Source organism: Anopheles funestus, chromosome 3RL (assembly GCF_943734845.2).
Source record: "Anopheles funestus chromosome 3RL, idAnoFuneDA-416_04, whole genome shotgun sequence".
NCBI classification, from domain to species: Eukaryota; Metazoa; Arthropoda; class Insecta; order Diptera; family Culicidae; genus Anopheles; species Anopheles funestus.
In genome coordinates, this window is record NC_064599.1 from 74233237 (window position 1) to 74374796 (window position 141560).

Below are 141560 nucleotides of genomic sequence, written 5' to 3' on the forward strand. Positions count from 1 at the left end.
GTTGGGAGGGAAGGAACTAAAAACAGGGACGCGCCAATTCCGACGCATCCTAACGGGGTACGCCATAATACAACACAAGCCTGTCTGTTCTTCTGATCCGAAGCTTCAAGCGTTTGTGTGTGGGAATGTAAACATGATTTAGTAAATATTTAAACGCCGTATGATAAGTTGTCTGAATGCGAAGTCATAGGCACAGAAGGATGCCCATGAAAAAAAAAAAAAAAACAGCAAGACAGCATCAGCAACAAGAATGGAACAAACAGGGCCCTTAAAAAAACGAACAAACCGCTTCGAATCGAAATCGGACAAGCGTCCCAAGGTCCTCCGAGGATCTTCAGCTTGTGCAGGTTAGCGGCGGTAAGCTCATCCAAATGAAATTTCCCCATCTTGGTTTGGTGTTGGAGTCGGTGTTCCCGTGCAGATAACACCCGGGGGCACTCTGTTCGGTGCGTCAGCGTTCGCCTTTTCTGCCGTCAACTCACAATGCGAATGTGTATGTGTGTGTTTGTGTTTCAATAAATTATGAACACAAGCGGTACGGGAAACAACAGCAGTTGGGCCTGATTGTACAAAACCAACCTCCCCGATATGCCAACCTTCGTAATGGCAGCAAAACGGCGCAAGTCGAAGGTGCCATTTTCACATGGGCAAAGCTCGGGACCTTTTCGGACCCCTGCAAGAATGGTTCACCTCGATCTTGGACGACTTTAGAGCCCAACGGACGTAGGACGGATTAGGACGTGCGTTCCACCGTCTGCGTGTGGTTCAGTGGCGATGGAAATGGGATGATATATTGTGCCTCATGCACAAAACACACTCTCGCATGGATGGACCGCTTTTTGGGATGCAGCCTTCAAGCGATGGCACTGCCTTCGAGCATGGACACAAGAGATGTACAGGAAGTGGCATAACAAAACAAAACCAAAAAAAAAGCACTACCCCAACCTAAGTAAAGGATTACTACGGCCAAAGTTTGCAGCGCTTAAGAAAGGCATCAAAGTTTCGCTTGGATTCCCGGGGAAGCCGGTACCAAAATTTCGTTCCGTTATTGGAATTCTGGGCAAAATGGAATGGCGAAAATGCTTCTCCCGTTGGTATTTCGTGGCATATTCGCCAAGATGTACAGTAGCGGCCAGTTTCGACGGGCGACGGGGAGACGCACAAGGTTTCTACAGTGCAGGATGGTTTGAATGATTTATGTTCGAAATAAGAAGTTTGTTTGCTTTTTTGCATGTGTGGTAGGGTTTTTTTCTCTCTCTGAGTGGGGTTTTCCCCCTCAATTCTAGTGTGCTGTTGGCAATTGTCTTCGAATGATGCCCAGAGTGACTATCTTGCACTGGTCTATATGGTATGTGTATTGTACCACCCGGATAGAACAACCCAATCAGAGATGTCTAAGAATAATATCTTGGCCATTGTTTGGGGAAGAGCTTTTCGGAGGGGTTTTTTTTTCTCTTCGTTGTTTGCTTCACAACCTCACAATAGAATTCTTTCTAACCCGCTCCCATTTCATTGGTGTATGCTGCTTTGAAGTGCAACTGGAGGTTTTTTTCTCTCCCTCGTTCTCCAAAAAAGCTGTCGATATTTGCGTAGCATATGGTGAAGTTTAGTTGGGAGGGAAACGTGATCGGAAAATTTGCGTGTACTCGATCGGGGTTTGAAAGGAGGAGAATTTTCCATTTCCTACAATTTCCCCCACCCCGCCCAAACCCTCCAAACATATACTTCTGTGCTACCACCAGAACTGTCCCTTCAGGGGAGGTGAATGTTTCCAATCGTCCATAGAATCTTTTGTCGTCCGTTCGATCAATTGCAATCAGATAATCAATGGTGGATGGGAAAAGAAAATGGAAACCCGAGAACCCGGCGAGGTTTGGGAAAAATCCAACCAAAGAATGTGGTATACGTTTGAGCATGATTGGTCGTGACTGGGTGGTTTGGGTTCCGGTGCCAAGATTTAGCATGCTTTACGTCACTGTTCGTTTCACTGATCGTGCATCCGTACCGGATTAATGCACCCTTGGAAGGAACGTTGGTAAGGAAAAGAATGTCAAGTATCTCTCGGCAACTGAGGGGATGAGTGTGTGAAAGTTTGATTGGATTTATCAATATTGATTGTGATAAGATGTGGAGTTTTGCCTGGCATACGGGAATTTGGGTTGTATGTAGCAGCTTTATGCGTGTTGCTGTAGCATTGTGCCGAGCAAACGAAAGTTTAATCTCAATTTCCTACCCGCTTGTTAATGGAGACCGTTTGCGAGTAAACAATGCAAGCACGAACGGACAAATATGTAGGGTGGATGTGTAAAAAATATATTCGTTTTATTTGTACGAAAAATGCATTTGAAATAACAGTTTCGAAAATACCTATTTGGGAAAATTGAGTCCTTTGTCCTAGGCTTAGTATAAGTTAACACTTCTTTGTGCTGTTGGTTGGAATAGGTTGAAAGATTTTAGTTTTTTAAGATCATACTTTGGAAGTTGAGTTTGTAAACTTTTTCTTAAAAACGAAATACCACATCAATTTTTTTTGTTGGTCTCTGGGCTATAAGCCCAACTATAAGTTTCTTTCTTTTTTTAGTGTTTTGCTTTTTTTTTTACTTTAGCTTTGTTTTCTTTATTTCAGCTGCTCTCCTTGATGTTTATTCGGTAGTATTGTATCTTTTGCAGGAAAAGAGAACAAATTTTACTGAAATTTGTTTAGATTTTCGTGGTTGTTAATATACATTATCAAGTTACTTTCTTTTTGTAATTTTATGTTAAGTTTTTATATTTTGAGTTTAGTTTATAAAATTTAGTTTTTTTTTATTTGTTATTCTTTATGTGATTTCTCAGTATTGTATCCTTTTATTATTTCTAGTTGCGTTGGACAAGTAGGCAAGTTTTGTTGAAATTTGTTTAATTAATTAATTAATTAATTAATTAATTTTTCTTTTTTGTTGTTTTGTTGGAACTAACAAAATAATGTTGGTTCAAATATTATTTTAATTTTTTAAATTTTTATTAGTTCATACATATTATCAGTTTATATGTTAGTTTGTATTTTATAATAGGCAATATAATCCGCCTTACAATGAATTACAAAAATAAATTAATAGAATAAAAACACTTTTAAATTCATTAAATATTTTAATAATTCTGTAAATAAAATAGTAAAATGATCAAGTTTATATTTTGTTATTGTCGATTTTTTTTTCTACGAAAAGTGTTAGTTTTTTATGTTTCACTGAAGCTTATTACTGATACATCTCCTTAATAAAATTTTTCTAATTGTACTTTGCAATTACCAATAAAAATTAAGTTATATTAAATTAAAGTTGGACATAAGATTGTTTTTTTTATTTGTCATAATATGTGCGATTTTGTGAAACTAACTGCAAGCCAAAAAGGTGTCTAAAACTTTACACATTTATCAACTTTTTCCCTCCAGAATCTGGTCTTTGAACGATAACAATTTGAAAGAGAAAATATAATTTCTACCACCCTCTTGTTGTAACATCACATGATCAAACGAGCATTAAACACGTTGAATAGTAAACCACAATCGATCACTGAACATTGTTGCCTTATGATAAGACGTGTACACCCACACACACACAGATCCACCCAAAGAAAAGTATAATATTTTACCCCTATTTTCCATCACATAGTATCGTTAGAACCATTAACCATTAAGGATATTTTTCTCCCTCTTTTTTTTGGCATTTTTTTATGTTTTTTTTTCACTCCCAAACAAACCATCGAATGTGTGCGCTATTTTGGGGTGATTGAAATGATATTTATTCATCATTTCTGTCATTAGTAGTCAATGAGATGAGCACAAGACCTGATGCTGTTCGGTTCGCTTGGCTGCTGCCGAACAAAAGCGCGAAAAAGGAATCGATTTTTTTGTTGTTGCTGCTGCCATCCTCCCTTCTTACTCACTGCGCTGCGACGATGTTTTCCTTTCTGTGACCGTTTGCATTTGACAGATCATTTGTACACGCGTACACGAATTCTCGAGCGTCATGCCATGCAGTCGTGATAAAGATAAGCGGGACGATGCGATGGGAAAACTCATTGTGAGCTGCATGACGGAGGATGTTTCTTTAATGTTAGAGCTCTCTACACACACACACACATTGTGGGGTATGTCTGTTGGTGTGATTATCTTCCCAAACGCAGCGTTTTTTTTCTGTTTGTTACCCGTCGTTTCTGGATCTACTAATGTTTGCCAAGTGAATATTAAAAGTCGAAACGCTGAAAGGATAATATTCACCGCATGACATGACACGTTGATGGCGTATCATCGGGCAAAAGGGTGGAAAAGTGGTGCAACAATGAATATGAGTGTTGGCTCAAGAAATAAGCTAAAGGAAATGAAAATAAAAAAAAAGTTAATAATATTAATGAAATAAAAAGTTATTGAAACAAATACATAAAATGTGTAGAATTACGAAAAGAAAGAAGAGAAAATAAAAACAAAATCATGAAGAAGAGAAACAAAGACATGAGAAGAACTTTGAAGCAAAATTAATGAATAAGACATTAAGATTAATAACCCTGATGAACGAATATGACAAAAATATTTCATCAAAGCAATTTTCCTGCTACTTTCCTCACTTCTCTACGACTCCCACTGATTGTGTCGGGTCTCCAGTTTGTCTTTTTTTTCTTTTCCGCTTTTTTTTTTGTTTGCTACCAAATGAATGGTAACATTCCCCAAAAAGCGACCTACTACTTCACGAAGCATAATAGAATAAACATAAAAGAAGTGACGCGAAGTGTTAATGATGAGCCAGCAGCATCTTCGCTACCGTGTGGTAGTATCCTGCCCGTGTGCTGCTAAAGCAGAAGCGGGACATAATGCTCCAGTTTGTTTGCTTGATCTCTTTCTCCGGCCGTACGCTTTGATGATGAAACATCCAATCGATGGTAACCGAGTGTGACAAGACTACTATTTGCTACTAGAGCATCCATCGCTTCACCAACGATGGGCTTGTGAAGATGGAACGCAGTGTCCACGGAAGCGCACCGAACGGAAGTCATCCTCGGACGTCCTGCCTTGGCTACAGTGAAGGTAGCCTCCTAGTTGTGGCTCGGTCGGAACGCGCCGAATCATTGCATACGCAAAGTGTGATACGTTACGTATCGCACCACTGATACGAGGGCAGCCGGTGTCGAGTGTCGTGGAGTTCCAATGGACCAAGACTCATAGACCCATTCTACGGGTCCTTTCTAGCTCACGGTATTGCTCATGTGCTTTTTCCACTTGGCAAGGCATCGCATCAAATCGTGCGCATGAAAACGCGCAACTGGCAGCTCGTGTCATCGTACCGCTGCTGTATTATCTACCACCGTTCCGTCGTGTCCTGACTGATGGTGCTGCAGCCTAGCCTAGCAGGATGCCGCAATGATGATGACTTTGATTTCTTATTCTCAAGCGAAAGCGACCGATTGGTCCTGCTCTTGGCGTCGATTCCAATGGGTTCCGGATTTCTCCCCACACACCCACACAGACACCCTTTCCTTGCCCCGTTTTCTACTCTGTCGTCTAATCGTGCACAATAACGCAAAGGCAGTTGACCTGCGACGTCCCAGTACATTGATTTGACTTCCTCCGTACACTGGAGGAACACGCCGGCACCCAAAACGGTGAGACACAACGTTCGATGGAACGTTCACTTTACGGGCAAATACGGTGCAAATGGCTGTGTCCGTGTGTGGTTTGCGAGATAAAGCCCAGTTCGGTATGGAGCAGTCACCGCGCCAAACATTGCTTCACCGGCCGGTGGCATCCTTTGAGCGAACTGGGTAGCGAACGGTTCGAAAGATCGAAGAGAAAAGTTAATGTCTGATAATGATGCGTCTATTTTGCCATTCGATTAAACACAACCGTCCCCTTGTGTCCCCTCCCTTTTTTCCTCTTCATTTCGATCCTGTGCCGTGAGTGAATGAATCGAGACAGCATAATCATTTTTGGTTGCGACTCGTGCTCCGGGGCGACCCGAAGACGAGATGGGCTTAAAGGGTCGCAGATTGCTGGCACGCTGCTTCCGATTGAATTCGCACCGAAGACAATACGTGATGATTGCTGTCTTGGTTTGGTATGGTACGATTTTTTTCCCACCTCTCTTCGCCAGCAACCAGGCTTATAGTGCGATATCACGTGATGGGCATTGTACTACTTGTCACAAAATTGTACAACTCATATGACTACTGGTGTTAATCTTGCTTTAGACAAACAATGGTTCATTTTGGTACAGTATAGAATAATAGTTTTGCTTTTGATATGTTTTATAATAAGCATAGTATGTACCAATGGCAATTGTATTTTTGGAAGTGAGTAATCAATATTATAAATAAAGTTTATCCATTATTCATCAATATAATTTGTTGCAACAACTAAAAACTAAGGAATGACTGATCTGGTATAATGCTAAAAATATGTCGAACTGGCCGTAATTTGGGGCAGTTCTATAGTCTTATGTTTCGACGTTTGTTTTAGTATACTGAAGGTAGGTAGTACATATTTTTTTCGAATGGGCCCTTCTAAGCAAAAGTCAAGATTTTATTAAATATGAACAAAAATTATGTCTATTTTTCTGTAATCTGGAATAGAAAAGGATTTAGTTGTTAATTAATTAACCTAAATTATATATTGCTTAGAAGGGCAAAAGAAGGTAAACTTTATATTTTACGATGAGAAATTATTTGTTGTGCCTGTCGTGTAGGCCAAAGGCGGATCAAACTTCTCGGAGATCCTAAGCGGGAGTCAAAAACTAGAGATGGTCGCTGTGGCGACTACCACAAAATTTACGCGGCTTGATTAAATACTCTTTGGATTTATTTATAACAATCAAAGATTTGTATCCTCTTCCGACCTGCCGCGTTCGCTTCGTCTTTTGGAAAAAAGCTTTTTTCCTACTTCCTATTCGTCCTGACCTATCCGTTTCACGTGGCCTACGCACTGTGTTTATATCGCCCGCTTCTCTTCTTAAGCTAGTCCTTTGAACCGTATGATCGAGTTCTTTATCTAGTTTGAGTTTAGGTTGAATTTTACCTAAAACATCGCGCGGCTAGCTTTGTTCGCAACAGTCGCTCTGTCAACAATCTTAAATCAGGGAGGTTGCAAGCTGCAGCTGTGTCCTTAAATGTGGTGAAACAGTTCCATTCATTGGTTGTGGAGCGCCAGGAAATTCTACTGTGGTGAAGTGAGGCCCGTTTTTCCTTCGTCGAACTAGTTTGGGAATCTTGGAAGCGTGAATGATACGGTGGAATCTTCAAAATGCGTGTTGTTGGTGCCACCACTTACTAGTAGTTTCATTATTATTACTATAGTAAAAATATCGTAAAGATAATTCCGTCGTTATCATATATGTTTTGAGGTAAGACGTGAGACTTATCATTATCATCTTCATCAAATTCATTCATATTCTCAAACACTTTTGTATTGGAGATTCCTGACCAACGGGGACCTAGGCTGCTGACTGCTATACTAAAATTAATACTAAATACTTAAATTAATGAATTATAGCACATTATAGGAAGGTTGGTACAGGTAGTGTTCGAGTCTATATTATAGCGGAATGTAGATATTTACATTTACTGTAGCTGATTGTACTCAAAACCAATCATTCACGTCGAAGTCTTTTGCAGGGCATTCTTCAAATTATTTATTTGGTTCCCTTGCTTAGGGACGCGGTTTTAACATAACCACTGGGACATGCTATTCTTTTAAGTATTGCAAATAGATACACTTTTGAATTTGAAGTGCTAAATTTCGTTAAGTGAATTGATGCTTACAACATTTTAGTAAATGTCATAAATCTAGTTTATGTCACTTTTTATATGCACAAATTTATCATTACAAGCAATTTTAATTACAACTAAACGAATAAATGTACAGTTGAAGTCCAATAGGTATTTTATTTTCATTCTTCAAGGTATTCCTCAATATGCTACCTTTTTCATCGTGTACCTTGGGACACTTTTTACTTCATAATTTGTAACCCCACCGTTACAAGTTGTCACTTTCTGTTGCGGTAACTAAACCATTCGACAATAAGTCTTACGCGAAACGAAATAAAAAGAAAGTGAAATTATACACCGCTTGCGAATGCTACCGTCAGGAAGGATCGGTGAAGAAAAATGGCAACAATACGGAGTGTGCTTTACGAATGGAACGTTTCGTTTCCCGCTTCCAGACCATAACGCGCTACAGCAGCGATGTACTGACCGTGTTGTTCTACAACACACGTTACACACATTCGTCACGGTTGCACTGAACGTAACTGAGCCGGATCCTTTGGCGTTCGCCAAAAGCTTTCCATCTTATCGTCCACGTACCGTGTTGGCCAAGAATGATTGTGGGCGAACAGAGGGAAGCCTGATTCTCATTCCCACCAAAAAAAACCGTACCGATGGTAAGCGATCGCTTGGTGTTTGATATCTTTTTGTGGTGATAATACGACACTCGGTTGACCAATCTGTCCATTTCTAGTCGAACGCCCAACCAAAACAGCAAAGGAACACGAAGTACGAGCACAATCGAAATGGTGTGGAAAATTGTTCTCATGATGACCATTAGGAACCGATCATTCCGTAATAAATACACATTTTATTATGGTTTATGCTGGTGGCAAACAAATTTGTTAGCGTTAGCTGGCCCCAACGTGTGCGTGCGCTTTGCCCTTTTCGCCCTATCGCTCACCTGGTTGGTGGGGTTTTGTTCGTTCGTTCGTTCGAAGCATTCTTTTATGTTTATAGCATGTGTTTTGCTGTTGTGAACTGTGTAACGTCTCTGGCTTATATGTACGCTTTATAGTTTCATTTTTCCGGTACAACAGAAGGTTGAGCATTTTTTGTACATATTGTTTACTTTTTCCCCCCTGACCGGGTTTTTTTCTCTTTTTCCTGCTCCATTTTGCCGTTACCTTGATGGATGGTGAAGCACTTTTACAGTCCTTGAATGGACAGAGCTTAGAATGCAGGACGTTCCTTTTGATTTCTTCTTGCATCACTTGAGGGTGTCGTTAGTAGTTTGTAGAGGACATCACTCCTTTCTTTTACGAGTGCGGCAACTTTTTGTTGAGCACAAATTTCTACAAACAAACTTCAATTGGCTTCTTCGGGGAGGTGTTGGTCAACGACTTTTGGTCCTTGTGCAGGTTGAGGAGGAACATTTGATCGATAATAGAAGAATGTGTTCCAGGAATGGTGACGTTGTTTGACTTATTTCTAAAGTGATAATGTGTAGTGTTAAGTTTTGTTTATCAAACCATATGTGACATATTCATAGAATCGATTAGAGCTTTATTTAGACGTTATTAATTCCAAAGTAAACAAAACGATATTTCCCTCTTTCGCAGGAAATTCCCTCGGATCTATCAAGCAATCGAGTAAGGGTGTTTCTATCGATGTCTCTTGCCACCTCCTTGAGGGCATTGTTCCATAACCCGTCCTTCTTACCACATCCGTTACGAGTACGTTATCCTTAGGATATTTTTCGTAGCTATTTCCGTATGAAATCCGTCCCGAAATCCATGCTGCAGCTGGGTCACTTACGGCAGTACGTACGGATATTTCGATAAATAATGAAGTAATGGGTTTATTTATGTTTGCGATTGCTTAAATCTAGATTAACTGGATATAATATTTACCTCGGATACGGTTTTGGAGGAGTAAAGAAGGAAAGAAAAAAAGAGATGGAAAAGTGTACTGTAGATAGTAGACCACTGATTAGCTTTTTTGGGGCCAACGGTAGCGGTCAGTTGGGTGTGGAGGAGTGAAGGAGAGTGGGTACTTCATCGGCCGGAAGGAACCACTTGGCAGGCTGGTTGGCAGGCAATCCACTCGAGAGTTATTGCTATATAACCACCCGCACACTCACCGCACACCAAAACGGGGAACGTATACGGTTGAAGGCAGGACTCTTTGGCTTTATTATTACTTCCATTGCATTTTCCTTTTTTTTGCTCTCTCTCTCTCTCTCTCTCTCTCTTTTCCCTACAAGCGACTGTGCCTGACGTAACGCGGAAGTGGTGTTATTATAATGCTACCTCATAGCGAATGTAGGGGAACAGGAACATTTATACACAGAAGCTGCCAGAGTTTGAGCGTAATGGTATCAAGTGGGCAAAACGGATCTCACCGCATAAAAGAATCTTGGCACACGGGATCAGGGATGCGGGCCTGGTGCTGTACAACCGTACTGGCAGGGAAATCAAATCAAATGGAACCAGCTAAGGAAAAAGGCCCCCTGGTTCAAGGACTCTTCACGAGGGCCGAGACACAACGGCTCCCCCTTCTTCTTTTTGTTGTTGTTTTGATTGACTTCCGCAATCGGGAAACGCGATTCCATTTCGCACTGACCGTGATAAGTGTTGAATTGTGTTGATTTCGGAATATTTCACTCCTTCGCACAATCAAACCGCTTTAATCTTGTGCCTCTCGATCGGGCGACGCATTCCTTTATTTTGGATTGTTTTTTTCAGTGCGGCGTGTAAGCTAACACCTGGAGTGTGGCATTGCGGCCACACATTTTAAAGGTGTATAAGATGCTTCAGCTGTTGTGCGGGGTTTTTTTTTGTTGCGTAAAGTGGCTATTATGGTACAGGAACACTACGGCGAACCGGGAACTTTCATCTTTCGTATCAAAGGTAGCAAAAACAAAAAAAAAAACATCTGCACGATCTGCTTTCATCACAACTGTGAAACCCTTTTTTTCCCTGCGATGCAAATGACTCACGGGTGCATCATTTGCGAATTTTTTGGCTTTACTTGCTTGGTGAACAATTATTTTAACCTTGAGCGGTGTGCTGTTTTGTAAAACGCATGTTCTCGAAACGTGTCGCGCGCAAAACTTTCTTCCAGCAGGTGAGAAATGCAAGGCAAAAACGGGATTTCTTTGTTGTTTGTTGTTCTGCTGAACGTGATAACAGATGCTGTTTCGGACATGGTATTTAAATATGAATATATAATAGGGCGAATGAGTTGCATTTTTTTTGCATACAAAGTAAAAAGCTAAAGGATAAATAAATTTCATGAAAATGATTTAATGTGTTTGCAAAGTAAGGTGTTGTTGATATAAATCCTGTAACAATATGTGATTGGTGGATGAAAAAAAATGACGTAAAAAAGATTTTTAATACTAAAATCTCCCAATGCATTTATAATTTAATGTACCTATTTGAAACCAAAAATTAATATTTGAACTATGACCTAATTGACGATACTTACTGAAATTTAAATTTTTTATTATTGAAAATTCAACAAAAGAGTTAAAATAAATAGAGATACACTTTAAATACTAGAAATAGTTTCTAATTGATAGCTTCTTTCTCTTTCGTGAAACTAAAAGCTCAAGAGATCTTGGCCTGACTTTCCTTGGCATTTTTCCTGCTGAGATTTGATATGCGGTCCTGTGGTGTTGAGTCCGACCTTGCTACTACATACACCACCACCAGCCACCTAAATTGATAGCTCAATATTTTGCAATATTTATCGAATATAAATAGTGACCGAGAGAAACTAATGGAGTGGAACACTGAGATTCCCCAAAAGTCCGCCCCGCAAAAGTTCCGCTAAAGCTAAGCTAAAAATAAAAAAAAGGTTGATAATGCCTTCAAATCAGATTTAATACAATTTATTTTAATGTTTGGTAATGGTTTCTTTCAAAATGTCCCCTGAAACGGCAACAAATATGAGTTCCTTCCTTACTCGACTCAATAATCTCATAGCATAAACAAAGCTACATTTGGACCTGTAGTTTCCGGAGTAGCTAAGAGAAACTTCGAAATTTTAAATTTATCATGACAAATTTTGGTTTGGCAGATAAGGAAGATAAACATACAACAGCGGAAAAGGAACTACTTTAAATGCAATAAAATTTAAAATAGATACATTTCCTTCCGAAAAATAATGATTCAAAAAACGAATGCAAAAAGAATTGGATCAATAAACGATTGTAATGACAAATGATTGCTTCATACACTGAAAGATAGGAAATTCAATAAAGTGTCAAATAAACACAATAGAAAAAATAGTATAGTAAAACATTACCACGACTAGCTAAGCAAGAAAGTATATTATTTCCCCGAGGTTAATGCGATAATTGGGATAATAGAATATCATCAGCAATTGTGTTGCTAATAGAAGATCTAAAACGAAGACAAAAACGTGGAAAAAATGGCAACCTATAACCTTTAGTTATAAAATAAATCTAAGTTTACAGAAAAAGGACTAAAAATTTGTCTCAACAATCAGTGTTTTGTTATTTCATAGAGTAAAGAAATTAACAGGAATTTTTTAAAAATACCCGAGATTTTTAAATAATAATTTTGATTCATACAATTAAATCATTTTATCGTGCTATAATAATTATTATAATTAAATTTCAACCCTTTTTTTCTTCACAAGTCAATAAGGAGTGTCTTACATTTGAATGAAAATTTTAAAATCATAAGCAAACTGCTTCAACATCCAGAATTCAATGGTTGTTTACATGCGCCAACAACAAACTTCAATTTCATGCCATAAAATGTTCAGAAAAACAGTACAAGCATCATTTTTGCCATTTGGTTGAAATTGATTTTTCCTTAAAGCACTTGTATTTTATGACATGGTCTTCAAAAACTTGTACCGGATGGTCAACTGGTACCCCTTCGGTGCATCTGCCTGTGTTGCATCTTTGGTCCGGTTTGGCTCGTGCGTACGAAGTTGTTTCCAGGTTCGAGCGGGAAACGATGGGCGAAAGGTGAATGTTTAATTGCGAATCGTAAAACTTTTGCTCCATCGACCCTGTCACCTGCAAGATGTTTGAAGTCCTCGAACTTGAGCAGAGGGTTGTGTGGATATGCGCTTTCACGGGCGGCACCGCTTTGCCGTTTTCCCCTGTTTGTTTCCTCCTCGAGTTCGGGGCTGTTTTCACCTGCACGGTTTGGCGTTTTGTGCAATGTGTGCCCGATGGAGTATGATAACAACAAAAGCGAATACGACGATACCCGACGACCGACACGATTGCCTGTTCTGTTTACTATTCTGCTCGATCGATGATGGAGGCCTGCAAATGGAGTGCGATTATGTTCGACCGCAACACGCGGCACGCGTTCCAGCGTTACACCTGCTCCGAAGTAAGTGACACAAGGATGCTCTCGGATGTGCAAGAGAGAAAAGCACATGATAATACTGATGTTCTTGTAGCTTTTTTTTGGGGTTTTTTGGGTATTCGCTTCCTTTTGGGAATGATTGGCGGAAGTTTGGCAGTGGTGTTTGGCACGGTTTTTGAATATTCGCTTGCTATTTTTTGACAGGTGAATTCCGGACAGCCGGTTCGAGACAGTATAGGAGACTAATGGGCAAGGGAAACGAATCCGGGACGGAAGTTATAGATGCACTTATCATCTGCGCGGTTTTGTTTCCCACGGTTTGAGATAAGTACGGGGTTTGCGCAAATGTGCGTCTGAATTACGCACACACACACACGCACACAGAGATATGGGCAATTTTTCGGTGCCAATCCATCAAAAATTCACATGTGCAACCGAGCAGACGATGGGACCATCTTTGCCAGGACTTTGTAATTGCTAGTGAGACTCGTTTCAAACGATTACATCAGTGATCATGGGTTTTCCTTTTCACTTTTCACCATTATTCTGCTATCGAATTTTGTGTGTAACGTGCAAAAGAAAAAATTCACATTGCGAAACGTAACGTATAGGGACATCAACGATCACATGGGGACATGTTTTGGCCGCTTGTCTTGTGCGACCGATGGGAAAATTTGATGGTCAATTGTTTTTCTTGCCTATATATTTTTTTTCTTTTTTTGGGGTTTCTTCCCAAAAAAAAAAAAATATTCTCCCACCAGAGCGGCTCTGCTGGAGTCTTGTTTTAGTCGATAAATATAGAGCGGTCGGTGAGTAATGCAATAATAACACGAAATGTTGCAATGAAAACGGGGAAAGCAATTTCTTTACTAAATAAGGTCAACGAGATGATGAAGTGTATTATAATCGGTCGATGATTGTGTTGTGAAATGAGATGCACATACCATTACTGATAACGGAGATGTTAATTTGGAAGACTAATTCTGACACTATATAGTAGGGAAGCTATATTTGCATTGAAGGAATTTTTGGAGTAAATAAACACGCAACGTTTTTGTTCGTTGTGAGCTTAATTGAACTGTAAACAGGAAGGAAATTTTAAAATATCGAAAAATGAATTAATTTGTTTCCTAACATGTTTTTATTATGAAAACCAATTGTATGAACAATTTAAGACTAGTTTCATCTGTATTGGGTACAAAGTTATCAGTGCCAGTCTCTTATAAAAAAATGAAAGTTTGAGGCGCAATCCCAATGGATTAGTAAGGGAAGATGCAGAAAGCTGGATTCTTCTATCATACCACCAATGTGTCTTATAGAGAGAAGAAGAAGAAACTAGCAGCAATCACGATACTTTGCACAGTGTTATAGTCAACCAGAAGGAACATATTAATTCAAAATATCTGTAGAGTTGAACAAAGCTAAGAATTTAAAAAAACCAGGTCCAGTACTCATATACGATTCTGCGGGAAGGACACGTTCTAAAACTGAAGAGATATCTTTTCATGTTCTACATCCTACAAACCTTAGGTACTTTTTGTCATCACTATAGAGACCAGGCTTTATTGGACTACTCATGATAAAGAAATGAAGCTGTATGACGTAGCCCTTGATCGATAATCTGTGGCAGACTCCGACATAAAAATTGTATTGTAATTATGACATTGTATAAAACCCTTAAAGAAATTTCTTACAGCTTCCCATATATTTTCAAGAATATCTTTAAAATTGTCAAAAATCCCTGCAAAACCGTCAAAAATCTTCGGGGTACCCTGCATCTATCTTCAAACAACTGTTATGAACGATAAATAGACGACGAACCCCCAGAGGTCTTAAGCAGAAGATCAATTGTTCGATCGTTTATGGAATCTGTTAAGTAAGTACATTTATAAAATGGTTGTAATTAATGTCATAAAAGCTTCCTAACCTTATCCATGTATATTTCTTAATTTGAAAAGTCCATTTCAAAAAAATGGGTTGAATGATTTTGTACAATATTTTTAAACCATTATTTTATAGCTAATTTACGATTTTTTTTAATACTTAGCTAGTGTAAGATAACAAATCTAACCAAACTATTGCCAAAACCCATTTGCTAATCGTGTTCAAAACTTTTAAAATATTTTTTGTTTACTTCAGGGTAATTAATCAATGTAAACAAATTAATGTTTAATTGACATAATTATTCTGTTACAGAAAAAACGGCCACTAAGGATGTTATCATAAATGGAGATAAATTATGTAAATATTCCCTGATTACAAGTATTTTTTTCTCAGTTGTTCAAGAATATATCCATCGTTTTTTTCTGGAATATTTTTTCAATGAAACAAAAAAACAGTTTAGTAACTGCTTGTAAGCATTTAATCTACGATCCATAATATTATATCATTATAAAGCATAAAATTGATAAGCTTTTTTATATCCTCCTTTCTGCTGCATGGATTGAGCATTTAAACCGTAGGAGAAGAAGTTGTTTTTTTCCACCATAATATGAGGCAGAAATTGTTCAACCAGCGTAATAATTTAACTTTACACCCTCAAGCATACGACACGCAAGATTATATACATGCAGACCAGCGAATGCATTCGCTTGCAGCCAGGAAGAGTAAAATCGGTTTTTCGACACACTTGACCTCCAATGTCAACCGTACGCGTTCTTCCGGATGAGAAACCCCGGACCCTGACGTACCTGTTCAGCAGCCCCTCTCGAAAGTAGAAGCAGAGAGGGAAAGCCAAAACAAAAAAAAAAAACAGAACCAAACCCCGTCCGGACCTTAACTTTCGACACCAACACTCATCCCTTTTGTGTCCCTTTGGCATTGAAGGGATGGAGGGAAAAAAAAACGTTTTCGTCCGCGTGGCCAATATATTGTATTAATTATGATTCCTCTTTTGCGTGCCTTTTTTTTTGTTTTTTGAGTACACACTGATGGAAGCCGATTGTTGCGCTTCAGCCGTTTGAGTTGTACGCATCCCGGTGCATTGCATTTCAAAAGAAAAAAAAAACGTCATCTTCTACCTTTTGTAGGGTTTGTGCAAGATGCGTTGTGATGGAAAAAAAGTATCATAATAACACAAATGCACGCCAGGGCAAAGTCAGGGTTCGTCGGTGTTGGTATTGGTGCAACGTTCCATCACCGGTTGACCGGTTTTCTAATTGCTACCGAAAGCAGAAAGAACCCCTTCCGACAGCCGAATGTCTGTTTGGCAGGTTGCATTCATAATAATTGCAGGTGGCCGGCTGGTGTTGAACGGTTCATCCGTTTTTGGTGGAAGGGAGTTTACGACGGTGCTCGGCCACTGTGAAAAGGTTCATGCAACAACACAACCCGCTAGCACCAGATCATTCGCTTGTGTTATACAAAACTGCAAACTGTTATACAAAGGTATGTGCTATGGTAGACATGGCCAGTTGTGAGATGTGAGCATGCTGTGACAGGCTTTATGCGCAAGTCACGCAAGAGTACCGAAAGAGTGCGTACGACGGGTTTCTCCTGAGTTACTCGGTTCGCTCGTGGACCACAGTTGCTCTCTCTCTCTCGCTCTCTCTCTCCAGATTGAAGATTGAGACATCTCCCGATGACGTTGTCGACGCGTCGCCCGCGCACGGCAGCATAGCGCTAGAGCCATCGCCAGAGCATTCGCCCATCTCCACGGTGAGTCCGCGAGCTCGGGCCCTTTTAGTAAGAACTTCATCTCGGAACCGAACGGTTGGTCGAACGGTTGGAAGAAATCGTCCCGGGTACCGGAACGACCCACTGCTATTCCGCTCGTCGCGTAGAAACCGTCTTATTGTGCGTGTGCGTGTGTATGTCGGTCGTGTACGTGTGCGTATGTGTACCATAGTGCGTGTGCGCTGCGGCAAAAGTAAGATTTTGGAGTGTATAACAACAACAACAAAAAAAGAAAAAAAAGCTGCCAAAAAACAGTGATGGAAATTAGGCTCAGCTCAATAAAAAATAACACGAAACTGACCAATTCCTGTTTGTGAGTCACAGCCACGACGAACCAGCGGTTGACAGCAGCAGCAGCAGACGACAAACCCCTGCTTTATATCTTCTGAACAGTGCGGCCCACGTTTTCTGTTTTTGACCCCGCAAAAGAGCACCACAAAGCGAAATGGTGAATAATATCTGTAGCTGTTTTCTTTTCTTTTTTTGTTGACGACTGTGTGTGCCTTTTGGGTTTCTTGGTTTTGGACACACAAAAAACCCAAAAGTGACGGTGACCCGATCTATCTGGCCGAATTTGTGTAGAAGTGGTTCTTCGCCATAAAATAGGTCTCTCGGTGTGTGCGTGTGTGTAGAAAGGTAATTTTGAATGTGCGAAGAACAGAGGAACAGGAGAGAGATTACGTCCCCAAAGGAAAAATTAAGAAACGCTAGACGGCGGTTCACCGTACGTAACGATCAGGTGCATTTCATGTAAGGGGGAAAATGCATTCACCCGTCTGCAGGTGTGTGAAGGAATCCGATGTTTTTTTTTGTTAAACTACTTCAAGGATAATAAAAACCGAAAGAAGAAATTCTGTATATCTCACAGCGTGAGCTTGGACAGCTTCATCGACTCGAGAAGCTGCTAAACCTAGCGAAGGTTCTGCTCGCGTACGTCAATAACACGGAAGGACAAACATTTCCAGCTCGTATACCCAAGCCGCCTACTACGCTGTTGAAAAGTCATCCGAAAATACAGCCTCCTGCGAAGTGTTTGCACGTCTGTATGTGAAGTGTCCATTTTCGCGTGTGCATTTGTATGTGTCAGAATGTGCGCTAGTGTTGGTAGATGTTTTTCCTGTCCGCTACTACACGCGGTCACGAGGCCACTGGAAAGCGAAAAAGTCGATCCCTTTTTGAGTGAATTTAACTATTGCAAGTGAGCGTTACTAGAGGAACCCAATAAAGAGAGCCCATCTTTAAGTGGAAAAATATTAAAGAAAAGTGTCATCAGTTTTACTGAAATTACTAGAGCATTTTCATCATCAAATTTCAAAGTGTCGGAAAATCTGCAAAAACGGTCTTGGTTGGATATCGCTGTGCCTACTGTTACTGTGTGTGCGTACATCAACTTCATCCCTTTTTGACACTCGCTCACATGTATGTGTGTGTGTGTGCGTGTTTTAGGTGCGAAAAGTGTGCGTGATGTTGTAGCGGAAAAATCCCATCGGGCAGGGAAAATCTCTATCTCACCAGCATCCCAACATTTTCCGAAACCACCCGAAACGGGGCGCTCGCGTGTGTCGTGTGTTTACGGATCCTGTTCGGGTTTTTTTTACACCATCAAAACCGGGTGCCATGAAAACCGAACACACACACGGTATACTGGTGAGAGAAAACGCAGTGAGCGGTAGGAGCTTTTTCGCATATACAACACAACAATAACACAAAAAAGAGAAATAGCCTTTTTCCCCCCCCACACACACACACACACGCTCTTGGTGTATGTGTGTGGATGAGAAAAACGGCTGCGAGTGAGCAGTAAAGTGAGTGCGAAAACGGTTGACGGGCGACACAAAACAAAAAAAAACCGTGTGTATCGTAGGTCCGGTTGGGAAAAATTCAAACATCCCCCATACCCCCACCACCCCGCATCCCGTCACACCCTGAACGGAACGGTGGAGAGCACCTCACAGTGAAAGGATGGTTAGAATTTTTCACTCTCGAGCCACAGAAACGGATGCTGTGGACGTCGGTACTACAGTGAGGACAGTGCGAGGCAAACCGTTGGTGTGGCCACCGACCACGATGTTCGGTGTGTACTAGCAAACACGGCCGCAGCTAGTCACCGCCTGCTTGTGCTAATATATGCTGCACGGAGCACTGCTGCATTTGACAGCTGGAAACGAAATCCTGTCGATAGTGTTTTCGTCCCTTGTTTTTTTTCTTCTTCTCTGTCTCGTTCTGTATGTGCGTGTGTGTTTGGCTTGGAGTTTGTAGTTTTCCCCCTATTTCACGTGTGTTTTTAAGAGTCTAGCAGTTTCCCAAAATGGAATGACACATCTTCGAATGGCTTGCTATTGTGGGACGAGTCCTTAATATATTTTTCCGTTCTCTTCCCGCATCCTTTTTTAGCTGGTGAATATGTTTTTTTTGTTGTTGGCTGAGATGGATTGCTTAGTGAAGTGTAGAAAGTGAGTGGAAAATTAGCATCCACAAAAATACAGTCGAATACCCGGCGACACCGGGTACGTTGGCAAGGAACACATCCCTCTTACAGGATTAGCCCTAGAAGAAGCACAACCCCCCAACCCTGTGAAGTGCACAAGTGTATCCGTGTAAGTGTGCGTTTGTGTGTGCGTGTATGAATCGTGAAGGTGTCAAATTTCATTATCAGCATCCCCCGGGAGGCAAGGAATTACACCGATGGCTACTGTGTGCGGTGGATTGTTCTGGCGGCAGCATGAAATAGTGGTTGTGAAAGAAATGCGCTGAAAGAAACAGTGTGGCGTTTTATGGAAAGGCCCAACCCCCTTTCAACCCCCGTTTAAGGCCATCAGCATCATCGGTCGTGGTGTAATTTATAGTAAAGCGAAAGCAGAAAAGTGACATGAAATATGGTGGTGCAGTGTGAAATGATTTGCACGCAAATGGATGCCCGACGGTAACAACTGCCGTGTGGTGTGTTTGTGTGTTAATGTTGATTGTCATTTATTTTGTGGCTTAAACTGTGCCCGTTTGTAGAACGAAGCGAGTTTTTGGGCAAGGGTTCGCCATATATATTGCCGGTGAACAGGAGGGCCAATCCCCCCCGCCATAATCGGCTGTAGTGTATCGTCTGTGTGTGTGTGTGTGTTGATTTTGTTCTATTAATCATCAGGATATATAGTCAATATTGCTTCTTCCGGTTGTAAACATCGAATTTTTAGATAGGTGAGTACTCTGACAATATAAATATAGCATTCTGATACTATTTTTGTTAAATTAATTATTTTGGATTAAAAAAATATCAGTTTGAATTATTTTTCGTTTTTCTTTTTTGTTGCTGTATTTTATGATTTTGAGAGTTTTAGTTAAAGAACATAGTGAATTTTCTTGTACTTTAGTACGTTTTTGCAAGTTTTATTTTGTATTTTGATATAGTTGTTTGTGCTTTAAGCTCAGCGAAACGTACCTAAAAACACTTTCTAATGAATGCTATTTTCTGATGAAAATTAATAATATAAATAATCACTCTGTGGCACGTTGGTAAATACAAAAAAAATCTGGAATATTCCAGTGAAAAGTTATTAATCGAAATAAATGATTTTTAATTATGAAATTCGGTTTTTTCAATTAATGATGGTTTCAAGTGTTAAGTTCCAGTAATAAAACTAGCAACGGAGATGAAATAACGATAGATGAATAACGTTGTTTTAAAACTATTAAAAAATAAAACTCACTAATTGAGAATTTGTGTTGAGGAAGCAGTATAATTTGTGCACAAAAAAATACAACTTTTAATAAAAAAAATCCAAGAAAAAATACTTTTATAATCTGATTCCTGCCATCAGTAGCGTTTTGTTAATTTTTCGCATAATTTGAATTTTTCATACGTCAACAGTTTTTTTTCCTTTTCAAACTTTCGTCGTGTATATTCAGATACACAAAAAAAAAATCATGGAATTTGGAAAATTTGTAAATAAAATAGCACCATGCAGGATCTGCATTTCTCAGTAATGTTGTGTTTCATTGAAATAAAAAATATGTATCATTTTATTCGTTTTGATACACTTACATATTACGATACTTTAGTGTTTGTCGTTGTCAAGCTACTGGTGAACCGAAAAAGTAATTATTTGTTGGATATTTTCCTTGAAATGTTTTTGTTATCAATTTTCTTTACCTCATTAGTAGGAAAAGCTGCAAGCTAGATCGGTATGCCTTTTGTGCAGGTTTTTCACCACGCATTTTTGCCGAATAGGAAAATATATCCTTCAACCTTAATTACCACCAATCACGAGTTCATCAATTTCCCGCACGCACACCCTCACCAGTAGCCCGTTTTTTTCTGGGTGATGGCACCATATTGGGGGTGGTCGGGATAGAAAAAAAATCGACTGAAGGATTTCCGTCCTCAACGTCTTATCCTTGATTGGAGAGGCATGCAAGTTGATTTTGTGCTTTGCCGTTAACTCCTCGTTAGCGTATCGGTAGGCGTGTGCTTTCCCGGAAATGATTTATGGTAAGCAATGCTCACAATTTACACATCCATTGCGCGCTCCAGAGATCTCCTTCATGTTAAGGATGGAGCCAACGTCTGTGATGATGTACAATAGCTTCGTTGTTGGTTTCCCTTTTTTCGTTCTATTTTTTTTTATTTTGTTGTACGAAATATTTTCTCTCTCTTTAACGAAGCAGATAAAATTATCCCCACCGATGGGTGGTGTCCTTGGGCGGATTTTTTGTTTACTTCATCCCCATTTGTTACCTTGCAAGACATTCTTGAGGTGGAAAAGCTTTTCCATTGCGATGCAAACCGTTTTGGGGTGGAGAAAAACGAAAAAAAAAAAACACAGCGGAAGCGAAGTGAATAGATAATAGGAATGAATTTATCAAACATAATTTTGACAATTCTTCGGGACTCCCTGTAGCCTCCCACGCTGGTTTTTGGGTAGAACACAAAAAAGGGAGAATCTTCTGAGTGACGGGCGCCTGAAAAAGGGCTTAGGAACTTCCTAAACAACTCACGCTCAGATAGTACCGTTCCCGGAATCGGAAACAGCTAGGCAACATGAAGCGTCTAGGGAGTGTATAAAAGAACAGAAAAACCAAAAAAATGAAACGAAAGGAAGAAAAAAAACATGTAACAAATTAGATATAATTCTTATCAATCTAAAGCATCACTTAAACAAGCGCTCACCAACGTTTCGCTGTGCAAGATTCGGCAATCAACCGTCGCTTTGTCCTTCGGGCTGACGAGAGTGGAACCCCCTTCCTTTTGGACTAAATTTTCTTTTCGTTTTTCCGATCCCAATGCGCGTCTAGGGGGTGCTCGTTGTGAGTGTGTGTGTGCGTCTGCTTTTCTCTTCCAATAACGCAACGCACGCCGTGACCGTACTTATCGCTCGCTAGGTGGTATCGAAGCAAGGAAGGATGTTTGCTGGAAAATGCTATGATTTTAGAAATGGGGAGGAATAGGGAACTAAGGGATGGAACCGAGGTGAATTGAAAATAAGAAAATAAACGTAGCACAATACACGCACGGTACAAGTGTGGTAGAATTATGAACGGCGAAGAACGGCGGTTCTCCTGCCTTGCACACGCAGTACCGTTCACACTGTTCGTATCGTGCTGTTGTTGCGTGGTAGCTACATCTCCTACTGAGCACTCGGAAGCGTATTCTGTTGCACATGTTCCACTTATTAGTTGCTCGGTGTTCGGTGTGGCTCTTCGAGTCTTAGCTAATTTTACGCCTGTCGTTTACTTTCCACGGATCATATTATGCCATGCGAGACGCAGTTTGCACGGTGTGCGAGTATTTAACGCTGTATGTAAAATTTATTCTCCTTGGTTTATGATTATGGAACTTGTGGATTAAAGGTACGGTTGGTGATGATGATGTACGCAAGAATTGACCAGTCGGTTCAAATTATGTATGTTGCGTGAGACGAGTAAATTGCTAAGACAAATGCTGTAAATAATAGCTTCCTTTCAGAAATATATTCTTAAAGATAGGAAGAAATATTAGCAACGAAAATAGAAGGATTAAAGTTTAATTTATAAGGGAAGGCGCGCTGTAGTGATGGACAAAGCTTATAGATTTGATTCTTGCGGAACATTTTGAACTAGGTTCTAGAACTTTTCTTTATCAAATTGTTAAAGGGATTTCCAACGCAATTAGATATACAGCAAAAATAGTATTTGAGGTTTGCTTCGTTTGTTCTGTTTGATGTATCTAGCAACAACACTCTGGAACATCCAGCACAAATATAACATCATAAAACTAATTATAAAAGCACGAACATGTTTAAAAAGACAAATCATTTGTTAAACATGTACTTTGATAAAAAGTTTGTATGTTTTTAAAATTTTAATTTTGTTTTGAAATAAAACTTTCGTAATTTTCCAAAAATGAAACCTTCGCGCCGGAACGACTGTTTGGAACTACAAAAAAAGACTTATTCGAGAACTGCAAATTTAAGCAAACAGTTTTATATACTTAGCTCTTCTATGGCCACTTACTTACAATTACAATTAAATTACTTACAAGTACAAAAACAAAAATTAAAATAAGAACCATTCAATTTTAAAACATCTCTCGATCGATCCGCTCCAACCATGCACAGGAACGTCCATCACTTGTATTGAAACATAAAAATTAATAAAAAATCAATTGTTTTTGGCTGCGTGTGTATCGATTGAAGAAATCGTTACTCAACACTCCGGCAGAATGAATTCGTTCACAAAACTGGTGAAAATAGCATGAATTCTTCTCATCCCACCAAGACGGCAGTACGGGAAACTGACGACCCCAATCAGGATGTCGTGATTGCGGCCCATAAGCTATATTCAGAACAATCAGCATTCGGAACCCATTGAAAAAGGGAACAAAAATAGTTCTGATTGCCTTCTATTATGCATATATAACGGCTCGGACCGGCACGGTTTGAAGGTGTGTGCTCATTATCTGTCGATGCTTATGCAGTTGCATGCACACGCTAGCGGATTATATTCCTAGTTTCCAGGTTTGTTCGATCGGTGTCGTTTTGGGGTGTGACGGGGAAGGTTTTCTGGGCAAAAGTGGTTGTGGATCTCAATTTGAAAGCAACCATTGAAAGTGACCGGTCAACAGACTATGGCTTAATTGGGCAGTGCTGTTATAATAACCGTATCTACTGTCTGCTGTTCTTACCACACAACCACACAGATACCAATAGAATCCGGCTCACCAAAGGACACAAACGGACGCTTCGGACATATCTTCATTGTCCGGTGGTGTGTAAGAAAACATGATGTCATGCGGATGTGTGGAGCCTGCCTGGTTTCCGTTTCGTCCGGCAATAGTACATCCGTCTTGGCACTCACACTAACTGTTAAATCATGCTGATAAGGGTTGCTGCTGAATTAATTTTAATTATGTCTCCTTCGGCCATTCGATTGCTTTCTCTCTCTCTCTCTCTCATCATCATCTCGAACTCGATGCTAAAATTGGATCCAACTGACCTGCTGTGAAAGGAGTTTCGTAAGCAAGGACATCGTAAGAACGCCTTGAAGGCGAATGGTGAATCGCCATCATGTGTATGCTGCCATGCATAACGCATAACGACACAATACCAGTGCGTGACGTTTAGTGCGAATGATCCAGTATCGAAATGGCCTAGTTTGGTTCGCATCAGTCCTTCTCGTCTATGTTTTGTGACACTCCGAAGCTGGAACATTTAATTCCCCAGCGCGTTGTTTCTCGATAATGTGCCACCTTCAATGTAGACCCCTGTAGTATGATTTCCTTCTCGTAGGTCTCATCGTCGAGGACATCCATTAGTGAACGGCAGTGGGATACCCCGGGAAACTAGAAGGCACGTGAATTTAGTGCCGCGAATCAATAGCGTTAAACTATCGCTATCTTCACACTTCATTGATGTCGCGATTAGCTGAGTTTCCTTAGCAAATCATCACCATCGTCACCAAAGAAGTATCTCCAGTGTTTAAGCACTCACCAGGCACCCGTCACCGAACCGAACCAGCTCCGTCAGCTTATCCCACCGATGCCGGTGAAAGACGCCGGAGTAAATGTGATTGGTTTGGTGTTGATTGCGCCCTGTCGCGGGTACCAGGTGCCAGGATCAAAAGCATCCGAGTTACGTGCTTTTCGGGCACGGATTTTGGAAACCGAAAGCCCACAGCGTACTCTAGTTTCAATCGATATCACGCAAAATTTCCGCTTTGATGTAGTGGGTGCTTTTGCGTTGTTGAATTCTAGCTGCAAAGATGGAGGATTACAGCGCCTGGTGGGCATGGGAATTGTTTTTTCAAGGTTTCAGAGTGACGTTCCTGTTAAATTGAAACCGCTACCTGCAACACGCTTAGGGTGAAACACATCGTGGAAAGATTCTTTTCCCCGAACACCATCATTAATCTCAAGTGTGCTTTACAGCATTATTGTTTCCAGAGTACAGTTCTTAAACAAAACACAGAAAGAAAAAAAGTTCGCGCCCCAAAACATCGCTAATGCTTTTCTCTTTTCTGTTTTTCTTACGCAGGAATACCAAAATGAATCTACAAACGCTGTTGATAAGACTTTTAACACCAATTCTAACAGGTAAGTAAAATGTAATCTGAATAGCTTAAGCCCCCCACACTCATACTAAGTGCGTTCGTGACGTTGGGGAAAGTTCCTCGGAGTTCCTGCCGAGTGTCGTGGGGGGGGTTATTTTGGGGAGTTGAAAATTTACTTACCGTTTCTGTGCTGAGCAAAACGATTCAACAAACTTTAGCCTGCTGAAGGATGTCTGAATTGTCCATTACTTTGCAAATGCGACGATGCGGACATTACCGCTTTCCATTTGTATTTTCATTACCATGCAATTTCCATCAATGGGGATGTGGTTTTGTTTTCTGCTTTTGTTGGCTCCTTGTCTTTTGCCGGAGGACGAAACACTCCGAAACGGTAAATTGAAAACCGGGTTTCGCTCTGTCTTTCAGTTTTCCATTTAACTGGACTTTAGGTGACATCGTCACATGCACACGACTTCCGGCGGGATCTTCGCCTCCCCTTTTTTTGTTGCTGCTGCACCGGACGCATACTCCCGTACCGAAGCGCAATAATTCTTGATTAAAATCAAATAAAACTATTTTATTAAATATCCTTTTTCCATTTCGAACGATGTCCTTTGATGTCAGGCCGGTGAAGCTCTTACGCTCTTTTGTTCTGTGTGTTCTCGTGCACCTTTCCCGGCGTTTGTGCTTTAGTAAGTGCTTGCTTTCACTGTGTTTGTGCAATGTATGTGGGAAGCTTTTTAAGTGCGAGAAACTCTAGTCGCATTGTGTAGTGTGCAGTGCGAATTTTGCCCAAGCAATTGCTATTGCTTGCATCCGTGGTTTTGTTGGAGGTCATACATTTCGGATCCTAAGACGGTTGGGTGAATGCTCGTGCAGAAGTAGAGTTCTGTCGGTGGGTGGGTGGGGTTGAGAAAATGGTCTCAAACAAACTCTGGGCCCACCATGACAGACACCATGGCACCGGAGCGCTTCTTCGCTTCTTGGCGGAGATGCGATTCCTTGTGGAGCGGTAATATGGGTGTTGCAATGTTCTAGTTTTCTCACACCATTTCGTAGCGATAAAACGGCATCAGTTGTAGGGCAGCGGGCAATGCTAAAGACGAAACACCGAAAAAGGGACATGAGGTTTGGGTTTTGAAGGGATTCGGGTTCGCTCTTTGAGCTCACAAAGACGATCCGGGCAGAAAGTGCTGACGGTGGTACCGGCATGAAGTGTAAAGAAATGATGCCCTTGCTTCATGTTAAACGGTGGTTGCTAGAGAAAAGACGTAGGACGAGACGGGACGGGACTTTTGTACACCCCGTTTTGAGATCGTTTGAGAAAAAGCCACATGGACGGTTCGTCTCTAGCGGCAGAAACCCCCTTCTGCCAGATCACTATCGGAGGTGGAATCTTGTCTTGAAATCTTTTATGTTAAGATTTTATTCAAGACCACCTCGCAACTCACATACTCCCTTTGCACCACCCAGGGGCATGGTACCGTTCAACCGTCCTATAGATGCTTCTGTTCTGACGAGGAGAATCCAAAACTGGAACATCAGGGAGTTGTGTGCTCCTCTGGTGTATGTGGCAAGAATCCCCACGATGTGAACTTTTCGAAAAGAATCCTCAGAAAACACAGACACTTACTCGCATAAGAATGTCAGGATCGAATATTCCCACACCAGCTGTATCAGTGCCATCGTCGAACGCATGTATGTAGAACCCATCGGCACAAATGGGCCGCATACTGCCGTCGCTCTCAAGTACATGGTGACATAAATTTTCATCCTTGCTCTTGAATTCAATTTCGACATTGTCTCCCCGAAAGGCAGGCACTGACGGTAACGGTTGTGAACCTTATTGCCATCGTCTCAGGACACTTGCAGACATCACGTGGGGATGGGAAGTTCTACTTCACTGCACAGAGGTTTCCCAGCACGCGGCACTAGAAGTCGTGATCCTATTGGGTAAAGAAAATAGAAAAGAAAGAAGCAACGTTGCCTCTCGCCGAGCATATCGATGTGTTGCGTAGAAATGTTTCACTGTATGGGGTTAACACTCCCGAGGTCGAGGTGTACGCAAAAGGGAAGACTTTTGAACGCAAATTATGCTACCATTGGCAACAAATCGGTCCAGATTGTGTTGGTACTGGAGCAGTTCGTTTACTCACGCGCATAATGAGCTCGCACCGGTACTGGATGCGTCCCGTAATGGAATTATGGCTTATGGAAGCTACGCTTTTTTCTGGAAACAAGCTGCTATAAAATGGCAATTGATTTAGGGAGTTTCTTTTTTTTGTATTCGTTGCTGTTGTGCTACACTCCAGAAAAATCCTTTGATGAAGCGACGCCTGCGAGTTTGTAAGAGGAACCTTTTAAGTGCGTCTCTTATTAGCTTTTGGGGCACATGGTACGCTGCGAGTTTTCCGGAATGTGTTAAAAGTTTCAAGTGAAACGTGATATTTTATTTTGATTTTATTTTATTTTTTCACGACGCAGTACATAAACTCAATTCATGTCTCCGATTTATGCTTTCCCAAAGAATTATGCGTTGTAGCGCGGTATTTGTTTTTATTTTCCTTTAAACCGTTCAATCCTTTTCGTGGGAATGATGCTTTTAAAGTGTCGCGTTTTTTTGTTCACCCTTCCGTGCTGTTTGTAGCGGTCCATGACTTTAGCGATTGCTGTTACGCCCGGTCCCGGAAGTGTATCATAAACGATTGCGAAAAGCTTTTCCGATTCATCCGAAAACCTGATGAATAATTCACACCATCGGAACGGGTGCTGCCATTGAAGCTTGGCAGCTTCAAGCAGCTCATCGTCACCGTGAAAATCGGATGGCTTTGGTTGCCGGTAGCACTGGCACTGTCATATTGCCTGTGTGCGTGTGCGTGTGTGTGGGTGTTTGTGCGCTGGAGTGTACAGTGTGTTGGTAAAATCGGCAGCTGGAAGAACAACATTTTCCCAAGCATCCCTGTCCCCAATCCCAATCTTCTGATTGCGTTGCTCACGAGCGTGGGCTCATGGTGATGTATGAAGCTGAGTTGTAGCTTTATTTTCTGCATTCGTTTCAGCACGGTTTAGCTGTAAGGCGACGCTATCCTCCACTGACCGTGATAATGATCTGAAATTTATTTTCCCTTCACGAAAAGAAAAAAAACATGAACCCCGAGCCCAAGTCCCAGGACCACGAGCTGAAAATCCTTTCCAATGGGGTTTATTTTTTTCTCGAGTATTTTTCTTTTTTTTTATTATAGCTATTCGTAGGCTTTGACCGAACCGGATAGGATAGGAAGAAAATCGCAATACAAAAGGATGCTGGAGAAGCTTTCCTAACCGTTATTTCTTTTGTGGCGTTTGTTTCCCGATTGTACTGTATCGATATCGGGTGTTTATGAGGTTCGTCGGAAAACAGTCGATGAGTTGAGTGTCTAGATTCGGGTGAAAAATGATGTCCGCACATGTTGGTGGAATATCCAGCTATTTTTTTTTGGGTGAACGAATGCGAATCATGTGAATGGAGTTTGATGATGGACTATCTTTGTTGATAAAGAAATGCCTTGATTCTTTCTGCAGAGCACACAATTTCAACAAACTTGCAAGTTTCATCTTCCAGTTCGCTTATCTGGTATAATGTAAGTAAATGAAATGGATATCAGTTTTAATAAAAGATGATCTCAATACGATAGCTTTGATCTGGAGCAACTTCTTAAGAAGTATAGTGTTGTGATTGAATTCTCTACTTTAGCCTTACATCAACCTCATATAAGTCGTGATTCTAGAACCTAGATTCTCGTCTTTGAAATCGTTGAGTATAGTGACAGTGGCGTTGATCTTCACACGCGACAAGACCGTTAGTCCAGTCACTCTAATCCAATTCAAGTCCTTTCTGAGGTTAGAATAAGAAAAATAAGTTAGTCTTCTGGTACGAAGAGGTCTCGGACAGCTCTGCTGAGAATCGATCTACAACTTTCGGAATATTTGAGTGAATGCCTAAGACACAACATTTGAATCACCACCATTTGTGTGGAGTTATTTATAAAACTTAGACCGATGGAGATTCTAGTAATAGAACAGTTGTTAGTTTATATACTTTCGTTAACCTTTTGTCATTGACTATAAAGATAAGTTTCTAACATTCTGTAATTTTCTCTCAAATATAGTGGAAGTATTTTTTATGGGAAAAAAATGTTTCTAAGCTGGATAATAGGTAATGTTTCCCTCAAAAAGCTTTTAATGGATTAACCATATTTCCGCCCGTAGTATGTTCCAGTATGGCAAATTTATTTGCACTTGAATAACTTTATCTTATCCGCTAACCCCCAAATTAGACGGCCGTCTTTCGCCTGCTCGTGCGGACGGTCGGAGTTTTTCCTGTTCATCTTCATCTTCTTAGCCGAAAAAGAAAGACTAAAACTTTAAATCGGCCACATCAAATAACCATCACAGCACACGCACGCGAAGCGTGATGGTTTTTCGGCTTTTTCCACGATCTAATTTCCATAATCATCGCGTTCTGATTTGGCCAAGGCTTACGTGACTGTGTGCGTGTTTATTTAGTGTCAATCGCCGAACGAACGCCAACGTGATGGGACACCCGACGGTGTTTGGAGCCGTAGCTTCACAAAAGCCGATGGCGTCGCCTTACACTATACACATTTGAGGAATGGTCGGCCCGGATGGATGAATGGGAAGGTTCTCATGATTGCAGCGAATGGGTTATTGGGAGATAGAGCTGAATGAAAACGCATCATTTTGGGGAAGCGAAAGAAAAAGTGAAGTGCCGACACCGGGCAAGACAAGAACAAGCAGCAAAAAACTAGCAAAACGTGTATCGTTCGGTTTGAGGGTGATGATGTTTGTGCATTTGCATATTGATGATAATTTCAATTTGCCATTCCTTTAGCAGAAACGTGGCAGTTTGACAGCAAACCGAGCATGTCAGGGTTGAGTGTTTTGTTTTGCTAACAGGAGTTGTTTGGTAGCTAATATATAGATCTATCCTCCTTGTTTCCACTCTATCTACCAAGGAAAAAACAAACTCCCCGCTCAATCGCTTGGGAATGACGTGCCCCAAAAACGCGTCCAATACTGTTCAGCATTATCATTTGGCAAATGCTCATTTAACCGCTTAGCCGGGTTGTTCCCTTTCGCTTACAGCATTGACCTTTTTTGCTGGTTAAGATCTCACCAAATAGTGTCGTGCAGCATCCTGGCTAAACTGTGCGAAAAACGGGCACGCTTCGGGAATAAAAACCGTCTCGCGTAGATTGACGTAGATAGCGGTTCTGCTTTCGCATTGCCAGCGGGCGATTCTCCTAATTGGGCAATGGGTGACGCGTGTTGTTGTGCGGCACATAAGTACAAAAACTTTTCACAGCACGCTTCCATTTCCCGTAGTGGAATGGGTCAGTTTTGGGGTAAAATTTCCCTAAAGCCGAGCCCTGGTGGTGGTGGTGGTGGTGGTGAAATAAAATTGCCCATCAAGCCAGTTCGTCCTGCCAGCGTTCGGTTTGTGCGTTCGTGCCGTTTTTGGCCATGGGCTTTTTTCCCAGCATTAGTGGCGCAATTTTCACTTGTGCCTACTTGAAGAAGCTATGGAAGCAGTCATCATCAACCGCATTGATTGACAGCTAGCAAATGAGCGAAGATTAATAGGTTTTTTTACGGGGGTAGAATCTTCGCACCGGATGAACCAGAAAGATAGACAGAGAGAGATAAATTGAGCCTATGGACGGAAGGAATGAAAATGAAATGCCACTGTCGGTGTGGTTAAAACGTGGGTAGAATAAAGGAAAACGGCAATGGTACCTCGCGGACCCATCCCCAAGATGTAGCCGCGAAACCAGGAACGGAAAAAGCCCGAACTGTGGACGTGACTCTGGGGGATTTGAAATGGAAGCTTTCAGAAACACGCGGCCCTCGACGGCCTCAAAATGACATCTCGATGCGAGTCGAATGAAGGAAAGTGACACAAAAAAGAGGATGAAAAACCGAAGGAAGGAAGGCCACTTTCTTGTGCGTACTCTGTTCGTCCTTGCAGCGTGCCAACACCTAACAAACCGGCCAGACGTACGCAAACGGGGTACTAGCGAAAATCGCTGGCTGGCTTTTCCACTTTTTCCCCCCATAAGTGACGCACAAATACGCACACATACACGCAGCACGGGTTCGATGGCTTCTGCTTCCTGTATGTGTGTCTGGTTGTGTGTGTGTTCATCTCCCTCTGGGGAAAGAGAGAAAATCCATCGACCGTCACAACAACCGCAATGCGGTAAAATTTTACAATAATGTTTTGAAAGCATCCGGTCGGTCCACATCCCGCGTTTTGGTTTCGTGCTGGTAGTCCGCGAACCATTTGCGGATCCGAAGCGGGCATGAGGTGCCGCTTATCTTCTTCACGGAATCACGGACGAGCTTGGCGCTATCTTTGGAAAGGGGTTTCCTCCCCAGAATCCCAACCCCGTCAACAACATTATCATCCGCCGGGGTGGTATTGCCATTGCGTCCGATGTCAAGATGTTGGTTGGTGATTAGAAAAATGAACGTCCAGGAAATGGTGACGTACGTGTGACAGTCTGACAGGCGGAATGGCGGAACGTACCACGGAGAGGATGTAAATGTTTGGTTCTGGATCGGTTTTATTCTGCAATAGGGCTGTGGGCTAATAAAAATCGAACAACGATTAATCGCAGGGAACTGGTGCCCCCGGGACGGGATGACATCCGATTGGTAGCAGTTTGTGGTTTTTGTGCGTGTGTGTGTATGGTAACAATTGGAGTGGAATAAATTACTGAGGCGTTGATGTAGTTTGGTGCGGTCTTGCTCTCTTTCTCCACGGTAATCCTAAATCGAGATGAATGGAGAATATGCTGCAGCTCTCTTCTGCAGGATATGACGTAATCAAGGGAAGGAATTATGGTCTATTTTTGGGCATCCGGTTAGGGGATGTTATTTATGCAGGGTTTGATTATCCTTGACTTGTTTTTAAGGAGTTTCCATTCGTGAGGATTACAAGAAGCTTTGGTATAGTGATGCGTAAAATGCTTATATAGCCAGAATTGGCTCAATACAATTCTGGAATACACCGAAGTCGATTTCGGATGAATTGGGAATTTCACAAAATGTTGTCGATTTGTCCCGAATTACAAATAGGCTTAGGAAGATCGAAGATGACGTCTCTAGTTGGAACTGGAGTTTTTGGTTTATCCGATCCGAAATAAATGGCAGAGTCCAGAGAAATCCGGAATACCTATTACAGCGAACTCCTTGCGAATAGCCTTGGAGTCGAATTCTGGTTTTTAATACTGGATTCAATTTCATTCCCAAGTTCCCATCACTACTACAATAATGAATGAATAAAGATTTTAACGTATCTTGCGATCATGAATATATCATCCGTATGATTAAATAATACAAGTTAAGCCACCAAATACATTTCTATAGTATCTTACCAGATCTTAACTCTTGCTCACCAAAATATGGTATCATCCTAGATTTATCGTTTTAATTTCTTCTTCGTACGAAGCTCACCCCAAATGAAGACACAGATGATCCGTCTCATAAATTATTTCCATGTCATTTAAAAATTAACCTCTCCGGCTCCGTTTGCCGGGTTTTTGTTTCTGAGGGAGGTCTAACAATGTGTGTCTGTAATGTAACCATATGTTGCGAACATAAGAACCATGTAGCGGTTATGCTTCCTTTTTCGGTTTTTCCTTGCCCATCTGTGTGTGGTGTTTATTTTTTAAATACATCTCCTACTGGACCATTTTTCGTGAGAAGAAGGTTGGAATCATTTTTTTGTTGTTGTTAGCCTTACCAATTTCAAAACCACATTCTCTTGTCCGGGATGCATGGGATGTTTCTTCTCTTCTTCTTTTTTTCACGCTCCAGTTTTAGTTTGTGGTACTTTCCAAATTGCTGGTTCTTTCGAAGAGAGTCCTGGGACACTTGACTTGAGCTTGTCCGAGCCTTGCAGACCATGTACCCATGGGTGGGACACCTGCAAAGGGTACAAAGAAGAGAGCACAAGCGAGAGTGAAAGAATCTTCACCGTATATGCAAAACGGTAAAACAAGTGGTTGCCAAACATTTGCTGGCATGGTGTGGTGCACCGCATGGTGGCATCCGCTTTTTTTTTGCTGCATCCGTGGTCGTCCTTAATGTCGGGTATGCAAACATTTTTCCCAGAGTTTGGCTACTTCTTCCTTAACGAACGAAGGTTAACCAACAGATTTCGTGTGTGTGTGTGTGTATGTCTCCAGACCGCCACCCGAGACAACAACTTCAGGAAACTCATACTGAAGTAATTTGGCTGAAATTTGCGTTTCATTTGCATCTTCTCAAGCCTGGTTGCATGTGTTACTCTTGCGTACGTGTAGCTCAGTTACGTTGAGGTTTTTTTGTCTTCCTCTATGATTGAAGGCTTCCTAACATATGTGGCGCAGGTTTACTCCACTGCCTAGAGAAGTGACCCCCCCATGGAGGTACTGTTGCGTTCTGAAATTCGTCTTTATGGCTGGAAATGAGCACTTTTGGAAGGCATTTGAAATGGACTGTAGTGCTGCTCAGAAAGGTTCACATGAAACTTAGAAATGGTTAGATGGATGAATAAAATAACACATAACCATATAAAGAGGGGGGAGAGAGCAATAGAAAAAAAAACACACACACACACACACACCAGTTCCATCGCTCTACGGAGGAACCCTTTCAGTACGCGATGGCATAACGCAAAGCCAGATGGTAAATTGATCGAAAGAAATGAGATGATTTGCTTCACCACGATCGGACAGCCGGATCGAAAAGGCGTAAAAAATGGGATGATATTATCAACACGCTCGATGGGTACGATGATGGCGGCCACGCGTTTGTGTGTGTGTGTTTGTACGAATGTGCCATGGGTTAACACATTAAGCAAACGCGGTTGGCGCATCCGACAACGATCTATAATTATAAAGATTTATTTCACATAAACAGCACCTAGCCAATATGGCGGGCTGGCAATGGAGGGCATCGCTTCATCATCCGCCGGTACGTATGGGTCCCGGTTAATGAGTGTGATGTGTGCTATTAACGAAGCACATTTATTTAGCGTAATTATGGAACCCATTTTGGGGGGTTGAGTTTGGAATCGGTACGATTGTAGCATTATTCGGTCTATCAGCACCATGAGGGTGTTTTATGCGTTTTGAATAGGTGCGATAAGATAGCGGATGATAGGATGGTTTGTAGAACAAACACACCAAATTAAAAATTATTATTTACCCTTATGGAGAATATTTCATACATTTGCATTAAAAGAAAGTTCTCTTTCTCTCTCGCTCTGTAAGCGCACATCGAACTGTTGGTAGATCTTTTGGAAAAGGACTACCAGCATGGATGCGTGTAACCATCCAGCAGATGTTGAATCGCTTCCGGCCTGACCATTCCTGCCAGTCAGTAGTTTCCTATCGAAACCAAGGTCCATAACACTGTGTCGACTGCCGATGTGCCCACAACGTGAAACCGTGTCGGACGGACGAGAAGAGAATCCTTTTGTTTTCTTCTGCACGATAAAGGACATTCTGGACGCAACTATCTAGACCGTGCCTGGATAGAGTCCGTTTTGCCGACCCGACGATATGAGAGACACTCGGTGCATCCCGAGGGCAGAAAGATTACACACTCGCTGCTGTCAGCCGTGCCAGCACTGACAACGCCACATAACAATGGTTCCTGGCGGCGAGTGTACTCTATCCTAATGAATGCCATGTCGGGTTTCGGGCACTCAGTTTCGGCCCATTCGGTGCTCCCGGTTCCATATGTGATTCCCAAGCTAACGAGCATGAAAGCCGCGAACTGTGTTGTGAATGTTTCATAAAGCTTGGCGAGCTTTTCATGGAGCCCAATGAGCCAAAAGGTACAAATGAGTAGCTGCGGGTGATGCGTACCCCTGTCTATCTTTTGGCGGGTTGAGATGGTTCGCATAAGGCTAAGCAAATGTTTAAATATGTTCAACAATAGAATTTGAACAGAGCTTTTGGTTATGTTCGTTTGTGGAGGAAAGCTTTGTTTACCAATATAAATGAGTTTAGAATTGAGTTTTACTGGAAGAGACATTTTGAAATCTGTTGGGTTATTAAGTAAGCATCCAACGTTTGGAGTATTATTCGGAGAGAAATGTCACATCTAATTGAAAGCGTAGGACATCTACCATTAAAATTATAAATTTTAATCCAGACATTTTAAATCACTGTGACCCATAGTTTACAACTGTTACGTTATTAAGAAGGAATTATTGATACTATAAATCGACGATTTATAATACATTCGAATTCTTAGTGATTCTTAATAGTGATCGGTTGAAACATTTACTGGATAGCTGAAAAATGTTGAAGGGTTCTTTGAGGATTTGATTAAGCAGTTCACAAGTTGAGGTATAATAGAGTTTAGACTGTATGGTGGATATTTAATCTCACCTCGATAAATTCCTCGTAGCAAGTGTAGAATATTTAATCGAATAAGTGATCAATTTGTTTGTTATTCCAAGAAGAAAAAGAGTTAAAGCCGAGATATGTCAAATGAGTAATTGTGGGAATTATTACTGAAGTGGCACTAATCGTTTCATTTGAGATCTTTTTTATGCAAGAAAATAATTGTTCAAAATAAAGCGAAGTTGCAATTTTCGGTTAATATTAGATATATTGAAGATTAATCAACCTAAATGTGTTAGTGCTAATAGAATATACATATATAGAATAGTAATAATAGAAAATGATTGTTTTAAATAACGAATATAAAAAGAAATTAAGTTTTTAATTCATGATAATATAGCACGTATACTGGCAATTTTATGTTTGATTTAGAATTAACTTAGAATGAAGCATTTCAATCTTCCGTCAATTCAAGGACATCGTCATCGTAAAAGAAACACAATTTTATTTTATTTATTTTTCCCACTTCGAATTGTGTAAATCCACATAATACAATTGAGTGGGGTTGAACGTTTCTGTCTATTGGGAAAGTTTTGTTCTTTTTTTTATTATCATTCCGTTGACAATCGCTGTCACAAACACCCCCATTCCAATTTGGTGGAATTTTGTTTGCCGGAAGAATTTACGACACACGGCTGACGGAAGTGGATCGCTTCCGTGCAGGATCAAAAAACCCGGTCGAAGTTGCTTCACACCACAAGCCGGTTGCCGCACCGTTCCGAAAAAGTTGTTTATTTATTTTACATCCCTTCCGATGCATTAAGCGCATCTTAAGAGCTTTCGTGTGCCGGGCTAGAAGATGGAAGCTATTAGCCGGCCAAGAGCTGGATCGAGAAATGATTCGCTTTGCCGATTTTACGCCCATGTGATCCCGGCGTGGACACAAAAAAAGCGAAAGTTTCCCTTTCCTTGTTTTATGTCCACCTCATTCTCGTACTCCTATCGGGTGACATCGTTGGGTGTGCGTTTGGCATGAGGGTGGTACGGGGTCGATGCCGGTATGCTGACATTTGCCTTGAAACATAGTTTTGTTTTTGCGTGATAAACAATTAAAACATTTGTTCGCCAAAAAAGTTTCACGCTTAGCGGGCGAAGTTTTGGTTACGGATTTGTGCTGGATTGCTTTCCGCTGCCGTAGACACTCGAAAGTCGGATTTGTTTTTTATGACTGTTTTTAACTTTTTGACTAACTCGCCCCCTCGCTGGCTTGCCCGGCGTTTTTCCACCTCCAGTTTGGTTGAGACTTTTATGTTCGAAAATTTTTGGAGAATTTATGCTCGTCGTCTAATAAAAGGAGGGATACGCTGGGGGAAAAAGCGGATTCAAAATTCTTCGAGCACTTTTGTGTCCGCACAAGTTTTATTCGTATTCGATTGTGAAAACGGCTTGTGAAGCAAGTCTTCGATTAAGATAAATTAATTACGATAATGACCGTTATGGCGTCGAATAGGCGTTCGGTCGGTATGCGTCCCTTCGTAGAGCTGTGTTTGTGTTCCGATGGTCAAATGTTACATAAGCCGAACTTGGCGCTTGAAGTTTGCCGATAGAATGAGCTGATAATGGTTCACTGGTAGTAAAACAGTGAGCCTATATATTGGTGGAACACGATTCAACGAGTGATGAGGTTTTTTTTGTTTTTGAATTTTTTTGGACCCACGCTAGCCACGCTCACACTTATCATTAGTTCGGTTTTGTGAAAGGTTGCATAAAATGTAGGTTCCAATTATGATAAACCTGACAAAGATCGCGATAGGAAAGGCAATCCATTACGCCGGACGTTAAAATATGTCCGTTCGGTTGCCTTCGACCCTGTTGCATGCGGTTCCGTGTGCTTAAAACAGCTGTAAAAGACGCATCCCAGCCCCGGATCGATATGTAGCTGGAAGATGAAAGGAATGAATTTGATTTCACAGACACTCCCACGGACTCCCTCCAGGAAGGTATTGATCCACCTTTGACGTACCATTTCTTGGTCAAAACTGGACGAAATCGATCCCGCTTGATGATGGGAGAAAATAGACCGGCTTGTGGAAAAGACACTTCAAAGTTATTTGCCCAAGGTTTGCCATCGCCGGGCTCCATTTCCGCTGATGGGGGCGCATTTTTTTGGTGGGTAGTTTTGTAAGAGAATGATGGAAAATTCAATTCTATCGCTGCTTCCTCCCTCCGGGGAGACGGGTCAAAAGGGAAATCGAAGGCAAACGCGTCTGGTTGGCCCAAACCCACCAAGGCCCAAATCAATCAATCAATAAAATTGTCCACCGGTACATTCGCAACACCGTTGTGATATGCGTTGAGTGTGTATGAAAGGGGTGTTTGTGTGTGTGTGTGAATCGTACGTTGAAATGACTCAGAAACGAACTAATAAAAGTATTGATCAGTCTCAAGAGAGTAATATTTCTGTCTGTTACGACTCGGCGCGAGCGTAATAATTTTAACACACAAGAAAAATAAAAGAAACAACGGTGAATTATATATGAAAGACAAATATTGGATTATGATTGACTTTATTACCTTCATTTTTTCCAATTTTTCCAAATTACCCAATATTACTCTCTTTTTTTGAAAAGCTTTATGGAAACTTTAATACAGCAATATCATTTAAATTGAAATTGCTTCATGATTAAACTTTTAATCTAAAAAAAGAGGAGGAGTCAGTTTAAAATACGTAACTTCAAAATTACTTAAACAGTTCGCAATTTCCTATATCCGTTTGTAAAGCGTCCTGTTTCATCTCTGGCGGTGTGTAATTGTTTCTTAAAATAGAATTGCTTAACGAACCCAGCGTCTTAATCTTCGGATTAAATCGTGGTTCGGTACACAAAGGCACACAGAAACCTGCGCACACCTGCTACACAAGTAAGTGATTACCTAGCGACTCGCAGCATTTGTGCAAGAAGTTAGTCCAGTAGCCGACCGGTAACTGGCCACCCTGGAGCGGAAATCCAATTAGAAGTACCGTGTTAGTGACTTGCAGCCGAAAACAAGGTAAAATCGCTTCGGTTAAATATTCCATCCTACCCTGCTGCTGAACAGGCCGGAAGTTGCGCTAGCGACAGAAGTTCTTGGCACAAAAGTTGCCACTAGTTTTTGGGCAAGAAATTTGCCACTTGGTTTAATGAGTTTGTAATACTGAATTACTTCCCGAGGTTCGCTATGTTGGAGCGTAAGATTTTAGTGCTTTCTCCGGACTGGGGTTCGTACGAATCAGCCAGATTTGCTCGATATGAACTAATAGAGCTCGGCTTTAAAATGGAATGGGTACCTCCTCTGTTCAAGTTCAAGCTTGATTGTGCGAAAGGTATTATATCATCCTTCGTGACGTGATCCAATCTTAAGTAGACAATCTTCATCTTTCAAATGTTTCACCCAAAAAAGAAGGAAGGTGGCAAGAATTGAGACGCAGCGGCAAAGTAACGTCTCAAAAAGTCAAACGAATCACGTGCTAATGTTCTCACGACTGTCTGTCAAAGCATCGCGCATTTCCCACCAAACCATTCGACCCCCCATTTCCCCTACTCTAAGAAAACAGCCTCCAAAAACGCCTCCGATCCGATCCTAAATGGTTGATATTGTGGCCACCAAGTTCGCATCAAATGTTGTCACCTTTTTTGGTAAAAATATCAAAACCTCCCTTTGGGCGTGAGCGCGCAATTTCCGCTACTCGCTGAACATCCCGAAAGCCGCCATCATCAGCAACGGGGGCGAACGGGGAACTCGCCGGGGCAAAAAGTTTATCTCCAAATATTACGACTATTGTGGCCTTTTTTGCCAATGTACACGAGGAAAGGGGGAAGACCGCTTATCGTGTTTCCACGATCGGACGCCGAGAAAAACTGCCAACGGGGTGGAAAACATCTTCTGATCGGCAGTGTGGAAACATCCTATACCGGTGGGGAGAGTAGTGCCGTCGAAGGGACTCGTCCCGTGTCAATGTTGGACTGACATTGGTAAAGTCAGCATCGCTTTTGGGCAAAGCCTGCCTTCCGTTTGAAGGTGACGGTTCCTGGTGTGAATGGTTGTGACGCAAAACTTTCGTTACTATTCGAAAGAAGAATATCAAACAAGCGCTACAAAACCTGACACCAACGTTACCATAAGCCTGTCAGTGGGCCGGAAATGGAGGACAGCAAACTCAAAAGAAAAAAAAAAAGATAGACACATCCAACTTCCTACGCGTACCAATCGGCAAAGTGTAAAGAGCTGCACAATGAAGCTACTGAGAAAGTATGGGACAGTAATGGTGGGAAATCATCCGGTGACTTCTTGGCGGTGTTTTCGGTGCGAATAGCTTCTGCTTCCCTCGACCCTTGCTAAAACCCTGAAGTTCTACAATTTCTGATCCAAATCCCGGATAAATGGTGGGAAAAAATACGTAACAATTAGCCATAAATTAAATGAAGAAAAATTAAGTCGTTAACGAGACGCTGACCACCAAGAGATGGAACGCCGGGTGATGCCAAAGTACGGTGCGAACTCGCGACTACCTTTTTTGTACCGTTTTGGTAGGCATCGAAATTCGGAAGAGCGTTTGTAGCGCGGGTGCATGGGAAATTGTACAGCTTGTTTGGTCGGATGTGACTTGTGTCTGGAAAATATTGCAAGATTTACAGCAATCAAACCCCTTAGTGCGGGACATTCGGACTGAGGGAATGATTTCAACTCCCTTTTTTTGGGGTGTACAGGTGGAACTAGATGTAAGCTTTTTCCACCTCGAAAACTATCGCACCATCAGCTGGGGGAAGCAAAAGAAAAACAATCTTCAATAAAACGTTCTGAATCCATCCATCTCTTGGACGAGCGTGATGCAATGAAATCGAGGCCCGACGATGGATGTGGGAAATGGAAGTGGGAATTAAATAAAACAAAAATGATGTTACGCCTCAGGTGCTGGCAGCTGCGTTTATTTAATTCTTCTTCCTTTTGCCATTTGTGTAGCGATGCATAGCGAACCAGAGGCCGGAGTAGCAGACGGAACACCGAGGAACAGCAATGTATATTAAAATAAAACACAATTATGAAAATGTAGCTACCACCAGTCAACCAGCAGCTTAAGGGTTCTGGTTCTCAGCGTGACTAGTTGCAGAAAATTGAAAGAAAAAAACGGTTTTTTTTTGTTTGAGCGAAATTTTAGCAGCTTTACAATTGTGGGAAAATTGTAGGAAGCTTTCCGGATCAGATATGAAATTTTAAACATTTAGACGAATCCTCACACGTTGTGAACACGCTTCCGACACAGGTAGTTTAGTGAAGAAAAGGAGTTTTTGTTGCAGCATAGAATCAACAGTCGGGTACGAAGCGTTTTCGGCAAATGGGCCGATGTGGGAAAGCCAAATTCTACTTCGATAGACGATCGTTTAGTGCCATCAGTGTGTGGTACAGAGCAAACTTTGCAATAACCGTCCTGTTTTAACCGGCTAAAGTCAAAGCCGATGTGTAGCTGATGTGTTCGATAGCGAGCCACAAATATACGTGGCAAAAACAAGGGCGGCCAAGGGGAAAACTTTAGTCACTGCAGAGGATCAGGAAGCAACGAATCGTTTACTTAACCTTTGCATGCAATCCCCTTTTTGAATGGGTGTTTTTGAATGGGAAGTTTTTAAGGAGAAATTTCGAACGAGGAAAACTTACCATTCAAGACACCCGTACGGCTTTTTCACATTTTCCACAGTGCTACCGGATATCCGATTTAAACCATCTTTAGCATCTCTTCGGGTACGCATGCTTCCAGCGTGTAGAAGTTCCACTGCCTGGGCGTTGCCATTTTTGGTTTTTGGGGGTTTTCAGGGGTGCAAAGTTTCTCGCATGTCGTCGTCGTCGTCGTCGTCCTCGTCATCATCGTCATCGGCTGTACAGTGGCTTGCACCGAGCGAGAGAGAGAGCTGAAAGCAAAAGTTCATTAATTACAAAACATGCTCCGATTTGCGTTTCCCGGCTGTACCCGTAGAATGGAGGCCATCGGGCACAGATTGGCCTTTAATTTACTTTAAAAGTGGTCCTCTGCCTAAACTCTGCACGCCGGCAACGTAGCAGGTATGAGATATTTTGGAACATTCGAGCGTACGGTGTACTAACGAAGGTCTCATGCCATTGCGCATTGGGTTTTTGCCGATAAATACGATACCGGGTACCATGGTCGATCGGGTGAAGAAGCCTGTACACGCAGAAGTTTAGAGGAGTTGAAAATGAAAACTTCAAATAGAATGTGTGGTACGCAATAGCGATAAGGGATGGGAAAGCTTTTGTAAAGCAAAAACTTTGAAACCTTTTCAGCCAAGTGCCACAGTAGTGTATGGTTTCGTGTTTCGCACTCGCAAAAGGAAAAACCCTCCCCTACATCGAGTGGAAAACAGCAAAAATACAGGACGCGTTTTTGTTCCTCGAAATGATGGACGGATGGAAAAGAATGTTGTTTTTCAACTTCTTCGGTTTTGTGTTTCCGTACACCCGCAGGCCCCCGGAGCACATCCCCGGACCACGAGAAAAGTCTTACAATTAATCAAAACACGAATCACCGTCGTCGGATGGTACTGTGGCACTTCGGCTGCGGGGATGGAAGTAAAATAAATAAATATATACTTTATTCGGGTAAGTAAAGCCTCCCGGGTGAAGCCACCAGCCACGGGGTTTGGTGTAGTAGACGGTTTGCTTAACGCACTCCAGTATACTCCGTTTTTGGAGCTCTCGCGACCAAGCAAAAACATCGTACGCACAAGGACTGGGGAATAGGCTAGTCACCGGGGGAAGTGTGTGAGTGTGCTCGCAGGTGTATTGTAGGTGCGGTACAATGGCAAACCATTTCCCAAAAGCCTCTCCAAGCCGCAAGGAAAACCGCAGCACTGTAATTGAGTCGACGTGAGAAGCGACTTGAGATGTTTCACTTGATGGTGAAGCTGAAATTGCCTCGACGAGTGCACTTTGGGGTGGATGTTTTTGTTAATGGTGCTCGAAAAAAAAATTTTTAGGGTGGTGGGTTTGGTACGATGTGCCTCCAAATGATTCCACTTCATGATTGGAAAATTTATTAAAAGCGAAAAAAAACTGCCCACAACTGGGCTGATAAACATTATTTGAGTAATAATTTTACATCTTGCGTAATTTTGAAATAAACGAAATTAAACGTGAAAAAAACAAAACAAAACACTAGATAATACTTACCGGTGAGCATCAACAGACCGTTAGCCTTGATGATGGGGTTTACGTTGATTGATACTTTGCCTTCGAGCATGGGAAAACTGAAATTTGATACGGTATCACTGGGATGGTTTTGACTATTGCAGGTTAATTCTTTTACCGATTTTGGTCCGATTGGGTCGGATTTAAATTTCCCTTTTTCTGCTGTCTGCCTTGGCTGGCATTTATTTTATCTCGCATACCGAACGACGAGCATCAGCAGTTTCATTTGATGGCGTATCATAAACGAACGCTACTCGATGGGGCACGGAAGTGCTTATGGTGAGCTTAAGGTGCTTGGTGATGGTAGCGGAATTTGAATGTATTTTCTTTTAGCGGTTTTATGAGGAAAATTATAAGCATTATTTTATTTAATTTATTAGTTTTAAATTTGTGTTGATATTCATTATTGTAATGCCATATAGAAATAATGAATTCTTATTATTTTTTTAAAGCTACTGTCAAAAGGTTTTATGACATTTCGGAAAACAAGATGAGAAAAATCGTAATCCTTTTCCAGAATCAACCGTATTAGATAACAAATAAAAAAATCTATTAAATAAAGAACGCATTATTGCTAAATAAACCATTTCTTATTCAAAATTTTAATAGCACAACACAATAAAATTTAAATTAATGTAACAATTTAGAATCTATTTCATTCTGTTAGTACATCAGCAGTAAATTTGCATCGTACACTGGGTGCTTATCGTTAACTAGCTATTTGCCCCAAAATTGCTTTTCAGTACCTTCAGATGAAAAAAAATAACGCCGGAAAATGAAGGAGAACAAATCGCAAAACGTCTTTTTACACGCCCATATTCAGTATCAAGCGCAAACTGGAAAAAGGAAAACTTCATCCTACTCCGTATCATTTTGGATAACTGAATTTACAGTGAAAGTACGAAACATAAACCTCCCGTTGGCCAATTTCGTTTGCTGGCAGCAGCAAACCGATGGATCATCATCGGTGTCATTTTTCCGCGGCCAACAAAAAAAACCCCAAAAGTAACGACGAGTACACGATTGACCACGTTTTCTCCCTGCGTCTATCAAATGATGGAATCCCGCGTTTCAATCTATGGTCCGTCGGCTGTTAAAGATCTTCCAAGGGACGAATGTGCTGGAATGAGAGAGCTATTCACTGTGTGCTGCCGTCACCGAGTATCCGCGGTTATGGGTGTCGTTTAATTTTGTTGGAAATTATTTTACGGCGGTACTTGGGAGTATGGGGTACATTCGGTGAAACCGTCGATTTTCCATCACAAGCTGTCAGCATGGGTGGAGAACAATTTTCCCCAAACTTTACCCCCGGTTGGAGTTGCTTCTTTGTGGTGGGGATCACGTAACGGTGGGGCAAAGGCGAAAAGTAATAAGCTGAAATAGTCCACGGATCTAGACGTGGTGCGATACTGGAGCATAAAATTAAAGCTACGAGGGTATTCATATTGTTGTACGGGTATGGTGTTTTATTCAAATGAATTCTAGGTACGTTTATTGTATATATCACGGTTCAATCGGGATTTCGTTGCGTATTGGGGAAGGCCTCGTAGATGAGTTCGTCAAGGTAGAGTCAGTCTTGGTAGTCTCATTAAAAGCGAGTTTATGGATTTTCCTGAAGGGTATTAATGAATTTCAACATCGCCAAAAAACCTAACAATGTAATGAACTTGCTGGTTGTTTAAAATTAATACTGTTACATTAAATAAAACATATAATTCCGAGCTACCGAGAATATTGCCACCTATTATCGAAATTCTTTTCACCATTCTCGGAACGCCAAACTCTTGTGAATCATTTCCTGCTGTTATCGTTACTGTAAAAGCCTCACAACAAATCTTCACCGGCAAAGATGCATTAAAGAAACTAAAAAAACGCAAACAAAGAAGAAAAGATCACATCCGCTTCCAGGAGATGAAAATGCGCAACAACAAAGGCGAATACATCACCAATTTATTTTCCTCGATTTTTTTTTTTTTTTGCAAAAGGCCAACAACAAACACAAACAGGCACAAATGGAAAGCCGTGCCAAAGTTTAATCGCATAATGCTTTGCTGGTACAGGCCCGGCCGATTTGTGTGCAGGAACGTGGCAACGTATCTAATTGAAATCAATTTTCCGGAAGCATATCAGTCACTCGGGCACACCGACCCCGTACTCCGCCTTCTGTGTGCTTTCTGTCCCGAGGTCAACCTGCTGGCCGCGATGACCCTTCGGGGAGAGTAACAAAACAAAACAAAAAATGAAACAAAAAAAAGTCAACAGTACTCTGTCGCTACGTCCAAGGATTTGGACACAGTTGGTTCTTTTCCACGCAAACCAAAACCTCCCCTTTGCACCCCCTTCTTACCCAGATGTATTAGAATTTATGGTTCAGTTTTGTACTGGGCATTTTCCTGGCCCCGAAAACCGAGACCGTTCGGTTGGAAGTGTCCTCGGGGAAATTTTCTCAAATTGCGACCGTAACAGCGCGATTCTAAGTGAGCGCACCGTTTACCCCTGGAGCATGTTGCCGGTCGGTTGGGCAGATATTAAATTTGTTGTATCGTGTGCCAACCGTTTTTCTCTCAACCCCCCCCATCTTTTTTCATCTTCCAACTCCTGTTCCGCCCTTTTGCTTTGGCAGGTGAGTAACGACTTCCCATCAGCAGGTACGAACTAACCATCTGTTGGTGGAGACGTGGTTCGCACAACCAAACCCAAAAGCCTTCCAAACTAATCGGCCCCCCGTTGGATGGGGTTTTCTCTGTGTGTTAGGATGAGCTTTCATGGTGAAAAATCACTTCAAACTGTGAAATAATTCAAACTGCGTGCCCAAAGGTAAAGCTAACATTTCAGAAACCGTGGACAATGTGGAGTACCGGCCATTGATGTTTTGCACTGCGATGCACATCGTAAACATCGAGAGTTCAGCTCGTGCAGTGGAAAATACTAGGCAAACCTCCGTACCTCCTCAATCTGGCAGGTGTAGGAAGAGACCCAGGCGTCATAGTTTTAACGCCCTGGGAAACATAACGTCACCGTGGCCCGGTCAACAAGCACGGTAGTTGAATTTTGGATAGCTTTCGTTTGTTGCGAAGCAATTGGTAACATTAGCAGATTGGTCCGTATGTATGGAACCGTAGTACGGGGTGAAGTTGATGGAACAACAACTCCGGGAGTCACCGAACACTGGTGAACAATGTTTTATGGTGAACTATCACGACACCCTGAATCGGTAGCAAGGGCATGTTTCATACCGGCAGTACCACACCGCGGAACCCGCGTTACACTTTCGTACAGAAAGTCCCATCAAACAGTCAGGAGGGCTTCGGGTTTTGGAGTGGAGCATGTTAGCTAACAATTGGAAACACTTGTAAGCTCACACCGGGCACGTATAAAGGAACGTTTGCGCGGCATCCTGATTAGCGGGGTGTTGGTCGAATGGTAGCGCAAGAACCGATGGGTTCTCTGTGGACGATTTAGTTACTCTAACCATACTGGAGGTGGTAATCTGATTTGTGACAGTCGTTAAATGACGCTTACACTTATTGCTTAACCACAAACACCACAATACGATGAAGTCGGGGGGGAGTTACTCTGCAGTAAAAATGTAAGCGGAAGCGTTCAGTTTGTATTTAAATACTGCTCCAAACCATTTCCAGTTCGAATTCTGACGATGAGTACAACGTATTAAGTCATAATAATTTATGTCACAAGCAGGAGTTCTCCCCCTCCTTCTTAATCCCCTTCTTTTTCGGGGAATTCTGGTTGGAGCAATAATAAATGGCACCTTCCGGGTTTGAGTCTATCGTTTGCCGTTTGTATATGGTACCGGAAATGGGCACGATATAATCTTTCTTCGATCAGCATAAAAAGATGGCAAACGTTTTTCGATTACCTATTGCTGGACGAAGATCTTGTGAACGTACCCGGTTGTTCGCCGTGTAGTGGCTAACATCGGGACACTTCAATCAATTTCTCAGCACCTGATCCGGTTAATCCGGCGATAAGTGGAACGTGCTTGACTGAGACGAATACTGTAATGTACGTTCATCTCACAACACACACACACACATACACCCACGCGCAAACCCCCCCGGAAAGCCCTGCGCTTAAGCGCATCGGTTGCTTCAAACGAAAGCAATCGATGGTCGTCATCGTCAAGGTGTTTTTGCCAGTAGCCTTGTCTAAGCCGAGGGTGTGTGGGTTCCCTTTTTTGGCGATATCGAATCTATTGATAGTTATTACAGATGTCTTAAGGAATGGTAAGAAAGTGGACGAGCGGGTTTCCTGCCGCTTGGTGACATTATGTCTCCATACCCTATTCGCTGTCAGTCATCATTAGATTCCTGTTGCTATTCGCCCCAAGTCACCGGAACGGCAGACCCATTTATAGCGTGCGTGGAGAAGCGCCCACGCACGAGACGTATGTTGGAAGATTTTATTCGACTGCGTGGATCGGTTGTTGTATTTCAGACGCAAGCGAAGAGGATTTATCGAATTGGGTTTTTTGGACGACTGTTATGTTAAATACGGGCAATGAACCTGCGTCTTTGGGGACATTGAATTGGGGCTTTTTTGTCTGGAAGAAAATGGTAGCACATTCAGTATCTATCATTAACATGCGTGTGTGTGGGTCTTTTAACACAAAAGGATCAAAGGCTTTTACAAGAAGACGAGTCTACTGCAAAGATGCGTCCGACGAATACTGGAGAACTTTTGGGTAAAAAGCACTAAACTGACAAAAGCTCTTGGTTATTTTCATTTTTTTACCATTCCTTTCTCAAGAAAATGAAGTTGAAGATACAGATATCGTTGTAACAGCAAAATAAAACTCGTTTTCACCCATTCCTATTCTGTATTGCTCACCGGCTGAAGCACCTTTCCGGGTATTTCGAGGGAAGATTTCTCGGTCGAATGGAAACGTTGTTTCCCCCAGTGTTACGGACCTTAGAAGCATGAATACATGCAATCTCTGCGATACGATACACTTGGCACACTGCTCTGTGCCACATACACACCCGCAGACTGTATGCTTTGCCAGTTACATGAATGTGCAATCAAGGGTTTTGATTAATTATTTACGGCTACCGAGAAGAACCGAAAGGGCCCACTTCCTACCGGGGCTACGAGAGCGATATCAGGTAAAACAGCAACCAGCAACCAGCAGCAGAAATGATGGAAAATCCAGCCCAACGTAATTATCGTACCACTTCTGGTACATCTTCTGACTCAGTTGGTTGGCTTTAATAGAGAAAAAAGAGCATTGGTAAAAATCAGAACGGGCGAGAAGTGGCTCAACCTGTTTCGCTGTTTTCCTTTCCTTTTTTTTATTTCTACATCACATTTATACCGATGTACGTAGTACCGTCTAATGGTGCTGTTTGGCGATGAGTCTGGCGCCCGTGATTGCTGAATGTTCGCTCTTGGTTTATAGCAATCTGATGATTGCGTTAGAAATATAAGTGTAAGGAATCGGAGCATCCATCAAACGCAACATATTTTGGACGAGAATATTAGCTCGTGAAAATATTAGTTTCTTTACTTCTCCTCTGTAGACGGTATAAAAGTTGTCTATATATAAAAGATTGCTTTGAAACGAAACCCCTTAATTCAATATCTTGCACCAGTTCGAGCGAATGTGTGGGCATTTGGTATGTCCACGTTTCCGGTGGATGACATCCTGACAACTCACTGAAAGACCTAAGCTGATTCAATTCCGTACGCCAATTTCGAAGATATGCCACGAATAAGAGTACGAAACAAACACACGCGGAGCATTGAGATGAACAAAAAAAAACACACCCCGAGGGCATCTCTTGATGGTTGTTAGTCGTGTGGCCCCAACGTTAAAACTCTTCAACTCGTCCAAAAAACCTGTATCGGTGAGCGAGTGCACGCGCGTGTGCCATGCCGATGGATGATGGCACAGGGAGCTAAGCGTCGCGACCGATTCGCGTGGACCGATGGCTTAGGCCACGCTTACAGCCAGGCAGCATCCCGAGCCCTGTTTCAAAATTCTAAACGTCGAAAATAAAATCCAGAAATTGAATGGGCAAAGGAAGCAGCAGAGACTGTGCTCTCGGAACAGGTAGGGAAGGATGTGACGCATCGAAGAGGACAAAACGAATGGGAAAAAAGGTATGAGAATGAAAAGGAAATCGTGGAGATGAAGTAAACCAATCAGCCGTACGATGGTGCCAGAGGTTCCAGAGATTTGAAATAGGGAGCGCAGAAGAAGGGAGCACGTTCGCCGGACTCCGGAACATTGCAACCTGATCTGGAGCGCCGGCAAACGATGGAGAGTCGAGTTCAAGATCAACCGATTAATGACGTTAGAATCGAAGGGTAAAACAGAATCGCCGAGAAAACGAAGGGTGTACAATGTAATAACACACCTGAGCGCACAACCCTCCAGTGTGTGTGTTTTTTTTCTCTCTCTTGCTGCTTCTTCTTCTGCGGTTTGTGGCCAGGGTGCACGATGGAAAGGGGCACGGTAAGCGAGGGGCATCCGGGGTGTCGCTGCCGGCCATGGAAGCGCTACGGTGAACGGAAGTCCTCCACCTTCTGACCGCAACACGTTCCCATCGTCCGCCCAGTGGAAAAGGTGGCTTTTAAGGCTTCATCATCATCTTTCGGGAGATAGCTTCAGGAGCCCTACATGATGACGCTGGCATACGTATATGTATACGCCGAAAGGGGGTAAAGAGAAGAGGTAACAAAAAAAAAGACGTCTTCATACCTCCCTGTATAACTCCCAATTTCCTCCAGTTTCTGCTTCATTGTCCGGGACCAATAATATACTCCCCGATGGCGATGGGAATGATAGCATACGGCCAGAGCAATAGGCGCAAGAGACCACGCGCAAGAGATATGGCAGAATCAGGCCATGTCCACCGAGGACTTCACCAAGATACAGGGCTGCTGAGGGGATGCGGCGCGAAAGGCTGGTAGTTGGCAGTGGCAGAACAAGATAACTCGTTTTATATTACGCAAAAAAAAGAAACGTACAGAGGAAAGACGAAGTTGAAACAGATTTCTTCGTTTTGCCGGACTGTTTTTACCTCCTTCTTCAGGCCACGAGAGGCCTGAGCTCTTTGGAGTTTAAAGTTTTGGAGAATGGTGGATGGTACAACGTATCCGGACTGAACGTGGGTAATATGTGCGTGTGTGAGTCATTTGTGGAGATGTATTTATTCAAAACAACTGAGCTTTCTGTAGCGTAAGAGTCCGGATACATTGGAGCAGGTTTTCGGTTTCGCTGGTCATTTCGCCTGCAGTCGGGTCGATGTTGGGTGTGTGTTTGTGTGTCCGTTTCGGCTCAAGTCGTCACAGAGGCTGTCATCTGTGGGACCTGTTTTAGCTGCGTGTTGTTCGTTTCCTTTCCCTGTATCGTCGTTGTTGGATGCTGATTCGGTGAGGGTGAAGTTATAGGGGTGACGTTTTTCTTTCTTGTTTACCCTCCTGCCAAGTTGTTTGCTGCTGCTGCTTGGGGGCATACTGGACTTATGAATGAAAATCACTACGCGCTCACTCTGTATGTGAGTGGGAGGTGGACGCGATCGTGGACCTGAGCTCTTGTACAGCTTCCATCGTATATACCTCGCTCTTCTGCTTCAACTATCCCGTCTAGGTAACTGAACATAGGAGTAACAAAAAAAAACATGACACTCTTGGAACTGGTTTCCCCATATATGGTGGGAAGGAAACGGAACCAGTTCTGTCGTGACAGTGTGGGGCACTTGTGGCGAGTGGTGTTACTACGGGGCGAATACAGAACACCGCGTACACGAAGCCTATCGAAGAAGTGGAACAACAAATGAGCCACTTGCTCTGGAGCCGCTGCGAAGTCCCTAACGAATACCCGCTGGTTCTCATCACAGGATGTGCGAGAGTCACAATAGATGACAAAGCGTGGCGGTGTCAAAATTTACCGATTGCTGAACGCTGCTCACCCACTAGCGATGGAGATGAACCAGGTCGCAAGAAAACCCGGCTTGTCTATTGTTCTAGCTGGCAGATGTGAAATAATTTATGAGTTGATTGCTGGCTTGATTTACGACAGGTCTATCTCTGTCTCACTGTCTCTTTTTCCCGCGCACACTTTTGCCTTCAACACCGGAGATCGGGTCCTGCCGAGGGTGCTCATCTTGACAAATTTATGAAGATTTATATTTACTTCCCGGTTGTAGCGGAGAGGCTGGGCCTGGTGTCGTGATTGTGGTTTTTGGACTCTGGTGTGTGTGTGTGTGCCAAAAAGTGGAGCACCGTCCCAGTTCAGCCCAGTTTCAGTGACCGCAACGGTTTCTCCCCTCCTGTGCGACCACTTCCATCAGTACACTTTGTCACATAATTCTTCGCCTGCAGTTGGTTGGATGCCCGCTGCTCGATGGTCAGTGCACTGTAACGATCCTGGGAAAAAAGATGGCCGACCGTGAATGCCCACAGCAACATCGGCGCTTTGGTTCCAGTTCGGTAAGCTTTTGGTCGGCCCAATCGAACGATATAAATTTGAAACCCACTCAACTGTACCCGGACTGTACAGCCGGGGTTTTGCCGCGAACCTTCATGGCCGGAAACCCTACCGATGCCTGGGATTTTAGGGCAAATGGCCAAACGCTCACAAAAAGGATCGTATCCAGCGTTTCCCCACCGATCGGGGATCGATCGAGAGCTGAACCGGAAATTAATAATCGGCTGCAGTCGGGCTTTGCCCGGTGGTGGAATCATTTTTCTTTGCGCTACCTTTTTGTGTGCATTCGTTCTGGAGATTGTGCTTTGTGTGAGACGGTGTTCGCCTATCGAACGAAACCGTTCTCGCTTTCTAGCTGGTCGGGCTTCCGTGGGTGCGTCATTTCATGATAAAAGAAACACATAAAATACTCCCAACACACACAAAAAGAGATAGAGATACACAGCCAGACAGGCAGAGGGCTCAATACCTGATGTCTTTATCGTATTTGATTGATTCCCGCTTTCTACGTTATTGGATTTGTAGCATCATCGAGTGGCATCAATCTTGCTTAATCTTGTTTCTCTTTCGGCTGTCTTCGTTTGGAAGCTTTATATATCAATCCAAATTGAGGGAGTTTCGTTTTTTATTTTTATAACCTAACACATATTCAGCAAATTTCAAGAAGAATATTGCTGTGTACAGTAAAATAATATATTACAAAGTTACTTCTAGCGGTACAACAAAATGGCAAATTAAGCAATAGTGTACATAAACAGCTACATCCTGTATTTAAGTGGTACTTGCTGCCAACGCACCATTCAACTAGATGTCCAACAGCAGTACCAGATCGTCCAATGGCTCTGCTTTGTTTGGAGTGTTTTGTAGGAGAAATAGACACAGAAAAAATCTAAACAAACCTTCCACTATTTACGATCGTTAGTTCGATTGACACTCGGCCGTCCTACCTAGCGCGATCCGTTCGACGCACGACCACGCACTGTGCGTCTTCTCGGCTTACCTGGCGGCTGCTTAGGTGATCATGGCCACGAGCCCGGGTCGAGCATAAATCAGTGTCCGTTATGCGTGTCCCTGATGGCGTCATATGAATATTGAGTGGGATGAGTGGATCGTAGCTTTTCGTTTGGTGTTTTGCCTCGTAGGTAGGTGGGTAGGTCCGGTTGCCATTCTGTGTACCTTCTGTGGATGTTTAATACTGTACAGTTACAGCTAAAATACAAGCTATTAATCCACACCCTGGCAGTGTATGAAGGTTTTTGGTGCGAGACATCGGACGCTTAAAGACGGCTGCTTGATTAAAACATTAGCTGGAATATATGTATATGAAAGAAAAAGCAAACATTTCCTTTTTTGGATGAAAAAAGATTAAAAATCTTAACTAATCAGTCAGGAGTTTACGTTTGGTTTGTTGTAGAGTCTTATACGCTTAAAACATTAAAATCTCCCAGTCTAAGTACAAGCCACCGATTTTTATCACCATCTCGTTTTAACGGCAAAACAGAACCATGCTGGAGGAGCTTTTACAGCTCATAAAATCAAATCAATTAGAAGCTTCCAATTAACGATACAGCTAGTGATCGGGTTTTTTGTTGTGTGGTAAAGTTGGAAAAATTAGTTTTATAGCTGTTTAGAGATTTGTTCGTCCGTCGCAACCTATTCGAGCAAACGTCAAGACGCAAAGAGCGCAATGGGATTTAGGAGCTGTGTTTTCGGAAACGAGAACAAGTGCAGCAAATTAATACACTATATCACCGATCCCGACTCGACAATGATCCCGAACCGGGCGTCGCTTTTCGGAACGCGAACAGTTTATGACTATCCGGACCTAGACCGGACCGGAGCGATTCCTAGTGCGTTGGGTTTAGTACGAGTTTATACCCATTCGACGCTTCCTTAATGATCTATCTCAGAGACAGTGTTTGCACGAGCGTCTTGCTGTGCTAATGAGACACACCATATAAAAGCGGACTAGGCACAGCGGGCATCCCTAAAACCCGGGTTCGAGACGGTGCGACTGGAAGCGCACGTTAATGAAGAACGATACCGCACGAACGTACCGCGGGAGTAAATATGTATCGGGAAAGTGGTTTTCGTTCGGATCGGGTTCTAATGATGATTGGACGAAAAGTGTGAAATTTACCGATTTCGAAGCGTTTCCCGGTGCGTTGTGGTTTTGCTGTTTGGTCCGTTCGAACCCGGTTTGCGTGAGAAACGATCACTGAACTCATAAATTTATGCCTTGTTTGATTAAAAGCAAATTTCGTGGTACGGTTTAGGAAGGGGGAAATGAACTTCGAAATGGGTATAGGTAACGTTATAGGTTTAATCCGTAATTTATGGCTTAGCAATGAAATGCATCAGCAGTATGAAGGGAAATCGTTAAATTAGACAAAACATTAAAATCATCACCTATCGTGTTTTGTTGTTGTATGTTCTGGTAGTATATTGGAGAGTGATAAATGGCTGGAACTGTTACGATATACTCCGTAATCGGTGACAATTTAGTGACAAATTTGATGTAAATGATGCACTTTTTTAGCATTAGTTTGAAGGAATAATAATGATGGAGCAAAAAGCGGAATGATTTAAAAAATAAAAATAAATAGCTTGATATCATGCATCTGTTGACAACTAATGAATGTTTAAAGCGATGATAGGTTTGCGTACTGTTCACTTGAGTGTAATTATATTTTTAAAAAATCATTTTATTTAAATAAAGACGATTTGATTTCGATCTGAGCTATGAGATTTGAACAAAAATGGCCCAAGACATGGTTGATTCGATTTGTCGACAACCAGGCAATTCCTATTTTTTTTTCGGACTCCGATCTCTGGACTACGATTACAATCTACTTTTTAAAATCGATCCAAATAATAATATCCAAAAAATCAAATATTGAAATCGAAATAATCGAAATAATGAATTAAAGAACCCTTTGCACACCTATTTTTTTTAATAAAATAGAATAAATGGGTTCTCCACTTTCTGTCGTTCAAATCGTTCCTTTGTATTAAGTTTCATTCCAGAACGCCCATCACTAGTTTGTAGTTATTTGGGAATTTGAAATAGTTTACTAATTTGGTCTCAAAATGAAATTGTTCAATGATATTTCATAATAAAAAATAATTTATGATTCATTTTCCTTTTTTAACAAATATTTATTGATTGTTATTCCTGTTATACTTTCCACTGATAAGAGCTTTCTCATTCAAATTGGCTCCTCATTTACCTCTGGTAATGGTAGGCAAATCAAAACCATCTCCCCTATACCCATGATATACGCTGGGAACAGATTCATTTTTGTGTATTATTTTTACACACCCGCGGGAAAGTCCCGATCCCGATGCTCCAGTTCCTCGCTGTACCGTGTGTGTGCCCTCAGCCCGAACCGAGACGCGCAGCCTATCATTATCGCTTACATTTTGCGCAAAGGCGTTGGTCATCCGGTTCGATGAGACAGAAATGGGTGGAAAATTGGAAACTTTCTCAGGCTGCACTGCAATCGGTGAGAAAAGAGCAAAAAAAAACAGCAACAACAACACGCTCTTCCGCTCTTCCCATCGATTGGCCAGTCATCGATTTGCAAACTGTCAAACCAGAACGGTGCACTTGCGCTTCCTCTTTTGCCGCAGCATCCCGTCAGCAAAGTTTATCGCCGTGGGAAACGCTTTCTGCGCTGATTACACTCGCTTTGTGAGGATTCCTTCCGTACGCACTGCACCGTCTTCTTCTGCATTCCCATATCCTGCCAACCAGCCCGGTCACCTCCACCTGTTTCCTTGAGCGTTTTTTTTGGTTTGTTCCAGCTTCCGCGACGTTTGTCCGTTACGCTCGTTCGGCTTTCCTTGGTGGGTACGGGTCCTTTGGCAAACATAATTATCTCCTGGGCTGTGGGTTCCATTGCTTCCTTTTTCTTTGGCCCCATGATTACGTATCATACGGGAGGACGATGCGTTTCCCATCTCGCGGTTTTGGGGTCGAATTGTGGTTTGTTCATATTTTTCTCTGCTTTGTATTATAATTTCCTTTCCTTTTTCCACGCTTTTTTTCTTCACATTTCGGTCTGATTACTGGTAACACTTGTTTATCGTGCTGCTGACTACTGGAATCGGAAACAACCGCTTGTTCACTGTGGGAGCTGTTGCATTTTACGTTCATTCATGTTAAAAACAGCTTCATTTGCAGTGCACACAGGTAGTCACGAACAGGTTGATAAAAAAGCAAGGAAAAAAAGGATGTGGAAAGCGAAACAAAATTAAATCCGGTTTTATAAAACAGGATCTAGATACAGGTGCCGGGTTGTGACATTACTTTATCTCAGCTGTAAGTCATATAGATAGTACTATCTATCCGATGTTATCAGCTGTAGCTATAATTTCTTTTTCACCAAATTTCCTCCCCACAGTTAGTATCCTTTTTCGAGGGGTTTCACCACCACTTTCCTTCCTCCCAGCTGTTAGGCCATCAAATCATTCCACTCTGTGGGAAAAAGTGTGAGAATATTCCCAGCCATGAAGTTACTTTCAGTACCTCGAAAAAAAATATCAAAAACCACAAACCCCGTCCATCCCTTCGGTGGTTTTTATTTATTTTTCTGCGCTTGCATATGAAAAGTTGCATGATTAAATTACCGTCCACATGCGGAATCGGTCATGGGAATCAAAACCGGATCCACCGGGGCCGGAGGCTGGCCGGGGACGTTCGAGGGTCGTAAAAATTAATGCCCACGCGACACGCTGCTAGAAGCCCGGGGAAGTATTGGACAAACAGTTAGGAACGGAACTCCACACAAAAAGGCTGGGAAGGGGGAGTTTCGAGGGTTGTGTTTTTGTTTTTATTTCTGTTCCAACATTACTCTGTTACTCTTCTCAATTCAGGGTTTGATTTTATTTCGCTGCTTTGCACCGGAATATCATTTACTCCACTTTTCCCGAACCATCAATGTGGATGAGGGTAGTGTGGTTGATGAGTTCGCGACTACAAATGATAACGATGCAGCAGAGACAGAGAGAGAGAGAGAAAAGATAAAAAAGAGGATATGTGTGCACCAAACTGTATACACCTTCGGGCCTAATGTCTTTGCACATTTCCCCCTTATTACGGTTTCATTAGCGGGCAAAGTGAGCAAGAGCGGGAAAATGGAGTCTGCCGCCCCTCCCTTGGTTGGTATGTTCCTGTTACGACATTTTATTCTGATTACTTTCCCACTGTCGAGCGACCTGACCTGACCGTGTTGGATGTTGCATGTAGCACTGCTCAAGGGGATAATACGATTTATCTAGGGAGGGATGAACGAAACGCACACTGGGCTTCACCACACCTGCACAGGAGGGGGGCACTGATAACATTGTTCTTCTGCCCAGTTCATGGTGCTGCTGCTGCTGCTTATTGTTGCACCCGGGATGCAATGAGTTAGAAAGCTCGTCGAAACGTACGGGAGTAACATTCCAGTCAGTTCGTACGATTGTAGTATGCCCTCCAGCAAGAGTGTTGAAGTATGTATAGTTGTTTAGTGTATGTGTGTGTTTTATTTTATTTTCATGTAGTAATTTTAATGTTGAGTTTGAGTTACAACAGTACTGCTTCCCAAACACAAAGCCCTTCCAGGTGGGATGTGTTGGCGATGCGAATGTAGTACGTTAGTTGATATCTTCCACTCTAAATCTGTCATCTATGTTTATTTAATGTACCTGTTGTTGTCACCGGCAGTGTATTTAGATTGTGCACTGAAACGATGCTCAGTGCAATATAAATACCGTAGGAAGTGATCAGGAAAAATGTCCTTTTAGGAAAATAGTTCTAAAGCTGTGAAAAACGCCTAGAAGTATGCAATTATTTGTTTAAATAGTTGTTTTTACGCTTTGCAAATAGTTTATTAGGCTTATATTTTGAGTCTATTGTCTAAATCATATTTTATTTACTAGCTAATGAAGAGGATTGTATAAAATAGCTTTCAAAAATATAATACCATAAAGGTTAACACGCAGTAGAAAAGTAAGAATTTGCACCATATAATTATTTGCCATATATTATGGATTGTTTCAGTTTGTAACCTATCGAAACGGTTGCCTTATAGTTTCGGAATTTAGCACAAACCATTCAGGTTACATATTTGAGTAGCAACAACGAAAAAAACCAACCTTTTCGTGAAGATTTCGGACACGGCACAGTACGTTCTGGAGCTTCAGCTTTTCAGGGAACCGGTTTCCGGTTGGCGGTTGCACAAAACCGGATGTTAAACGAGAACGACACCGGCATAAATGTGAAGATGAAATCGTCGTCATTCATTAATTGATATCACCGGTCGTACCGGACTCGTGGCAGATCCGTAAAGCCGAGTTTACGTGACGGCAAAGCTAGTGCTCGCTCTCTCGCACTCGTGTGTTTTTTCCCGTTGAATATATTTGCCTGATGTCTTGCTTCTACTTGGAGATCCTCCAAGATGCTACATCAACATGCTGCGATCGCAACTTTGGCAACTAGCCCGACGTAACGGCGATAAACAAAAAAAAAAAGACTGTGGAACAACACAGGCCCACCGTACGCAAACGGATACGACGCAGTGTACGTGTGACGACGGTCAAGCTGCTGCTGAATTATAACTTCCGGTGCACGGTTGCGAAGCGAAGTGACTGAAAAGATAATGAGCAGCGAACCGCACCGGTACCGGTATATAGGATTCAGGGAACCCGGGAAGATGAAAACAAAAAAAAACAGAAATTATATTTTGATTCAATACACTGAAGCGAATGGTTCGGACCGAATTTTGGGCCGTACGGGTCGAGAAGGTTTTTGGTCAGTTTTGTTTTTGGTGAGCGAAATAATTTACAACCAGAGGTCCACTTTTACCAAAACAACTGCACTCGTGTCATGTCGCCACGCTGGTTTGAAGGTAAAGGCTTTGTTGTTGCGCTGTTTCGTGGCTAGCTTGTACAGTGAAGAGATCAAACGGTTGGGAAGCAAGGTTTGTGTTGGTTGGTGGCGTGGAATTTCGTATCGTTATCGTAATTTTTTGTTTTGAAAAACCACAGTAATGGTGTGATTGAAACCCACCGAAACAACCAGTCAGTAACAGTAACATCCGTTGCAAGATGAAGCCTACACGAGCAGATGGTGTTACATTGTATCGCGTGTATCCTGGCACGGACACGGTCAATATGGTTCTGGATGTGCGATAAACCCAGCGAAGGTGTGTTAATGAAAGTACTGTACCCAAAAACCGTGGGAATATGAGAGATTGTGTACTGTGAATACAGGTTCAAAGGTATCGAACATTGTCCTGGTTGTTTGTACAGTCGCGTGCTGTGTGTTTGGAGTCTGCAGAATTTGCTATTTTATGATAATTTTTTTCTTCACTAACCGAGGTAGAATTGATTGACGTGTGTTACTCTCGGAAAGACAAATAAACAAGGTAAATAAAGCTGATGCTAGTGATACAATGAGTACCCAACAATTGATATATCTGACTGACTAACCCAGATTGTGTGGATTGATTTGATTATTCAATTTTGGAGAGGATTTTGGTTTTTCCCCCATAAGTGGATTCTGTTGTGTTTGTCGATTCTACGAAACTATTCCAAGCCTCTCACGATAGTACTTTGAATTCAATGTAACAAAATCAATGCCTTTGCATTGTTCTTAAGGATTCCAACCCTTCGGATGGTGCTAAAATAATTGCTCTTAATCCGAACCCAATGCATCTTACATATTCCTTCGAGTTATGTATGAAGTAGCTGTGTATGGCAGCGAGCAAGCCGGGTTCTGGTGTAGTGCGATGCTACAGGGACATTCCTTTTGGAGTTGCATTGTGCAGTGGTGTTGGCGTTCTTTTGTGTTTATCCCCTCTCCCCCCTACTCCCCATTGTGTGACCAAATCCTTATCTAATCCTTGCCAGATAATTGTAACTGTAACCATGTGCTGTGATTGTCTCTTTACAGTAATCCCCATGCTGCTGTGCAACGCTCAGCAGAAGTTCCGCATCGTGCCGAGGGATCTGCAGGTGCTGGAAGGCACGGAGGCATTGCTTCGGTGCGAGATCTACAATCTAGTCGGTGCTGTGCAGTGGACAAAGGATGGCTTTGCGCTCGGTAAGTGTGATTGCTCTGTCTCCGTACTTTGAAGTAGTTTTTTTTCCACCGCATTTACTTGGATGGAAATTTAACCTACATACTGTGGCAAAGATGTGTGTTTGCTGTGCGGTTCTTTAGCTTATGCTGATGCTGCTGTTTTTGCTACATTTTGCTGTCGATTTGCTTACCCACCCCCCCAAAAAACCAATTGGTTAGTATTGTTCCTTTTGTTGACGTTTTCCTTTTTGGCAGGATTTTCCCACACCATACCGGGGTACCCGCGGTACTCGGTGCTGGCCGATCGGAATCTCGGCATCTACAATCTGCGAATATCGAACGCATCGATCGAGGACGATGCCGAATACCAGTGCCAAGTCGGACCGGCGAAATTCAACTCAGCCATCCGTGCCAATGCTCGACTCACCGTAATATGTAAGTATTACTGTCAAGCTGTTCCATTTTCTATTCCATTTACATTGGTACGTAGCGAAATTAGGTACAGATATTAGAATTCCTAGGTCTTTGCAATGCTGTCATTGTGAATGAAAATAACTCATTTCACAACGACTAGGCAAAGTGAATCAGAGTTTGTCTGGTTTAATGCTGTTGGAAAAGCGTTTGGAAAAAATTGTTAATTAATGTTAATTTTATCGATTAAAGAGAATTCAATTTCCAATAGGATACTGTAAACAGAACCACATGATTATATTTTAATTAAAAATTAAATAAATTCATAACGACACCGGATACTTGCGTGATGAAATGATATTGTACTGTACTGTGTACGCAACTTTATTGGAAGTAATTAACACTAATGAATAGTAATGATATCAGAACGTTAAGAACCACAAACTTGCCTAGCACAAACTGTGGTTTTGGTTAGATGAATTGATTTTATAGTTACCGTTGTTTACTCACTGTTATCAGGAGCTACAACCACTAAGCGGTATTGGCTTACGGTTGGAGTACTTTCAACTATTTCAAACTGAGCACTGTCGATTTAGAAGATCTAAAATATCTCTACGAGTTGGATCACTCGGTATCTTTGGAATGACTTGGCCATTCTGGTAAGTTTGAGTCTTTAGACGATAATGAGGACGTCGTACAACTTTACGTCATCCATTGCTCTTTGGACTCAACAATTAACTGCAGCAGTTTTTGTCAGTTTTTAGAAGCATCTATATTTTGAAGTCGTTTCTTATTTTAAGAAGAAAATAGGTCTTATGGAACTTCGCAATTCATGCTTAAGTTAAAATAATATCCTCTAGATATAAAATGAGAATATGGGAGTTAGTAGTCTAGCGCTGACTTATGTTGAGTAAATGATGCTTCTGTTGTTGATTGTTGATCCAAGATCAGCGGAAGTTTTAGACGACTTTAAAAGTGCGGTGCGAAACCTCGTCCCTGCGTACTGGGACATTCGTCAGCATATCCTCTAGCGGATCTTTTCTTGTTAATCTCCACGGCAATATTGTTAGGAATATATCAAGACCTGCACTGACTGATAGAAGATGATATTCTAAATTATCACCTCAAAGACGGGAGAATTGAAGAGGAGAAAAGCCAGTGTTTTACGTCGAACATTACGAAACCCCTGGTTAGCTTGGACATATTTGGAGAGGAGTTGAGCTTACGTCCAGAGCTCATCGCCTTACGCTCGTAACTCTATCTTATGATGTTTTCTAGTAGTAAGTTAAGTATCTTATACACAATCTGACTTCTATTGACTTAAAGAGTTCATAACCTTCTTCTGCCTGGACACAGAAGCATTTATGATGCGTAAATGAATTCAAAGCATATTCCAATAGATTTTCCTGCCTTGAATCATTTTCCGAATAGATTTTATTGTTTCATTCCGTCAAAGTATTTATAAGTCTTCATTTTTACCAAGCCAATCACCTGCATTTCTCGTGTTGTAAAGTGTTACTCATCCTTTTCCAACTCTTGATATTCTCATGCAAAAGTATCCAATATTAATAAAGCTCACCATCTTCACATTTTATCCTCGCACTGTTGAATGCACTTTAATATGCATGTTAAGACTGGGTCCAACATTCCGAGCACAAAACCATCTGGATGGTCGTATTTCAGCGGAATCCGTCCAACTGTTTTTTGCGGGCCGGGACGATGGAAATTGTTGCACCCACGCACGTACCCCACGTTGGTAGGAAGGAGTTGTAAACTTATTGGTCTATTGTTTCGCTTCTGGTGCAGCCACCTAGACACATAAAACTTCCCCCATTGCAATATAGTTTGAATTCGTGCACCGTAGCGTCTTGTGCCATCTCGCCCCGTTTTGTACTTCATTGCACCGGTCGGGTCTTGTTGGTTTGGAGTGAAGAACTTTAAGCATCCGAGCACTGTGGAAAGAAGCCGTATCCCCGCCGGTTGCAGTGCACACAATACAGCCGGGATGTCCTGTGATGCTAGCTGTGATGCTGTTTTGCACAGTTACGGATGCATGCTTTCAATGAAAATTCCTTGAAATTATTTAATAACAAGTAAACTTTATCCTGCTCGGCACCCCACAGCACAGCACGGCACTCTTGGCCGTCGTAATTTATCTTACGTGAAGTACGTGACGTGTCGTTACCGAGCATCAGGTAACGCTTACCGACGAAAGGAAACTGTCGGCTGAGTACTCCCCGGCTGGATGCACTATACACTTGGCCCTCATTGGCCGGATCGGCCAGCAGGAAAGAAGTAAAAGTATCGCCGCTTGACAGGCGGTTCTTGTAGAGCATATTTTTCAAACCCCTCCCTTACCCGGTTGAACTCGGGTTTTTTTGTATTTTAGGGTGGGCCGGGGGGCTCACTTGGGACCGCTAACGCTACGGAAGAACCTTGCGCAAAAAGCTACAACAATGGTACGTACCTTTTTGTGAACGCTCCGGTAAAACCGGTTTTGAACCGTCCCAAAATGTGGCAACAGTTTTAGCATTCTAGTGTCGTCGCCGCACGGATGGTTCTTCTTCCTTGTTCCGGCACTGAAATTATGCATCATCAAGGGCACATATGAAGGAATAGTGGATAAAACTTTTTCAAGCATCCTGTCCGCCAACTTCAACTATCTCCAACACGTTGCCGGTGCTTCCATGTGTACCGGTTGTGGTGGGGGGAAAATCTATTTGAAATATGAAAAATACATGATCTAAGTTATGTATGACGGCGTGTTGAGCAGGTATCTGGTATTGTTTCCAAAAACGCAACGAACCCCGGGCCGTGTATCAAACCTTCCGGTGTAAAAGCGGGGAAAATTTTCAAGCAGTTCCGTGTACCGAGGATGATCCATTTTTCCAACCGAATTATGTACGACATGGTACTTCAGGGTGGCTAACTTGAAGCCGCTTCCTTGAATGTGAAACTTGGGGTTAAACTTCCGTTTGACATGGTTTCGCAAATATTTTTTTTTTGAAGCGAATCGAACCATTATTCCTCGAACTAAGGAGTTTGAAACTTTAGGCAGCAACTACTACCGGTGTGGTCTAACTATTTATGTACGCTGTGGAATTGTAATTGAAGGGTAAAGTTTTCCATCAAAGATGAAAAGATGAACAGATGAATATATATAAAAATAGAATACAAAAGTGTAGCATTTGAAAAGAAAACAAGATGCAACAATAAAAAATACATTGCATCGTTTGAAATTCACAACACATGAACGGCCATTTGTAGCAAACAAAGGGGAGAAAAAAAGAAAACAGAAACAGGATTAAATCGTTTTCGAAATTCCGTACCGTAAGATCAATTTCATGCTAAATTTCATTCCAAATGGTTTTCAATTACTTTTTCATCAATCTCACCTATTCCACCTCATACCTCCACTGGCCACACTGGGTTCAATCGACTTAATCCGCCACAAAAGCTTCCCTGTTGCGATGCGTCTCCATTGCCCATTTTGCTGATGGTCGGTAAAGGTAATCGTGATGGCGGGATGGGTGGTTGTATTTATGTATTTTTTCCTTTTTTTATGTTTGTTTTCTTTTTTTTTAATATGCGAGCCAGACTTTCCCTTTATTTTTAGCGCCATCAATGTGGCTGTTGTTCTAATTGTGTGCAACACTGGCCAGTTTGTTGATTATTGAACACAACCGTGCTTTTTGGTACCGTGTGTCACTTAGCTGTCTCTGTTGAGTGTTGATGTTTTTATTTTGCTTTGCATTTTTAAACATTATTTTAACGAGTGTTAGGGGTTTTGTGTCCGGCGTTCGGACGATGGAGGCGGGCGGAACGCGAATGGGAATCTCATAAATTTCAATAACCAATTATTTTATGTAAATTTCTATTTAAACAAATGATTTTTTTTGTTGCGCTCTGGGATTCACAAATGGATTGCGGTGCTTTAATGTTTATCCCTGTGTGTATCCTGTATTTTTGTTTAACGCGTATAAATGAGACCGAAACCGAAGGTTGACAAGAGAGGGGTTGGAAAAACTTCACCCCATAATTATGGGCAAGCTGCTATTCAATTAGAGTGTGGGGTTTGGTAAATTTTGCGTGCTTTCAAACAATTAGGTGGCTTTTATGTGGTTGCTTGCATGCTTCACACTAGTGGGTGACACAGTTCTTTATAAAACTATAGCTTTGTCATGATTTTTTTTAAATTTTTTTAATTTTTTTAAATTTTATCTGTAAAAAATAAAATTCTCTACATGTCTAATATTTAGATAATGTGGATAAAGAAATATTTATATCGAGCTCTTTAAAGCAACTAATATAATTAAGGTAGTATTATTGTTTTGATAAGCACTGTAACTGCTAGAAACTGGATGTGTTTGTCATTTTTTTTAATTTGACACAAAAAGTTCAGTTTTCTTGAAAAATAATGAATAAATGTAGGTTATATATTTTTACATGATTTAAAATTACATGCTGCATTGGAGCGTTTGTTACTACGTTACCTTTTTATATACACAGTGAGAACATCATAAATAACCATGACGTTCCTATTGCAGTACATACTTTTTTGCTGTAAGTGATTAATTGTGAACAAATGAGAAATAAACAGCGTGCGTGTTTGTGTCTGTGTGTGTTGCATAGTTCAATCAAAACCCGCTGGAAACCCGTCTCCACCGTTGCTGGTCACGCAAAACCAGTGCACAAAACAGTACCCATTTATGAATAATTTATCCCGCTAATGGTGTTAGGTTGGACGCAAAAGTTTTCCCTCTGAACATTTTCCCGATTTCGCGTGATCCACTCATCACTTCATTTACCTTGTGGTGCCTTTTCCTGCCGAAGCGATAAGGAAGGGCATCCACTGCAGCACCGGGTGGAAGTATATCATGGAAACGAGTGCTTTTTATTCACTGGCCGAATAAGGCGATAAAGTTTAGCTTTTCAGTAACAAAATGTGGTGGAAAAGAAAAATGAAGTAAGAAATCAAATCTTTCCTTTTGCGGTACGTAACGCTGCTACAGGTGAGATGTTTTAATTCGACTTTAATAACACTTCAGAACGCATTATAGCACGGTCATGCCTGTTTTTCCTTGTTCTGAGTTTGAGGACGTGTTGGTAATGGGAACAAACAAATAACCAAAACCAAAAAAAAAACAAAAGCTCTCACTTGTTTGATGACGGCTTTTCCCGGCGTGTCGGTAACAATTTTCCAATGTGAAAAGAGGAGGAGAGAAAAAAAACACATTTTCTAATATTATGGTAATCACGTGTAGAGCAATTTCTAAGCTGGCTGGTAGCTTTACACACGCCCTGGCAATAAGGGGAGGATGAGCCTAAGGATCCGATTGAACACGGTGTGTGTACACAAGAAGTGTAAAAGTAGGCTAAAAACAAGGATTTCTGGTATTTTTTTTTTGCTTTGCGTTGGTGTGCATTCTTTCACTGGTGCACCCCCTTGGGTGGGGTGGCAAACAGTGTTCTCCATTTTCAAGTTTTATCTGTCGAATGTTCGTTTTATGTCTTCGTTTGTTTCGCAGCCAGGTGTTTTGTGGGTGTGGGATGTTTTTTTTCTGAAAACCGTGAACAACAATACCGTTAGGTTTTTTTTCGTCGGCCCAACAAAATAAAAAAAAATACAGGGAATACAGTACCTGCCACTCCTTCTAGGGGCTAGGATCTGGTCGAAATAGAGAGCAAAAACAGAGCGAACAAAAAAACAACACTTCAAACGATCGAATCGAGCGCGAGTTTTTGGCAAGAAAAAGTTGTAATGCTTTTTAAATATTCAAACGATTTTAACCGTACCTTTACACTTGCTTTAAGGTTTCTCGCCTTTTGTCTTTTACACCACCCAAACCAAACTTTCATGGCGTGGTGGTTCATGGCGAAGGCTCTGGTAAAATCACCATGCGAGGATTAGAGCTTAGGAAAAGCGCCAACGATCCTGTGGGTGTTATTTTTTCTTTCTCTCTCTCCCTCTCTCTTTCTCTTTCCCTCTCTCCACTCTTACACGAGCTTGTGTTTTATATTCTGTCTGACACAGAAAAAAAAACAGCTCCACACTGGCATAGCAAAATAGTCTACCGTGGTGCAAATTGAAATACAATCCCAGTGCGAATGATATTCGAGTATCGCGAACGGCGGTGAAGGATATTTTGATAAATTTCTTTAGCGTAAATCGTTGTACCGTGTAAGCAGGGAAGTTTGGTATTTATCTTGTTTTTCTTTCTTTTTCTCGTTCGCTTTGCTCGATTTGTTTGTAACTCGGCGACTCGATAAGGTTTTTTTTAAAAAGGCCAAAGAAATATTTGGAAGTTTTCCTAAGAAAACAGGTACATCGTTGCAGAATCGTAGCTCTTTGGTTAGGCGTTTTTATTTTGACGTTGCCGACACGGGCTACGTGGAATGGAACTTTCCGAGGGTGAATATTTCACTCGAAACAACATAAGTTATTTGAGCATAATTTGTCCCAGCTTGTAGAACCGGTGAAATGTTCCGACACGCGCTGGTAGGTGAAGTCACGCTACTTTGAGATGAAGATGGGGTGTGTGGGGTGTAATAGAGCTAAAAAATTTCACTTTAATTTGTGGCAGTGAATCATAAAATCGTTTTTATGAACTGAAGCACGTTTATACACAGTTTGGAAGTACAATTATAGGGTGAGCTGATATTTGAGAATGAAAGAAAAAATTGAAGAGTCGTAAAGACATTGAACTTCAATTTGTTCGAACGACATAATTTTCATTTATTCTTTAAAAAAAACCTTAGATTTATACTACGCATTGTTAACAATTTATATAAAAAATGTTTTAGGATTACTCTGTGGGTAAGGAAGTTATTTAATTTTAATTAAAAATATTTTCTTTTATATTATCGAATTAGTTTGGTTTAATAACCGTGTGTGCTTTCGATTCGATTTTATTTTTTAAAGCTTTTCGGTACAATAGATTGTAAAACTAAACGTTATCAAAAGAATAGAAGAATCTTGTATGTTAACTTAGCACATTAAAACTATGTTATAAAACAACGTTTATCTTCTACTTTGCGACTCTTTTTTCGTCGTCTTCATTTTGACAGTTTTCTATGAACAAAGAAGATTTTTTGACATTTTTGGTCAAAAGCTCAAATTTGTTTTGCTCTTTGAGTTTCGTTTGTGATTAGACGAACATAATCAAGTTCCTACTGGGTTATAAACCCTGATATAAGTTTGTTTTCACATTTCTAGCGCTTTCTATTATATCGTGCAAAATAATCCTGAAAAGTTTGATACGTAATCAGCACTACACATTCAAAATTTGACACTTTTAAGCCCGTGAGCTTGAACATTAGCTGCAAAATACTTTAATATGAATTCCTTCTTCAACCTATCGATCGAACGTGCGTTGCGGCATCATTAGGCTCGTGTTACAAAAAAGAACGTACAACAATGTACGTAAAGAATTGGAAGAGAGCAGATTACCCGGCATTTTGCACATCTCAACCACCTCGACTGTGGGGCATCCTAATTTGGAGCGACCTTGGAGTGACGCATCCTGCGCAGGATGTCAGTGTTTTGGTGCGTGTGTATATACGATACGGTACGCACGGAGTGTAAATTTTCTGTAACATACTGATGTTGGCAGCTGCTTTTCGCTATATTTTTGCCAAGATGTCTAACGCACGGCACGGACCAAGTATGTTTGTGCCTCGCAAAATGACAGCAAAATCCCTTTTCACATCACTCTCATACGGAGTGAAAGCAGCAGAAAAAAAATCGCCTAAGTAGGCAGTATGTGGAAAACGGAAAATGGTATATTTTTTTCTCCCCGCTTGCGTACGCCATGAAATGCTACTGTAGCGGGTGTTGATGTTGTTTGTTTGTTTGTGGCAGTCGCTAGGCGGATTCACGCACGAGCGCACACTGACGTGACGTGGTGGCAGATTGAAATTAGGTGAAATTGTGATTCGATCAGCGCTCGTTTCCCCCCTTTCTGGTACGTTCGTCACAACCATATGTGACAGGTCGGGTATGCGAGAACAATATGGTCTTAGGTGCGCGCACGTACGGGGGAACGAATTTTCAAACAAACAAAAAGCCTCGCGATGGAGGCGCCCGGTACTAGGTGATGGTTTTGTTGGCACTTCAAATTTTAATATGATTAAAGTGGAATAGCTTTTGCCGTGGATGTGGACTGTGATTTGACGTGAGGATTGGAGTGATTTTATATTTTTGATACGATTTTTGGCGCTGCTGTTTGGTAGTTTTGCTTGGAAAGTGTTTTTTTCTTACTTTGAAATAACAAATAAAAACATGCCACAGGTGATGCTGGCAAGCTTTGACGAGCAAATTATATTTTTCATAGTGAAATAATTTATTCATGGTGCTTTTTCAGTAGATTGCGTGTGCAACTGTATTTTGTAGAGCATTTAAATGCTTTTCAGTGCCAGCTTAGCACCTTGTAAATATTTTCACTAGACGTCGCCTTATCCAATTTAAAATTGGTTTCTAACTATGCCCAGTGTATGAAGTGGAATTTGCCGCATTATTGAGTGCTTTATTAAAAATGAAGCTCAAAATCCTTGAAGCTTACTAATCTTCAATCTGGTAATATGAAGGATATTCTTAATGTCTTAAGCTCGTTGTAGGCTATCCTCTCATAGCAAAATTCTTCTGGCAGAGAATTTGCATCATTGCTGGAAGACGTTATGATATCCTGATTTTCTGGGGAATTATAGTTCAGTAAAAACACTCTGAATGTGTTATTAGATAGTTGGCACCTCAACAGTTAGTATATTAAATAACGAGGTTATCATTTATCATTTCTCATAAATATGATATAAGCATAGTGTTTTCCTCAGTTGCTTTTCCAATATTCAATACAATGCATTGACTTATAAATAACACAACATTCGAGGGAAACGTTATTTGTCTCACCCTTTCTCAGGAGCTCTTAATTGGATAGAGAATTGAAGTGCATCAACACTTCCGAGTATAACGGAATATGGTTCATTTTCGCGGGAAATATCTCCCAAACAATGTGAGGTGTATACTACATTAGTTGTTATTAGTTTTACGCAACAAAGCCTCTTCGTTCTATATGATGTATATAAAAACAAAATGGTAGATTGTAGAGAATTTTGATAATTTATTTCCCCTTTTATAATTGCCGTTGTTTGTAAAGGAAAATTCTAAAGGTTTAATTAAAAAGCATCAGAATGAAGTACTATTCTTCAGACGTGAGTTTTATTGTACGGAATTCAGTACACTTTTGCTTTTCCCTGCAAATCGTTACATATGCACTGGATGCATCGATTAGCCCACTCGCACGTCCTCTGCCCCCAACCAGCGACTGCTAGTCCTACCGATTAAATAACACAGCACTCGAACGCGTCGACTACAGTTAAATAATTAAAACTATGCCTAACAAGCGATAACGGGTTCGTTGCGTCCGTTGAGATTTGCAGCGGTCCAGTAAGCCCAGGTCCAGCATTCGGAACAGTGAGTGCGTAACACTGGTAACCACTGCTGGCTACACCTCCTTTTTCGCTTACCACCGCAAAATCCATTACCAACTATTTTGCATGTTTCAGAAATTGGTTGCGGACACGGGTGGAAAACTCGCACTGGAAATGCAACCAGGGATCATTTCAGGATGTTCAGTGGACCAGAAATGCATCCTTATTCAATCGAATTCCGGCTAAACTCAACACACACAGACACGCATACATTTCATAGTGGAGGAAGTTTGTAGCAAAAAAAAGAAATAGCACACAAAAAATGTCAAAATTAAAGAAGAGAAATAAAGCAACAAAATAACGAACGGACAGATCCGAGTGTCGGTACTGTTGGTAGTGCCGGGAAAAACTCATCACCCGACATCAGTATGATCAGTATCCTTCTGATTTCACTTCACACACAACACACACACACACGCATTGAACATTGGTATCCCTTCCGCTCGCTCGCCCGTTTTCACACAACTCGGTTGAAGTTGCGCCATGTAGACGTGTTTTGCATATGCGACTAGACTGGCATCACAGTGCTATCGTGCATAGATTTTTGGCCGCTCACTGTTACGCATCGATGCGTATGGTGCAAAAATAGCAGCCCACATTTGCATCCGTCGGCATGTGGGCTGGCGCATGTGTCGAGTGCGTGTGCCGGGTTTTAAATTTTGGCACCGTACGCGGCATAGGCTATTTTCCTATGCGCGTCACATCCTCCCGGTTAGTTATGGGAAAAACTATTTTTCCTCTATTTGTGTGCGCGTTGTGTTAATCCTGCGTTTTTTTGTTCTCCTTCGTTTTTGGTTTCATTTTTACTAGTAAACGCATCCGATAAGCCGAACGAATCGGCGAGTGTTATTATAGGCGAGTTGAACTAATAACTGGCTGATGAAGGAGACAGGCAGTAAATAGGGAGTGGAAAAACATTTTCCACTAACATTCCGCTTTTCTTATTTCGGGGCTGGTGATTGAGCGACGGGGTTTTTATGTTTACGGGTCGAGCCGAGGCTCATTTGTATGTGGCCGGGGATGTGGATGTATTGATTACAATCTAAATTAAAAATGTGCATCGCCCGTTTGTATGGCCGACAGGGGCCGATCCGGTGCGAACGATACACACCCGGGGGTCGCTTTTGCGATAGCGATCTATACGTGCGTCCCGTCTCGTAGCCTGCTGCGGACAGGAGATAAATTTTCGACCTCTCCAACAAATAGTTCCGAGAATCTGCAAAACCATCCGAGCGTTTGCCGTTCCGTGCGGTAAAGTTACCGTCGTCCAGGCTGTTCCGTCCGAAATGAAATTGGAAAAATTTTAATTCATGAATATTTCATGTCAACTCGGTGTATGGGTTCGGGCACGGACGTGTATGCATGGCTCACCGGATACTTTCGAGTTTTGAAACGAAATCACCTTTCGCTTCACATTGCCTGGGGTTTCCTGGCTGTTTTGCGGATTTCCGGAACCAGATCCGGGCTTCAATGAGCGCTCGATATGGGAAGAATTTTCAACTCCGGTTCAGGGGTTCGTTAGCTACCTATCAAGTTTTCGCGCTGATTAGTGCCGTACACCCCGGGAGCGTTGCTAAGTCCAAACAATCGTACCGCATTTCTCCAACCTTTTTGGGAAAAGCTAATGGACCTTTTTGCAACGATGTGTGTGATTAGCGTGTTAAGGCCGGTACGGATCAAACGAGTTATTTTAACTGGAATAATATCGTGATAATTCGAACCATAGTTGAGTACTCCACCAAAAATCATTGATAGATCCTGCTTTTTCCGGCAAAGACCAATTTTATTGCAATCGGGTGATTTGTAGACTGATAACATTCCAAATCGGATGTAAGTCATTTTGGTAAAAGTTCCCAATTAGTATGAAAGGTTGCTACTGGACGAAATGACTATTGCCAAAGCGAATTCTATGGATGAATTTATCATCAATTTGACATCCAAAATAGATCTGTTAAATTCTTGTGACATGTTGTGGGCCAGAATGTGCATATTGACATGTCGTTTTTGTCCGTTTTTGTTTAAGACTCTTTTTAGAAAAAAAATAGTTATTATTGTTATTTTAATGAATTACAATTCAAATGATACGAAATTTAAGAGTTCCATAAAGATAAAGAGTTATTGGATTTTTTTTCAATTATTAGAACTTCAAAATAGACAGCGATTTTCCAACAGACAAAAAAAATATGATATTTCGAAATAAAACTCAATGCATAACATCCATATTCATCCATATGATAAAGCTGACGAGATAGGTACGAATGTACCAATAAATACCAATAGTAGTACCAATAGAATAGAAGTATCAATAAATTTTCATACGATAAAAATACCGATACTTGTCATACAAGTAATTTGACAGATATCGTAAACCGATCCTGGTCATGGCACCATAAACAAATGAGGCAGTTTTGGATGATTTTTCTTTTGGTTTGGATGTTCTTGTAAATATTTAACTCTCGTTGGATGCGTTTTGTGGCGAAAAACTTAAAAAACACTTCTAATATGGCTATTAGGATAAAAAATATAATATTTTTAAAAAAATGGTAACAAATTCAAATTGTTTCTTGCACTATTTCAAACGATTTCTCCATTTATTAGATATAGGGCGTAAATTATGTGAATACAAATTGTCCATATAAAAATCAATAAATAATGGTAACTGTACGCGCACTACAATTGAATGGTTAACAAAGTCTAGAAAAAAAGCACATAACCTAACAAGTATGTCATGTTAGAAACTCGCACATTCACACTCGGTAGAAGAAATGCGCTTTACAAATTGAATTCAGCTGCAGCAAAAGCTAATTGAAATCGATCAGCCAATGAGCCAAGCCGGCAAATGCTCAATTTCCATTCTAATCCCGTTGTGCAATGGCACTTTGATTTGATTCACCGTGGCCCACCATACATGTATGCATACGCTCTGGACGCCCTTACACGCAGCACACCATTCATGGACATCCCGTTTTAAGCAGGGCCAGCCAAGAGTCAAAGCGAACTCGTGCCGGGTTGTGTCGTGGCCTGTGCACCGTGGGTAAATTTGATTACCCGACATTGCCGGGCACGGGAATCGAATTAGTATCGAATTTCCGGCGTACGGTAGCGTACCTTACACGTACTGCGGGGTTCGCTCCCGCGGGTGTCTATTGACACGCGGATCGCTTACTCGCGAACTTACCACCGCCGGTATGTATCGAAAGATAAGCAAATGAAGCGTTAAACAAGAAAGTCAACAGTAACATCCTGCTGGCGGTGCATCGGTACATCCGTTTGGCTGATGTAATGCGATGCATTTCCAAGCGATGCATTGCGTGCGGGAAAAGGCCACCGAAAAGGATACGGAATTCGAAGGCTTTACACAATGTTGGAAGGTTGATTTCGTTGAAGAATTAATTTCGGTTGATTTTGAGCCCTACCGGTTGGGCTCCCGGTAGGCACAAATGGAAGAAGCGCTCCGTGTCCCATCTGTCACTTTTTTGCACATTCGTCGTCTGTCCTTTCACTTCGCAGGAAGCTGCGAAACTTTTCAACATGGCGCATACAGCCGTAGTATTTGCGTTTTTTGGACTGAGCAAGTTTTGCTGTTTTCGCTTTATGAATGAATCCAGCGAAAAACCGGTTTTATTTGGTCAAGGATAGCGATCGGTAATGCAGCATGAATGGGATGGTCTGCAGGCGCACGGGTTTTAAACATTAATGAAGCACTCTTTTGTTTCTTTTTTTTTCTTGTCCGTGTTTACGTTTCACAATTTTTTTTTACCCTTAAAACACAACCACACAGCTACCCCCTGAACCGGGCGAGTGACGGATCATGCGAGAATGAATGAAATTAATTGACTGCATTGATTATAAATCCCACGGTCGTCAAGAAAATGAGGAGAACAAAACAACAGCAATACCAAAAAAACGCGTCCGCGGAGTTTTGCGAACCTGAAATTTTGAATCACTGATCGTGTCCAGGCACCATCAGCGTTTTTAGTGAAGAGTTGGAAAAAATATCATTTTCCCCCATCCCAAAAAATTATACCGGTTGTGAAGCATAAATTAATGCGTTACGCCGTACAGTCGTACCGGGGTCGTGGTGGCAAAGATTGGACATCATTCATTCATTATTGAAACGCTGCTAAGCTTTTCTGGAGGACGTTGATTGGACAAGTGCTGTGTGAAGATGTGATAAGATGGTTAAGCATTTTTTTAATGTGAGTTTGAATGTTTTTTTTCTTGCGTTTTCAAACACTTTATTGAAAAAAAAGGTAATATGCAAATATCGCTCCACCACTAGTGACTGTTGGGGATGAAAAATGGGATACATATAATTAAATGCGAATAGCAATCGTGAAAAGAGTTTTACATATTTTAGTTATTTATATCCCACCTCCTCTCCTTCTCTCTTTCTTTCCTTCTTTCTTGCGATTCTGCGAGCAAATTACTGCGACTATCGAAGTTCACCAGGGTTCGTTTGTGGATCGTAAAATTGGGTACGGATTTCAATCTAACGAACAATCTTCAATCTTATGAACAAACTCGGTGCGTTCCTTGCTTCATTCCGTTGGACCCTGTTCGGACCAGTAGTGTATGTGTGTGTCAATTTCCCAACCCCCGGGGAACGTCACATTTCCTACAGCGTATCCATTTGCATTGTGATAAATCTATAAATATTGGATCATCTGACAATATTGATGACAGTTTTTCCAGCGCACCAGCGTGAGCGTTTCATTTATGCAAAACTTTCTTCGCCTTTCGCCATGTTTCGGATTTATTCGGTTCACTGTCATCTTGCACGTTTCAACTGGCAAGTGAATCAGTTCTGGCAGGACGAAACAAAATGGGTGAATGAACAAAAAAAAAAGTTGTGAAAAAAATGAAATCAAATTGTCAAAAAAAAACGAAAGCGAAGAACTAAGCAATAAAATGACAGCCGCCAGTGAAGATCAAAAATTCTCTTGGACAAGCGAGAACACTTTTCCAATTCGAAGGCGTTTCTGTGTGTCACACACACACAAAAAAGAGTAGAACGGGCAATAGAGCAATATGGAGGAAAGGAAAAGCTTTCGTTTTTCTTTTTTCCTTCGCCATAAACGTCAACCGATGGATGCAAAACGCAAGTGAAAAAAAAAACAGAAGTACGAGTGAAAAAATGAACTCCACTCCGGGATCGGCAAACGAGAAATGAATCCCAATCCATTTTGTATCGCTTTCCTGCTTCAATTTATCATATATTGGACCAAACGGTTCGGTGCTTGTGTGTGCGTTTTTTTTTGTTTGGTTGTTTGGTCTCTCTTTGTACCAATTTTGTTGCTGCGTGAGTTTTCTCCTTTTTTTGTCCGTTCAGCATCAGTTTCATTCAGGTTTCAGTTTTATCTGGCCACAGTTTTCCACCAGCAGAGTTTTTTTTCTTGGTGTTCATTTTATTAGAAGGAAAAAAGCTTCATTTTTTTGCTGCAGAAAAACTCATTCGCATGTCGGTGAGGTTGGGCGGGTGAGATTTTCAGCTCATGAGACATGGGATTCGTTTCGCACCGGGATCACAGCTTTGGAGCGTGGATTTGATTTTTTGCCTTTGGACGTCTAGGCGGAGGATTTTTGGGAGGAAGAGAGTAGTGGGCTGAAGGGTTGTGTGCACGTTGGATGTTTTTTTTACGACCGTGCATTTCATCTCTCGTCCCGGTGTATGACCTTTTCTGGAAAGCTTAGTTTTAGTGCTCGAGTTTTGGTTCCATTTTTAGCGAAAATTGTCCGTCCTGCCGGCTGTTTGAAGTTGGTTTTCCATTTCCTTTCTGTGTTTCGCTTTTCCACTCGGTGGGTGGGTATATTTTTAACTTTTGCTCCACTTTGCATCGCAGTTGTGTTAAATTCGTCCATTTTTAACACTGGGCAATCCTTAAAGTTTCTGGATAAGTGTTATGTTTTCTTCACTCTCGCTCGTTTCAAGGTCATGGAAATTTCCACACAAATTTTGAGGAAGTAAAGAAAAGAAACTTAAAATCCGCACAAGGCAGTGGAAAGCGACATGTTCAAGCATTAGGAGAAAGATCAAACCGGCAGCTGCATGCAAAAGCGGTATCGAATCGAATAAATTTATCCTTCTCGATAAAACTTCAGCGGAAAGAGAAAAGCATTTTCAAAAAGAAAAAAAAACACACAGCACCACCAAAATGCAAATTGAAAGCCCAACGGTAAAGTGATCCCGGGACCCGAGAAAGCTTTTCCCCGTCGTTCGTTTCCTTGCGGATCGACCGCAACACACAGATTGCAGCATTTTCCAATCTATTCCGTGGATTATTTTTATAATATTTCTCGTTTTAATATTCATTTGGCGAGTGGAATGGTTCAAAGTCTCTTATTCAAAATGGTTTGCAGGTGAACCCTGAAAGGATACGCTTGGAGCTGTTTTTCGCTTTACTTTTCTTACACTTTTGCTACCGATTTTCGATGTGTATGTGTGTGCTTTTTTGCACATCCGCGAAAGGTAGTACAACACACTGGGTGTACCGCTCTTTGTCACTTTCATTTCCACATTGCAGGAAGATAGATTGCGTCTGACCCAAAGAAGGTGCAGGTAGCGCCACCCAGGAACGGGAGTGGAGTGTATGGAATTTAACTAACTTTTTTTGTGTGTATCTGGTCGCAAAAGAAACTCGTTTGCACTTTCGTCTTTTCTATCATTTGAATTCCATTCCCTCGATATAGATGGCATACATTTATCTAGCTGCAGAATGGAACATGTGAAAGAGAAGCTCCCTAAAAAAAAAAGAAAAAAGAAATAAAATTAAAGACCTTTTTTTAGCTTCCACCTTATCACAGCACGTGAAAATACTATTGCGGGAAAATCCTTGAAAGGATAGAAAGCAATTTTCAGATAATTGTGAAATCGTTATTCGCTTTGACATGGTTTTATTTTTCCCCATTTTTTTTTTTTGTAAGGAAAATCGTCGAATTTGGTTCATTTTTTTCTTCTCGTTTTTGCTAAACAGATCTATTTCTGGTTGTGTGTATGTGGCGCATATCTTTGGTGCAAAAGCTTTTCGAGGTAAAATGAGTAAAATGGGAAAGACATCTTTTTTTCCTTCTCCGAATTCATATATTCGATTTTTCTGCTTCTCCTTGTCGGCTTTACTACAGTTCTGGGAAGCATCGACATTTTGTGAGTTCGATGAAGCTGGCAAAGGAAGTCAGTGTAAAGAGGATTTAGTGACACCGGCTGAGAAGAGAGCGAGATATATTGGGAAAAAAGGATTTCTGAGATGGATGTTGTTTTTTTTACTTCTTCTACTCGTTGTTACTCACAAACCCAACGTTTCTTTACCCACCCAGATGTCACATGCTGCCGTTTGGTTCTGTTTCCACCGCTGGGAGAAAATGTCATTTTGGGATGGGAGGCAAAAAGGGATAAAATAAACCCCATCGCGTATACGCTTTGGGGGAGAAAAAAGGGACACAAAGAATAGATGAGAAATACGTGTGGGAGGGATCAACATGCTTTCCTTGGATAAAGGATTTTCCAATCGATTTCTAATGATTATTTAAGTACTGCTTTGGAAGTGTCGTGCAGATATGCAATCCATCCGGTGTGTTAGCGTTGGTGATACTTTCCATTCTTTCCCTTACTGGTTGCGTTTTGCTGGTTGGTAGAAAAAAAAGAAAACCAAGTGAAACGTGTTTGCATTTCCGGTCCGGGTTTTAGTGGAGAAATGGAATTCCTTTAATGCATCCGTCTAATCAGCGGTGATGGGCAAATATTTGAAGGATGGAGTTGAAGAATTACTAGCTAAAGAAAAATGGCCATTTATCGTTCTTCATCCCACAATGAATTTTAATTTTAAATTTTAATTAATTTTTTACACTAGTAGAACCAAGAGTAAAAACAAACTTTTTTTTTCAATTTCTGAAGGACCTTCTCAAACTTCATGAACAACCCAAGGCTTCTTGACTTGTCTGGTCTAAGTCAAGTTTAGTACATTATAAAAAAGATTATCTGGTTTTTTAATAAGACACAAACTATTTTGATAAAATTTTCTCTTGTCCTCTTTTATGAAGACTTGTCTTTCAATTAAGTCCAGTGATATATTTTGATAGAAATTACGCAGTTTATATTCCCAAACAACATATCCCCAAACAATTAGATATATTGTAACAGTTGGAAATATTGAATCAAAACATTTTCTGACATAGTAAATAAAATAAATAATATTTAAGTTGATATTACGCTAGGACAAAAAATTATATGAAGTGAGTGACAAAAATAAGTTTTTTCTTCTATTACATTTATGTTAATCACTTTAATTCTTTTTAACATTTGCTATAATGATATAAATGTGGAAATAAATTAAATTATTAATATACAATAATAATATTTATGTGTCTATTTGCATTTCCTTTCTCATTCACAGCACCTCCATCGTCGATCGAGATACAGGGTTACAGCCGGAACGCTAAGGTGGAAGTACGAGAAGGTCAGGATCTAACGCTGACCTGCGTAGTGTCAAATGCAAAACCGGTCGCCCAGATTGTGTGGTACCGGGGCAAAACGGAGTACAAATCGGGTAAGCAACGTTTCACAAACCATTCCCACAAAAATTCCAACTTTCACATTCACACCCAGAAGTGTATCTGGTGTGTTTTTTGGCTAGGAAAAAGGGGATTTTCTCTTTTTCTTAGTTTTGACAAACCTTCTTCAGCGTGTACAGGAAATGGGTCAACAGCGCCTTTTTTACTTGCCCATCGTTGAACGGCCCGGGCAAAGTGTTATCTACACTTGTGAATGGTTTCCGATGTGCCGAGTTTATCGAAAATATTATCTCGTGCGACAAGGACTATTTACTGTTAATGTACGAAACGGGAGCCGTTTCGGATAGGCGCCATCGCGGTATTGTTACGGTAGATGGTACGGCGATCCTTCCCCCTAGTATTGATCAACATCTCAGCCACAAATACTTTTCAACACTTCCTGCGGTGTTCCGTGCCGTGACCATGTACCATTACGCTTAGCCTCGAAATGGTCTGCACATGGTTTTTAGATCGACGGTTTTTGCTATCCCTGCAGATGCCTTCACTAAACAACTGCCCATTTCGTTGGTTGTATTTTTGTTGTCTTGTCTTTTTCCATTTGGTTAGCATTGTGGAATACCGGGAAAGTTTGTTATTTTTGGTTGTTGTGTGTGCCAGAAATAAATGGATTCAACTTTAACAGCTTCCACAGATTATTTGAGCGGTTGGTTGCTTGAGGTGGTCGACTCCTTCCATCGACATATTACACGGAAAGCGAAACGGTTCGGTCGATCGGACGCAGTGGTGTTATGGAAATTTTTTCTCCCGCTCCTATCCTTGGGCTGTCCTGAAGCACTGGACACACTTCCACTACTACGGAACCGGCCGGGAACTGTGCCGGCACAGTACTGCCACTTCATTCGAGAGATGGTTGGTCTCTGCCCTCTGGCTCTGGAATACCCCGAAAAAGCTCGTATCGTGTGTGTGTGGGTATGGGTATGGAGGTTTCGAAGTGATACGAATGATCAAAATCATCCTCGACAATCGAGTGCCCGGGTTTTTCGGTGAGACCACCGGGAAAATGCGGTCAGCATCGCAATAAATAACGGTAATATATTCGAAGGGAAATGGCACCAGGAAACATAGAGCCCGTGCCGGAGTAAGATGTTCCTTTCGGTTTTTGCAGGGTGCGCTTTTTGGGCTTTGTGCATGGGGGGAAGGTGGCTTGTGGTCGATGAAGTTGGTAAATGTCACTAAATAAATTATACAGAGGCTATGTTTTTTTTTCTTTGGGAGAATGGAGTTTGGGGTTCATTTTCATCGTTCTCGTGCGCTGTGTGTTGGACAGAAAACGTAAAGGATGTTTCGGGAAACGAGGTGCTTCTGTGTGTGTTTGTGTACCGCAAGAAGGTGGTGGTCGTGTAGGTGAAGAAAACACCTTTACAATGATTGTCTGACGATGGCACATCGCTTGACTTTGGCTTTGATGCCCGGTACTGCGAACTGTGTTTATTTGCTGGAAACAGAAGAAAATCTATCACGAATGTGAACATTGTTTACCAAACCGTATCTTCTTAAGAATTCTTGACTGGTATGTCTACACATCAGCGCTGAAAACACTGGCCAGTAGTGAGTAGTGAGCAGCACCAAACTACTGGCCCGAACCGTCATTCGTTTGAGCATCCTTTCGTGTCTTTAGCAGCACTTCTGTTCGGCCGTTCTGCGGAATAAAAAAAACACAAACGTATCGTATCCCTCTTCAAAGGGACATTTTTCAAGGATCCTTTCTTCATCCTCTCATCATCACACCAGCGCTGGGAAGCGTCACGGATGGACATAAGCTCCCGCTTTTTTTTGTTTGGTTGGTGGAAAGGCGACTGTTTTTTTTTCTTTCACCTTTCCTGGAAACCTTTTCGTGTCGGTTGTATGGCTCGGTGGACTACACCGGTTGTGTTCGCCTCACCAAAAACGAAATGAGCAAACAAAATAAATTGAAGTCTCTGCTCGGTACATTTTTCATCACTTTTTTGACATTCTCCATCCCACGTGGTCTCACGTTCTTTTTAGCGATTTTTTTCCTCTGCATTTTTTCTTTTTTCTCTGTCCCATTCACCTATTTGCGCCATTTTGCAAAAGTCAATACTGCAGAATCTCTTTGCTTCTGAAGAAAGTACGAAAAAAAAGTTTAGCTTCTCGCGAAGGGTGAAACTTTGCAGCGATGTAAAAAAAGGGGACCCACAGACAAACCATTTTGTCCAGGCAGCATTAAAAGGATTTTCCTTCAACTAAACTGCCATAAGCTTTTCTTAATCGTTTAAAGACGGAGACGGGGAACGACATGGAATACGGGTGTCCTTTTTGGGGTTTTGTGTGTGAAAAACGTGCAAGAGTTTTGTTTGCAGTTTAAAACCGGTATTTTGGTAAGAAAAAAATTGAAGATCCGTTTCTTACCAAAGTAAGTAGGGAAGTGAATTTACTGTAAACAATCACGTTTCGCCGTATTGTTCGTTGAAGAGCAGAACAAACATATGTCCGCCGTAGATAGCGAATGGCGACACATCATGTGAATTGTTTGCCACAAAAGTCAATTCCGAAAAATTGGTAACAAAAATAGTCCATATTCGAGCTCGTACAAAATGGTGCCGAAGTATTGTGAGAAGCAAAACAAAGGCGAAATGTAATTCAAACCATCGTGTGTTATCGAATATCAGGCTGAGTAGACGACCAGCACTGAAAGCCAGCAAGTACTCGAGGTGACAATCCTATTCCTTTGGTGAATTTGCTGAACACAAACACCGTAGGCATCTGTCCACCCCATCCGCATATCAACCATTTTGATAGATGGTCACACTTAAAAGGGTTCAAGCGATTTCAATTTCTTTGAACCGTACTGCTTGTTGAAGGGAAATCTTTCAACGCCAACCGGGCACGGGCAAATCTCTATCTACGGCTGAGCATTCTTGAGACAAAACGGGAGGCCAGATTCAGGGTATGTGTTTGTGTTTGATAGTGCCGTCCGTTGAAAATTCCCCACAGAGTTGGATGTGTCGGACGGAAAAGGAGACGAAAAAAAATCTTCCCCGAGCGCCTAAATGATCAAAAAATGGTCACACATTTTCAATCTTTTGCTCCATGGAAAATGGGAAGAAGCTACATCCTAGCTTCGGATTCACCATCGTTTCGGTGGCTTCTTCGGTGTATATTTGTCATTCTTATTTTTTACACATTCTTCCCATCAAAGCCCCACAGGGGCAAAGTTTCAATCGCGTATGTATGTGTGTTATATATGGTGATGACAAATTGCTATCCTCGCGTCGATCCACGCGTCCATCCGTCTGTCCGAAATCCTATTTTCATAAACAAATTTGTCACGGATTGTCCAGTTGTAGCATCCGGAGGTTGGCTGAATCGTGTGCAATCGAGACGAAAACATCTCATATCCAATTTTTTCGTACCACGCACACACGTGGGTGGGAAAGGCTTGCTTTTTTTTTCTTCTTCGTGTTGTTGTTGATCGCCACTACGTTGGATGTCCCTTTTCGGATGGTCGCATGGTCACATGTGTTCGTTTCGTTTTAGTTTTTTCTTTTTTTTCATTATTGCTTTATTTGCTTCATGACACTTTCATTGCTGAATGGAAATTGCTAATGGATTCTGCTCCGAGCAACTTTGTTACGGTCAATACAATAGTGCTTTAGCGCACAATTTCCTTTTCGAAATGGAGCAAGCAGATAAAGGCGGAGGATTTTTTTTTACCCTTAATTTATATTTTGTTTGCTCGTGAACTGATTCTGTTGTTGATTTTTTTCATACAAGCAAATTATGTTCATATAAATAAAAATCTACTTGAATGTACTAAATTCGATAAAGACTAAATTATTACAGCAACCAGCTTCATTAAGCGCTGTTAAAACAAAATAGTTTTTTCTCGTTTAATTTTATTCCTAGCTAATAAAAGCGTATACTAAATATATTAACTGTATGGCAAATATAAAAAGTGCTAAATTGCACGTTCATGTGAGTTTCCAATGTTTGCCGACTTGGATAGTTGCAAGTTTTTCGCAATCTAATCCAATCCCATCAGTCCCTTGCGAAAGGTGTAAAAGTTATATCTTTCGACTTGAGATATTAAATTATCTGCTCGTCATGAACCAAGCTGGGGAGAAAGTACCAAAGAAATCATCCTGACGATGGTTCACTATGTTTGTTTCGCAGACTCGTCCAAGTTTACTAAAAGACGATGAACTTTGCTTCTTTCCTTTTTTTGTTAACATAATCCTTTTACGTAGCACTTTGTACCAACAAAAAAACAAACTATCTTTTCATGCTTCATTCACTTACACACTATTGTTTCAAACTATTTCGTCTCCAGATACAGTCGAGAACAAGATGACGGAAACGGAGGGCAAACGGTACACGTTGACGTCGCAGCTACGAATCAAACCAACCTCCGAGGACGACTACATGGAGTACACCTGCCAGGCAAAACACAAAGCCCTGCAACCGGATCGCCCGATGCAGACAAAGGTTCAGCTGTCGGTGTTGTGTAAGTATCTTCTGCTCTCGTTTCAATGCACAACAACTAAAAAAAAAAAACAAAAACGAATTGAATGACACCTAGACGATGGCTCGTATAATCAGCTTCATTATCCGGGTTACTGGTAGCCGAGCACGGACGCAACATTCAGAAAGACAATCTTGAATGCAAATACTGTAATCTGACGGGGGGTTTTGTTTTTGTTTTTCTGGTATTATTTTCACTTTTGCAACACAGATCCACCTGGAGAGCCCCACATTGAAGGCTTCACGACTGGGGAGGTACTGCGACGTGGACAAAATGTGGAGCTTATCTGTAGGAGCCGGGGTGGAAATCCACCAGCACAGCTGATCTGGTACAAGAACGACGTACAGGTCCGGATGGCGTACCGGACGACGGATCGGTTGTCGGAAAATATTTACTCGTTCGTGGCCGAGGAAGGTGACAATAAGGCTCGGTTACGCTGTGAGGCTAACAATGTAATGATCCCGGCACCGCTCAAAACCGAAATCACTCTTAGCGTTTTGTGTAAGTTTCGTGAAGGTTTGGGAAGAGTTGTTTACAGAGTAGCATAATCGACTGACACTGTTATCTATTTCTGGGTCTATTACACAGTCGCACCAACTCAGGTTATCATTTCGGGTGCATCGGAGGCACGCACCGGAGATGTGGTATCGCTACAGTGCCAAACTGCCCCATCAAACCCACCGGCCGAGATCAAGTGGAGTGTTGGTGGGCATCATATAAAGAACACCACTTCCCGGACCATCGAGAATCCTGATGGTGTGTTGAGCATGAAAAACTAAACATTTCTATTTCGAAATATAAGCAAAAGATAACATTATTTTCTCTTTCAATGTTTTTTTTCTTCTTAAATAGGAGGATGGATTACACTCTCTAACATCTCTGTACCGGTGGAAGCCAACAAACGATCGCTGGTGGTGATCTGTCATGGACTGAATATGCAGCTGACGGAGAATGTTGTTGCAACGCATACTGTGAACGTATTGTGTAAGTGTTTGATGTCTTTAAATGCTTATCTTACTAAGCATAGTGATTACTATGCGGTCTTGCTTTGCTGACGGGGTCTTCCGAACTGCTTATGACCGAATTATGACTCCACCTTTATTTGGTTCTAATACACCTCCTCATCCTTATGGCATTACCAACCCAACCAGAGCTAGATGATTTAAATTATTGAAACAATAGTGAGTTACTCAAACAACCCGAAGAGTTTTTAACAATAGCGGGTATTCTTTCCCATTGTCCTTCTTGATCGTGGCTTTGAGGTATTCGACAAGTTCTCTACAGAGTTCTTGTATCAGAGGCTGATGTGAGTTTATAGCAGATAAATTTTCCTCAAAATGTTGACTGGCCTTACGGCAGACAGCGACTTTGCGTTATATTTTATCATAAATTAAGCTATTGATGCTCATTTTTTGACACAATATATGTGAAGTTCAGGATATCATCAAAGGTAAGATGACTGAACATAACTATTTAGTAAACTTATTATGGATTGTATCCAAGGTTTTGGGTTTAACCTCGTTAGACTCTAAGTGAAGAAATCCCGGTGCATAAGATATTTCTATTTCTTAGTAATCCAATATTTTCCCTTTCATCAGTGCATGTCTGATTCTGAATTTATTTTTTTAAGTTTCTCGTAGCCCCGAAGCTTCCACCACTAAATTCCTGAAAGGTCCCCAATAGCGTTAGGCATAGGGTAAATCTTTGTTACCAAAGGATCTTCAATGTTTTCCATTCCATTGTGTCAAGCGAAAAACGCTCACTGCTTCGTATATTTTTTAATCAAGCAATGCTAGGAGTGTAGCTATCGATTCTTCACTTAACGATTGATTGTATTTTATTTCGCTGATTACTCTCTTATGGTTTGACAGCAATATCTTAGGTCACCGCAAATGAACTTAAGAAAGTACGAAAAAAAGTGCATCACTATTTATTGATGAGTCAATTAGTGGGATAAAATGGATTTATCCAACATCCAGAACTCATTACGATAGCTAGATATCGCTGCAATGTGACGGATATTTTGAGGAATGGGGTTTTTCTCCAAATGAGAATGGGGTTTTCATAGTAAAATTGCAATAGCCACGGAGCACACCATGGATGATGCTGGAATTAGCAGTAGAACACTGACGCTAAAAGCTTTCTTTATTGTTGAAGGAATAGTAAACGTTAATTTAATACAGGCAATTCAATTTTATGCTTTTCAAAAAAATGCCAACTAAAAGCGTCCATTATGCGTTTCTCCATGCAAGTTATGGGTCAGCTTTTACCAGTAAATTACCTGTCGAATGTTTGTTTAAAATTATCCAATTTTAAAATTTGCTCACCATATTTAAGCAATAAATTCTTCTTTTAATATTAATTGTCCCATGTTTTGTTTACCAATGTTTGTTTTTTTTTCTCTCCCCTCCCAAAACAGTGCCACCAAACCAACCGCTCATTACGGGCTACACGGAGGGAACAATAATAGCGGCCGGTTCGGTCCAACGGCTTCAGTGTACGTCGACCGGTGGCAACCCATTGGCAACGCTAACCTGGTACAAAAACGATAAAAAGGTAAGTCAATGATTGGGTTCACAAATCACACAAAACCATCACAAAACCCTATTTTCTTTCGTTTTGTTTGGTTCGCTACCACGAAAGGGACAGTTTGTGGGAAGCTGATAATATGTTGCCACTTTTACCGTTGACCGTTAAGGATCCGGTTTCTTTGCTGTTTGCTCGGTGTTTGAATGGTGTTGGGCAGGGTGTTTTTTTATGCATGTGCATTTATGTTTGTGTGCGTTCGAGTGGGTGGTTAACATAGTTTACATCATTCATCACACGAACCACCCGGCCAAAGGGTGTTTGTGTAGCTTACAGCAATCGCAACACGGTACGGAACAGAGGGGATTGGTCTGATGCCCGTGTGACACAACCCGGATGGTGATCAGGTGCCGATAGAAAACCGTCCCCAAGCCGAAACAACCACGACTACCACGTGTTGAGCCTTTTTGGCACATCACGGGTTGAGAAAATGCCAATAGACACACACACACAGTTCCATGCGTGCACACTTCCATACATCATCTTGCGCTAGGGTGTGGTGCTTGGCCGGTCGGACGCCCGCGTGCTAGATTTAATTAATTTCCGCAAACTTTACCAAGCAGCCCCGTTGATGCTGGAGTCCCGCCCTACCCCAGGGAGGGGAAGATGTGCCCTCGTCAGTAAATATTTGCCTCCCAAAAACCGGCCAACACCAGTGATCAGTGTGAACGTTTCCGAGCGGCCAGTTGTGTGTGTGTGTGTGTTTTGTTCGTGTGTGGTTGTTGTTTTTGTTTGCGAAGCTTCCAGCTTCCGGACGTTGCGCAAAGCGTTACCGTATATCTTTTAGTGTCGGTAGCTCTCGGGCTCGGGGATGTTGGCAGATGCTTTCGGGTTTTGTGTGCCGTGTTTCGATTACCATCCGTCATTTCGTACGTATCCCAGGGGTGAGGACACACTGTGTACGGAGAGCGTTTGACAATGTGTTTCGCCCCGTACGGTTCGTCCTGTTGCGAAAGCTTTTTGTGTGGCACATTGGTATGTGCACGAAAGCTTGCGAAAGCATGACACAGGTTGATGGTGATGAATCGTGGCAGAGTTCGGTGAACGGTTCAGCAAACGGAACAAATTATTTGCTTAAATGGAACACAGTGAAAGTTGTTGAATTCAATTATCTGTACGAAACAACAATGAATGATTTTCGAATAAAATTGTATTCTAGGAATAGATCAAAAATAGTTATTGTGCCTATAAATAGGTGTAAATGGTTTTGAGGGACAAAATTGTTTTAGATAAAAAACCGTTTAATTAACGTAATTTTTTTCCCTTCACAGCTTAACTCACCCACCAAATCAACGGAAAAGTCGGTTTCATCGGAAATCTCGATACTGGTCAATGCGACGGATAATCAGGCAAAGTATCGCTGTGAAGCGCACAATTCTGCCACTGAAATACCGATGTCGGCCAGCAGAACCCTTGCCGTTAACTGTAAGTTGTTTCTACTGAACCAGCTCGTACCAGCAAAAAGGATTTAACTTCAATTTTTTTTCTGATTTTTTACTTTCTCTCCTTCTAAAATCCATTCCGGCATTGATCGACCGGCATCGTTCGGAATGCTTTTTCGGCTTGGGAATCGCAAATCCCATTTCCTATCCACAGTTCCACCCGAGACGGTTAAAATCAAAATCATACCACCGGAGCTTAAGCCCGGTATCGAGGCGACGCTGATCTGTGACTCAAGCTCCAGTAATCCGCCCGCAACGATTTCGTGGTGGCGCGATGGCATCGCAGTCGACGGTAAGTGCAATCCACGTGACGGCCGGACGGCACAGATCGTATGCGCCTGAATTGCTGCAAACTCCGTTCGTGGCATTCTTTTTATGGCCAGACCCCGGTCCGCCACGATGAGTTGGTACTCCCGAAGGGGGGTTCGTAGAATGTTTCTTCACTGGGTTTTGGGTTTTTTGTAACTCTTCTCATTCGAGGCTTTTTTCTTCTCGTTCCGTGCACTTCAAACAGGTATGAACAACTCGTCGAAACCGGGCCTGTGGGGAGGTTATGTTTCGTCGCTCGAGCTAAAAGTGAACATCAGCCAGGACATGGATGGCAATGTGTACACGTGCCAAAGTGCCAACGAAGCACTGCAGCGCAACGTACACGAAGCCATCAAGCTGCAGGTGCTATGTACGTATATAGGGCAAAAATTCCGCCGGATAATAATGCTGAACGTTGCATCTTACATTTGTGCGGTTATTTCCCTCTTTTTTTCTGCAGATCCACCAAAATTCAAACCACCACCCTCGTCCACTGTGGTCGGTGCGGAAGGTGAACCGCTAACCGTGGCCATGGTAGCGACCGGGAACCCGATGTCCATATCGTACACCTGGACCAAGGATGGTCTACCGATCCATTCTGCTACAGGTACGTAAATGAAAATGGTCTTACAAAAAAGAAAAAAAAACCCACAAAAATCCAAAAGGCTCCTTAACTGGGGTTTCGCGCCACCGAGCCTGACTGATCCCTTTTTTTGTCCCCTCCCCGAACCTAATCAACGAAATTAATCTGAGCAAAACTTTACTTCACATCCTCAATTGCACATCATCCACAACCGTCTAGGTGCGCAACGAATCGTCTCCGAGGGACCAATCCTGAACATCACCCGGCTCAACCGTAACGATACCGGCATCTACACTTGCGAAGCTGTCAACTCCCAAGGGTCGGCGATGATTAATATTTCCGTCGTAGTTGAGTGTAAGTACATGAATCAAACTTTGTCAAACTCACGCCTTTCTGGGCCGTAATGCTTCTCACCGATCGTCTCTCCCGTTTGCCCGGGACGTTCATTTTCCACCCCGCTACAATGTCGTTTATGCGTTGGACACATTTTTTCGCTCGAATGTGTCGTGACACGGGCATTTTCTTTCAAACCGGCTGCTGGAACTTTTTTTTTGCGGGGATGCGGCGAACGGGTGGTGGTACTTACACACGTACGCATTTGTCATCCGCTTTGGTTTGGTCACCGCTTCCAATATTGAACCTAGCGACTGGAGTTTTTTTTTTTGGTCTGTTGTTCCCAAGCATATTTTCACCGGCACGTTCTCCGTTGGCTCGGGGTGGCTACCCATTTTCATGGATCAATGCCGGAGATCCCGGGTATCCTTCGAGCCTCCTGAACAGGCTGGGTTGGGTTGCGGTGTTGTAAACGGCTTACTCGGTATGTGCCGTCTCGTGTATGGCAACGGTCAGCCGGCGTGTATTGGGCGTGAAAGACAAATGGTTTTCATTTTGGGACACGGTAGAAGGAGAGCAAGATTTTTCTCCCCATTTCATGGGATGCACGGTGTTCCGGGTGTGTTTGTGTCCGACACAAACAGCCATGCTGCAGGGCCCGGTGTCCGGAAGCATTTATACGTCAACGGTGCAAATAAAAATTTATTACATTTTATGGATTAATGCATCTGCCTCTGGACATTAATCTGGATGAAATTGTCCACTGGAACGGCTGGTGGTGTTTTTGTGCCCTGGCACACATGGCTGAACGTACCGCAGCGAAGCTAGAAGAAGATGCGTTGATTAGTATCAGGCTGTTTCTAGTACAAATGTTTATTCTAACATTTGGAATGACGTTTTTGAAAGGGTTTTTTTTACAAAATTTATTTTTCTTCTTTACTTTCGTTCAACAGATGGTGCATCGATACAGTCAATATCGGAGAACGTTACTGTCAGCCCTGGTGAAGAGGCAATGCTTTCCTGTACGGTCGAAGGTAGGTCTAACAATTACTTTACTACGATAAGAGTGATATAAATACGGATGGAAAATAGAATGACTAAAAGTATTGATGAGAAAATAATTTAAAATAAAACTCGGAACGGAACAGGTTATTTTTTAAATCGGAAAGGAACAAGTAGGTTTCTTTCTTTCCATTTTTTGTTGTATATTTTTCATTCGTTTTGCTTATTTTCTGTTTTTCTCAATTTTGATCGATTCTTATTCATTTTTTCCGTTATTTTCCATTCTTTTTCTGACCGCTGCTTACTTTGCTCGTGTTTCTTTAGTTATTTTTCGTTCTTCGATATTACTTGTTCGATTTTATTAGATCTTTTTCGTTATTTGTTTTGTTCGTTTACTTGTTATGTTTTTTCTTTGTTTGTTTGTCGTTATTTTTTCTGTTCTTCTTTCTGTTATGTTCTTTTTTGTTACTTTCCTTGTACTTGTTCCTGCGTTTCATTCTTTTTCGCTTTTTTCAGATCGCTTTTAGATCATTTTCATTCTTCTTTGTTTATCACGTTTCGATTGTACTGTTTGTGTTTATTATTTGCAATTATCCTTATGATTAAATTCTACTATTCATTATATTTTTAATTTGGTACCTTCATTGTGTTATCTGTGTCCCATTGTTCCGTGACACAGGGGCGAGAATAAACCAGCATGGTTAACTTCGAAACACCCACAAATGATTTAATGGTTTTCGCTGTGTTCGATTGGCTATTCAACAGGAAAACCACTAACGGAAGAACACATACGCTGGGAACGTATCGGGTACGATATGACCATCAAAACGTCCACCACATTCGCGAACGGTACGAGCTATCTGCATGTGAAAAACGCGCGCCGCGAGGATGTGGGCAATTTCCGCTGCATTGCCGATAATCGTGTTGCCAATCCGACCAGCCGGGATGTGTTATTAATTGTGAAATGTAAGTGATTACAGCTTGTGCTTTTGTTATGTTTCTGCAAAAATCTCCCCTTTTTGCACCATTTAATCCATTACAATTCGGTAACATTTTGGCGTAATCTTTTGTGTAATCTGTTTGTTTGTTGTTCCTTCCCCTTTTCCCACCAATTAGTCGCACCGGAAATCGACAAATCGCCTGTAATGTTACGTGCGGCAGCCGGTTTTGGGGAACGGGCACGGTTACCGTGCCGGGCACAGGCTGCACCACGGCCCAAATTCTACTGGTCCCGGTCCGGGCAGGTGCTGAACGTGAATCAGTCCGCAAAGTTCTACGTCGAGCACAAGCAGATTGATGCGCTGACGTACGAATCGATACTGGTCGTCGAGCGGGTCGCATCGAACGATTACGGTCTGTACGAATGTATCGCCCGGAACGAGCTGGGCAATGTGAAGGAAAAGGTACGGTTAGATGTGACCTCACCACCGGATCCGCCGGTTAGCTTAAACGTCCTGAACGTGACACACGACTCGGTGACGCTTGCCTGGACGCCCGGTTTCGATGGTGGCATGAAGGCGAACTACCGCATCCGGTACCGGGAGGTGAACAGCGATCGTTACTGGTACGAGGACAGTCAACCAAACTCGTACAAACTAACAGTCGGTGGACTACGCATGAACACGCTGTACGTCTTTTCGATTATGGCATCGAACGGGCTCGGTTCCAGCCGCTATCTGCCCGATGTGACGCGCGCCCACACGAAAGGTAAGTGCTCATCCGAGCGTTAAGTTCGTTAGTGTAGTGTCCTACTTAACCTGTAATCTTAATGTAACCGCTGCTGATGTAACAAAACTTCCCTTTCCGAAAAACTGCATTCGTTTGGAACCAGACACACCGCCTTCACAGCCAGCCTCTTCGCTCGGAAGCAAAACGGCCACGGCACAATCGACCGGTGGTACAATCGGTGCATCCGGTATCGTCCTGCTAATCGGCGTCGCTGCCGGTATCTGTCTCGTGCTGCTCAACATCATCCTGATTGGATGCTGCATTCATCGGCGCACTGTTCACAAACGCATCAAGCGGGGTAAATGTCTTTGGTCGCCTCGAAATCTTGCACGTCCCGTGTTTTATCGTCCTTGTACGGCCAAACACTGCCGGGATGGAATATTTAGGGAATCCATTCTGGCAGTGTATGTGTGCATTATGCCAACGAATAGGGAAGTGTTCTTTTCCGTCGTCGTCATCGTCGTCGTCGTCGTTACTTTTGTGTCTATCTTCCGAGTGCCTCAGCACTTTGAACAAGCTCGTCAACGATTCTCGTGAGACATTTTCCCACTCAGGATGGAAATGTAAAGAAAAAAACTGGAACCCCGTTTGGAATCGTCGTTTCTACAATGCAATGACTCTTTGCCGTTCGTGTCGATCTGTATTCTTTCACCCTGGGCGAAAGCAAGCGCCAGGACGTTAAGAGGACGTCGTGTATCGATCCATCAATCATCTTCATCATTGCCCATCCCCCCGTCGTACTGGGATGGAACGATGCAGCTAATGATGGTTGCAACCGATTTTACGCTGGCTGGTGGGTTTTAGTGACGGATCGATACTTTGCTTCCGATTCCGGTAACGCACCATTAGCCACTTGTTACGGGTACATTCAAGGGAAACGATAACGATGCAAATTGTACTGCGCTTTAGGAAGGAAGGACGGTACGTTAGTAAAGGGGAAAGAAAAAGCCTTGGTGAAGTTGGAAGCAAATCCGTTTTATAGAGTGGTTGACTCGGATGATGGTTTGTGACAAGTAACAAGTAACTGTTTCGATCTTGTTTTCGCTTCGCCGGGTGGAATAAAATCGATTTGTTTCGTTAACGCATCTACTTCATTTCTACTGTGTGCTTTTGAACAATAAGCAGTAAAAAACATTGACATTGGATAACAAAAACGGTGAATTCTGATGAAAAACATTGATTTGCAATTTTTTCTGTTTGTTAGCAGAATTGTTTCGTTTTTAGGCGTGTTCTGTTTCACATAGAATTATTTCATTTTAAACCCAATTATCACTGCAATGTTATGTTTTGCTTGCTAAAGCATTGAGATAACACCAATAAGCAAAAGATTTTTTAAGGCCTACACTTTAGGCTTGCATAATGTTCTATTTTAGGGAGTCAATCATATTTTGAAAAATCAATCATAAAAGCAAATAGGTATGTTTAGTTAGCCTTTTTTAGCTTGTTGTGTACAATGTTTTTCATGTACATGATTGTCTGAATAATGAATGCACTTCATCAAAGGACTCCACGGTTATGTGTTTTTTATCTTATTTGATTCCATTTTGAAAATGCTCTGTTTTCGTGTTTCATTTTTATTTCATTTTTATTTCTTTTATGTCTCTCTTACTCTTCTATTTTTTTATGTTTTTTTGTGTCTTCCTTAATCCACTTTTGTGTGCTACTGTTCGGGAATTGTTTTAATAGGTTTCGACACTTGTTTGTTTCCGTTAAAATATTTTTTTCATTTCAATTATATTTATTTTTTCATATGGTTATATAGTTTTATTTATTAACTCGTTTATTGGTTATTGTTTGTTTTTTTTTTTTTTTATTGTAATGTTTTTCGTATTACTTTAAATATTTGCGTAAAGAGTGTTATTATTTTATTTTCTGTTATTTTCTGTTACTAAATAGATGTTTTTTTTATTTCTTTACATAATTTCGCCATAACCGTGCAGGTCCTGCAGTAGATGTTCCTGAAATGGTGCAAAGTGCAGAAATTCCCAGTTTCGTTATATTTTGCATAGCACTAGCAGCGCTCTGCTTGCTGGCAGTTAATGCGGGGCTTGTTATATGGTGTATTTTACGAAAACGAGCGAAAGGTAAGTAAAGGAGTTTAAGAGTTTAAACTTTATTTAACACACCCGACGTGGATTTCAAGCAAAAGCATTCATTTGGCAGCTAATGTTTCTGGAAAGCCTAACCTTCTCGCTTTGTTTTATGTTAAATTTTAACTGAAACTTAATTCAAAATCATCTAAACTTATCGTTACTGTGTGCGATACAATTTTAAAGAGTTGTAGAAAAGAAAAGTTTACGGAAAAGAACACTTCTCGGCGCATTGCAGCCAAAGCGACGATAAGACGATAGCTCCGTGTCAATCGGTGCCTTTCTGTGTCTATCAAGTACGCCACACTAAACGTCATTGCATTCGTTACAGGCGAAACGCTGTCTAGTGTCTCGGAAAAGAGTGACGCTTACTCAACCGACGCTAATCGTCCCGACTATACGGTAGGTGCCTCTTAACCCCCACATAAAGGGTGGCCCATTTTTTAGCAGGCTGAGTACGGCGTTCTAAAGTCTAACTTATTGTCTTCCTCTCTGTCTTTCTCTCTAAATCTCTATCATACCACCGGCACACCTTTCGCAACATTGCACACCCATCGCCCTGCATTTGCAATAACTCATCGTGGACAATGAACAATTAACAGGATGACACTACCAGCAAATCTGCTTCGACATATCTCGTGGAAAATGGGGACATGCCGCCACCACGCTACCAAAAGGAAGGCACCTTACCCCCGTATCCTAACAATATCAATGGAGGTGGGTTTTACTACAAATTGTTGTTTCCTTCTAACGACATGATCATTGCTCAATACAGTAGCCATCTTGGTTTTTAAAAAATGTCGTCCGTTTTTTTTGCTGTTGCTCAAACTGGAAAAATAATTTGTGTTTCGGTAATCTATTTTTTGTTCATCAAACGTAGCTTATGCGCGTACCTTGCCACATCCACGGCACAATCCTGTGAACTATCAGCAGCGAAGCCACGATGATCAAATGATCGAACGCAGCAGCTACGTAACAGCTCCGTCCCCTGGGCCACCGTTTGATGGGTCCTATTACAACATGAACAGCGATCGCTATCTGTCCTACCCTCCGATGGTATGTGTCTTAACCCTATTGATTTATATAGCTTCTATGTTTAAACCTATACCATATTTCGATTCCTCGATTCGTGTCTAATGAAAATAAACAGCAAGACTATTCGGCAATGGAGATGTCGACACCGCCACCACCAGTAATACCGGCACTGCCCAAAAACACTGGCACGCTAACACGTACGACCCGTCCGATGGTACCGCCACCGGACGTCACCTACCACGCCCAGTCGGTAGTGAACGAAAGCTCCTCATCGCCCCAGCACATGAGCAGCAGTCTGAGCAACACGGTCCTCGGTAGCGGTGTACCATCGCAAGCACCCGTACCGGCACCGAAACCTCTGCAGGGCATCCTGAAGGATCCGAAGCGTAACAGCAGTGCCAGCAACAGTAGCCAACATCAGCAGCTACAGCACGGTGCGCAGCTGATTGCGGTCCAGAATCCTTCGCCGGTACCGCTGGTAGGTGGTGTGCCAGGACTACCGTTGGTGGGCAGTACCTTCCTCGGGACGGCCGCTGGTAATGCGTCGAACGTAGCTACCGGAGGATCGAGCAGTTTGGGCAACAGCTTACTGATCGGCACGTACGATCCGAGCAGTACGAACCTGAGCTCCTTCAATGCATCGTTCGGATTCACCGACGCCGATGGGCACCTGGTGTAAACGAGCTGCAGTGACTCCTTATTGCCAAAATGGGTGCAGATGTAATTTTCTCAAGAATAAGAAGGTAAGTTTTACAGCTTTTCCTTTTCTTTTACGGTTTTGCTGGACGAATGTGTGGCGATAAGCGTGAGAGTCTACCTTAAGTCCGCCTTACGCAGAAAGTGCCACTTTGACTCGACAATTTTGACTGATTATGGTTATGGACGAACATTTAGAATTCATTTAATTTTCTTTTTTCCAAAGTTCTAAAGTTCGTGAAAAATATTTAAATTGTTTTGATACTATTAAACTATATAACAGGCTTTCAAATATTTTAAATTATGCAAATTATGAAGAAAACGAACCAATAGGACTAGTCATCATGATTGGTCGAGTCGAAGCGGATGGTAATGAACGTGTCCTGTTCTTGTCGCTTAGAGGTATACTCTCGAATGAAACCACGTTAGTGCACTGTATTGGTTATAATGTGCACAACACTCATCACGCTCCACATTTTTCTTTTGCCTGTCGCTGATTCTAAACTAAAGTGCAAAGCGCTCATCTCGCTCCTTCCGCTCGTTCGAGCGAGTTCCGCTCAGCGTAGCTCGTTTGAGGCTGGTGAGCTCAAGCTCGTCGCTCCACTTATTCAAAAGAGTTATAAGACTCAACATCAGAAGCAACCAGCAGCGTAGAATAATTTTCCTTTTTTCTTTCCGCTTTTTTTTCTTTTCTCCCTTATAAAGCGTATTAGAACGCTGTGTTGACTGTGATAAAACTTTGCTAGCATAATGTGTAATTACGGAAGAAAAAGGATCTAGAAGATGAATGGCCGTTAGCTGTTAGCAGTGAGCTTTACTGGCGCTGGGAAGCATATTGATGGACGGAACGATGCGGTACGCAAGGAGGATCGTCCACAACCGAACCAGGCCAAAGCAGGTGTACCGGAGGTCATGCTGTAAGTAGCACGTTTTTATTGATACATCTAGTGAAGCTGGTCCTGGCACGGTGTCGGGTTCACTCTTTAAAAAAACCGCCGCTATGCTGTAACCGTTTTGATCTAGAAAATCCAATTTACGTTGCTCGGTTGTGAGAGAGAGAGAGAGAGAGATACAGAGAGGAAATACATCGCTATAAAAGAAAGGAAAAACTTCATTAAAGCCGCTGTAAGTACTCTAATTAAAACAAAACAACAACAAAAAATACATTAAACGATAAAGACAAGCAAAACAAAACAAATCAAGAATCTCAAAATGCTGCACACCGCGCACTGGTTGTGTAGCGCTAATATACATACATCTATAAATATATAAATATATATACATATTCACACTTTAAAAGGTTCATATTCATATATTATATAAATAAAACACGAAACCGCATGAAGGGCGTAGCGGGGGTGGAATGCAAAAGAGACCTAAAGCTGGTATGTTGATGCATACGGTTAGTTCGTTATGCGCTAAAAGTCAATACGGAAGCCATTTGCCGCAAAAAAGCGGCAACGGTAGCTCATTAAGTCACTCACGCATCATTGCTTGTGTGGAAGCGTTCTTTTTACAGACGGATAATCAAAACCGGCGAACAAAACAAAATAATAAAGAAAAAGGAAACACAAACACACAAGAGCTAGCATCCAAAACAATGTTATAAAATCAATAAACGAAAAACCATAACAGTGAAAAATGTAACAATCGAAAAGAAAATAGCTAAAAGTAGCCAGCCAAATAGTGTTTGATAAGAAGAATTAAAAAAATCAACAAACAAAAAGGGCAAACGAGAGCTAACTTGGTAAGGTAACAAGATAACGCAGTGTACAAAGAAACATAAATCAAATTAAACAGGTTCGGTAAGGATGTATAAATACAGTAAGCAAGGGTGAGCAAAGCGCGTGAAAGGCTCGTTACAAAATAAGAAGCGCGAGAAAAGATAAGTATAATAATAACAAAAGCGTTTAGCGTGTAAGATGCAAAGAGGAAACAAAAGAAGAGTAAACGAGAACAAAAAACAAACAGAACAAAAAACAAACAACTCTCTAAAACACAACACACAAAACATCCAGTACTGATTAATACTTATGAAGCTAAGTCTAATTTTTAAAATTAAAACCCGGTAGCTAAACACTACTGAGCTAGTAAAATTTGCAAACATTGTAAAGTCGAATGCAGTAAACAAAACGAATCTCTGATACCGAATTAAATACTCACTCATCGTTAAAAACGGCTCGCAGGCGGCAAAGCAGATGAACAAATGAACATATTAAAAAAAACTAAAAACAGGCGGACACAATGTCTTTGCTTGCTTGTACTTTGCCGGTTTTGTCGAGTGCGATATTTGCTAACGTAATACTTTTAATTTATTTTACACCACTCCCCCGTATCGTTGTACAATAACTAGTTACTAAATGCGTACCTCTACGTTCGTATGCCGTTTCGTTGATAGTGAATTGAGTTTTAACAGGGGCGATGTATTGTCAAAGCTCATGATTATTAGTAATATTATAATTTTAATTATTACTATTGTAATTAAGATTTACAATCACCAGTTTTACCGCTCTGATCTGATCTGAAAGAATCCATAACCAAAGGAAAAAAAAACAACAACCCAGTGGACAGTGTCCATGCCAGGCACCGGCACCATGTAACAGGTAAAACAATATAACAAAACAAAATTACTTATAAACCCCAGGGGAAAATGGGGAAAATGGCGCCCGTGTACGGCATATGACACACTTGACACATCGACGCATCTTCTTTATGTCTAGGGCATGTTTAGGATATCTGTTCACGGTTACGAATGCAGCGGTAGGAAGGGGAAGAGAAAGAGGGAGGGGGAAGAAGAAGGGGTTTAGTGAAATAGTTTTTATTTTCTACTTCAGGTAGTAATGAGTAAGCATTTAAAATAAGTTAATAAACTTCGAGATTTTATAATTAAATCAGCATGACCATGAAAATGGATTGTTTGTTGTTGGTTTTTCATTAATATAAAAAAGAAAAATATCACATTTCTATTAAATGCCATGCTTTCTAGATGATTCACAATGTCCGGAAGTATATGTGAGTATGGATGTCTGTTTTCTTACTATTTGTAATAAATGTCTTCAATAGAATGCTCAAAGATTTTTAATATTTTTTCATTGGTTTTTGTTTTGTTTATTACTTTTCTCATAAATTTTCATAACTGTATATTCTTACCTTGTTATATTTGTACAATTTTTATGTTTATGTTGATTTTTTCTAGCTCTGTGAGATGTTTCAATTGTTTTGTTTGTGATTCAATTGTTGTTGATTTTTATAAAGTAATTTTTATTCCTATTTAATTTTTATTCATAAAGTCTTAAAAGCTTTTTTTTCTGGGGTCTTAAGTTTTACTAGCTTATGAAGTGTGATGTGGAGTTGTTGTTTTACGTTTTTTAGTTTATTCATGTCTGTATGATTGGTCATCCAACAGTTTAGGTGTAACATTGGGCTTTGTTAATTTTTGGTTTTAAATAGTAATTTTCTTCAAATTAGTGTCTCTTTTTTCTGAAATGAAAATTGCTGTTTAATTATTTTCTTCTTCAGCTTAATTACTTTTTACTCTTTCTCGCATGTGTTATGATTCTTCCAAGTGGCATATCTGCATTATGGATTAGTCATTATGCCATTGAATGTTAATTAAAATCGTAAAGAACTAGAAGGAAAAATTATGAAAATATACCTTCAGGTGCCATTTTAAATTTTTTGCCTAAAAGATTAAAAATCAATTTACGAAATTCAATCTTACTGCAATTTGTACTACAAACTGTTAAAAATAATATCTTATTAAATGTATGTCTTATTAGATTCCTGAACAAAAGAATATCGTTAAAATATTTTACGTGACTAATCAATCTTGCTGAAATGCTTTTAAAGCTAACAAAAACCCATTCATCCAACATATGGCTGCCATTAGGTTTTAAAATATTGTTTCACTTCAAACCCTGTGCCCAAACCAGACACCGTGGACCAACAACTTATAATCCTGTTTTTCTTGTACTCGAAAGGCCGCGAACATCTTGTACCCACTTTTCCTAGCACATGCTGAAAACACCATCCAACCAATGATGGGAAATACTGATTCCCAAAATAAACCATTCCCATCAGAAAGGCCAAATCTGTTGATACTTAGTTTGCATAAATTGTTATCGGTGTGTACACGTGAAGCGTTTGCGCGATCGTGATTTGTTTCACACTTCCCGACCCGGGGTCCCTCAGTGGTGAAGTCCTGAATCCCCGATCGGCAAGGTGCTTGTTATTCCTAATAATTTTTACCGAACGAAAAAACATTGCATAATAAATGGGAAACCGAAGCTTTACGCGCCGCGTTTCGGACGTCGGACGTTTGGGGGATTCGGTAGTGTGATGGTTGGTAAGGTTCGTCCTCAGTTTCTACTCTTCGTGGATCATTATTTTCATCGCACCAATGGTGCCTCGGAGACGATGAGGTGTTTTCATTGGAGACTCCTTGAAGGGTGCGTATGTTTTTAAACGAAGGCAAGTTGAATAATGTGCGCTGTCGAGATGGTCGAGATGGTCGAGCGGGTTGTACCAACCCCTGGGGATCAACATGGTTGTGCATAATTTAGCTAAAATCGTAACCCTTCAACGGACTTAAACTTATGTATGGTGATGAAGGAACCTTTGTCAACCCGTGGAGATGTGGCGGCATCGAACGGCGAGCTTGGGGTGTTGGTCTGCAGGGAAATAACGCCGTGTGGGTGCAAAATGTGAGGTAAGCACTTGGACGCACCCAACACCGTGAGGTGGCAAGATAATGTACCTTCCAGATGTGTGTCATGTTTCGAGGAAGCACGACTTAGAAGACTCGGCCAACAGTCGCCAACAGTCAGTCAATTAAATCCATTCCGTACACTCGTACACTCGGGCGTCTCCCAAGAGCTGTGGCTTGAATTTTCCCTTCCACAGTAGCAGGACACAAATGGCCGGACGGTGTAGTTCCGTGACGGTGTACGAGCACCGTAATTTTGGTCGTACATTCGCGATCGAAATCGTAAATAAGCGAAGCACGAATTGCGCGCGACGAGCACGCGTTTCACGGCTCCGGTTCGGGCACGATTCAACCGCCAGCTGACAGCCGACAGCAGGAACAACAAATTCATAAAATTATATAACATGAATATTAATCAGGCTCCTATAGGAAAATGATAATACCTGCTGCACATTAATAATGATAATTCAATTTATTATTTATGACCGCTGATAGTCTGTTGGTTTTCCGCTTTTCCTTCCTGTGGATTTTCGGGTCGTACGCTTTGCCAGGGCATATCGGCGCTTGCTACTGTGCGCTGGCGTTGTATTTGTACAGTGGGCTTCGTAATTCCGTTGGACCATTAGGTCCGTTCGACACTCAACACCTGAACGTCCGGGCTCCGGCTCAAATCCACACCGGAAACCCACACTGTCAACGGGAGCGTACGCTAGCGAACGAAAGGCCGGAATCGGCTACATCCGGGTTCTTCCTATCGCTTATCCGGCCGGTAGGGCAGAGTTTGGGAGTGCTGTTTTGTGGTTTCTTTTTTCCCGGGCAGAGGAAAGGAACTGATGACCTTTCCAGCTATTGAATCGGATGGGATGGGATAAAGGTTTGAGCTGAATGTGAAGCAGATCCATCTGTCAGGGACCATCCGAAAGTTGGTTCCTTATTTTCGGCTTCATCTCTATCGGCGCCATATGAAAAGTGTGTCTATGATTGTGTGTCTTGATGTTTTATAGTACTATTTATATATTTAAAGATGTTAATCCAGAGTTATAAGAAAGAAGAACTAATAGAGAAAAACCAAAAATATGTAACTAATAATATTATACTAAGTTAAAGATAATATTTAAATTAGTTTCTTGTCTCCTATTCTTACCAATTTTCTAGGATATTACACATTTAATTTTATGTTGAAGATTAACAAATTTGGTTTTTAGATCCCGTACCATACCAATATAATTATTTGTTTTAAAATTAGTCTCTCTCTCTGCTTGACTTTAACGACCTTACAGGTCACGCCGGCCACTCTGGCTTACTAGACTTATTTTACCACGTAGCCGGATAGTCAGTCCTTGCTACGGGGGGATGGTCCGGATGGGACTTGAACCCCGTCCGGCCATGTGGACTGGTGTCGTTTATCACATGCACCACCGGGCCCCTATATAATTTAAATTAAATACAATATTTTGAAGTGCAAGTATTTTTCCCATGCATTTATTTCATATCAAAACGATGTTATATTTTTTTTTTTGAAAAATACTTGCTATGCATATGATGTAAATAATTATGTGTGTGATTGAACATATCTCTAATTTAAAAACCTAACATTTGACAACAAAATAATTGCAAGATATTTAAAAAAGTTAGCAGAGAAATTGTTTTAACAATAATTGAGCAGCCTTGCTGTAGAACTTTCTAACAATTTTATATTTCAATCATTACATTTTGTCGAAAAAAGATTATATCAAGATTGTTTTGTTGTATTAAACAATTTCCGAAAAGGTGTTTAAATGTTTAGCTTATATGTATAAATGATTTTTTCCAATAATTTCTTAAAGCTACAGTCATATTTGTCTCTTCGGTTTTTGCATTTATTTTCTTGATACGGCCAGGCCGTTCTAACCGAGCAAAAAAGAAAATATTTCAATTATTTTGTGAAAATATTTATCTATTTTATATTATAATATTTCCTGGAAACGGTTTGGTGACCAGGCCATGTCTACACGACGTGCTCGACCGTGAGCATTCCAGATAAGAAGAAGAAGAAGAAGATTATAATATTTATCTATTATATATCATAAATTTGATACGGCCAGGCCGTTCTAAAAAAATATTAAAAAATTTGAGTTTGGCGACATTCAACATCAATAAGGGAATTACGATTTTTTTTTTGTTCATAAATAAAAGTTACTCAAATTCATCAGTTGTATTTACGTATATAATTCGCAACCACCTTGAAACGTTAAAACAAGAGTAGATCATTGAAAATGGTAAGAAAATTGAAAATGATTCAGTACGCCGCGTATCATGATGGTTCATTTCTTCTCTAAAAGTAACCTACGCCCAGGTGCGTTGCTAGTCAGCAACATCCAAAACTGTTTCGGTTCCACATTTTCACAAACCCCATTTTGTGTACCGTTTTTTTCTGATTGACTCAACTCACCGGTTGATGTTCGGAGATCATCACCATTGTGAAAAATGGTACGGTAATGATTTGCGTAAAAGTGCCACCCCCGAGAGAGTCGTTCTGCTGGACAAGGAAAGCATTTTTTTTCTTTCTTTCAATCATTTCCGGTTGCTAGGTACGAGTGGGGGTGTATGAGGATGTAGGCTCGTGCAACAGTTTGCAACGATGATGGAAACCAAGGTGAAAATGGCTTTGTGTCAGGATGGGTAGGCTTCTTGGTTACACCTTTATATCCCGGCCGACAGCGCGTTGTTATGCGAATTCTCCGGATGATATGTGACTTAAGGCACTTTGACAAGATGATTGGACCTATTCCGTCGCAAGCATTCCGTCGTGGAAGTGTTGGTGATTATTTTGAATATTTAAAAAAATATGTGAAAATGAAATGGTAAATAGAAATATATTAAAAATAATAAAAGCTTCCAATAAGAAAAATATCCTTATTTCTGCATCAAAACTAATTGGAACACGTAAATTAATAACTTTTTTTTGTTTCGTTTTCAAATGATATCAATATCATTGATATGAGTGAATAAATTATGAATTAAATGCTAAAGTTTGAAACCATTTCTAAAGAAAAACTCAGCCTAAACCGAAATAAATTCACCATCATATTAAACGACGGCAAGGATGTGTATCAAAATTTGCAAACTGTCCTTCAGTTTACTTCTTCTCGCAAAACTCGTAAAACACCTCAATTTTTATGAAGAAAAAAAACGAAAAAAAATGACTAGCTACCGGGCGAATCGAACGCCACAATGAGATAGCAGATTTGCTATTTGCTTTAGTGACGTTTTTCCCATTTTCTTGCCCGGCTTTTCCGACAGCATCGCCCCCCCCTCCCAAAACGGCGACTACTGCCACCAGTGCCCAACACACATTTGCGTCCAACGGAACTCATCATCGTCGTAGCCGAGCTGTACCGATCCGACACCGTCGTCGGGATGGTAGACATGCAGAGAATCTTGAAGCTCATGCACCACATTGAAACGGAATGTACGTGAGTGTTGCGAACCATGTTCCCGGGGCTCGTACGGGGAAATTGGAAACCTAGGGGACCGGAAAAGGGAAGGAACAGAATCGTATTTATTCCTTTCACGTGCATCTAAATAAACCAACGAACGAGATGAAATCGTTAGCAGCACACACACACGAACATAAAGAGTAGTAGTAGTCAGTCCATCGTCGGTTCGTTCAATCCGTCCCGTTGGTCGATGAAGTCAAAATGAATGGATTTTTGGGTGACGGAGGCAGGCGAGTCTTTTGCAGAACTTTAGCCCAAAAACCGAGGATAAGCAGAGCGTTTTGTGGGAATGGGACAGTGGCGTAGAAAAAAAGGAAGAAAAAAAAACGAATATCCCTTCTGCTAGCTAGTGTCTAGGCGTACCGATGGCCACCAGAGAAAGGTGATTGGTAGCAGCAGAGGCATCAGCAGCGTCAGAGCAAATGGTAAAATAATGACACCTGAATCGTCCGTTTTCGTCCATATAAGTGAACCGACTTGGTCACCTTCTTGCACCCCCATAAACGTTTCCTTGTCCTTGCCGTACCGACAGCGGTGGCGCAAACGTGTCGAACGTTCCGCCCCATCAGATTGGTTGAAGGGGTGGTTGTCGTGTGCGTTTTTTTTTTGTTTGGGTGCTGGTTTGCGTTTTCCTGCGCCAGGACAAAAAAACCGTACCCCCTTCCCGGTACTACAATGGTTTTGTATCACGTGGTATGACACTACCGGGGCAAATGGCGCGAAAACCGATGTGGGAATTGGAGAGTTGACTCGGTATTTTTTTTTTTCGTGTGGATTCCCTGTTTTTTGGGAGGAACAAGGAACACAGGTGGTTTGGCTTGGGGAGAGGAGGGTTAGAAATGTGATGGTAGGCATCTTCAGCAGCAAACCCTAGTGTGTAATGGGCGGAAAATAGCGCTGAATATATTTGCCATATACGGTAGAAACCGAACGGAAGTAAAATGACCGTGGGAAATTGAATTTCAGCATTATCATTATCGGTGATTACTGATAGACGGTTGGAATTCGGGGGAACGGTAGGCGAGATTTTTTTTTTCGTTCTGCTGAATTGTTTGAATTTTTGCTGTAAATAATTATGAGCTGAATGGGGATTGTAGGTGCAGAGTGCTGCATAATGGTTCGCAGGATCGTATAAAGAGCTGAACATTTGGTTAATGCATTTTTTATTAAATTCAAAATTTTGTTTAAAACAACTTTTATTCGTTTGAAATGTATTTTTTTTATAAGTAGTAGATTTAATATCTTTTTACCAGTTTCCTGTGCGCGTACGTCATGGAATAATTTTCAAACTATTTTAAATTTATCTACAATAACACAAAAAAGTTTACAATTTTTCTTTCTGAAAGCAAAAACACAAACAAATAATTTTTTGTAGCAAACACACAACAAACAAAGGCGCAATATGTTCTTGTGCTCCTTTTGTGCGAATGGAGCAAAACGCATCCCACATAAACACAATTTCCGCACTTTGCATCCTCATGTTTGATTACCAAAAGCCAACAAATGATTAGCTTTACCATAGATTTACCATGCTGAACGAAAAGTGTTAAGTGGAGAGTGAAGGTTTAGTGCAATTTGCGAAAGCGTATACAAATTTGAAAAGCCCCTAATGGAATGCTGATAGCACTTTTGCTCGTGACGTCCGGTAGAGGCGAAGGAATGTTTAGATTTTTTTGTATTATGCGAAAATAGACGAAGATATGAGAATGTTTTGATTTGATGAAATATTTATATAAAGCTGCTTTAAATATAAATACAAATAAAGCAAGATAAATAAAGATTTAAATCATTAAATTACTTAATTTGAAATGATAAACTGCAAAATAGAGAATCTAAAAATAAATATTAAACATGAAATGACCATAGTCCGTACAACAATTTCAGGGCAGCTTGTGTTTCGAGAATAGTATGAAAAAATGAATAGAAAGCTATGAAAAATTATTTAAATCTTTCGATTTGCATATTTTTTACGCTTTATTCTGGAAATTCACGAAGCATTATCATCAAACGCTTTTCACATGTTGTAGGATAATAAAACCAGCGCGTGTGTTCTTTGTTTTTAAAGATTATTTATTCATCATTTTGACATAAATAGTAGAATCCAAGATAACTTTAAACATACCAAAAATATAAGCTTAGATCATTTCATTCTTTTACTTTCATCCTCAATTTTCTCTTAAATTACGTGCTAATCGAGCTATGCGAAAACAGTCAATGGAGAACAGAACTCCGTGGTTTTTTCACGATAAAATATCTTTTTAGTAGACCATTTTGTCTCTTAAACATTTTCTTTATTCCTTTAATTCTTTTATTCTTTTAATTTATTTTCTTCTTTTACTTAATTCAATTGCAATTAAAAATTTAATTTTATCCATTAAGCAATTAACAATATACTTATGTAACACACTGTATAAAGAAAGCTATATTGTTTTTATGTAAATTAAATTCAGCAAAACTAATCCATAAAAAACATTAGTTTGCATGATACCAATAGACATGAAGCAGATTTTAGAATCGTGTAATAATGAAAGCACAGCTAAATCAAATGTTTTATTTGATGTTTATTTGATCATAGATATGGTTATCGCTACACTTGATGAAAAATTTAGTTTATCACATTTGATTTACTATGCATATTTATTCAAAAAGCTGTCCTGATGTACTAATTAGTGTAATTGATGTTGGATAGTGTTTATAAACTCTTTCTATGAGCAGAAAGAGAAATGTGATAGTCGATCTTTTTTGATCGAAAGTTTCATTATGGTTTGTTGAAATAGCTCGATTAGTTACGTAACAAATAAAATAAACTTTTTTTCGTCAATTTATGTTACAAATTCAATCATTTGGTATTGTGCTTTGTATTTTTCATCATTCAAAGTTAAAAGAAAGAGTGTATTTGTTTTATTATCATTTGATACTAATGGATTTGATTACTAATGGATATGCATGTTTCCCTTACAATTATATTAATCTATCGTCATCATACATAGCTAATACACTTGTATGGTATGAAATCGTTCAATGAATAAGAAACAAAGCGCTTGAGCAACGAGTACAGATTAATATATAAATAAAACAAGTGCTATCTGTACGTCATTTTGATGTCCTATCTTCCCAGTTCATACTGACACTTCCTTTGCTTTAGTGTTTCCGCCGGTTCCGTCGATTCCCGCCCAACACTCCGAAACGTGAAATATATTGCCTAAAGGTACATTGAATGATCGGAATCAGCCTTGTGCAATCGGTGTGAGCTGTTTCCTCTGTTTGCTTACTACAAACGGGGAAGGAGCAGTTTTACGATTTCGACTTACCTATGCTCACATGTCTCAAGTTAGCATCCAAGTGCGGAGGACAAACTGCACGGCGGTGACGCACGTCCGGATGATTGCAAAGAAACGGTGATATCATGACGGTTCGTTTTATGATTTATAGCCGCATAACAATGAAATTGGCAAACACTACCTTTTGCAATCAATTTATCATTTTTCGCTCGATTTTATTGTTCACGGTGTGGTTCGGTATATTCCCAAGCCGGAGAAAACTCAATTGGTATGTTAAGAAGCGATATTGAGCCTTTTTTGGGCTATAATGCTTCTCTCATGGAGTATAAACGAAAGATCGCTAACGAAAGCAAGTTGCTCATTCTTCTCACAATTTGGCGTAAGCTGATGGGTGTTGTTTAAATATTTCCAGTTGGATGGTTGCTTACTTTCAATTTTATTGTTTCAGAAATGGCAAAAATTATTGTTCCATTCATATGCTCTAAGTTTTGTATCATGAGGATAATTAAATGTTTCAAAATACATTTAAACAAAATATAAATAAATTAAATAAAGCGCACTTAAAAATTAAAAATAAGTATTAAAGGAAGAAACACATTTAATACATTTTTTTTTAATTTCAAATGTGCTGTGCGAATAAAAGAAAAAGTAAAAAATAAGAGCAAAATCTGACAAACTAAAATACATAAATGAAAATTAGGAAAAATAAGATTCAAACTGAAGTAAAATTTGAAGTAAAAAAAAAATTAAAAAGAAAAGAGATAGTATAATATAAGAATTAGAAGCATAACGTACAAAACAAAGGTTTGAATTAAAATATAAAATACAACTAAAGCACAATCTGATAAGGCAAACAAGATACCGAGAGAAATGTTTTAGCTGTATATTTTATATTTTATCTATTTACTATTAATTGTATTCTTAAGATGAAGAAGAAGTAGAACACATTCAGCTTTGCACACGGAGCACAACGAAAAAACCAATATGAAATAAAAAAATAAAGGAAAAAATTTAAGCTTTCAAAGCCTTCCATGTTCAATTACATAAAATTGAGATGTTTTTTTCTGTAGTGTGTAGTTTTCAATTTGAATAAACCTTTCCCGTGTTACATCCATCTTACACGTCAGCTACAGCGTAAATAGCTTTACTTGCCGTTTGCCGTTTTAGTATAAATTTAATTCCACATTTCACAAGAAAGCACCTTAGCCCAAGAATTAGCACCTGGATGCATCAAATGTGAATGTTTCCATATTAGCATTACGGTGAAGGTTTTGCAAATTCCATTGCGAAAGTGTAGAGTAGCGAGCCATACAGTAGCGAGCCATAGCCACATACATACAGACTGCTGCGAGGATGCCTAATCCCCGGCTTCCTATTCCTATTAGTTTACATTCGCACCGTACAGCGAATCCACTTTCGCTTCCAAACACACACACACACACACACACATGATGGCAACTAGCGCCGGAGCCTCAAGAAAGGAGAACCTTTCCGGTACTGGATGTTGTTCATAATCGCATTTCGCAGCTTTTCTGCATCATGGAAGCAATTGCTTGTTACCCATTAAGGATCCGGCCAGGTTGTGGCGGTGGTGGTGATGGGAAGAGAACCCACGAGGGGATGGTCTGGTGTTTAGAAATGGAAGTGGAAATACCGGAGCTGTGTGTTCAGCATTCAGCTATCTATCAGCCGTGCAGCAAGTGCAAGCTTGCACGATAGAACAATTTGCATCTTGAAGACGCTTCACACATGGATGCACTTCACTGTGGAGGTGCAGGTTCGGCTAGTCAGCGAACCGTACCGACCTCGGACCTTTCGTCCCGCTTTCTTCCTCCGCTCTCTCACACACCAGGCCCCCTAGCAGCGACCTTTTCCCGAATCGGCAGAAACCAGGACCATTTTCCCGGTCGGAAGGGAATGAATGTACCGTACACATACCGTCTATAAATTTTCATCTCGAATAATGCTGGCGCCTGGTGTATTGTGGCAATATTTGCAAAACATCTCCTACCCTATCCTGCCCGGTGTGCCGGCGATCATGTTCTTAATACATACATATATACCATACCCGAAACGGAAAATTCGCCGACCGTGCTTGCCGCGCGCCGCTTTCACTAGCCATGCGCCCCTGACCTGTCCTCACTCGTGAAGTTGGCTTTTTTACCCAAAATAAAAAAAGATGCTAGCTGACTTGGGTCGCCTTTGTGTGTGTTGTTTCGCAACTTTTCGCAGCTGTTTCTATTTTCTGTGAGTTGCTAGCGCTAGATGATGAAAACTTTGCAAAGGATTTGGAGTCCCCTCATCAGATCGGCATCAACCATTGCAAGTGTGTTCTCTCCTCCGTGCCCGAGTGACATTTGCGTGCGGCCTATGCGTTTTTTGTATTAGTGATTTTTGCGAGCCTTTTACAAACTGTCCCCAGTGTGCAACCCCTTTATACACAAACACATATTCACGCCGGAATTCACCTCTTCTAGCTACCGTTTCCGGCTGTGCATATTGTGTTGGGTGTTGAGTATAAGGGATTTTTGGTCGACAAAAAAAAAAATGGGAAATTTTGAAGTACACTCGCACAAAACCATCGCACAAAAGGGACAATCGAATGGAACGGAAATGCAAACGAAACGGTACAGTTGGTAAGCCTCGAAAAGCACGCGAAGGAAGCTGCTATAAATTCCACAGTAAAGCAGCAGCAGCATTGGATGAAATGTAGATGAGAGCTAAAGGAGAACGAAGGGAGTGAGAACCCGAGTTTTGGTACTATGGGCCTTTGGAACGTTTTGAAATCAGTGACCAGGGTTGTCAAATTTGTACGTGAGTTAGGACACAGTTAACGATTAAAAAATTTGACGATTACTTTAGATTTTGATATTTAAAAATATTGCTTAATTAATGACATTTAAAAATGCGAAAATGATTTACAAAAAGTCCCTTTGTCAGCTAATTGAGTCTTTTGAGAAGATCCATTAATCAAAAACTTTGTAGCAAATAGTCATTCTTCGGAATCTTCAGTGAAAAATCATTTCATAATTGGCTTATGAATAAAGGATTTGATAGGTTCAGATAGGATTTGATATCCGTTGGTTTCCGGTAGTGTTGTCTTTCAAAAGTCTTTCAAACCATGAGTCGATTCCCAAAAGATGGATGAAACATTAAAAGATTCAAGATTCTAATAAACTTTAAGGATTTTTGAATTTTTAGAAAAGAGATTCTAGGTCATTTATTCTTTTTAAATAATCAGTTAAGGTAATGAATCTGAATATGGTTTAACCTGCACACCTTTGTTGTACTATTTACTAAAGAACTTAAGTTTTCTGCTACTATACTGTGAAGCATTGTGTTAGACACCTCTGCTTAAAAAAAACAAGAATTGAAAAACGCACATACACACCAAGTTTGGCGAAAATTATGGCGAAAAGTAAAACCTTCGCTACTGTCGCATGGCTGACGGGGTTGGAGAATTATACGCGGCACTTTAAAATATTGTGGTGTACTTTTACTTGCCGCTGCACAACCTTACCCGTGATGCAACATCCCTGTCGCCAGTCAGAATGCTCGACCCCGAAAATGATTACTCTGGCTAGGCGCCCGGTTTTTTTTGGCATTTGATAGGATTGTGCCGAAGCATTCTCTCTATATGTGTGTGTCTACCTGCAGGAAGCAATAGTAGAAGAGGAAGAACAGAGCAGTAGTTGTAGTAGTAGGTATCCTCGACCTTCCGAGACCGAGGCCGTTTGACGCCGGACATGTTGGCAATTGGCACCGCCAGCGGGCACATGCATTTTTGCTGTTTAAACATTTCTTTTCATGGTAAATTAATTTGAATGATTTTGCTTGTGAATTCAATTAAATCTTGGAACGAGTTCAATTAATTTGACTATGCGGGAAACGGTGGGAAAATGTTCCCCGTGCTTCCCTGTACGTGAAAAATCGGTTTTCTTCAGAGTGTGGAATTTTTACCGAGAATACACGGGTATGCTCAGAAAGCTGATGCTCAGTGCTTTGTGAGTTAATTTATAGGGTCGTCTACGATGAAATGTTACCCTACTGGCGAGGAAAGCAATCAGAGCATACAGAAAATATACCCGAGTGAATTAAAAAACAGAAAGTGTTGAACATAAAAACTAAATTTTTGATCTTTTGTTACTTACATTTTAATGAATATAATTAAAATATAATTGTTAGCAATAGTGTTAAAAAGCTTCAAAGTTTTAAAAGTCCTTAACTCTAATGTTTTTTCCTATATATTTTTCCTGATAATTCCATGAAACTCATATTTGTTTTAAATTTTCCTTTAAATACTTTAATAAATGAATGCTCACATAATTTAATTTGGATGCTCCATGCTTCAGTAAGCTAAGAAATAATTAAACAATATTACAATTTCCGAATTATAACTATGAAATAAACATTTTTCTTAATGTCTATAAAATATGAAAGATCAAAGCATTGTTAAAATACACGAGAGGTTATATTGGAGATGTCACTTAAATTAATAATCAGTCTATTTTTATTTTAGAATACGAGCCATATTTTGTAAAGGATTGTATTGATGATTTTCTCTATAAACAAAAGTCCATTTGATAGATTTTTTTTTGGTTTTTTTGTTTCGTACACTTTTTCCTTTCAACAAGATATTACGTTTGGCTTAATATCAAAAAAAAAACACAACTGATGCAGAAATGTTTTTAGTCACATATCACATTTTCTAAACAGTCTCGCTACGGATTAGCATACCGGTACGAACATAATGTGGCTTTGCCATTCGATGCGTGGTTTGGTTGTATAACGAAATAATTATCACACTTTCAATGGAATGCGTTGCATAGCTAGTTTTTTTTTGTTTCCCGTCCTTACCGTTTCAGTTGACTACACTCACCGAAAAAGCTGTCGCTTCGATTGCACCGCATATGCACCGGAACGCGCATATTAATAAAGCACTATTGGGCGTTCGAATTCAGCATTTGCACCCTTCGTCCACACACGCGCACAAAAACATGTCATTGATCGGAGAAGAAAGAATAACATCCTCTTGCTGCACGGTTCACATAACGGGGCCCTTTTGACCTTTGTCCATTTTCCCAAAATCCCACCCTTGCGCACCCTTCTAAGTCACCCGTTAGCATAGTGCCCGTGCTATGCTCGTAGGGGTGTATCGGGTTCGGATTAATTCATGGTTTATTGTTTCGTGGTCCATTAATATTGACAAACGAAACAAAATGGTGTGATTTATAGCTGGCAATTATTAACTGAGGATAGAACTTGACCAGCCATAGGTTGGTTTCGGGGCTTCACGTGCTTCTGGTCTGTCGCGAAAACCCTGAGCGATTCGATCGGCCAGCCCACTATCCAACCATCGGCAAACCGGTGCGTGCGTTGTTAGTATGCAATCGTTTGATAATTCACACGCATGGTTTGGTTTTGTGGGACAGCATAATGCACCAAAAGCGCCACGGAATGCAAATGGAATGTAATGGCGCATTATGAAGTGGTGAGCACCGGTTTCGTAATGAGCAGAAACGTGGGCTTTAGACGAGCCGTGATAGTGTTTAGACTGTGGTCGCTGTGTTTGCTGGAGGAAGTACGGGTGGAAGCGTTCACTCCCGGATCCTGGAGAGGTTGTGGATAGGTTTGAAAACGGATTTTCGGTAAACCCGATAGCAAATTTAACTGTGCAGATGGATAAAATGAACCGGTTAGTTTGATTTAATTCATACCGAATGCGTGGAGAGAGCTTTTTTGTGGGCGATTTAGCTTTATGCTGGGAATGAATTTGAAATGTAGTTGGTTGAAATATGTTCCTGTTATATTATTATGTAAGTTTGTATTATCTTAGAAATAACAAAATGTTAACATAATAACAAAAAATAACAACAACAAGAAATTCTCCATAATAACACAAGATCGACTTGCCTAATTGATAGAAGACATCGTTGAAGACTATCAGAAGAGCTTTTCCGAATCAATCACTGACCAGATCTTCACCAAGCGGTAGATCTTGAAGACGGTTTCACACGGCAGGACAAGGGATCAAATCCCATCCGGACGAAGACGAAGACGAACAGACGAAGAACTTTGTCCAGTACTCTGAGACATGCATTCTGTAAAAAACTGACTTAACCTTATAGGTTAACCTGACTTTGAGATGAAGATATGCAGAAAGATTTTTGGGCCCATTATGTGTGGAAGGACAATGGAGAAGCCGTCACAGCGACAAGCTCTATGAGCTAGACAATTTAGCTCTAGTGAGCTGGTCAAAGTCCTATTAAGTCGTGCACATGGACAAAGAAGTAGTGGTAGGTCTAAACTGATTTGGAGCGATGGCGTTCATGCTTCTGCCCGAAAGGCTGGGTTAATGCATTACCAGGTGACGGTGCTTGAGTGTGAGAGGGTCGAGGACTCTTAGACTAGGTCAAGCCAAGTAGCTCGTGTTAAGTAAGATTAGTTCCGGTAGAAAAAAACAAATAAAATAAGAAAAAAGTAGCTTCACACGTACTTATTGAAAAAGAATGAAGCTTCATTTATCCATTTTAAATAATTTTATTAGCCAAATTTAGTATAAATCTTAACGAAATGCAAATGATTTGAAGAAACAATTCAGGTAAGTAAAAGTCCTTCAAACTTTACTCATGTTTTTCTTCATATCTTGAACAATGCAAAAATTTAAGGAAAACTTTTCCATTTTACATCATGGAAATTAAGTTTACATCACATTCGTTAGAAAACAATGTGTTGTAGTAATTGTTGTTGATTCTGCTTCACACTCCATCAAGCTCTTAATCACTAAGCATGATAAGCCTACCTTCAATCATCAAAATTCAATTCATACATCATGTGAATTATTTCTACATAAATAAACCTCCCTTTCACTGAGGCATTGCGGACGATTCCATGAGTAAGGCAGGCTTTTCTATTGCACCGGAAACAAAACCAAGTACCAACCGATATCCTGCTGTTTCCGGTAGCTCCTGTATGTGCACAAGTGTTAGTGTTAGTGCGTGTCTAGATGCTGCCCTCTTTCTCATCCCAAAACTGGCCCATTTCCTTTTAAGAACCTCCAATACCTTTTCATTCCAAATCCATTCTCCTCGCTCATCGTCCCGTGCACTTCCGTGGGGCGTAGGGTGTACCGAAATTAACATTAATTTACAGCTCTGTGTTCCGGTTTACTCTGACCGAGGAGGTGGTCCAGATCATCTTTGTCGTGCCGTGAATCTGGAACTTTCTGGTAGCGGTAAATGTAAAGCTTGTCATCAGCGTCCTGTCGTCCAGACCACTGTGATGGTTTTTGTGGTGACGGTTACCCGACTGAGGACACGTTCGGTTCACCGTTGGCCATTCGGGGCAACGATGGTATGCTGCTACGGCCACCGTATATTTATGTGCGTTTGTGTATGAGTTTACTGCCCTTAAAAAGCCCATTGCACGAAAGTCGGCTTGAAGTCGGATAGAATCATATTAAAGTAATATATGGAAGCTTTACCTTCGGCCGAGGGATAGCGTAAATCGGTGGCAACGGTGGTCCACTTTAGCGAAAGGCGCACTAACCACCGGGTCCGGGCGAAACATAAATCCAAATCACACAAACCAAAACGGGGCGACTAATGAATGCTTGCTCTGACGCTTTCCGCCTTTGATGAAACGGCCCAAAGAAAGAAAAGAGCCGTGGTCGTATTTGTGGGCACTCTTTATTTATTTCTTCGTCACTCTGTTCAGTCAAACGCAATGGACATTGTGGTTTTGTCTCGAATGTGGCAAGAGCGGAGTAACGGAGCTAATGTCAACAGTAGCAATGGAAGATTCGCTCGTAAAAATCTATTTATTTGCGCGACTGTTTGCTTTTTGTATAAAGCTATATTCATCTTGCTGCAACATGATAGGTTTATTAGTTCAACGAACTTTAAAATCGCAATAAGTACAAATTATTGTACATGAAATAGATTAAACGGTGGTGGATTCACCCGAAATTAAGGTGATTTTTTTTCTTCAAACTTTTACGGATACAATATGCGATGTACAATTACAGTACACAAAAAAATAAAAGGCATATTTGTACTACTTTTCTCGATAATTCAGCATGCATTAACCCTAATTATCAGTCATCCTTTAATTATCAGTCGCCATAACTGCTTCGCTGTCATGGTCCTTACTGAAGGAGTTCTCTAACCCATACACGATCAATAGTCATCATCTGCCAATATACTATCCCAACCATTCTGACAGACGCATCAACGCCATCGTTTGAACTCAGTTTAGGCCTATCACGCATTCTCTTCCAAGTGGACGACCTAGAGTAATTTTAAGGGCTGGATCGTCCTGTGTCATTCGAATGACATGACCAGCTCATGTCGGAGTACTGAAAGTCCTTGCTCAATATAATAACAGCTTCGATCGTCGCGACAGTTGTTTTGAGTAGAAAAGCTTCCTCAAACTGTAGTCAACATCCTAGCCCGTAGCTGAAGTGTAGGACGACTTCAAAAGTACAGTCACCTATCTGTTAAGTCAGGATTATTTGGCAAATCTCATGGTGGTGCCCTCTCTTAGTTTTTGCCGGAACTTATTGGACTGATCAAGATTTTTTACAACCTCTAAGGTCACGATTGCCATTGCTGGGTTACGAGACTTATTTTACCAAGTAGCTGGATAGTCAGTCTTTGCTACAGGAGGATATGGTCCGGATGGGATTCGATCCCTGGTCCTGTCGTGTGGACGGGAGCCGTTTATCAAATATACCAACGGGTCGCCCCGGATGCAGCTTTATGGCTGCTTACAATTTACAGATATTTAAAAAATCTTCTTCTTCTTCTTTTTCGCTTAACGACCTTACAGGTCACGTCGGCCATTTCTGGCTTACTAGACTTATTTTACCACGTAGCCGGATAGTCAGTCCTTGCTACGGGGGACGGTCCGGATGGGATTTGAACCCGGTCCGGCCGTGTGGACTGGCGCCGTTTATCACATATACCACCGGGTCATATTTAAAATATATTCACTTTGAATTAAATTAATTTCTATTGTGCGAAATGTAATAAACTTACACAAATTTAATGAAAGAATGAAAATAAATAATTCGTTCATCCCATTTGGAAATTTCTTTCACGAAATGAAAAATAGCCATTCAGTGAAAGGAATTACGGGTTTCAAAAGTGCAATAAAACTGCAATAATTATGTAATGCAACAAATGAACTATTGTTTCATGCTAACATGAGCCGGAATTGTGTTGCATTTTGCTTGATCACCAAAGCCCACCCATGTGCAGTGAAGCCCGTGAGGTAGCATCGCTGCTAATGCTCACTTTTATTTCTTGCTATCAATTGATTTTGAGTATGGCGAACACGTTTCGACGAACTACTCTCATCCGAAACTACCAATACGATTTGTTCTTTTTCGCTTTTTGTTTAATGATTATTTTCCAACCATTACATATCGGAATTATGTATGGTGTACATTCTGAATGAAACTGATCCAAGGTTTTGTATGCCCGGAATTGTGTATATTTTTATATGGATAGACACAAAGGCTTTGTATTGATAAAGGGACTTCGATGGAAGCACCCAGGATTTGTAATAAAACATTAATTGTTTACATTTCCTAATAAGGCTTGAGTTGTTGAAATAAAAAAACACTTTTCTATAAGACTGACAACATTAGGCAGCACTTTACTTAAATCTATAAGAAATAATTTCAACTTAAAAAGCAATAAATGAGTCGCTTATAAATGTCAACCAATCGTTACGCTGCAGATCGTTACGGGAGCAATTTGAACGCCGACGCTGATTGCTCCGATGTGCCCCACAGGTCAGTTAATCTATCGAATCGATACCACCAAACGACATCTCATTAGTACAGGAAGTTTCGACTAGCACACGAAATCCAGTCCAACAGAAGCAGCGATCACACAGTGGGCGCCACGGATAGCAAATCAAAACCTCGAAAGAAAACAACAGCAAATGGTCGCATACAATTGGTACCACCGGCTCAACGGTTCACCGTATCCATCGGTGCAGTGTGCCGGAGAAGTTTGTGAAATTATTGCTGAAAATTTCAAACTTAAGCAATCCGAACACGTACCGTCATCATGCTCATCTTGATCATTTTTTAAATGATGATGGAGGCGCATGGTACCTCACAGAACACAGGCAAACGCCCTCGCGGTGGTGGTGGAAAATTTGTTCCGAATTGCCGGTGGAGCATAAAAAAACGAATACGCCAAAACAAAAGCTAAACACAACCACACTCACCGATAGCCAAATCAGGCAGCGTCCGGTCAAAATCGTTGCTCGCTTCGTGTTCGATTGTCGCTATCCGTGGTCACCATGTTCGGTTTTACGGTGGATTGAGCATCTTGTGGTGGTGTATCCGATAAAAGTTAAATTACGTTAACGTAGTCTCATATAAATTTTACGCCGCACTGCCCAAAACTAACGAAGGACACATTTTTGGAGGCTTTTCTTTTTTGCTTGTTAGCGATTTAATTTCTTTTCGACATGCCGCCATCGTGGCATCCGTGTGCGGATAGGCGCATACGGGATAAATTTCGGGAATTCTTCTTATTAGATCACGTATACTGGCCATAAGCTAAACACGTTTCACGTTTTCGATTATTCTCATTATAGGGATTTATGGTGCAAGATGCATCGTCGCACACTGTGCGACTGTGTACGAGGATGGGAATTATTCATGATTTGTATGTATGAGGGAGGAGACATAAAAAACAAAGGAAAAATGATATCAAATTCAAAATATAGTGAAACACCGATTATCAGTGATGATTGGGGTTCAGCCATTGGCGGATAAATGGTCAACAAGGATAATGGACAAATCTGTGTTTATTCGTAAATATGAGTGAAGAATAAGTGATGAGTAGTTCTTATCGTTGCAAAAGAATTCTACAATTTTTGGTCGAACTATTGAACTGAACCATTTTGCATCATGCACTATTGATCCTTTCAGTTGCGCCGTTAAAAAAAAAAAAAAATTGGCAGTAAATATGTCAATTCGTCTCTGGAATTATGATTTTCGAAATATCGTCATTCCATCTGATAATATTTGTATACAGTCCTAAAAGCTATGATTGCAGTGAAGTGAAAGAACATTATTAAAAGGGCTTTAAAATAGATTAATTAATAAGGAATATTGCATTAATTTCACTCTCTCGCTCATTATAAAGAGCTTTAAATATTAATTTACAGCTCTGTTCATTTAGAATCTGGATACAAATCATTGATATACATAGTTTGATCGATTTTTGACGTAGAAAATAGTTTTGTTAACTGGATTCAATAAAGATACTTTTTGAAAAATATCACATTGATGAACAGATACATGCGAGGATCATAATTTAATGCCTTCAATCCAGCTTCAGAACAACCGATTAATCGACTTTAGCAGCCCATTTTTAAGCTATTTGTACAGCCATTTTGATCTTTTTTGCCTTCGTTCGTTCTTGGTCTTCATTCCGTTATAGCTCAATATACTTCAATTAGCCGAAGTTCTGGACCATGAGGTAGGTTTATATTTTAAGTGATTTGACCATTCTTAAATCTCGACAAAAATGTACATGGTTCGTTTCAGAATTTTCAATTTATAGTCTTGTTAGGAAAAAACCCATATTTTGGGACCACAGTTGCACATTATTTGGTGGAACACTTATCAACAAAAATCAGCAAAAATACATTTTGTTCGGATTTTTTTTATCTTGAACCTGCCTTAATTTTTTTTTTTGAGACCAACCGGTTTAAATTACCAAGTGAGTTTCCAAGATTAAATCTCTTAGCTATACTTCCATTAGCTATTAAAAACAGCATTCTCCTAGCAAGAACTGTTGCAGGACTTAAAGGTGTGATTTAATATAAAAAATGCTGTCAAAAGGTTCTATCATCACTATTTGAATTTTTATTAGTAGTTGTTTATTTAAAATTGTGCGAAAAAGGGCACAAGGGTATAGTAAAGATACTCTGATCTTATAGACTAAAAGTAGACCTGAACCAGCCTGAATATGATGCGAGAGTAAGGAATATAAGAAGATTGCTTAGTTGTCACACACCGGTACGGAATGAGACCAGGGAAGAAAGGAGAGGTTGTAGAGATTATTGAAATCCCGAAAACCGATAAGAGTTTTAGTTATATTTTTTGGAGTAACTATAACAGAAGATATGTGTCCAGATTCATTATGATTTCGAATTCAGGCGGTATCGATTGAAATTAAGTTTATGTATTTTTTACATTAAACATTAACAAACACACAAACATTTTGACACTACACAAACACTTTGATAACCCAGAAATGTGATACGCAAAGAATGTATAACTTTTATCTGTGAAAAACTTTGCAAAAGGTTATGTATTACGATCGAATATTGTCTTAACACAGCCAGAATATGAAATTCAGCAAAAAAACATTTCTTTTAACGATTATGCCATTAAATCAAGATCGAATAGTTTCAGGCACTTAAAGCTGAAAGCTTCGTAAAACAATTCGCTCGACACAACAGTGTGTGCGTGTGCGTACTTGGGTGGAAAATGAAACCGTCCTGGAAAGGAATTCACCATACCGAACCCACCCACCGCCCCTTATCAGCTCCAACACGTGACGGTACGTGGTTGGCATGCGCTTGCCGTACAATCATTTATCATTAATTTTTCGGCTTATCCCGCCATGACAGGTACACGATGTTTTTGCGGAAGCATTAGCTAACGCAGTGATAGAAAGCATCGACACTGGGTTTTTGTTTTTTTGTGCTCGGAACCGAAAGTACAAAAAGAGATTTCCAATGTGTGAGCGGTACGAGTGAAAAAAAAGGTAGAAGAACGTCCTTTTGCTAAGCTCTCTAATATTCGTGATGATCGCACTAGGACTGAAAGGAAGGCCACCGTATTAGCAAAACCAAGGATCAACACTGAAGCGAAGTGTTTCAATTTTTGTGCATGAGCGCGTAACTGCGCATTAAAGTACTCGCTTCCGGTGGGCGAAACAAAAAAAATGGGCCGTCAAAATCTTCCATACTGCGGAATAGCAACGGTACGCAGGAAACCCAATGATGGGTGTGAAAGATTAACAAGCGGTGAATTATTCGTTCGTGCCGAAATAAGAAAGCTAATAGAAGCGACAAAAAAGTTGCCTGCTGGAAAGGGAAAGACTGAGAAAATATTCGATCTATTTTGTTGCGTTAATCTTTCTGTTGAAATGTCCTTGCGGAAAGTTACGTGATAGCATCTTCAATTTTCAGCTTCAATTCCTAGTACTGTAAAATACACTTTTCTAAGCGTTGTTAATGTGAGTTACATAATTCTTAGAAGCTTTTTAAATTGTGACGCATTCTATAAAAAATTCCGTTACAGTATATACATCTATTGTCAGACATTATTGAAGTTAAAAAAAAACGGTAAACTATTGCAGAACACAGCGTCGTGTTGCTAATTCGTCTATCGATAACAAAGGTGCGGCAACGGGAAAGAGATTTGTGTATGGTAAAAGACATCTCCGTAAGAAACGGGAAGGCAGATCTTTTATTCAGAATTATGCTAATCATTTGAAAACGTTATTTCATCCATCTACCTTAGGGCGAGTGTGTTAGATTGTTACCAAGACGCTCAATAGCGGCAAACAAACGCGCTCCAGCAAGAACTGTAACAGTGCTTTATAAATATTCAATAGCAGCTTCCGAGCAGCTGCTTGTACAGTGTAAAAGTGAAAACTTTCCTCTATTCCCTGTACAGACACGGGTAAGACATGGAAAGCATGATGGGCTTGGTACATGTCTTTCGGTTTTGATGGAAGTTAGTTATTTTTATATATTGTCTAGATAGATTGTCTTGTTGTTGTTCGCAGTACTGAATTAGGCAGAAATTGACGATGGTTGTTTGAGAAATTTGAAGGTTAACCGAGACTCGTCGCTGAGTGGAGAGGATGGAATTAATAATTGATAAGAATCAATATATGACATAAAAACAAATGAATAGCCTCACCGTTAAATTAAAGCTTAACAGCATTAATTTTTTATGTGTGAAAATATAACACTGTTTCTTTGTTATCAATATTCAGTAAATGATATCTCAGCAAAAGTGCAGAAACCAAACGAAATGGAATAAAAATGTAGCCAAATATCGTTTTTAAGAAAAATTTTAATTTTTTTTAAATGTTCTCATAAAAATTTATTTCGATTTAAAGCTAAAAAAACATGATTTTTAGTAGTAAAATTTAAGTGAAATATAAGACAATTAATTTGTTTTTATTTCGGTCTTAGTGAAGGAATCATCTTTATAATTATATCTTGTATTAATGTATTTAATCCAGCAGTGTATGTGCGACGCGGATTCTACACGACAGGACCGGGTATCAAATCGTATCCGGACCGCCTGGCCGTAGTAAGGACTGACTATCCGGCTACGTGGTAAAATAAGTCTAGTAAGCCAAAAATGATCGTTAAACCAAAAAAACGAGAGAGAAAGAGTGTAAGATCCTCTATTAGTAACAAACTTCATTTTATTGGTTCTCTTTTCGTTGCCATCTTATCGGATGTAGTATAACTATTCTTTTGTAGATCTTATTACAAATTATAAATTATAATTTTTTTCTTTTGAATATCTGAGACTGTATCTGAGTATTTTACAGTTTGTTTAATAAAACTAATACATTCATGACCAATTTACTAAAAGAAATAGTTTTTTCAGGCTTATACTGAAATGCAGGAATTCGAGATTAAGTGACAAATATTGAATGATATCGGTTAAGGAAAGAATGTGAAAGTTTTCCAGTTTGCTGAAGGTTGCTCAAAAGGGAAAAGTTAAAAATAAAAATGGAAAGAAAAGCTTTCTCCCCTAAAACATTTGCCATATTGAAGAGCTTTGCAAATGTGCAAGTTATAAATGGTTAAAACAGAATCTTTTTCACCTTGCGAACGCTAGTTTAAGTTTGCACTTCAACTTGGAAAGTATCCAAAAATGGGTAAAACAAATTACAATTCTTTACTACTATCACCTTCATCATTGATTTGTTCTCGTCTATGAATGCTACCACTTTGAACACTGTGCTCACATATGCGTGGTCTTCCAAAAAATCTTAAGATAAAAATATTTTATTTTATTCTATACTTATAGTTCTTTCGTTTTTGTCTTAAATGTAGCTTAGAGGTTTTGCAATAGAACAGCTGGATTTCACTGTACTGTTATAAACTTGTGATAATATCAAACGAACTTTTGATCGGAAACTTTCTGCTCCGATGATCTGAATAATTACATAGGAAAGACAAATCCAAGACATATCATAATATTCCCTATTATATCCGCAACGCAGGTCATCTTCCAGAAGCAATGCAAAACTAAATAATTGTGTTACAGTGCAACCAGCAGAAAGTGTCACATTTTCCATTAATGCAGCAGTTACCACTAACGAGGAAAACGGAGGATAAAATTCTTAAATTGAGTTAACTGCCATTACAGTTTTCTTCCATCGCTTGCGTTTTGGGGCTCCATGCTTCCCTTTTTTCTGCTTTCATCTACATTATGCGGCAAAAATCACCACGAACCAACCCATCATAACCGATCATCCTGGAAAAGTGTTTTGTATTATCAGTGGTCTGGTTACACCCCGGTAACCGTGTGGCCAGCTGGCAAGCGAGCCGTACGAACGGGTGGACGAAAATTAAGTGAGTGATTTGTGTTCGTCATTAGTCGATGCTTCACAGATCTTTTGTGAACGTAGCTGTGTACGTGCTGGGTCTCGTCATCGTTTTGCCAGACCAGGAACTCGCCACTCCGCCAAGTAGCAGTACCGTCAAACAAACTTTGCACCATTTAAAGTGTATTTATTTAATTAAACAAAAAAAGAAGAAGCAAAAGCGGAAACCAGTTAAACCGTAATCACTCGAAAAGCTGTGGCTCTGAAACGATACACTGCTGAAACGTCAGCCATCAGGAATGGGTAAACAATGTGGCAGGATTTCTTACGCTTTGTTGGCGATTGAAACAAAAACGAGCAACGATCTGGAAAAGGATGTAGCAAGAGGAAAAAAAACCCATAACAACACGGATGGGCGGATGGGTTTCTCATCGAGTCGTGGAAAAGTACTCATCATCACATTAAGGATTGTTGTCTTATTTTACACCTTTCTCAAGAATGGTCGGTACCGACGTAACGCGTGTGTATGTGCTGGGTGTAAGAAGGCGAAAAGTAATTAGCCTTAGTACATCCGCCGGCATGTTGTGAGGTTGATGCTAAATCGAGAACACAAAAAATGGAGGAAAAAATCGCACTTAAATGTTTTCATGATTTACTTTCTAAATTAATCAATTTATTGTTATAATTGTGAAACAGAAATTGTGTTTACCATTTGAATCAACCATTGAATTGAAAAGAATATGACCCGATAAAATATGGTTAGGTGGAAATTTGAAAAAATAGAGAGCGTTCCCAAGTCAAACATTTTTCGGGGGGCATTTACATAAACTAATAATAAGCATTAATTGAAACTTAAATTTTGAGGGTCTTGTGCAAGCTGCTTTTTCTATAATTTCGTAATAATTGAAGATAAAAGTCAATACCATTACAAGTACAAAGTAACACAACAACGAAACATTTCATCGCTATATTCAATGTTTAAAACATCAATGTGATTTTGAAAATCACTAGCCTGAATTTTTCGGACGCTTCGTGTGCCGATTCAATTCACATTTTCCGGCGATATCTTTTCACAATTTACTTTTTTTTCTACGATAATTTATTGACGAAACGGTTAACAGAAAATGTATCATATTTTATTCTGTTTTCCTTTACGTGAAAGTAAATTTAAAATATTGAAACAGGATTAACGATAAACATGAAATTATGATTACAATATTATGAAACATTTAAAAATTCACTTTAAACTAAAAGTAATAAAAGTTAGCAGCATAAATGTCAGACAGGAACAAGTTACGAACAGAAATAGCGAAATATTAATGTAAACTTAGAAAGAAAGATAAACATGAAAAGGAAAAGCAAAACTGAAAATCTGAGAAAAAGTTAAAAAGATTGCAAAAGCGATGTTCTGCAATGTTGTAGAAAAGAAATATAAAAATGCATTTTGAAAGTTTTTTTTTCATATTTTTTCTATTTTCATTACGTGAAAAGTAATTTGAAAATATTGAAACAAGATTTAAGATAAATATTGAATGACTCGCACACACATACCAAGCTCAATTTGTAATTTTTTTTTTAATCGCACATATGTAATATACGAATGTATAGCATTATAATCCAACATTCCAAAATAAAAAATGTTGCCTTGCTCTTTATTGAACATACAAAAAAATCTGTAGTTTAAAAATTAGATATACAAAAACTAAACAGCTTCTGTATCAAGCAAATGTGTTAAACCTAGTTAAACAAACAGCGCCCATGCTCCCCAGGTAGTTGGGACACATGTTGTATGCACCGATTTTTCTTCATGCTTCTATAAACCACATTAGTCCCAACCTTAACCCTCTTCTGTCACAGTGAGGCACATTTAGTCATTCAAATTTAACAAAACTTCCAGTAGTTGGAGCTGTCGAAAGTAGAATCCAGCCCCGAGAAGTTGGTTGTACTAACTGACGGTAAAACAATTGTCAACCGTTCGTCAGCGAACAGCAAACAGCATTCGAGGCTAGCTTTTGTGCATGAATCAATAATTTAACTACTACCTAATTCACGCCAAGGAACGATCACACAGGCCACACTGGTACACTGACCCTCCACTAACCTCCCCTCCGCGCCCAAATGGGTGGGAGGACAGGCTGCGTAGGCTACGGGCTTCACTCACTCATGTAATGGGGCAGCTTTTTATCGCACAAAGCATTTTCAATCATTTTTCATTAACGCGCGGCACCAGCGGGCTTTCTGGTGCCGGGCAAGGCCAGGTGGAATTTTAAACATTGCATCAGGATTTTCTCCACCGCACACCGACCCACACACACACACACACACACACACACACACACACACACCGACTACTTTGGGTAATGGAATACCGCTTCGGATGCCGACCGGAAAGGTAAATGGTACTGGCCCGGCAGAAGGTGCAAGGGGAGACGGAGGAAGGGAGATGATGGAGGGACAGAAGGGCAGAGAGGAAACGATTCGTGAAAGGCTTTGTGCAGCTGTTGAAATTATGATAATTTCTCATAATTATGAAACCTGACAGCCGGCGTATTGAACGGTGTTTGGGCGAACGAGTTGGATAGGATTTGCGCAAAACCCGGCAAGCTTCATCCAGCAAATGGTGGCCACCCCTCCACGAGATGACGAATGGAATCGTTTGGTTGAGTTTTGGATGGCGTTGGAGGAATGAGAAAGAAGGCTAGCGAGAGGTTGAAGGTGGCACGGGGGTGTACTTACCGTGGAACGCGAACTTTCATGAGAATATTTCATCCAGTTTTGAGCCTTCGGAATTCGTACATTCTTTGTCGAATTCGAAAGAATTCCTAAAACAAAGCACACAAAACCCACCATCGCGACAACAGCCAGGTGAGCCAGGTACTACCAGCAAATTGGTACCGGTATCGGTCTGGGAGACAGGGGGGAAGAATGGGGAGCAACAACATCGGGATAAGTTTCGTCAGTTTTGAGTAATGCCGCGCTGCACCGTGATGACGAACGATGGTGCTGATATTGGTGATTATGATGGGAAAACAGTGATGTATACATCATTCGGGATCGTTATGACCGGGTATGACGGTTATGATAAATTGAGTTAATTGATTTGAATTTAATTAATTAAAGATGCAAAATTTCACCCGGACTACGGACTACTTCAATTAAGTAAAAAGGCAGCGAAAAAAGCGAAATGTTTTGGAAGGGAATTCGCAAGTCCGCTGAATTCGAAGGAAAAAAGAAGAGAACAAACAAACATTCCATCAAATGTTAACCTTCGGGCGGTGTTGTGCCTTGGCGAAACATCTAAGGGAATAATTTTCAATAATCAAATTAATAAAAAGTGAAGCAATGTGAAGGTTACATTCCATCGTGGGTGTGTTGTAAAACTCTAACGCAATTGAACAAACTCTGGAATCGGCCTTAGAGCAATGTATACAAATCACCTGTTTTGTGGCTTTATGAATATAAAATTATTTGTATTTTGCTTTTATGGTCTCGTTCTTTTTAATACATTGGCATAAAAGCATGTTGGAAGGGAAATACATTTTGAGAATTCATGTACATATTCGAATAATTACAAAATGATATTCATCTTTAGGCAACAGTTTTTTCAGACCACTTTTTTGTCGTTTTGTGAATTATCCAAAAGTCTTAAATTTGTACTAAAAACTGAATCCAATTTCGGAAATGCGGGTGATCATATTGTCGTTATTGATTCAATTTGGTTCATCAAGCATTTTAATCTTGTTTCAAAATATGGTAAAACTTATAGGATTCGGTGATTTTTGACAAAAATGCTATTGGCTATTGTAAACTCAGGCTTATGACCGGCGTTCCAAGAGAAAGCAAATGAACGCGATACAAATTTTGTGATTTATTTTTTGTTGTTGCTTCTTTTGTGTTTATTCTTCTAAGCATAAATATTCCTTCCAATAAATGCGTTAGGGTTTCTTTTAAAAAATCCATGTATGTGCTAGGCCTGTTTTATCTCATATGTTATGTGGTAAGGACAGCCCGATGATGTATGTGAAAGCCGCTCCCATCTCTACAAGACAGAACCTGGTTTCAAATCCCTTCCAGACCAAACTGCCGTTCGCAAGATTGAGTATCCAGCTAAGGGTAAATAATGTCAAAGAAAGCCAGTTGACTGCTATGATACATGTTCACTGATTTGTCCGTCGGACCACCGAATCACTCTTTAAACCTATTGCAATTTCTTTTCCTTTTTTTCTCTTTCTCTTTTAAATCATATTCAGCTAAATCTATTCATTGTCTCAGTCACTCTACGATGTCGTTTGTTGTGCTAATTAATTGGGAACGCAATACTATTGAGTATCCGCAGATTCTGAGTGTGATAACTACGATGTTAATAATAGTGCTTGTTATGAATTTAACTCTCCAGATATTGTTAGAAAATTGGAATTAGACGAAGAGAGAAACCCCGAGAGCTAACCTCAACAATAAAGCACAATTCAATCAACTGTATGAAGCGAATTTATCGGTCGATAAAAATCATTTGCTTTTGTGGAAGAAAATCAAGTAAGTTGACCGCCTTTAGATAGGACTCCTTATAACGTATATCGGTTATTCGTCGACGAGGATATCATTTAAATGTTGGTAGCTGAAGCAAACGAATATGTCTTATAAAAGATGGATAAATGTTACGTTATTAGAAGGGACACGAATGAAACAAAGAAAACCAACTAAATTTATCAAATTTATCTCGTCTTTTTCAGTGTAAAATGTATCATCCACTATGTGGCTGACGTGGCCCAAAGGCTTGCTCTATCTATGGCATATCTCATGCAACGAGAAGGCTGTGAAGTTGTATATCCTCACGTGTCATTGTTCAGGCTTTTTTATTCATGTAAAATGCCCTGATAGTATTGGTACATTGTTTAGACTTCTCAGAAATGAATATACAACAGTCAAGCTAAGATATTTTCCTAGAGTTATGAAGGATTATATCCGAGTTTAACAAAGAAAAAAAAGAAGAAGAAAAAGATGAAATTGAAAACAATTAAATAATTGTCATACCACTACTGTTTAATGACAATTGTAATTTATAATTATTACAATTCATATCGCAAATTTCTTTTTATAAAAGAAAATTTTAACTCTGAGAAGGTCATGTATCTGTCTGCCAATTTTGATAGAAACTTCCTAAACAATCTACATACTATTGAGTAAAATATTATTTTTTACACATCTGACGCAATTTCCGAGTAAAAATGCCTTAAAATATAATTTTTAAACAATCACTTTGATACCTGTTATACGTTTCAAATCAACTTTTCATTTTATTCTCCTTACATTAAGACAGAGATATCATCTTACCGCCTGTAAGCGTCTAAAAAGCCACATCCCCACAAATGGAGGCGCATGGTCACCCATCTACGAATGAGACGGCATATGCATATATTTGTACTGCCCTTGCCTTAGTGTTTTCCGATTGTACCCATTCGGTGAGAAAATTCGTTGTTGAATCAGATTGTTACACCACCGCCTAATTGCGGTTTGCACGGTTTCCAAAACCCGACAAGCACACACACACACGCATTGAGATTAAACCACAGCCAAAAGCTATGGTCCGGCCAATGGGTTTGAAGAAACGAAGAGGCTTAATTTTCCGGTAGCTGAAATATGGGACAACAGATCAAGAATCACCAAAATTAGGGGAAACTGATGGACTTCCTCCTGTTTTTTTTTCTTCTGTGTGTTGGTGTGTATATTTCCAATGTACCTGAATGGGTGTCCAGAACGGTTGGTCCAGCTTTTTGTATCCTCAGACTCAGTTCATCAATCTCCCACCGTTCGGCCTTATCCATGGGATAGGTTTGGAAAAACTGCAAGAACGTTTCGGATGTCACTCAGTGTGTCAGTTGGCTCTGTTTTGACCCTCTCCCTCCTTCCTCCCTCTCCCACCATACCCCCAAACCCCCAAACCCCCGAAGCACACAGTAGAAACGAAGCCCGTGCGAGCTGGTCTCGAGGTTGGAATCAAATTTATTTCACAACAAACGTCGGGACACATGTCAACATGACAACGATTGTGAAACCCGAGAACCCCATAGAAAGCTGCCGCCGAAGAATCGTACATGCGGGGACATGCTAAATTGATTTAATTTATTTCAAACGCATTGTGTTTTTCGGTCAGTTGAACACGAATGTTGACCTCTCCGAAGGGTTTTTGCACAGATCCTGCCCAGATCCCGATCACCGGAGAGGTGGTACAAATTTTACGAACTTACCTTCCCCTAACCTAGGTACACCCTTCCCTCTCATGCCGGCGGTATGTGTGTACGCTCGTGACGGATACGCTATTTGTCCTTCGATGGTATCGATCGTTGCCGAACCGTTGCCAAAAACGATCACCGGATCACAGCTGCAACAGTGAAACGAGAGAATAGTTTTAATTACATTCCCAAACCATTCTGAAGCCAAAAACCGGAGCTGCCCCGTTTGTGTGTCCGAAATCGTTATCGTCATGTTAGGTGGCAGCCAATATTTGTGACCAGGCCAATGTGAGGAGCAGGGGCAGGAAAAGTTGTAAAATCGTCATTGAAATGTCCGGTTTTTTGAGAACTCGAGTAAAGCGTATAGTTTTGACCCGGGGCGGCAACCCTATGCCAGCGGGCGGCAGGTTCGTGTGTATGTGGTTGTTTGAAGTTGATAAGGATCGAAATTAAAATTTTCATTCCCCGCTTGGTAAAAGTGTCCTTTTTCGGTACGAGATATGGTCCGATAGCATAAAACAGTCTGTGGTGAAGTAATTATTTTGTTATCAAACCAAAGCTAACGACACAACCGGGGCTCGTAGTTTGCTCGCAAGTTTTGCATGGTCGTAGTCGTAGCGATGTCACACACAGTGAATGATACAATATAAAAGTAAGTAACAAAGTTTCCATTGTTCCCATTTGACATCATGAAAATGGCTATTTAAGTATCATTCACTTTGCAATGGCAAATGAATGGTGTCGTTCAGAGATTAGATATTGCCATGATGTGATATTTAAATTATGTTTTAGATTATCAAACTTTGTATTTTATAAGCTTATTAAACATTCCAAAAAGCTGTTTGAAAATATTGACATTTTTTTACGTTACATTTGAATGACTTATAATGTCTCTATTCTACTGTTCCTCATACATACCAAAAATAAAAAACCTATCATTGAACAGTTGATTTGGCACTTATTTTGCCACACAACAATAAAATCACCGAGACACGCATAAAGCTTCAACCTCAAATTATCGGTCAAATAAATTATTGCACCGAACCCACAAAGCTGTTAACGGTTGAAAAAATTTGAATTTTTACCAAGCTTCTCATTCACACACGGACTCACACATACACAAAAACGCAATCGTATTCTATTCACAGGATAACTACTGCAAAAGTGTACAAAAATTGCAACTTTCCAATTGAATTACACTAGGTTCGTGTGAAGCATTTTGCAAGAAACAAAAACTGTACAAAAATCGATTATATTTTGTTTCCAGTGTTTAACCCACACATAGATCACTTGAGCTTTGGGAAGCGGTATATTTATATAGGTTTTTTTTTGGTATTTTATTTTGTATCTCCCACACAACAATCAACGCTAACAAGCTTCAGCACAAATGAACAAGCTCAATCAGTACGAGCTTGGAAGGATAGGGCAGGATGGTAAAATTTTGCGATTCATTTGTAAGCCGATTTGTCGTCGGTGGGCACTGTTAGCTTTGTGATTTCATAAAGCGTACAATGTGATTAGAGTCGTTTAGTTGGATTTTCCGTGCCGTTTCACACAAGCTTGATGTCACGTCATGTGTGTTTAAAAGGGTTTTTTTTTAAATGTAACAATTTCCACTCAGATTGATGTTGCACTTTTGCTCTGGTGATCCATATTCGTTTTTTTTTCTCTCTCTCTCTCTCTCTCTCTCTGTAATACTAAAAATGGTGGATGGTGTTACAAAAAAGTTGTAGAAATAGTTTGATTTTATGCAAATGTTTTATTTCACCTATGCAACCAAATTTTACTCAAACTAATCTGACTAAACTTATTTCATTTTTAAAATTTTCTGTGTCGTTTAAATTGGGCATGATGAAGCCTTTTGAAACTGGAAAAATGTAAAAATGTGTTATTTTTATATTTTTGTTTTTTTTTATTCGTCGCATCTTATGTGGCTCCCTGAGGTCGTTTTTATTTTGTTTACAGTATGTTCAGTATGTAGGATTAAAGTCACTCACTGACTTTTGCTGAATGTGAAAGTTTCTTGTATATATTTAGATCTATATAGAGAGCCGCGCCGGCGAGTCGAACCGATCGTCATGTAGGCTTGGGTCGAATGGGGAAGTAAAGTACAGCGTCGGACTCTTTTTCGGACTCTTCAGTAACGCATTACAAATTGTGTAAATTTATACAGCGTACCGATGTATGCCACCACTAAAAAAACGCATATTCCGCCATGGTCCGTCCTAAGGAGCAGTACAGTATCTTGACGAAGACCGGGTCGTATAGGTCGCACACACTCATTCATTTATTAGGCAGCATATCATAAATTAGAAGATTTTATTTAAAACAAGTCTTAACACTACATTAAACCTTGCCCATAACTAACCAGAAAAAATATTTCCATTGAACGTAAAATGAAATAGAAAATATTATCTATCAAATTTTAACTTTTTCGCTTGAGGTTTGTGCTGTACAATCACTGAGCTATCAAAATTTTGACTTCCCTGTACATTTAAGAGGTACCGTTTATCTTGGGGTCTACCCGTAATTATATTTTTATAATTATCTTTAATAAAAATATCCGCCACGAAAGTAAAAAAGGGTAAACTAAGCATAATTATAAACGTTAAAAAATTGGAAAGTTGTGAATCTTTATGGATGATTTGTATTAAAATAAAATAAAGTCTTTTAGCCTTTTAAATTTGTCACCGAATGGCGAATATTTCTTTTCAAATATTGATCGGCAATAAACCATTTAGCCAGATTTTTTTTTCACAAAAAAATACAAATTGAATCGATTTTTTAATGTGGGAAAGTTATTTTTAATTTCTTCTGCTTGAAATTTCTTGGTCTTTGTTTTATGGTTTGATTCAAATTTTACCCAAAAAATAAAAATTCTCATAAAATGTTAAAAGGCTCATTTGTTTCAGCCGTTAGACTCATCATTCTTCAGTCGCAAATGTTTTTCTTTTGTCATTGCACTTAGAGCATTCATGCTTGATTCAAGGAAATTACACTAGATCTCTTTTAAATATGTATTGTTACACTCAAATTTCAAAGCTTAATATTTTAAAATAATATCCAATCATTTATTTGATAATGGTTGTTACATGAATCTCAGCAATTTATTAGTTAAAGCTAGACATTGTAATTCTTGGTGAATAACTTAAAAGGCGCATATCACTTTAGTCTGAACTTGATTCATTCCGTGAGGCATACACATATTTTATAAGCTAACAAAGAAGAACTAAAAATTGTTCGTTTGACTCGTTTCAAACAATTAATAAACGTATTTTGCTAACAAAGATAAAACATGTCAATATTGAAATAAACCTTCGCTTATGCTGAAACCGTTATTTAACAAATGAAGCGATCCAAAATGCGTTTCAAAAATGAACATTCAAACGCGCTTGTTCTTAACGCGCTGTAAACTCTCGTCATATTTCTATCCGCGTCACGAAGGGCACGTAGTTGTTCTGGAGCAACTATCCACTACTTCACAAACCAATTTCAATTGCATAGCGAATAATCGTGTCATTCGAATATCAACATTCCACTAGCAAAACCTTGCACATCGGATTGCATCCTTCAATCGAGAGTCGATGGTATTTTTTTTCAAGTCCATCGATAATGCGATATGCATCCAATTGCATTCCAAACCGGATGGAATCGGTACGAATGGCGTTGTTGAAGTAGCGAACATCAAGCATCAAACAGTTTTACGTTCCGTTTGCAGCATTTGATCGGTGATGGCATTTGATGTTGCGATTCAGTGTCGAATTTCAATCGTTCGGTGCTCTTATTTGCTATAACCAAACGGTAAAATATGCTCTGGCAGAACCTGTGGGACTGAACCGGATGAACGATTGATTTATCCTTGCTCAGATTACAGCAATAATAACAATGTGTTTGCATTGTACAGTAGGTACAGCAAATGGTTTTTTGATAATGTTTAGAGCTTAAATCATTTGTATGTAATGATTGTCGCGCGTTCGTGGCTTATGCATATCATTCCTTCCTTATTGTGAGGCAGAGAATTTAATTTCACACGAAAATGAAAATGGCACGCATTGCAGTACTTTTTTTCAATTTTTATTTTCATTTTTAACTTTATCTTCTTCTGCAAACCGATCTCAGGTTTGATCCTTGCTTGAGCAGCACATTCAACCATTTTTTTTTACATAAAAGTTACAAAAACCCCGAACGAGCTGTCTCGTCCCGAAGCACGACGCGGTGACATTTTCATTGTGTGTGGCCGGTACTGTCGGGTGTCAGCTTTGAAGACAGCAATTGAACTGCTCTTTCTCGTGGCGTACATACGGACCGAAGGACTCTTTGTCGCCATTGCAAAGAGGCGTAAATCTTGTCATAAAACGAGCATCGGTGACTTTTGTGACAGCAGGATTTATATGAATTTTGGGAGCGAAAGCGCTTTCACCACTTTGTTTCATATGTTGGGAAATCGTAGAACCGCGCTGGGCTGAAAATGGTGCGACAATGTGGGTACGACAATGTGGCATGAAAGATTATTTCAATTGGAAGATATTTATTTAATACCTTTTCCCCGGGGTGGGAGGGTTGAAATTGGTCAGTGTGAAGGGATGCGTGTAAGACAATATATAGGAAGGATTAGAATGTTTTTGTTTTACGATATTAAACAAAGCAAGGGAAATAGTACTGAAATAATTTTCGTCTATTCTTCGCCTCACTTTTTCTATAATATTTCATGATAAATACAAGTTGCTTCCGAAATACAAGGTACCTCGCATATGCAGATTCCCAGATACGCAGATTTTAAAATTTAACTGTTCAGTGATTTTACAGCATAAAATTGAAACAAAATGAAAATTAAAATTTGGTTCAGAATAAATTCTAATTTAATCAAATATTTCTAAAAATAAAAAGGGCATGATGGCCGGAACACGTGATGAGGATGAAGGACTCACGCCGCACCAGGAGTCTCGTCGACACGAGACGTACAGGAGCACAGCGATTTCGTCGGCTGGATCCGGGCGAGTTGAACCTGTCGGAGATCGGATGCAGCCTTGGATGGAGCACTACAGCCACAGACCGAGTTTCTTAGAAACGGATTTTAGATCAAGCAATGGCTTCGCAATTGACTCAACCCTGAAGAAGCACCCTAAGAAGAAGTAATGGTTCCTTCAAATAATAGCCTAGAAAAAGGATTGCATTAAGAGCAGTAAATTAAGTTGACTCTATAACAGTCAATTTGAATCGAAATTGCATGGAGATTCGACTTGTGCGGAAATATGAGGATCTCCCGATCTACTAGAATAGTGTATCTTGAGAACTACTTTTAAATTATTTTTTTAACCTGCTATAAAACATTTTATAGCATCTGCCATAAATTGTGCATAATTAAACACTTCAAGCAGCAGTTCAAGCAGCGTTATAGGTCGCATTCTTTAAGTCCTTGTTCACGCCACACCTTACAAATATAAAGACTCCCCTTCTATGCAGCATCATTCCAGCTAATACCACTGCAACGTTCAACTGTACCAACCTAATCATATGCAACCGATACAACTTCTCCAAACGGCAAACGGTTACCCGTGTCCACCTAGTCTAGTCCGATGGCGTATATCGCGCTAGACTATCGCAAAGTATACGCATCTTCGAAACACCAAACCACCGTCAAGTGTACAAACCGCTAACGAGGGAACATAAATATCTTCATTGCTTCACAGATACACCATCCATAACGGTGTTCTATACGATGGGACATTCTAAGCGCCGGGGAGTTCATAGGGCAGCAAATGCGTGCTACCATTTTGTCACTCCTAGAAGCGGAACAACAGCGAACGGAACGGAGCGTATCGAACATCGAGCGAAAAGGCCAACAGCGCTCACAACAGTTTACTGCAACCGTATGACCGTGAGCTTTGACTGCTCTATCAATCGAAGAAGAAACTTTCGGGCTCAACTCTAACCAAATGAATCGTTGTGCTTGTGTGTGTTTGAGCTCACCCCTTACTTCTTCACCCTGGCGCAATGATAATAATGGCCTCCGTAGCAGTGGCGGCAGCAGTAATAATAATGCTCTACGATTGTAGGTGGCTTGGAGGAGGGGAAGAAGGAGGCGCTAAGTTGAAGGATCCCGTGCCAGAGAACTGTCAGAGAAAGTTTGACTTCTGCTATCGGTGAATTCGGCACCCATTGGCGCCATTTCGTCCGTTTCGCGTTGGTGATCATCCACACCCCGAGACCCCGCCGTGTGTAGCCGGCGATGTGTGGTGTCTTATATGGGGAGGTTTCGCTGCTTTAATTCTAATACTTTTCCCAAAAAGAACCCAACCAGCTCGAACGCGCTTTGTTGTAGAAAATATGCAACGATAGAGACTCGTCCTGGCACATTCATACGGCACACGCACACCGGGCCTCCGGTTTGAAGCAGATGCATTCGAGGACGTCATAAATTTCGCTTCTTCGGCTTGATCTTGCCCTGTGCTGGTGTTGCAGTAGAGTTTCCCTTTGAATTGGCGTTCTGCTTCTGCTCAATGGATTCACCGGTTAAACGTAAAGCCGTGTGTGAACTAGACCAAGTTGCCGGGGCACGGTTCTCGCGTATCAGACTCACCGTGCAGAAGACATTCAACCACCAGACATGCTGCCAAAGTTTTAGTAGTGTGAGCAATATTTGCACTGGATGGGAGCCAAAATTTCTATAAAATAAATTGCGTTTCCCTCCGGCTGAATGAAAGCCAGCGTACCGCTAAAGGCTAAATGAACGCTTTTCCACCATTCCCACTAGCAGCTTATCCTAGGCTTCTTGACATTGTTCTTTTTTTTCGGGGAATTCCTTTCCGCGAGTGACTTCCCCAAACCAGTGAGAAGGAACGAAGATGGAACTGCTGTTCGTAATGTTTTTCACTTCTTTTTTTGGGGAGGGTTGTATGTTCCGTTGGTTTCCGGTGCTCTAGTGGCCAGCTTTTCTAGGTTTTTTGTGTGTTCCTTTCGCCCATGGTGATGCTTCGAATGTTTCCTCCTTGGTTTTGGGCTTTCGAGCAGTGCAGACGCGATCAGGACGCGCGTACGCAGTTGTCGCCGCACCGTTCCGGTTGTGGTGCGTGGAAGAAGAACACTTTTCTGGGTGAGGTTGTGCATGAGTTTTCCGGCTGGTTCGCTTACCCAAGCACCGGCGCACGGTTCAATGCAAATGAACTTCATTTCCGGCATTGCACAAATAGGTCACAACGCTAGTGCACTGATACCCGGCGAGAGTAACGGCACCGGTTACGGAGGACAACTCGTTCCCTCGGAACGGGTTGGTCTTTTGTTTTGTTTGCAGTAGGTTTCTTAGCCGTTCCACCAAGTGGTGGTTTTCCGTTTTTTTTCTTTATGTCATCCCAGGAGATTGGGCTGCAACATTATTATGGGATTTTGCTTACAGTTGGTTGGTTTTGATGGTTGCTGTAGTTGTTTAACCGGGATGTGTATTTATTGTAACATGTTTGATGATTCTGCTTACCTATGATTTATGATTTATAATATAGTACATGGCTCGATGTTAAATAAAACTCAAGATGTTCTTAAAAATCATCATTGTAGTAAAAAAATGTCTCACTGAATGGTCTTAAGTTTGTCATAATAATTCGGAAAGCAGTAATATGTTGTCATTAGATTTTTAATATAAAACAATTAATTTTTTAATTAAATCAAAGTAATGCAAGGGACATAATCATATCTTTTTTTTTTTCAGAATATAGTCGATCAACGAAACTATTTAGCAATAATATTGGTAATAATTTATTAGCCAACCAACCAAGAAGGATATTCGACAGCACTGAAGACATACACAAATATGCGTATTTGTGTATTTAAAATTGTCCGTCTGAAGAGGTTTAACAAAATGACTTTTAAAACTAAACTTATAAACAAAAAGCATGACCAAAGCTCAGTCTAACGCGGAAGTAAGGAAATAGGAGGATCAGAGAGCTGTAATGTGTTGGAACGGAAAGTAGCCAAGGTGAAGAGTCTGTTGAAGCTCCAAAAGTGACATTAAAGTTCCGCAAGAGCGCGTTGGAAGTTTATGTTGTTGATGCTAAGTTTCAATATGATTATTGTGAAAATATGAATGAAAATTTAGTCAATAATCGGATGGAAGTCCTGTTGTAATGAATAAAAAAAATTCATGAATTAACCTAACTATTCGCTCAACTAATACTTAATGGTGTTACTTGCAGATAATATCATCCATCGCCTAAAAATATCAAATCATTCGGTATCGACGAAATAGAACCAAAAATGGCTGTGGCTAAAACACAAATTGTTCAAATAATTTCTGAGGTATGGTAAAATGTGTTAATATTTAGCGATTGAGATATTATTTGGAGTATCATCCGACTCATATACAAAAAGAGAGCAAGAATGCAGCAAGGGGGGCGGTTTAGGGGCGGTCCGATGGTGCATGTGATAAACGGCGCCAGTCCACACGGCCGGACCGGGTTCAAACCCCATCCGGACCGTTCCTCCTTAGCAGGGACTGACTATCCGGCTACGTGGTAAAACAAGTCTAGTAAGCCAGAAATGGCCGGCGTGACCTGTAAGGTCGTTAAGCCAAGAAGAAGAATGCAGCAAGCAAATAGTTGATTTGATGTTTAATATCACTTAAAAGACTTTTTTTATTCGCAAAGAGCGAGGAAGTTGGTAAGTTTATTTTGATGTTATTGATTTCCCATGTGAAATTGGTAGATATACCTCCAAACAAATCTAACTATGCGCCAAGTTATAGATAATTCTGAGAAAGCTAGAGAACTAGCAGGTGTACTTCTATCATCTCTGTATGTATAGAAGATGATTGGAAATGCGTTTTCATCTCAGTGATTCGCGACTTGGGACTTAAAACTAATGAGATCATCTGCAATAAGTCAATCTAGATTTTGGTATATGTCGAGGTGATATGTATTTATAGTGAATAACTAACATAAACTCTATCTAAACTTATCATCCTATTTAGCAGTTTAGTCTCCACGTGAGTGATTATATATTTAGATGAAGGTGATGTGATGACATCCGATTAACTTTAGTTAACAATAAGTAAGCTTTTTCATTCTTCATTTTTTACTTTCAATTTTAACCTAGACTTGATAAAGAAGGTTTCAAAGTCGATCTATTTACGATAGAACCAGTAGCAAATACTTCCCGGACCCTAATACCCAAGACTGACTATATTGCTTTGGGTGTATAAAGACAAAAAGCAAGAATAGGCAGGCCAAGATCTGTAGAGCAATAAATAACATCCAATAAGAAGAATATTGTATTTTAATTTCGTTCGTACTGAGAATCCTCCCGTTACTAAGCATTGACGTTTGAGTCATGAATCTAATATGACCAAAACTTTAAACGGTTGAAGAGCTAATAAAAACGTTTAGGAATTATCTTTTGCATCGTTTGTTTCTACTTTATCAAATAGTCATGTCCTCTTTTCTACCTAATCGTCTTCTATTGAATAAATACAATTAAATATTTCAAATGAATTTGGAGATACAATGGAAGACAAAGAAAATATGTAGTTTTCATTTTTCAGATCTTCATTTTTAGTCTTCTGTTTGCTGGTCAAAAAGCATTTTATAATAAATAATTAAACAACAATCCGACATTAAAGCAGTAGTTTCTTGTTGAAAACAACACGAAACGTTTATAACCCCATTTGCCATATATCCTTTTCGACAATTCATTATACAAACAATTGCACTGATGCATTCATTTCGATAAACGGTTTGTCAGAAGATCAAACCAATCTCGTAACATCGGGCAGTACCCGGGCTCATAAATATGTTGTCCTGCATAATTCTTCCAATTCATCATTGGGCGGTACATACACATTCACCGGAAGGAGGGAACCAACCCAATGTTTAAAACACGAACCCCAATGAAATGGGCTCTGGTTTGGGATTGTTTTAGTTGAGACACCGGCTGTCAGGAGTATTTGCAAGAACTAAGGCTTAGCTGGTGCCAAAAGAAACAAAAACAGTTCGAAACCTGTGTATCAAGTGTGCGTGTGTGTGTGCCGGTGTGTGAGATTGTGAATGTATGCGAGTGCCTGGTTGTGGTGGCATAAACACATCGATACTGTCATCACATCGTTAGTGCCAGAAGGAAATAATTAAATATGAATATTTTATGCGAAGTTCTTAAGCATTACTTCGGGCACCGAGACGGTAAACACCCACGGACAAAGGAAGCTGTCCGCTGCAATAAGGGTACCGACCGGACCAAATCCTTGCACCGACAGATGCAAAACCCTTGCATCTGCACCGACACGGTACAGATGCATTCGGCACGATGCACCCGGTTTGGGGTGCACCTTGGGTGCAAATAGTGGGATGTGGGTACTGTCGTCTGATTTCAGCCTCAGAATGGCTTTTCTCTCACTTTGCGCAATGTGTAAAAAGGATCGTCCGTTAGTGTTCCTTTCACTAGCAAACATTACCCTCCTTTGATTCGTGTATACTGAGGTATACTGTTCCCGGTATTGGGATTATGGGTGCAGGAAAATAAGAGAAAATATCTTCCATTATAGTTAGAAAGTCCGAGAAGAAGGCTAATGCTCCGTCAGAGTACATTAAGTTGGCTGTTTTTGCCGTACGCTTTGTGGTTGGTGCCCACCAGCTTCTCGCCCGCCCGGTGGCAGGTTATCGAGGTAAAACATCTTGCCAGAGGTAAACCGTAGGTTACGACCGGTCGCAAATCTTTGTTGCTATCCATTTTATTAGCAAAAACCCTTTTGCCCAACGTTTCGGAGGCTGCACGGCTGCACTTTGGGACGCGCTTATGAGATCTTTCCGTCGCTCGCCTGGCAGCACGGATATACACTCCATGGATCATGCTTAGCTTGGCCAGCCGGTCGGTGCAACCGGCCAACTTCCGGAACCGAGGGTCTCGGTAGTGACGGCATGCTCTACCGCTTTACCGACTTTGTTTATCTTCTATTTGTATTTATCAGCACTTGAGGAGCGTTTCAGTCGATGGTTCAGCATGGCGCAAAGATGGGATAAGCGGAAGAAGCCAATCGTGTTTCGTTGTATCGTTGTCGCGTAATTCACCCGGGACGCAAGGATCGCCGGGATGATCTTTGTGTAAGTGCGCTGGAAGGTTCATTTTTGTGCTCAGTACGATGACGATGCATCGTAGCCAAGTTATAAAGTAGAACACGTGTATTGGATAGCTTGTAAGTATGAAAATGTATGTTTGATCGGTAAAGAATAGTTTTGAAAGAAATTCTTTTTTTTGGTGTGTATAAAATATCCATACCTTTCACGTTTATGTATGTTTTGTGATTAATAGTTGATGTAAATATGTGTTCAAGTGTACCTTACTGTTGTAAAGGATAATATTAAAGTGAAGCATGTACATTGAAAATGATTCGAGCATGTAAATGCTGGTTGATATCATGATGCTATGTTAGTAACTGAGATTACAGACAGAGTAATATCACAGGTTATTAGAAGATAAATTTACAAATCCCAGTGGTTGGCAAGGATATTATTATCTGAATATTTTATTTTACTTTGGAACAAAGTTCTACCCTTAAAGATAAACATGATTTTTTTAAAAGAAAAACCATCATAAGGGACCATACAAAACTAGCTCTCAAAGAGCGCAATATTCATATCGAACAATCATTCGCAAGTAGTTGCTATAATCAGAAAAAATAACCGCCATTTTTTCTACCGCTGATTGTAAAAACTCAAACAATATGTGCTCATGATAAAGTTCGAAATTTATATTTAAAAATGAAAACAAAAAGAAATGGCTTTCAAGAACAAACAAGTTTTTATTCCCTATTAATTTCGCCGCTACGATCTTGATAGATAATTCTGCATGGTATTTTTAACCTTTTTTGAAAGCAAAAACAAACAATTGTTTTATTTAAACGTTTAAATTTCTTCAGATTTTTTTTTTTTAAACATTTAGTACAGAGGTAAAAGATTGATTAAAATCCCACAATTGAAATTAAGCTTAATCTGAAAAATGAATCTTTAATCCATAATCTATGCTGGGTTTTGCCATAAAATACAAATATGCTATAAAAAAACAAAGAATTTAATTACATTAATATTTAATTCTTTTAAATTTAACTTCGGTTAAATAAAGCCATCGAAAGCCAGAAATGGCAGACTGAAGACTTCGAGCTCGCTATAATCGATAAGTTACGCATAGCTGAGGAAATGTTTCTGAACCGGTTAAACTAACGAATAGTGCATTCATTAATGTAAACCAATATGTCGGAAAAGAGACAAAAATTTTATGTCCTGTGTATTTATGGAAACAGTATTTATATTATTATTGCAAACATACTTTTACAACATACTTTTAACATACTTGAATCTTAACATTTTGAAATATTTTCAACAAACATAAGCTAATCAAAGTATTAAGCAATTTTAAATGAATTTTTGAGGGAGTACTCTTAATTTAACAAAAAGGAAAACTTTACTGTTTTATAAGAAGAAATAATTTTAATTTGTTATAATGGATATATATTCATGAACGTAAATATTACCTATTTTACATTAATCTAAATAATGAATTGAACAATTTAACCGAAATTGTAAAAGCAATGATTGTCACACATAGCTGCCAGATGTACAACAAATGCAGTACGCTAACCGTGATGCAGCATCTACCGTGTGCCGAAACAGTGAAGTAAACACATCAAAAGAAGTTAAACTGCTGCAAGCGGTGGTGCACACTGCACAACCAGGATAATGTCATCGATAAGAAAAGAAACTGTGATGACAACGTGCGCCATGGTGACAAAAGCATAGCTCCAGCGGTAGCAGCAGCAGCAGCATCAGCAGCTTCTTCCCAACGCGTTGATGTAATGGGACGACGTTGGAATGGCTGTGGTTTTGAAGATGATGATGATGTTGATGCAGTGCGCCGTGAAAAACGAATTGGCTGCCGACTCCAACGGGAGAGAGTGCTAGCGCTAGCAGCAGAAAACGATGAACACGGTTCGGAAGTTGGCACGGAGATAAATTACTTTCCCCGCAACACCCACATATGCGCATGTGGGTGCAGAGTGAAATCTAAACAAATTCTCGGTGGCACCGAGATCATGTCAAGAGAAGATGGAAAACAAAAAAAAAACAAACCGTGCCGTCTCACACCAACCAAAACTGAGGTAAGCGAACGTCGAGTTCTTGTACTTAAGGACACGCTAACCCCGTGTGATGCACCGTTGCATGTGGTGCACCCGAGGCACTTGACAAAGTGAGACACGATACCGCGACCACCGCGACGCAACCAGGCAACCAGGCGAAGGGAAGCATGGCGACGAAGATGATGATGACGACAGCGACGACAGCATGCAACATCGGGTTAGTGTGGGAGAGATTCATATCCTTACTGGTGTCCTCGGGTTTACAGTGCGAAGTGCACCCACCGGCAGGGGTTCCAGAATTATTTGTACACTTTGCGTGACTCCCGATCCTTTCGGTGACTCCCCGGTGCGAACGTTTTGTGTCCATATGTGCGAGACAACATTTGCTGGATGATGCGATAATGTGTTTCGTTTTGGGTGTTTATGTCTGGCTCACTAATTTATAAATGTTTGCCAACATGAAGCGCTTCACAGATAAATAAACAGAGGAAAAGTAGAGGATAGAAATTACAGCCCGAAAGAATCGCAATGGGCAGAAATTGTTCATGGTAGGAAGCGATTAAGATTAGGGTTTGCACTTGAGAAACTTCAAAGCATCGTTCATCTGTGGGATCTTTTCTGTTTAAACAATCAATCTGCAGTTACTGCATCTGGTTCGTATCAGTGCGCAATTCTCTTGAAACTGTTGTCATCTTGTTGGTTGACAGTGGAATAAACAAAACAAGCATTGAAGTTTAGCATCCAATTAACATAGATTGGTATGGTTGTCTCTTGGCAGTGTCATTCATGTTTATAATTATTTTTGTACAAAAATGTTTATTAAAATAACTATATCTAAGTATGTATATAAAATTCTCGTGTCGCGGTGTTTCAGTGTGCAAGATCCTCCGAAATGGCAACACCGATTTGTATGAAACGCTGCATATTCGGCAGGTATGAGAAT

The 141560-nt window shown here is 40.6% G+C and overlaps 1 protein-coding gene across 3 annotated transcripts; it reads left to right on the forward strand.

The window, feature by feature from the left end:
* Positions 1–16673: 16673 nt before the first annotated feature.
* On the forward strand, positions 16674–97100 carry LOC125766956 (nephrin-like). Of its 3 annotated transcripts, none has more exons than XM_049433085.1 (25): positions 16674–16956; positions 19158–19955; positions 25265–25323; positions 59311–59460; positions 59695–59874; positions 77727–77879; positions 82196–82369; positions 82598–82888; positions 82976–83143; positions 83240–83371; positions 84807–84943; positions 86245–86398; positions 86570–86707; positions 86930–87094; positions 87185–87331; positions 87527–87661; positions 88594–88674; positions 89408–89608; positions 89759–90349; positions 90474–90668; positions 92792–92862; positions 93063–93177; positions 93341–93516; positions 93611–94238; positions 94897–97100. In XM_049433085.1, exons 3-24 carry the CDS (start codon positions 25275–25277, stop codon positions 94172–94174), a joined length of 4167 nt encoding a protein of 1388 aa, XP_049289042.1. In that variant the 5' UTR covers positions 16674–16956; positions 19158–19955; positions 25265–25274; the 3' UTR covers positions 94175–94238; positions 94897–97100. The 3 variants fall into 3 exon arrangements, with proteins under 3 accessions (XP_049289042.1, XP_049289044.1, XP_049289043.1); XM_049433087.1 differs by lacking the exon at positions 90474–90668 and adding an exon at positions 92311–92454 and having other exon boundaries at positions 16675–16956; XM_049433086.1 differs by lacking the exon at positions 16674–16956 and adding an exon at positions 16964–17211.
* Positions 97101–141560: the final 44460 nt, after the last annotated feature.

What these genes read in the sequence shown, in the direction of transcription:
- LOC125766956 (XM_049433085.1), top strand. Translation starts at nt 25,275, where the DNA reads ATGAATCTACAAACGCTGTTGATAAGACTTTTAACACCAATTCTAACA. An exon ending in GGTTCAGCTGTCGGTGTTGT is followed by an intron (nt 82,370 to 82,597) that starts GTAAGTATCTTC and finishes TTTGCAACACAG; the next exon opens with ATCCACCTGGAGAGCCCCAC. An exon ending in TCACAAACGCATCAAGCGGG is followed by an intron (nt 90,669 to 92,791) that starts GTAAATGTCTTT and finishes CATTCGTTACAG; the next exon opens with GCGAAACGCTGTCTAGTGTC.